A 144,179-nucleotide genomic window follows, 5' to 3' on the forward strand; every position below is an offset into this window, starting at 1 on the left:
CATCTGCATATGAGTTGCCTATAAACAAACGGATAAAAAGTAAAAAAAGTAACTGGGTATACAGGGTCTAAAGATCAGCAGAATAAGATTATATTATATAATGAAGATTATTATTATCATAATCTTTCTCCACTATGAAAATCCTGAGATTCACCCCTGTAACTGTTCACTGAATGACACAGTAGTGTCTGACATGGTCTGAATCTGTTCCTGTAGATGTTGTAAAGCTGATGGGTCACTAGCAGAGTTATCAGAAACAAAAATACAACCTTCAACCTTGATAATGGCACATGTGCCACCCTGGGCTGGTATGAGGATTCCAAAGTCATGTGATTTTGGGTAACTTGCTTTTTTCATTATTTGAACCACAGAATCAAGAAAGGAGATTCCCTCAGTTGTGTTATTTAGACTTTTTGGTTTCTATATGCCTTCTTTTTTTTTAATTTTTATTAACATTTTCCATGATTATAAAATATATCCCATGGTAATTCCCTCCCTCCCCACCCCCACACTTTCCCATTTGAAATTCCATTCTCCATCATATTACCTCCCCATGCCTTCTTTTTTTTAAGTATTTTATTTTTATTTATTTATCTAAGAGACAGAGAGAGAAAGAGAATGGGTGCCCCAGGGCCTCCAGCCTCTGCAAATAAGCTCCAGATGTGTGTGCCCCCTTGTGCATCTGGCTTATGCGGGTCCTGGGGAGTCACACCTGGATCCTTTGACTTTGTAGGAAAGTACTTTAATTGCTAAACCATCTCTCCAGCCCTCTATATGGCATCTTGTAAGCCAATAAATGAAATAAAAACAGAGATGAAGCGATCATACCAGTGAAAAACACTCCTAGTCCTCTGGTATTTTAATATAGGTAAATTTTCTGTGTGTTCTAGGATTTTTACTTGTCACCCTTGCATACAAGGAAATCCCAAAGTGCACCTTCCAATCCATCCTAGGGTATCCAGGACCAAATATTAGTGCCACAAAGCCAATGGGTGCTATTAAGGGTTGCCCAACATACTTTTGGCCTCAGAATTCTTTCAGTAGCAAACCATTCTGATGGTTGGAAGGAAAAATGATTTTAAGTAAGTCATTATTCCCAGCGTAAGGAAGCCTTTGACTTAAGTTACCTTTGGTTAGAGTCATTCACGTTTGTATCCCAGATTTGGAAATAACCATCCTGATTTCTGTGATCATTCTCCTTTTTTGTGGAGCTAGAACTACTACAAATAGGGCATTGTATCTTAGAATTTTGTTGGCTCCTCCTTTAGAAAGCTCTTTTTGTGTCCATTTCTGATATAGAGGCTATCCACATAATAATTTGAGGATTTCCTGTATTTTTGGTTATAGTTTTCTCTCTGAGCTTTTAAGAGCAAAGAGGTAGCTAAAATTTACTTAAATAAGTACTTTTGGAAATAAATAGTGGCTCTCCAAGAGAGGGGGGCCAAAACAAACACTTTGACTACAGAATTGGGTGTTATCTGATAAGACAAAGCAGGGCCATGCTGCTCAAGTAAGTGGCATTTTTGGAAAGCCTGGAAAACCATGTCATTTGATTTGACTCACATCTTGTAGATTGCCCATCAATTTGAATTTAGCCTCTGGGTCTACATGTTCCCTGATCAAGAAGACATGTAACTTACCAAAAAAAAAAAAAAAAAAAAAAAAAAACAGTATAGAACATATTAGGAGTCTCACAACTCATCTCTTATAGCCTTTTGACCTGGGAGCAAAGGCCAAAATAGCGACTTTTTTTTTAAGCACCAGTGATTCCATTTGGATTTGATTTAATAGCTATTAAAACACTAATAAACGAAGTTACACAAACCTTGAAGAGTGTAGATATATAGTTCATCTGATTAGTGAAACATATCTAAAGAATGGCCCAAAACCTTAAAAGTTATTCGGTCTAACATCTAAATTTTGTTGTCCTATGACAGTGTAGGCCATATCTGAAGAAAGCATATCTTTTCTTTATTTATTTTTCTATTAATTAGTTTTGTACTCAGCGAATACAACCAAGTTGGTATCATTGTTAGGCTCATCCATGACCTAGCCCCCCTCCTGGCCCCTCCTTGTTGAGGTATATGGGTCATGAATTCTGGAGTTAGCCCACAGTTAAGGGGAGGATAAATGTCTCTGCAGATCATGACCCAACATGTGGCTCTGACATTCTTTCCGCCCCCTCTTCTGCAAAATTTCCCTGAGCCATGTTGGGTTCATTTTTGGTCTGCATCAGTGATGAGGTGTTAGGGGCCACTGGGTCTCTGGCTCTCTGATTTGGTAGGAGTTGATTTTTCTCTGTGTTGATCTCCTTCACCCTTGTGCTGGTACCTAGTTCACCAAGAAAACAGCACCCTTGCTTGTTTCTCCAATTGTTCTTAGTTTCAGTCGGGGCCCTTTTGAGGTATGATGGGGCAGCTCTCTTCTTAGGATCCACATCTATTCTCCAACGGAGAGTAATTTAGCACAGGACAAATGAGATAACCCTTACTTTTTTTAATACAGAATTTAATAGGTGTAGGTCCTCTTGTAGCCCACGATTGATGGTAGCTTGTTAATGGAGAGCGGACTTCTGTTTGGATATGGTTCTGACTTGTTTCCCAGCTCCAGCTATGGGTTCCATACCACTGAGGGGATCAGTTAGCCCATTCAAGATCAGTTGATTCCCCACCATGGCTGTGTGTCACTATTGCACTTGTGTGAGCATCACAACAGGTTATTTGCTGTTAAGTAGGTTTGACCACGAGTTGCTTGGACAGATACTGTTCATTTTCCCCCAGTCACCCATATAGCATCTTCTGGCATGAGATGCACTGATTGTCTGGGGACTGACTCTTCCAGCTTCCAGCCATGCCATTCAATTTTATGTGTCAACCACATAAGGTGTTTTCAGCAGTAGGGTTTTACCACTAACCTTTGGTAGGTCATCAAGTACTCTGACAAAAACCTGCCTTTCTTTTAGGAAACCTTGTATGTCTCTCTGATCAAAAGCTCATTGTGGATACATGCTGGTACTGGAAGTTACAGGTTAGTGCCCACTAAGAAAAGGAAGAAAAAGATAACTAATATAAAAGAGTTAGAAGAGAGAGAAAGAGAGGGAGAGAGAGAAGCTGTAGAAGATTAAGGTCAGTCTTCATCATACCCTCTCCAGTGTCTTGTGGTATTCAGGTGTTCCCTGTAAGGGCCTGGTGAAGGTTCAGCCATTTGGTCTGCCTTTTAGGATGTAGAATTTTATGGTACAATTGCCATTTGGGTCTAGACTTGTGTGAAGTAAGTATATCTTATCCTTTAAATATCTAACAGATATAAGTATAAGCAGAATGTGTTACCAGTCCTGGAAATATTATTTCTGTCAACAAATAAAAAACAATTAATTTGACCTAGAAATTATCAGGAAAAGACAAGTAGGGTGGTTTGATTCAGTTGTCCCCATAAACTTAGGTATTCTGACTGCTAGGCTTCCAGCTGATGGAAACTTGGAAACTAAAGCCTCCTGGAGGTGGTGTATTGTTTGGGGCAGGCTTACAGGTGTTATAGTCACTCTCCCCTTGCCAGTGTTTGGCACACACTCCTATTACTGTTGTCCACCTGATGTTGGCAAGAGGGTGATATATACCCTCTGTTCATGTTGTTTTTCTTGCCATCATGGAGCTTCCCCTCGAGTCGGTAAGCCAAAATAAACCTTTTGCCCAGAAGCTGATCTTGGTTGGGTGATTTCTGCAAACAATGCAAACTTGACTGCAACCACAAATAAGGCAGCATAAAGTCTTGAAACCTGTGTTTGAAAACATCTTTGATTAGTCTTGATACCTGTGTGGGTACCATTACCCATGGAAGGTTAGAATCGGAACAGTAGAGCTTGAAATGGTTTTTCAGATGAAGACTAGTGTTTGAGCATAAGACTGTATCCTGGAGCAGGGAATATGCCATAAAAATTAATTAACTTATATGTAACAGACTTGAGATACCAGAAATGAGAGTTATTTAAGAAAATTCTTAGCTGGGCATGGTAGTACACACCTTTAGTACCAGCACTTGCAAGGTAGAGGTAGGAGGATTGCCATGAGTTTGAGGCCACCCTGAGATAACACAGTGAATTCCAGGTCAGGCTGGGCTAGAGCAAGACCTTACCTCAAAAAAAAAAAAAAAAAAATTAAAAAAAGAAAAGAATCTCTTGACTAAAACTATGATTACACATAAGAATGGAGCATATCCCAGTGTTGCAGTCCAGTTCACATTGCTGGTAGAAATCACCCAACCAAGAGCAGCTTCTGGGAAAAAGAGATTTATTTTGGCTTACAAACATGAGGGGAAGCTTTACGATAGCAGGGGAAACGACGGCATAAGCAGAGGGTGAACATCACCCCTGGCCAACATAGGGTGGACCATAGCAACAGGAGGATGTGCCAAACACTGGCATGAGAAAACTGGCTATAACACCCATAAGCCCGCCCCCAACAATACACTCCCTCCAGGAGGCATTAATTCCCAAATATCCATCAGCTGGGAACCTAGCATTCAGAACACCTAAGTTTATGGGCAACACCTGAATCAAACCACCACATTCTGCACTGGCCCCCATAAACTGATAAACATACATGATGTAAAATGCAATGCATTCATCTAACTTTAAAAGTCCCATAGTTTTTGTTGTCAATTCCAAAGATGTTCATATATCCCCATAGTCCAAGATCTTTTAACTGAACCATAATACCAAAATATAACCTCAAAAAATCCATAATGGCACAGAATAAATATTCACACTGCAAAAGATGGCATTGGTTATAGCAAAGAAAAATTCAACCAATACAAGATTTAAAACAACCAGGGCAAACATCAAACTCTGTAGCTTCAAGTCCAACAACTTTAGCCAGTGACAAATCTCCAAGTCCGATAATTCTAACCAGCAACAAGTCTCTGGCATTCAAATTCCACCCCTCCAGCTAGGCTGCTCACAGTACTGGAAAACTTCATTGGAACCAGCAGCTCTCTTTGGCAGCCATCTCATGGTCCTGGCAATCTCTACTGGGTCTCCACTACAAGCCATGGTTCATCCTCATGGCCCCATGGGGTCTCCATGAAGGCAACCAGAAAACCTGCTTCACACTGCCCATGGCCATTTTCAAAACACAAGACCCTGCCCAGCTCAGGAGCTTTTCTGCTTTATTTTCTGTTTTACTTTCCTAAATAAAATCGTTCCTAATTTACACTTCCCTAATTCTTTATGAATTGTAAGACAAGAGCTCGAGTCACTGGCTTAGGGAATTAGAATGATCATAGAATACTCATCAACAGTCTAGAAATGATCCATGTGACTCAAAATTGGTAACAATATCACGAAGATGATGTTGTCATATTCTGCTGCCAGCTCAAGGTGGAGTCTCTCCCCCTTGCACCACAGTTGCACCAGCTTCTGTGTGCTGACCCTGAAGAAACATTTCCCTAGGTAGCGCCATTTGCTGGCATTTTCACTTCAAACTCTCCTTACAAATAAAATTCATTTTCTTATGAGGGAGCCTTTGGTGGGTACAGTCTTGTCCTCAGAGAACTGTTCCTATTATCCTTGTATAAGCAACAGGTTTCTCTTTAATAGTGCTAATCTCTTTAACAATTACAGCTGCTTTCTCAGCGACTTTATCTGTATTTTTAAACTGGCATGTGTTACTTTCATCAACAAACTGTGATTTTTTTTTAACATCTGTATGCCCCAATTATTGCTCTTATTTTTTAAACAATAGAGCTAAACAAGTGCTTTAAGGAATAGTGGTGTCACACTCAATGATCTCCTGCTTTGAGAATAACTTGGTCAAAAAAAACTAATTCTATTACTTTTGGATTCATCCTCATTGAAGTTCTCAGGATTTTGGTAAAATGCTATCAGGATATATTGCCAGAATACAACACAAATTGCTTGTTATCTCAGTTCTCAACAAGAGTCCTTATTCCCCACTGAAACCTTATGTGGTGGTTTTAATTAGGTGCCCCCATGATCTCATGTGTTCTGAATTCTAGGTCCCCAGATGATGGAAATTTGGGAATTAGAGCCTCCTGAAGGATGTCTGTTGTTGTGGGCAGGCTAATGGGTATTTAGCAGCCTTCCCTTTGCCAATGTTTGGCACACTCTTCTGCTGTTATTATCTAACTTGTGTTATCCAGGAGGTGATGTCCAGCCTCTGTTCATGCCATCTATTTCTTGCCATGATGGCACTTCCCTTTCAGTCTGTATGATAAAATAAAACCTTTCCTCCCACAAGCTGCTTACAGTTTGGGGGCTTTCTGCCAGTAATGTGAAGCTGACAAAAACAGGGAAATTGGTATCAGGGAAGTGGGTTTGTTGCTGCTAAAAACCTGACTATGTGGCTTTTGACCTTTTGGCACTGATTTGCAAGAGCAATATGGAAGGACTTAAAACCTTGTCCTAAGAGTTATCTGCACTGCAAGTACAACTTGATGGGTTGTGGTGGGGGCTTGCATGAGCTAAATGCAAGAATAACTATGGACTGTGAGGTTTGGCTTATGAAAGTGAGAATAAACTTTATAGGGATTGCCCTATAAACAGTTTGTATAAGAAGCTTCCTGTGTTCTGCCTACCTTGTCCTGAGATCTTGTCCAGAGTTACATTGTACGGAAATTGCCTGATGTGAATAGATGTATAGCTGCCCATTCAGCTGCAATTGTTTGAGAGATGGCAACTATTGAGATTGGGTCAGTTCATCTGCATTGACTCAGCAGGAAGAATGTGGACTCTTTTGAAGTTAAGGAGCCTGATTGCTACAGGAATCACCTGCTCTTCAACATTGGCCTTATTTTTACCTGGATTGACAAGTTGGTAGCTCATCTGGTACTATGGAATATATCAAATGCAGGAAAAAGGAGGTCACTGAATTTGCAACATGTCTTTGTTTCCTGGAACTGGCCATAGGCAATGTAAAGCAGGCTGTTAGATTACCTACATACCTGACAGAAACATGAAGATGAACCTTGGGTTTCCATAGATACCTCATGAGTTTTTGAAATGTCAGGACTGGAAGACAGCGAACAAGGACAGCTGTAGGTTTGGTATGCATTGGTCTCAGGCTGTGAGGACCCCAGGAGGGGTGGAATTTCAACTCTAGTCAATTGTTAGAATTATCAGACTTGGACACTAGCCATTAGTTAATGTTATTAAATTTGGAGTTACAGAAGTTGAAGTTTGCCCTGTTTGTTTTAAAATTGGTATTGGTTTAATCTCTTTTTGCTATGCCTAATGCTGTCTTTTGAGTGTGAATGTTTATTCTGTGCCTTTATTTATTTATTTTTTGGTATGATGGCTAACAGTTAACAGATCTTGGGTTATAGGGATGTTTGAACAGCATTGGAATTGATTAAAAAAAAAACAAAACTATGAGGACATTTAAAGTTGGACTGAAGGCATTGCATTTTACATCATGGATGGTCATGGGTTTATTGGGACCAGGGTTGGAATATGGTAGTTTGAATTAGATGTCCCCCATAAACTCATGTGTTCTGAATGTTTATTTCCCAGCTGAAGGCAATTTGGAAATTAGAGCCTCCTGGAGAAGATGTGTTGTTAGGGGTGGGCATATAAGGGTATGGCCAGCTTTCCCTTGCCAGTGTTTGACAACTCTCCTGCTGTTATTGGCCAAGAAGTAATTTCCAGCCTCTACTCATATCTGGTTTTCCCTGCTATCATGGAGCTTCCCCTTGAGTCTGTAAGCCAAAATACCTTTTCCTTTCACAAGCTGCTTTTGGTCAGGAGATTCCTGCCAGTAACATGAAGCTGACTGCACCACAATAAGAGCTAGAGTTCTACTGTCTTCATTTTTCTCAGCATTTTGGTCTTACAGATTCCCATAATGGCTCACTATGCTCTGCTTCTAGCATTCTAAGGCTTTTCTAATTTCAAACTCTTCCATATTACATCCATAAACCAGCTCCAAATGCCAATAAACCACATGAGTATTTTCAAGAAATAGTTTAATGGGAGAAGTTAATGAATGCAATGTCCTTATCCAGCAAAGGTGCAATTACAGTGCTTTAATGAACATGAATGCGTAAGTATCTCTGTTGTGTGCTGACTTAGATGCCTTCAGGTATATACAGAGAATATACTTCATGCAGTAGAAGCCAAGTTATGGCATCTACAGTGGTGGTGATCAACACATTATTGGCTAAAGAAGCTTTAGTATATGTACACAGTAGAGGTTTATTCACCCATAAGAATGATTTAGATTTCAAGAGAGCTGTTTCTCTCTTTTCACCTGTAAATATCTATGATATGTGGCACCCCCAAAATGCCTAGGTCTGTGGCTTTGGAATCTCTATTGTTATGGAAAACTGACTAATCCCTACTGTCCCAAGGACTGATGGAAGAAATGTTACTTCTAATGAAAATATAAAAACATTCAAGAAAGATATTGGAAAAGACATGAGAAGATAGAAAGGCAACTGAACGCTCACACCATAGGGATGGAATTGTTTGAAGGGAGGGGAAGGAGAGGGTGGGGAAAAACACACACAAAACTAAACCCAAAATGAACTGGTACCATAGAAACCTGTATCCTTGCAGACAGACTAAAAAATATAAACCTCAATCGGTTGCTCCCAGAATAAGCTGTTAATTGGAGAGACAGAGGTCTCCAAAACAAGACAGATTTCTGCCAAAGCACTTGATTATTCACCTAAGGTAAAAGGTAAGACCCTGTTGCTGAAAACACGACACAGATAATGGAGAGACCAGGCTGGAATCCAGAAGAGAACCCAGACAGTTAGCCCATATAGTGCTGGAAAGTGCTACATGAGCTACTGGGGGAAGTGGCCAACAGTGGTCTGTGCAACCAGAGGTCTAAGCTACTCAGAAGCAAATACCCAGACAGGATGGACAAGCCAGTGCAATAGTGGAACACAGCCTCGGTAGGTAACCAATAGCCTTCTGATTGGCTAAGAGATCCATTCAGTGTAAAGGAACCCATATCTGCAATCCACGACCAGATCAGAATCTTATGGAGAGAAAGATTATGCTCTCTAGTGTCAAGCTCTCACTGATCTATGGCTAAAAGAGGGGTTAAATATTTCAAAGTATCCCTAAATTAATGATGCTTATTCTACTTAAATTATACTGACTTCACTCTCCATTGCAGAATCTGTTCTTTTTCAGAAGGTAGTGACACAGGAGGAGATAAACTATCCCTTGCACTTCAGCCAAACCATAGCTGAAACCACAGAAGAACTGGGGAGATAGGCAAAAGTGCTTCTTCCATGCTGAACATGATAATCAGCACCAGGGTGAAGGAGACATACCCTGAAGACACTCAACACTTATCAAAGCAGAGATCCAGAAGCGCCTATGAGTTCATGACTAAAGTAAACCAAAAACCCAACCATGGCTCAGGGAATTTTGCAGAAGAGGGGGGCTGAAAGATTGTAACAACCACAGGTTAAGACATCATGCCCAGAGCCATTACCCTTCCCCCCAAAGTAACTGACTGCTGCTCCAACCACACTTAACTTGCAACTCCTCACCAAAGGGGGTTCCCACTGGAAAGAAGGCAGGGACGAGGGAAAAGAGGATAGCAACACATGATGTATCTATATAAAATATGTTAATAATAATTACAATATTAATGTCAGCAAAAATTAATAATGTAAAGAAAGCAATATGCATATTCAATGCAATAGCAATAAAAACATCCCAGCACCATTCTTCACAGAGATAGAAAAAAATTATCCCAGAATTCATATGGAATGGCAGAAGGCTTCAGATATCTAAAAATATCCTCAGCAAAAGACATACCTCTAGAGATATCACCATACCTGATTTAAAGCTGTGCTACAAAGCTATAGTAACAAAAACAAAATGTTACTGGCATACAAACATACACATAGACCAATGGAATAGAACTGAAGACCCAGCCCTTTAGCTCAAGTAACTACAGCTACTTGATCTTTGACAAAGGAGCCAACAACATACATTGGAGAAAAGACAGTATCTTCAACAAATGGTGCTGGACAAATTAGATAATTACAAGTAAAAAAAAAAAAAATGAAAGTAGACATACTCCTTTAGCCATACACAAAAATCAACTCCAAATGGATTAAAGACCTAAATGTAAAACATGAAACTCTTAAATGACTGGAAGAAAAGATAGGGGGAAGTCTCTATGATATAGGTGTGGGGAAAGACTTCTTTGCAATATGCCAGAAATTAAACAATCACTTAACTAGTGGGATCTCATGAAGCTAAAAAGCTTTTGAACAGATGAACATTCCATAAGCAGAGCCAACAGAGTACCTATAGAATGGGAGGAAATCTTCTCCAGTGACACCACCGACAGAGTCCTAGCATCCAAAATCCACAAAGAACTCAAAATACTAAGCAATTAAAAAAAAAAAATGGGGCAGATTACTGAATAGTGAATTATCAAAGAGCTACAAATGGCTAATAATCACTTAATAATATGTTTAATCTCCTTAACCATCAGGGAAATTCAAATTAAAACAACTATGTGATTCTACCTTTCTCCAGTCAGGATGACAATCATTAAAAAAAAAAAAATCACATGGCACAGGGTCCTAAGGAACTGAATCTGGGTCCTTGGCTTTGCTGGCAACCACTTTGACCACAGAGCCATCCCTTCAGCCCAAGAATGGATTTCTAAAGTTAAATTAATAAATATTTGGCTAGTGCAGAAAACTTAAAAAGCAACTCAAAATGTCTGGAAATAAAATGTGCCTATAATTCAACAACTATGAAATATATTTTCCATTGCAATATTCACTTTGAGTGACCATATCTATGTATGCACATGTACTTATAAAGACAGATTTTTGGATAATAATAATAAAGTTATCTATAAATATTATTCTAGAGTTGACATGCAAACTGAAATGAAGTTTTTTTTTTTTCTCGTAAGAATAATAACAAGCATTCAGAAATACACAACCCATGAAATCAGAAAATTTAGGAAATGTGCTAGGGATGGAGAGAATGTTCAGGGGATGAGGGTGCTTGTTTACAAGACTTGGTGGCCTGAATTCAGTTCCTCAGTACCCATTTAAAGCATGATACAGAATAGCCTATGTATCTGGAGTTTTGTCATGGTGGTGAAAGGACCTGGTGTACCTATTTCTCTCTCTCTCCTCTTACTCCCTCCTTTCTTACCTTCCTCTCTCTCTGCCTGTTTAAAATAAATAATAAAAATAAAACCAATAACAATGTTTAAAAAAGAAAATTTCTGTGCTAGTATATACTACAGGTAAGCAGTTGTGCAGTTTCTGAATGGCAGCTCTTGCACACATTTTTATTCTATCTTTTTACATCAAACATCTTAAATATCTTACCCACTAAATATCTTGTTGTTTTATTAAGTAGAAAAAAATGTTGGTGAGGATGTGGGAAAGAGGCATCCTCATTCACTGCTGGTGAGAATGTAAACTTGTATACCCACCATGGAAATCAATATAGAAACTCCTGAAAAAGATGAATGTATAGCTACCAGCTGATGCAGCTATCCCTCCACTGGGTATCTACTATAAAGGCTCCACTCTTCACTGCAGAGATATTTATTCAAACTTGTTTATAGCTTCAATTCACAAAAGTTCAGAACTGGAATCAACACAGATGACCAGCATTTGATGAGTGGATAATCTAGATGTGGTACATCTACATAATGGAATTCTATTCAGCAATAAGGCAAAATGATAAAATGAAATTTGTAAGAAAATGGTGTTGGAATAGATCATACTAAGAGATCTCACATAAGCACAGAAAAACATATTCTGCATATTCTCCCTCATCTGTTGTTCTTAACCTGGAATAGCTTGAATTTTAGGCATACCTGACAGGCAACTCAAGGGACAGATAGGAATAGAAGGGTTTGGGGACAGGGGAATGGGAGAGTGAGGGGAGATACACACAAAACTACATCCAAAATGAATTGGTACCATAGAAATCTTTGTCTTGGATAGTAGACTAAAAGTTATACCCTCTAATAGGTATATGGGATGGTATATCTGTTAAGAAGGGTCCTGGAGAGAGTGGGATGAAGCCTAACCTGAAAATATTTGCCTTTGGCTTGTAATTCCCAGAACCAGAAATTGGTTACAACCTATGCTGAACTATTGATGGGAGAGATCTAATGGGAGAGACCTACCAGCTCTCCAAAATAAAACAGGCTTCTGTCAAAGCACTTAATTACCTACTAGAAGTAAAAGGAAAATCCCTATTCCTGAAGACACTCCATGCTGCTGAAACAGTACATCATGAGATTCAGCTGATTCTGGGACACTGCTATATGAAAGCAAACAACCTAAAAAGAAGTATACACCTCTGCAATGGTGTCACCCAGCCTAGGTGAGTAATCAATGGTTTTCTGACAGGGTAAGACATCCACTCAGTGGAAAGGACCCATAGCTGGAACTGGGAACCAAGTCAGAATCCTATGAAGACCAAGATTCTAGACTCCAGTGAGAAGTTCCCACTAGATTTTGGCCAAATAGAAGGCTACACACATCAAAATCTCTCTATACTGTGCTGGAGAGATGGCTTGGCCCTTAAGGTATTTGCCTGTGAAGCCTAAGGACTAAGGTTCATTCCCAGTACCCATGTAAGCTAGAGGCACAAGGTGGGACATGTATATGAGTTTGTTTGCAGTGGCAGGAGGTTCTGGTGCACCCATTCTCTCTATTTGCCTCTCCCCCCCCCCGTATAAATAAATAAAAAGAAAACTTTTAAAACAAGAAGAAACATCTCTCTGTATTAATGATGCTTATCACCTTAAACCTATGTTGATCTCACTTTCTTTTGCAAATCTGTTTTCTTTTTTACAAGGCAGCAAGAACATATGACTACCAAAATCTATCAACAAGACAAAAAAAGACAGCTGATTCCCTGGCATGAGATGAACCACCCCTTGCACATCAGCCAGGGTCCAAGTGAAACATCAGAGGAATTGGCGAGGAGAGCAAGAGTGCTGTTTCTAGAGGAAGCATGACAACCTGCATCACGGTGATAGGCACAGACACATACCAAAGCAGAAATCCGGAAGCTACTGAGATCTCAACACTTAAAAACTTAAAGCACACCCCCACCATGGCTCAGGGAAGTTTGCAGAAGAGGGGCAGAAAGATTGTAAGAGCTACAGGCTAGGAGGGCGTTGTCCCCGTGCTCCAACAATTACTGACTGCTGCTCTCACAACTCATAACCCACCACCCAATAGTGAATACCAGCAATCCCACTGAGGAGGGCCCTCAGCGGAATGGTTGCTGGGAGGAGAGTAATGATGGCTATCTAGATTTCCAGCATTTCAATCTCTTGATTCTGGCCTTGGTGCTTCCTTACTGTGTTAGGTGTGATCTTTCCTTAAGCCCCGAGTCCTTCTTTATTCTGTTTCTTAGACTTCCGCAACCCCTATGTAAATGAGAAGGTATGGAGCTCTTATGCTTTGATCGTGTGTTTCTTCTACATCTTTGGCCTGCACTCTCATGTTTTGCCTTCCACATATGTGCCCGCTTCATGCACGGGCTTCTCTTTTTTTTGGGGGGGGTGGGTCTCCTTAGCTGTCTGTTCTCCTGTCTCCTTTTTCCAGATGGTTAAGGAGGGGAATTCCCTTCGGGCCCAAGTCGTTCTGCTAGCCTCCTCCCTGGTTCCTTCTCCCCCATGGATAACTTCATAATTCTTTTTTTTTCTGTAAATAAACCCAATAATACATAATTTATTCTACTCAGGGTCTGTTTCCTCAATATTTTGTTAAAATAAACTTTTTTTTTTTTTTTTTTTTAAGGAACGAAAAGTACATATTGGTATCAGTATCAGCGTCAACTGATCTGGCACAAGAAGCAGTGGTAGGTAATGTAATCCAGAGCACAAAGCTCTGGATCTAGATTGTCTGAGAACAACATCGGTCTTTTCAGTTAGTACTTTAGTAAGTCGCTTGACCTTTCTGTGCCTCAACTTACCTAAGAGTACAGAGAGGACAGCAGGTATTCCACAGGGTTACCCGAAGAGGATTTTTGACACAGATACCAGCTATCATAAAGGGATTCCAGAAAATTTCCCTGAACTGTCAGGACTGTCACTGTTCACCATTATATGCTTTTCAGTATAAAGAAGCAAAGGAGTATCTGTCTAAAACTTCCTGTCCGGCCCACACAAGGCTTTCCCCGGGCGAGAGTAGTGCAAGAATCAAGTCTCCAGTAGGAACTTGGGCGGGTTTCACCGAGCTCGCTCATCACAAGCTGGAGGGGGCCTGAGACAGGGCCTCTGAAGGCCAAGGTTGTAGCTCCGCCTCCATCTTCAGAAGATGACGACGCGCGCCGCCGAGAAAACCGCCAGGCCCGGGAGGGGGCGGAGCCTGAGGGCCGGAGCCCGCCGCCTGAACGGGCCTGGGGATGGGCGGGGCCGGCGACGCGCGAGGCCCAGGGCAGCGGCGTGGGCTTCCCGGATACTGCCTGATGGAGATGTCAGCATATAATGCCTTCTGGTTTCAGTTTCCTTACAGACGACGTTGTGTTCTTGGAGCCGCAACTGTACAGACTGTATTTTCTACCTATCTAACACAAAATTATCTTTAGAGGTTGGAAAATATGAAACCCTAAAGTCAGGCAATTTCATAGACACACATAGAGGAAATAGGACAGTGAGATGGGGTCCTTTACTCGCGCCGAAATTCAAAGGCATAAATAGTTCCTGTGCGGGTGCTGAAATGGGTCTGGTGTGCTAGGTGGTGCGGTACAGTTCACCTCGTAGTCCCGCCGGCCGGGCTCGGTTGCCTCGCTCTCCGCCTTGTTGACTGGGAGAAGCTCTTCGGGCGGCGCGAGGCAGTGCTGCAGCAGGTGCGTCCTGCGGCTCGTTGGGCCCGGCCTAATAGCCTGGCTGAGATGGGGCAGGAGGAGGGCTAGGGTGAAAGACTGGTCCCTTTCCATTATTCTCCGTGACGAGCAAGAAAGAGGGGGAAGGAACGGCCTTGGGAAGCTGGAGAGCAGCAAAAGTTCGAGGTTGCGGCATGGATTCACTTCATGTCATTAGTATTGCTAAACTTCCCCAGGCCTTACAGTCCGGCATTTTTCCGGGATACAATGATGGACTGTTTACCCAAATCCTAGAGGAACTTAGCATTAATTGGTTCCACAAATAAACAATGTTTAGTGTCGGGTTTGAATGCCATAAAGGAAAAAGAAATGAAGGAAAGGATGGGTGGAGGTGCTTTTTAAAGTTTTTTATTTTTATGCACAGAGAACTTAGGAAGGTAACCCTGTAAGGTGACACTGTGCAGAGACGTGAGTGCAGTAAAGGAGATAGCCATTCCACTATCAGAGAAGAGCTTTTTGTACGCACAAGAATAGAATGTAAAATTGTCAGTCGTCTTTACTAGCTAGAAGATGATAAAAGTGGAATCCAAGTCTGGAAAAGTAGTTGTTAGTCGTGATAAAGTGTATGATTTCCAGGTGTATTATTTAACTTTCAAGTACTGACAAGCCATTGGGTGTATTTTTAAATAGAAGAAAGATACTTGTAAGTCAGAATGTAGTTTGGCAAGGGGCTGTTTACTTCCTGTTGCCCTGTTGTTCCTACCTGTTAGGTCATATTCGTTATTATTCTAAGCTTACGGTATGTTTTCATGATATTTTTTTTTTCTGTTTTGTATAGAGCTGGCTTGTGCTTTGTTACCTAGCAGAGGCTTACCAAGCCAAGATAGTATCAAAAATGCACATTAAGTCAGTGATTCTCGAGGGATTTAAGTCTTATGCCCAAAGGACTGAAGTCAATGGTTTTGACCCTCTCTTCAATGCTATCACTGGTTTAAATGGTAGTGGAAAATCCAACATATTGGACTCCATCTGCTTCCTCCTGGGCATCTCCAACCTGTCTCAGGTAAAGTGTGAACCTTTTGACCTATGTGGGAGAAAAAAAAAAAAAAAAGGTATGGCTAGATAATCTTCATTAAACCTTGGAGATTACTGCCAAAATTTTCTTCTTCACTTGCATATTTCCATTTCCTATCTCAGTGTAACCATTTAAATAAAGTACTATTTTCCCATCTGTTATATGCAAGCATAGAAACTTAGGTATTGGCTAAGGCTCATCATCTTAAGATATTTAAAAGCAAATACACTTCAGTATTGCAACTTGGAGACTGTCATTCCAGAGTATGCACCTCTACTTCCACCTTTGCAGTGCTTTCTTAGGGTGGATGAGTGATGAGGGTGACCAGTGCAACTCATACACTCTGTTTGCTTTAATTCTTGGAAATTTAATCTTATTAAATAAGTAAACAATTTCGGTGTTGAAGGTGTTCTATAAAAAACAGTATACTTCTTAGGCTTTATGCTCCTTGCCCTTGATATCCTTGCCATTGGGTGTGTACTACATATGTGGATTTTCCCATTTTTAAGGCTACTCTTATACAATATAAGATTTTGCAGATGAACTTCTTTCATTTTAGGTACGAGCTTCTAATTTACAAGATTTGGTTTACAAAAATGGACAGGCTGGCATTACTAAAGCCTCAGTTTCAATCACTTTTGATAATTCTGACAAAAAACAGAGTCCCTTAGGATTTGAAGTTCATGATGAAATCACAGTAACAAGACAGGTGAGTGGTTATTACCTGTATGGATACTTTAAAAAAATATTTATTTATTTGCAAGCAGAGAGAAAAGAGAAACAGAGAATGGGCATGCAAGAGCCTTCAACTGCTGTAAACGAACTTTAGATGTGTGTGCCACTTTGTGCATCTGGATTTATGTGGGTACTGGGGAATCAAACCCAGGTCATTAGGCTTTGTAGGCAAGTACCTTAACACTGAGCCATCTCTAGAGCTTCTGTATTGCAGTGCTTGGTAGTTTGGCTTTGCCTAAGGAGCCTGGGCCAGTGTTCATGAGCAAAATTGATGAATCAAATTCTGATTGGAATCCTTTAGAGTATTTTCCTTATACAACACACTGTATGGTGGTATTTCAGTCAGTGATAAACCATGTATATGACAATGGTTCCATAAGATTATATCATGCAATCTAGGACAATTGAAAGAGATCTGGAAAATTTTCTGTCCAATATAAGTACTCAGCTATGACTGGCTCTTAAGCCGTTTGAATCTTTCTTGGCTATGCTTGAGTACCTCCAGATACCTAAACTCATGCTATTTGCTGAGATAACATCTATCCTGGTTTTAAATGATCTTACTAAAAACTGGCTGATGTTGACTACCCTAAAGTTTCATGCATTAATCCTGATTCTCTTGAGTGCATCAAGATAAAATCTATCATTCTATATTTCCATATTTGTCATTTGCACAACTGTTTTCTAAATGATTTCTCATCTGGTCTTTTACTTGATAGATTTCCAATTCCTTCATTTGCCTGATCACCAATCCTTTATGTCTGTATGTCTGTCTATCTTGGTGTTTTTTGTTTTTTTTAATTGACATCTTCTGTAATTGTGGTAATTCCCTCCCTCCCCTGACGTTCCCCTTTGAAATGCCACTCTCTATCATGTATATCCCCTATCCCTCTCAATCAGTCTCTCTTCTTCCTATTATAATGGTCTTGTGTAGGTAGTGACTGGCACTGTGAAGTAATGGATATCCAGGCCATTTTGTTTTGGAGGAGCAAGTTGTAAGGAGTCCTACCCTTCCTTTGGCTCTTGCATTCTTTCCGCCACCTCTTCCACAATGGACCCTGAGCCATGGAAGCTGTGATTGAGATATTTCAGGACTGAGCACTCCTCTGCCGCCACTTCTCAGCACCATGGTGCCTTCTGAGTCATCCCAAGGTCACTGCCATCTGAAAAGAGAAGGTTCTCTAACCAAAAGTGAGAGTAGCATTAATTTGTAGTTGTGAACATTACTGCTTGGTCCCTCAGGTTGAATGTGACAGAATGGACTAGTAAGAACAGAAAAGAGCAGAGTTAACATATTTCAATTTAGATACTTCTGTTTTGTTTTTTTTTTCCTTCTGAAGTTGTCATTGCAGTGTTCATAACATAATTTACTTGAAACAAGTCTAACTTTTGTTAGTGTGTTATTAGCCATTGTTACTGATGTGACTATTTGTAAGTAACTTTTTGAAATTATTAAGAACCTTATACTGGTCAGCTTGGTTTATCAATACTTTATTAACTTCCATTCTCCATCCTAGCATTCTGTCACCTGTAGATCCCACCACTTACAAAACAATGTTTACTCAATCCAGATAAATCCTATTGTTTGTCATTAGCTAGCAATAAAATAATCACCACTCAGGAATTGTCCCCTAGTGTGTGTCTAATCTGTGTGATCATTCATGTTTTCATTGAGGTCATAAGACTGTATTTTTACCAAGAATTTGTAATAAAGTCCTTGTCAAATTACTTATGAGTATACTAGATACGTTTAGATATATTCTGTACTACCAATCTGATAATACTGTCAAGAAAAGAAATAAACTATATATATCTGCATGGAGGAAGGCAGGGGGTCCTCAGGTTCTCTTGCAGGTACAAAGAAACACTAGACATTTGCATTACATTTTGTGTCTGACTTTACATGAGTGGCGGAGTATTGAATCTGGACTGCCAGGCTTTGCAAACAAGCAGTTTTAACCACTAAGCCATTTTCTCAACTCCTTACTGGGTATTCTTGAAAGTGATGGGTTTTACATAAAATAAAGATGAGCAGGCTGGGAGATGGCTTTGTGGGTAAAGTGCTTACTGTCCAAGCATGAAGACCTGAGTTTGGATCCCAGGATTCCTTTAAAAGCTGGTTGTAGCAGCAGAAGCAGAGACAAGAGAATGATATTTTCTGGCTAGGTAGTCTCGTAGAGTTGGTGAGATCTAGGTTCAGAGAGAGACCCTGTGTCAAAGAATTAGGTACCAAGCAATAGAGGAAGACCCCTGGATGTTGGCCTCCACATGCACAAACATCACATATGTAGACAGTCACAAAAAGGAAGTATGAGTAATAATTACTGTAAGTTTCTCACAACCTGGTAGATGAGACTGTCATCCAATATAAGTGTTAATGGTAGCATATGAACAAATCATGCTTCTGGAATATTCCTTTGTCCTCCATGAGGCCAAAGTAAAGCTCCATGTTCTTTTCCTTTGAAGTTGTCCAAAGTTATGTTTACCTTTTGGAGTCTTGTCAAGAATTCATACCAAACTACTTATTTTACTTTTTTTTTTAAATTATTTATTTATTTATTTGAGAGCGATAGACACAGAGAGAAAGACAGATAGAGGGAGAGAGAGAGAATGGGCGCGCCAGGGCTTCCAGCCTCTGCAAACGAACTCCAGACGCGTGCGCCCCCTTGTGCATCTGGCTAACGTGGGACCTGGGGAACTGAGCCTCGAACCGGGGTCCTTAGGCTTCACAGGCAAGCGCTTAACCGCTAAGCCATCTCTCCAGCCCCTTATTTTACTTTTTAATACTGGTTTCTATTCCTTTAAAAAGTGGAGGAAGATGGGTTAAGTGTGAAGGAACTTGGGAGTATCCAGCAAGTAAAATAAACAGTTAGGAGTGACAGTCCAGTGCAGGTTAGTTAGGAGGCTTCTACATAATTGCATAATTACTTTGCAAAAGTCGCTGAGGTATCCTCACTCAAGTTAGTAGTTTTTGACTATAATACATCTTTCCCATTATTTGTTAGGGACTGGGCTTGTTGTTTGTTATGGAACAGAAATAAGTGCAAGGTAATAGACTAACTTATCATTTAACAAAAGGTGTTGATGTATCTTTAAAGTTCTTTAAATGCTTCCTTCTTTAGGTGGTTATTGGTGGCAGAAATAAATATTTAATCAATGGAGTAAATGCAAACAATACCAGAGTACAGGATCTTTTCTGTTCTGTTGGCCTGAATGTTAACAACCCTCACTTCTTGATTATGCAGGTATAATGTTGCATCTTTACATGTCTCATAATAATTTTACTTTTAACATCTTTTATTTTTAAAGTTGCTACATAAAATAATTGCTTGGATAGTACAATTTATTAGTTCCGTGTATTTACCCATCTTCTGAAGTTTTATTTACTGCTAAGCTGTGTTATTGCTTTAATCATATTGATGTGTTCTACCATATGTGTATTTAAATTTTTAAGAATATATGGACATGGGCTAGGAAGATGTTCAGTGGTTAAAAGTGTTTGTAAAAACCTGTTGACCATGGTTCAGTTCCCTAGCCACTCACATAAAACCAGAAGGGTGTTCATTTGCAATAGAAAGAAGCCCTGGCATGTGCCAAAACACACACACACACACACACACACACACACGCAAAATATGCAAATACATTTTTAAAAATCTAGAAGCAATTTTTCTTGATGTATTACTGTGAAGCCAATAAACTTTAAGTATATATATATATATATATATATATATATATATATATATATATGAAATGTTGTGTATGTTTATTTTGTCACTGACAATGTATCTGAGAAAAACAACATAAAGATTTATTTTGTCTTAGGATTTCTGAGATTTCCATTCACTCCATTGCCTTTGGTGAGACTGAAATATTACAGCAATAATGTTTCAGTTATTTGTGTCATTTAAAAACTTGATTTGTATTAACTTAATTTTGTATAAATAAACATTAAAAACCTTTAGGTCATATTTTCTATAATTTGTTATAATTACACTAATTTGCTATTTTATTTCCAGGGCAGAATTACAAAAGTATTAAATATGAAACCTCCAGAGGTAAGAGTAGTATTTATGGAAATAAAGCTAGTAAAAATTATAGCAATCAGATTGTAAAAGTTGTTTCTTGCATTAAAATTTTGGGAACCTTTGTCTAAAAATGATTAGTAAAGAGAGTAGCTTAAACATTTAACACTGTCCAATGTTAATGTATTTTGTGTATAGAAAGCAACCTAGTGTTTTATGTGAACTAATTTGTTTTAAAATAGTTGGTAGAATAAGAGGTGTGTGAAAAGAGATGACTTAAAGTATTGGGACTTAGAGCCATCTTGAAAGTCATTGATATTCTAAATATTTTGACCATGAACATATTGAGATTTAAGAAGACTGGATAATTTTTACTAGTACTATGTTTGAATAAAAGACATGTTTATTTTCCTAGATATTTGGGAGAAATTTCTAATTTGAAATCTGCTAAACATAAGATGTCATGGGGGTTCATTAAATAATCCTCTTGAAATGGGAGATACTAGAAATTTAATGTAGATGAAGGCTTGATTTTAAAATAGGAGTGAAAAATAAAGTATTTGTTGGATTTATGAGTTCTGGTTAATAGGTTTACTTTTATCTGAGTTACTTTTATTTTATGGTCTTTGATGTATATTACTCTGATAAGATTCTAGTGAGGTCAACCTATTAATATAGTTACTATGAGACATATTGTTTTGTGCTGTCATTCCAGATTTTGTCCATGATAGAAGAAGCAGCTGGAACCAGGATGTATGAGTACAAAAAAATAGCTGCCCAGAAAACTATTGAAAAAAAAGAAGCTAAGCTAAAAGAAATTAAGACGGTGATTAAATTTACATAAAACATACTTTGAGAAGAGTGCAGTTTTTTATTTGAAGTTTCTATTGTAAAGAGGAGAAAATTTCTTGCTTCAGTTTCCCATATTCTTCCGTACTATTTTATCTTTAAAAAATGCCTTAAGAGAACGTTTTACTTGGTACTTGATTTACTGAAAATACTTTCCTTTTATTTTCTAGATACTTGAGGAAGAGATTACTCCAACCATTCAAAAATTAAAAGAGGTATATACTATATATGTGATAACAGCCAGTTAGAATGGTCCTTGAAATTGATGATGGAGCCTGAGTCATGCAGCTAGTCCTGAAATATATACTGTTTCTGGGAGATGTTTTTCAGAAATAAATTAAGTTCAATTTGTTACTCTAATACAGCCTTCTTCTTGAAATACATAGCTACCTCCTTTCATTAAGTCATGAGTGTAGAGCGTAATCCTCATAACCTTAGGAAATAACGTAGCAGATTTTCATACTTCATTGAAGAGAAGCAAGTCTTATAGATCATATAATTGACTGAAAATAGCATTTCTTAAAGACATGACACTGAATATTGCTCATTGTTAGAGAAGATTATTTGTACAATTGTTAGCTATTGCTATAGTTATTGATATTGAGTCTTTGTGAAAGGTACTAAAATATAATTTGGTTTTCTTGTGTAATATTTGCAGCTCTAGGCATCATGAAACTTGGAATGCTTCATTAGAAATGGAATAATCCTATTTAAAAGATTGTGTCTTATAGTACAATTTACAAAAATTTAAAATGTCATTATTAAAGACAAAAATCTTAGATTATATGAAGAGAAATTAAATACATGGTTCCTTCGTAAGGTTCTTCCCAAATTTGTTTAAAAGTGTGAATATTGAGTTATTCTTTTCTGTGACTTTCAGGAAAGATCTTCCTATTTGGAGTACCAAAAAGTAATGCGAGAAATCGAGCATTTGAGTCGCTTGTACATTGCATATCAGTTTTTGCTGGCTGAAGATACAAAGGAGCGCTCTGCTGAGGAGTTAAAGGAAATGCAGGATAAAGTAGTACAGCTGCAGGAAGAAATATCAGAGAATGATAAAAAGATAAAGGCACTTAATCATGAAATAGAAGAATTGGAAAAAAGAAAAGATAAGGTCAGCACCTAGAATTTAAATAATATACTCTGTGAAAATAATACACCATATATTGGGATTCACTTGGACGTTTCCCAAATTGATTTTTAGTTTGTAAAATGTAAGCATTTCACATAGAAATCTTGCAAGAAAACTACAACATGACTAAATTTTTCAGTGATATGAGTTGAATGTATTTGACTACAGGAAATTGGAGGCATCCTGCGGTCATTGGAAGATGCACTTGCAGAAGCTCAGCGGGTGAACACAAAGTCTCAGAGTGCATTTGACCTCAAGAAGAAAAATCTGGCAAGTGAAGAAAGCAAGCGCCAAGAGCTGGAAAAGAGTATGGCAGAGGTAAAAAGTAACATGTTTAATTTTCACTGATAGATATTCATGCAATTTTAATATTTAGTGGGTACCTGTCGAGGGCTAAATGTGGTTGTTCTGGGGTCACAGCAATGCAAAATAAAGATAAATAGTCCCTGCCATGTAGGTCCAGATGGATAAGTGGTAGGATAAATAATATGTGACATGTTATGCAATAATAACTGATGGGAATAAAAATTAAATTTGGGAAGAATATTTGGAGTTTAGGAGAAGGATATAGTTTGGGATTTTGAATTGGGTAATTTTTCAAGTATTGAGCTACCATAAGCTAAGGTAGAGAATAAGAAGAACAAATTCAAGTAGTAGAATAAGAACATATGTGTAATAAGCTTGAGGTACTTTTAAAACATCTTGAATAGTGGCGCTAGTAAGGTAGCTGAATACATGAATTTGGAATCCAGGCTGGTAATGTCTATGTGATGTTACAAATCATGAGACTAGATGAAGTTATCAAAGGGGTGAGTACATAAGAAGAGATGATTATAGTAATTTGTCATGTAGAATTTAGGGACATGAGAAAGAATGTGCAAGAGGATGAAAGTGAGGACAGTCATGGCAATAACTTGTCCTATAGGGCAAGTGAAATATATCCCAAGGAAAAGAGGCCATGAAATCCTGTGTTCTCAGACATATACCCACACACAACAGCATAGAAACATGAGTATAGATTTTTTTTTTTTTTTTTTTTTGAGAAAGGACCTAAATTTGTAATGGTCCTAGAACTTCCTCTGTAGATCAGGCTGGCCTTGAACCTGTGTTGATCCTTTTGCTTCAGCCTCACAAGGGCTGGGATTGTAGAAGTGATCTACTATGCCTGGTTAGCAAGGGTAGATCATTCTTAAGCTTCTTGAAATGAATTGAGGAGCTCACTGAAGAGTGATGTAGAAGAGAAATTTTTGGCTTGATTTTGCTTGAACTAAATAAGTTATACTTTGATGGCAAAAGTCCATGGCTAGGTATGGTGGTCTATAATCCCAGCACATGAGAGGCTGAGGGTCATTGTGAATTTTGAGGCCAGCTGGACTACAAATGACACCCTCTCTCCAAAAAAAAATAAAATAAAATAAAATCCAGTGGGAAAGGCAATATTTACTATTTAAATAGTAAATGGGAGAATTGGGGACTTGGAATCTAGTTTGATTAAGAACTTACCTAGCGTTTACGAAGACCTGGATTTGATCTCCAGCATTGTAAAAACCGGACATGGTGACTCACACCTGTAATTCCAGCACTCTGAAAGTAGAAGCAGAAAGAGGATCAGGGGTTTAAGGTTAAGAATCATCTTTGGCTGCATAGCAAGTTCAAGGCCATTCTGGGTTATATGAACTTTGTCTCAGAAAATCCAAAGAGGGAACAAGAAGTGAGAGATTGAACCAAAGTCCCCCAAAAGCCAGAAAGGAGAAATTTGATTTGCTTAGGGTCACCTTAACTATCCAGACCACCCCCTTAGCAAAGCTGATCTACTTCACTTGCCTAAACACAGCTGTAATCTAGGAGGAGGATAGTTGTCTCCTGACTATAACATCTTGACTGACAATGCAACAGTGTTGAGACATAGCCAGATACATCTCACTAGCTCCAAGACAAGCACTGCCACATGAAGGCTGATGGGATAACTGACCAGATCCAGACCCTAGTGATCCTTACACAACTACAACAGAAACCAAAAGGATCCTTGGCCTCCCCTGTCTGTAGTTGGTGGGCCTCCCTCTGCTTCTATCTCAGAGGTGGTAGGAGTCATATACACTCTATCCAGCTGGGCTAACAGAAAGTGTAAAACACTAATGTTGTTTAAAATGCTATTTTTGAGGAAAAAAAATATTCTGGCTGTATGGAATCTCATTTCTATAATCTCACTAGACCTGTAACTGAAGGGATCCTGGAAGCATTCTGACCTGGGATTTATACCTTAGAGTGTGGGATTTATTTTACCTAGAGTGATGTGAGCACCTGTGTTAAAGGATATTCCTTTCTGTGGGAAGAGAAGGATTAGAATTGACTTTCAGTATGTTGCATTACCAGCATATTTTATGGGCTTGTGTTTTTTGTGTGTGTTTTTCTTTTTTTCTCTTTCCTCTTGTCTTGTGTTTAGTTTTGGTTTTTCAAGGTAGGATCTCATTCTCTAGCCCGGGCTGTCCTGGAATTTACTGTGTACTCTCAGGGTGGCCTCGAACTCACAGCCATCCACCTACCTCTGCTTCCCAAGTGCTAGGATTAAAGGTGTCGTTTTGTGGGTTTTATTTATTTATTTATTTTATTTATTTATTTATTTATTTTTGTTCATTTGTTTACTTTTGTGGCATGGCCTCACTCTAGCCCTGGCTGACCTTAAACTCACTTTGTATCCCAGGCTGTAGTTATTTTTGAGAACTGTAACTGAAAAATGGGGATGATTTGGTCAGTTCTAGGACACCTGGAGAATTGTTCTGTAAGTTCTTCATCTACCAAAACCTACCTGAATTCCTGAATTTTCCGTAAGCCAGTTAATAACACCAGCCCTCGCATACTTATATAGGCCAGAAACGTCCATTTTCTTTCCATATCCATTCCAAGAACAAATACTTTTAACTTTAAAAATATGTCAAGAATAGAGCTACTTTTTGTCACATCCATCAATGTCAAACTCATTTGAGTGTTCATTAGGCCTCTTGCTAAACTGACCTTCTTAGTTGCTCTGCTTTTGCTCTTGCCTTAGTATAGTGACTTCCTTAGCCCATTGCCTATAGTCACATATCCAATACATTGAGTTGCTGAATGGGACTTCAATATTTAATCTATGGTGGTTAAATTATTTTCCTTACCATACCTACGTCTAGTTGTTATGAAGTTGAGTAACATAAGGGCATATGTATGTAAAACAATTAAAGATTTTCCTAAAAAGTAGTATTTTCCACTTTGAAATTCTTCCTAAAGGACTCAAAAACTTTAGCAGCAAAGGAAAAAGAAGTTAAAAAGATCACGGATAGTCTGCACAGTCTTCAAGAAGCAGCTAATAAAGATGCGGAAGCCTTGACTGCCGCACAGCAGCATTTCAACGCCGTTTCTGCCGGCTTGTCCAGCAGTGAGGATGGGGCAGAAGCAACTCTGGCTGGACAGATGATGGCTTGTAAAAATGACATAAGTAAAGCTCAGACAGAGGCCAAACAGGTAAATGCTGGTATCAGGCAATGTGGAGTAACTTCTTTTAAGAAGCTGTTTTTTTTTTTGTTTGTTTTGTTTTTTTATTATTTATTTGAGAGCGACAGACACAGAGAGAAAGACAGATAGAGGGAGAGAGAGAGAATGGGCGCGCCAGGGCTTCCAGCCTCTGCAAACGAACTCCAGACGCGTGCGCCCCCTTGTGCATCTGGCTAACGTGGGACCTGGGGAACCGAGCCTCGAACCGGGGTCCTTACGCTTCACAGGCAAGCGCTTAACCGCTAAGCCATCTCTCCAACCCAAGAAGCTGTTTTTTATAGTGTGCTTTGTAGTTGTTAAAAAATGTTGAAAATAATTTGTTGAATGTCAAGGAATTTGCTAATTTCATTCTGTGACTCTATAGTACCCAAAACAGGAAAATGTTGATGGTTAATATTGATACTAGATTGTCAGGACGTTGGGAACATAAGCGCAGTAAATGCTGTGCTCACCTTGTAGCATTGTTTGAAATACCATCTTAGAACACACATACCATCTTTTTTTCTCTGTTAAACTTATCTTTAAACATATTCACCTGGTAACATTTGTATGTTTATTAATCTTACTCAGCTTTCTCTAAATTTGCAACTTTTTCATTGAGATGATGGATACAAAAGTTGGTAAGAATATAGTAGCACAAAAGTTTTAAGTTACTGTTGTTCTATTAGCTTGTTGTGTGAGAAAATTAGGGAAAAAAATCTTATCAGCATTCAGTTGTCGAGAGGATACCTTTGTCCAGGTTTAACATGCATATATGCTCTAAGAAGCAATGGTTGGTTATGGAAGTTTCAGACTTCTGAAGTTCAGAAGTTGTAGCACTTCAGTGTCAGATTTATGATATTTAAATTTTTGTCAGGTTACTTTCCTTTCTTGGTATTCTCTAATTTCTCAGTTTTCAATGCAGCTTCTTTTGCTGTTAGTAGACCACACTGAAAACTTACATAAATATGAACATGTAAATGGAATGGGCATTCTTTTACCTTTGTGATTTTTTATTCAGCTAGCTTACCAATCATTTTTCTTTGACAGAATTTCTCAACTTCTATTAATATCATTATAAATATTAAAAACTGGGATTTTTCTCTAAGCTATTAAGTCATATTAATCTTAAATTGGTCTATATTCTCTGAAATAAGGGTGAGAATATAGGGAAATGATTATCTTTTGAAGTACTAATCCAAGAGACTAGTTAAATTTTCATTTCTAAGATTTCATAATTAAAACAGTTTGAATCTGTGGCCACTTAGTTACTAGCACTATCTGCCTCATAGTGTTACATTTTTTATTACAGGCTCAAATGAAATTGAAACATGCCCAACAAGAGTTAAAGAATAAACAGGCAGAAGTTAAGAAGATGGATGGTGGCTACAGGAAGGATCAAGAAGCATTAGAAGCTGTCAAAAAAGTTAAAGAAAAACTTGAAACTGAAATGAAGAAGCTAAATTATGAAGGTTTGCCTTTAAAAACATAATAGTGACTATAGAAAAAGACTAACAGAAATAAGCAAGTAGGAAGCAATTTTGACCTACTAATTGGTGTTAGTATAGAAAGTATTCATAAATATATTCACAAAAATATTTTTTAAATATATATATATATATATATATATTTTTTTTTTTTGCTCATTTTTATTTATTTGAGTGCCAGAAAGGAAGAAAGAGAGAATGACAGTGGGCATACCAGGGCTTCCAACCATTGTAATCAAACTGCAGATGTATGTGCCCCCTTGTGCATCTGGCTTACATGGGTCCTGAGGAATCGAGCCTCAAGCTGGGGTCCTTAGATTTCACAGGCGAGTGTAACCACTAAGCCATCTCTCCAGCTCGCACAAAAATATTTTAAGTACAAAATCGCCCTTTTAACTTTTGAGAATTTCCTGTTTTAGTCACTTGATGGTGCAGAAATGGCAATTTCATACTCCCAAATTAATAGGCATTTGATTCATATGTTCCTTAGAAATAAAATTGTATAATTTATTTCTGTTTGACACTTGATACAAGTGGAGGGTAAGCATGTCTTTATTAATATATATCAGAAACTTACATTTTGTTTCTAAGAATGCTTCAGTAATAGATGTTATCTGTGATTTCTTTCTTTAAAGTTTTTAAAACTTAGTTACAATTTCCATATGATTTACTCCTCAGAAAATAAGGAGGAAGGGCTTTTGGAAAAGCATAGGCAGCTATCTCGGGATATCAGCAGGCTGAAAGAAACATATGAAGCTCTCTTGGCCAGATTTCCCAACCTTCGATTTGCATACAAGTAAGAGATTTGAACCTTGTATTATATTAGCAATACAAAGTAATAGCTAACTAAAGGTAGAAGGCAGTTTGAAAATTGTTTTGACCTCAGGATTTTTTTATGGAAATTCTTATAAGTTGCATTTCCTTATTTTTTTTCTTTCTTTTTTTTTTTTTTCTCTTAAACATTTAAAGTGTTTCAGATGTTATTAGGGGACATTTTTGTGAAACTTAGTGGCTATTAATGCCACTGATTTTAAATTAAAACCAAATTAGGTGAATTTAATCTTCAGATGGCCTTAAAAGTTATGCAATTACTGTTAAGTATCTAAATTCACCTCATCTGATTTGTTTTAGCACATAAGATTTTTATAGTTTTATTAACAGTAATTATTGTATTACTGATATTAGAATGTGCAGTGTTAATATGCCAATAAAAATTTACTAATATATTGTTAATTGTTTTAAAAAATAATTGATATTTTAAACAGTTCAGGTAAAACTTATTTTGTTTTATTTTATTTCAGTTTAATATTATGTTCAAAAGAATTCTTGACTAAGAATGTAGTTTTTCCTTATTAAAGAGTATTTTTTATTAACTTTTTTATTTTTGAGGGATCCAGAGAAGAACTGGAATAGAAATTGTGTGAAAGGACTTGTAGCTTCTCTTATTAGTGTGAAAGATAACTCTGCAGCCACAGCTTTAGAATTGGTGGCTGGGGAACGACTCTACAATGTTGTCGTGGATACAGAGGTAAACTGATGTTACTCAAAGTAAAGTTAAAATTAATGTTATGCTTGAAAAATCATATACTGCTGGAAGAATTAGCTATTGTTTAAGCTGTTAAAGATCACTTCATATTTCTATAATGAAATTACTCAAGGTTGTTTTTGAAATTTTATTCCAAAAGATCTCTTTCATTTTTTTCTATTCTGTACAAATTTATATTTGTTAACTTTTTAAAATTAATTTTATTTATTAAAAAATTCTAAATGTATTATTGTAATGATAATATTCCTATCAAGTTACACTGAATTTATTTTCATTTCTTCAATTCCTATTGTAGAATGTTTTTATTCATGCAAATTAATTACAGTCCTCATACATAAATTATATCTCATACATTCCAAAGTGCTCGTTTTGTCAGCACTCTTCTAGAGCACTGTTCACCCTGTACTGGACATTGCATTCTGTCTCTAGACTTACCCTGCCTAACAGCTAATATCCCTCTGACCTGCTTGTGTCATTGGCTCCTCCTCCCCCACACCTCTTACAACCTTCTGTTCTACTCTCTGTATATTTCACCCTTAAGATTCTGCATATAGATGAGATCGGATCATACTGTACTTTCCTGTGTCTGACATAATGTCACTCAGCAGAAATGCTTTCAGATTCATGAATATTGTCACAAATATTAACATCTTTTGTAAGGCTAAATAATTCATTTTGTATATTTTGTTTTGGGTAGAACACACTAGGATTTATCTGATGGTGGGTTCCTAAACTTGTACATTTTCCATTAAAATGCTTTGAGTCACCATTAAACAATTTTTCTCAAAAATTGAAATGCATGTTTCTAGGTTACTGGTAAAAAGCTACTAGAAAAAGGAGATTTGAAGCGCCGTTATACAATAATTCCTCTCAATAAAATTTCAGCCAGATGTATTGCTCCAGAAACTCTGAGAATTGCTCAGAATCTTGTAAGTCTTATTTTATGTTATTTATGGGTTTAATATCTTCCTTTTAATGTTAGAAGACTCTAGGGAAAATATCCCTACAGAATGACAGTTTTGTTACTCTTCTTTCACAAACTAAGACAAAAAAAGTTAGGGTAGAATCAAGTTAGTTTGTTTATTTTATGCCAGTCATGTTTAAATTGCCCATAATGACAGCCATTATGAAGAGCCACCCCACTGTTTCCAAAGTGCTCGTTCTGTCAGCAGCCTTCTAGAGCACTGTTCACCCTGTACTGGGCATTGCATTTAACCCGGATCCCAGTCAGTGGTTGTACGAATGTGTCTACTTGTAAGAAAACAAATCTGTATAAGGAATACATTTAAAAGGCTACCATGCTGTTTAATATTTGGCAAAGACATTAAGCTAAACATAACATGTAACAGCGAAATTTGTCATTGAGCCAGCATTCCAGGTATATAAACTGAAAAGTGTTCTGTGAACCCTGGTAAGTATCTGTCATTAAGATGCAGCATGGCTCTTAATGAAATTGAGAAGCTTTTCAAAATGTTCCTGTAATGATCAGAAGAGGATTAAAATCCACTGATCTTGTAACCAGACCTGTTACATGGTAGCTACTGTCTCATGGCAAAACTGAGCATCCTGCATGGAGCTGCTTTTGTTGTGATTTTTTTGTTCTACCACTAAGCTCCATAAGTGAAGCTGGGTTTTTCTGAAGAGATAGTCAGAATTGAACAATTACCAACAAAGGTTATGGAAGGGCAATAGCTCAAAAGACTAAGGAAGGACCTTTTCTCGTTTTTATTCTTTTTTTATCAGTGGTTGTTTTTTGGTGATTGGCAGGTGGCTACTGGAGTCTTTAATTTGAACTAAAAACTATGCAGTATGGAACAACCAAATTCATAATAATTTAAACAAAACATTCTTATAATTATGAAAGCTGTGTTTACATAGTCTGTTTTAGACCAAACAGCAATAGAAAACTCACAGTGCTTAGAACCTTATTTTGCAAAATATTTAAGAACTTGGAATTTTCTATAGAGTTTAGTCATGTAAATATGATTTGAATCTCTATTACATTATTAACTGTAAAATAACACTTCAGAGCAAAGGCTGTAGTATAGCCAATGGCAATCTGTTGTCTTCCCACAGGTTGGTCCTAACAATGTCCATGTAGCTCTTTCCTTGGTTGAATATAAGCCAGAACTGCAGAAAGCAATGGAATTTGTCTTTGGAACAACATTTGTATGTGACAATATGGACAATGCCAAAAAAGTAGCCTTTGATAAAAGGATAATGACTAGAACTGTCACTCTTGGTGGTGATGTATTTGATCCTCATGGGACCTTGAGTGGAGGTGAGTTGTGTGCCCACTTGTTCAAGGGTTCTAAGTGGTAAATAGTCACACCTCTCTCCCCCCAAACACATGCACCAATATTTTCTTTAAAATACAGAATAGTGGGGTTGGAATGACTTAACGCAGACTTCTATTTTTGGTCCTTGGTTTCATACTTAGTCCTTATTTCCAAAGCTTTAACTAGGATTGAATTTAACTCTTGAGTGCCTTTCTTGATAGGACTATATATGTATATCTCAGCTTTTAAAGTCCTATTTATAGCTCTTTTGATTCATCTCAAATTATTTCTACTTACTCATGTTTTTGTCAATGGACTATTGATTTTATATCCTTTCTTGGGTTTTTTGCTCAGTTACAGTCACAGAAAAATGAAGTTTTTTATTATGTGAAATTTTAACTCTACTGCCCACTTTTTCACTCACCTTGTTAACTCACACCTTATGACTTCTGCTGCTCCTGTCACAACTTGAAATGGTGTCATAATGCCATGGGAAAGAAATTCCTTCATAGGGCTGGTGTTCTTATACTACTGTTTGCTGTATTGATTTTCCAGATCTGTGTCAAGTGGTCATATAACAGTAAATGTTTACTCTGTGCTGGGTGATATTTAAGATTGTACTGTTCAGTATACTAGCCATTAGCCACATGTGACTCTTTGGATTAATTCATGTAGTTAAAAAAAATAATTTCCTTAGATACATTTGCTGCTTTTCAGAAGCTTAGTAATTAGAAAGTGAATGGGGAATTGGATAATGTAAGTATAATACATTTAGATCATAATATAAATCCCTATTCTTTGGACTTTAAATATGTAATTAATCCTTAATAACAATTATAAGATAAGACTGTTACTGTATTCTCCAAAATGAAGCTGTATAACTTGCTAGTGATTGGCCAAATTTGGAATTGTTATCTTGACAGTCTGATGTCAGAGTTTGTACTTTTAACCTACTAGGCCTTATAAAGTTTCTTTATACTTTATACAAAGTGACTTACCTTTCCCAACCAATTAGTCAAGTATCAAATTCCTCAGTACATCATAAAATGACTAGTATGTGCATTTAAGATAAACTAAACATTTTAAATACCTACATAGAAGAAACTTCTGATTTCATTGGTTTAAATGTTCTTGAAATTTCTGCATAAGATAGCTAATGTATATGCAATATTGTATCTTACTATCACAGTGCTTTTTAACAGTATTCCTTATTGCCATAGCACCCTTCCATCAAACTTAGTTTTCCTGTCTCTGATGATATGATTGTGGCTGTTATACAACCGTATGTGGAGTCATTTCCTTCTTTGTGCTCATCTGCATCATCAGAGTGTAGTAAAGGGTAGGATATGATAGCAGCCCCCAGATTTTAATACTTTACAAGTTTATTCTATAATTTTTCTACATTTACTTCAGGTCAGGTGCCTCTGCTCCATGTTGTTCTAGTTTTGTGACGCAGTTTAAAGAAGTATTCTTTCTAGTCTGCTTTTTCCATGGCAAATGATGAATTATGTGCTGACTTTTCAAAAAACATTTCACATTTTATTTGCCAGGCTAGTTATGTGGTCAAGTTCATTGTCAGTGGGATGGAAACTCAGCCCTAGAAAGATTGGCCCAGCCAGACATGGTGGTGCATATTTTAATTCTAGCACTTGGGAGGCAGAGGTAGGAGGATCACCATGAGTTCAAGGCCAGCCTGAAATTTCAGAGTGAATTCCAGATCAGCCTGGACTAGACCGAGACCCTACCTTGAAAACCTCCACCGCCCCCCCCCCCCCAGTAGATAGGACCCAGGTTATTTTAAATAAATAATCTACCTTACCAAAATAGAACTGTTCTTGTTAGTTACATATATTCTGATGTTTAGGTGATGGAATTAATTCTGAAGTTTCAGAAGTTTGCTAGGAGCTTTACTAATATATCCTTCCTAGTATAATCTACTTGGAAAGTAATTTTTTGTTAATATGCATGTGTTAACTTAGTGTCTTGGCCTCTTTTAATTTGCCTCTATCAGGTGCTCGATCCCAGGCAGCTTCTATTTTAACCAAGTTTCAAGAACTCAAAGATATTCAGGATAAGCTGAAAATCAAAGAGAATGAGCTACGGGCTCTAGAGGAGGAATTAGCAGATCTTAAAAACATTGCTGAAAAGTAAGACTTCTGTTGGATTAAGCTTTATATGCACACGTATATCTGTGTACACATACACCTGTATCAAGGATTTGCATGATAGAAAATAATTGGGAATTTACTTTTTTTTTCTAAAGTTTTCCCGTTATATCTCCAGTTTTATTTAAAATATTGAAATAAATTTTGAGTTGAAAATTCATCTTTTATTTATATTTTTCTGATAAGAGGAATATGTTTGTTATAAGGAATAGACAAATCCTGCTACCTCCCTGTGGAGATAGACATTGTTAGCACCCTTTGGGCTTCTGGAGTGTCACTCAAATGTTTTTTTGAGTTCTGGATTTGAACATAATACAGTGTAGCATTGGGCAGGTGTCCAACATGAGGTTTGGTGGCTCTGTGGCTGTTCTTCAGATACTGAGGATCATTGGGTAGCCCAAGGAGGAGATAAATAAGTTCATGTCAGAAAGCATGCACTGGAAGTCTAGAGTTCTCTTATAATGTTTCTTAGGTATATTTAAGTAGGCGTACTTTTGACTATCCTGTTTATTTTGGGATCATGATCAATCTCTTTTTGGTCAGCCAACATTGTTTATTCAAAAACATATTTTTGGAGTGCCTTTGATATACTAGGTGCTCTTAATATATCAGTGAATCAGCCGGGCGTGGTGGCGCACGCCTTTAATCCCAGCACTCGGGAGGCAGAGGTAGGAGGATTGCTGTGAGTTCAAGGCCACCCTGAGACTCCATAGTGAATTCCAGGTCAGCCTGGGCTAGAGTGAGACCCTACCTCGAAAAAAAAAAAAAAATCAGTGAATCAAGTATTTCTGCCTTCATCAATTTTCATATAGTGGAGGAAAAACAAGATAAATTGATAAAATTAATTAACAGTTCTGAAGATTATAAATAGGCTAATAAAGATCTGATAAAGATATATTGTTGAGAATTCACAATATGGAATAAATGTAAATACTTCTCGTGAAAAAAATCAGTTGGTAGCATTCAACTTCTGAAGTTTGGGCATTTGTTATATATATGGAAGAGATTTTCATACTCAGTAAGAGTGACTATTCTAATATATAAATCACTTCAGTGTGCCTATTTTTATACCTCCCCTACATATAAAGCCTTTATTTTGTCTTAATATAATTTAGAATAACTAAGCATTTTCTGTGAGAAAGATGTAACAAAAATTTTTAGGTCTCTAGCTGGGCGTGGTACCACACACCTTTAATTCCAGCACTTGGGAGGCAGAGGTAGGAGGATTGCCATGAGTTCAAAGCCAGCCTGAGACTATATAGTGAATTTCATGTTAGCCTGGGCTAGAGCGAGACCCTACCTTGAAAGAAAAAAATCTGGTCTCTAGAAAAGTGGTAAGGCTGTGTTCACTTTTGGTTTAGAATTTTTTTTTTTTTTTTTGTAGTATTGTGTTTTGTTTTTTTCCCTTGCAGAATTGACTTCTTGACTAATTGCACTGCTGAGGTAAAGGAAATGGATTTTGAAAAGTATAAGTCTATAAGGATTAGATAAAGCCGTTCTTTAACATCATGTCAGGAAATTAGAATGCTTTATTTTTTTTAAAGTTGTCCATATTTTTCAAGTGACTTGTAGTTAAAATTTGCAGTTTTATTTACTGCTATGCAAATTCAAGCATATTCAAGATAGTATTTATATTTCAGTTATGTATTTGTCCCGCTGGAATCTTAGAGCAAAATATGTTGTGAAGTAATATTACCTTGAAATTGTTACTACAACTGAAGTAGCTAAATACTTCCCAAAGAAATGACTAAGGAGCTAGAATATAGATAAAGTTACAGGGTTTGCAAAAATGCTGATTTTGAATGATTATAAGGTCAGTACTGTGGCTTCTTAAACTATGTCAGTCTCCTTACAGAATGCATAACATCGTCATCACTATTGAAACTTGAAAATGGAGATTAATAAGTAGATAGCTAGATTTTTGAGATTTTCTGTAGTTGTCATTGATCTCATTTGTGGTAAATAATGGTCTAGACTTAAGTAAGAATAAGCAGGGCAGCAGTTAGATATAAGGAAATTTAAAGATAATTTTTAATGTTTTCCAAAATTAGAAATTGATAAGGAGTTATTTGGGTTGTTGGGAATTTAGAATTGTTTACCTTCAGTGACTGAATCAAAAGGAATTTAGTTGATGCCTTAGGAACTTGATAATAATTGTGGTATTTCACAGTGCTTATGTTTATGCCAGTCTATTTCAGGTAAGAACCTCATGTTTGAACATGTGTTCAAAAAACTTGGAAAGAAAAGTATGACATTTATAAGCTTCTGTCTTTCTAAGGTATCGCCAGCTAAAACAACAGTGGGAGGTGAAAGTAGAGGAGGCAGACTTACTGCAAATCAAACTCCAGCAAAGCTCATACCATAAGCAACAAGAAGAATTAGATGCCCTTAAAAAAACTATTGGTAAGATGGAAACATTCTATGCTTTTTCTGTTTCTGTTAAATTTTTTGCCATTGCATTTGAAGAGTGTGTTTCAGGCACATGTGAGAGTGTTTCTGTGGGACAAATCCAAGTGAAGGACTTTAGGGTCTTAGTTTGTGTTCCTTTTACTTTCTAAAGTCCTTTCATTTCCAGCTTTGGGAATTCTGTAATCTGGGAGCTGGGGAGATGGGCTCCCTGGTTAAAGTTCTTATTGTAAAAGCCTTAGTACCTGAGTTCAGATTCCCCAGAACCTGTGTTAAAAGATGGATAGTAGATGCACAAGGGGGCACATGTGTCAGGTGTTTGTTGGCAGTGGCTAGAGGCCCGGGTGTATCCATTCTCTCTTTGCCTCTTCCTCCCTCTCCCTCTATCTCTCAAATAAATAAATAATAATATATGCATATGTGTGTATGTGTGTGTGTGTATGTGTGTATTTATTTATTTTTAAAAAAACTGGATGTTGTAGCAAGTGTCTGTAATTGGAGTTCACCTACAGTGAGGTGGGCAGTGGAGAAGGGAGAATCTTCCAGAAGTACACAAGCAGCCAGACTGGTGGATGCAGTGGTAAATGAGAGGCTGTGCCTCAAACAAGGTGGAAGGCATAGACCTACATGCAGAGTTGTCCTTTGACCTCTATATCTGTACTGTGATACAGGCACATACATGCACAGACAGACACAAGAATTATCTGATGTGTGTAAATAGCTGACATGTTAGCATTTAAATCAGTGTTTTGGGTACTGGGGAGATGACTCAGTGGTTAAAGGCACTTGTTTACAAAGCCTGACAGCCTAGGTTCAATTCCCCGGCCACCACAGAAAGCTGGATACAAAAACTGGTGCATGTGTTTGGTGTTGCAGTGGCAAGTGGCCCTGGTGTAACCTCACACAATCGTCCAAATAAATAAAAGTGTCTTTAAAAAAAATAGTCAGTGTTTAATCTGTGTTTCCCTGATCACTGGTGAAGTTTGGGATAATTCTTATATGTTGATTACATCCTTGGATTTCTCATTCTGTGAAGTTCCAATTTCTTTTGCTCGTTTTTTGTTTGTTTGTTTGTTTGTTTGTTTTTGTGGTTACTTATGTTTGAATTTGAATTCATTGTTTTCGTGGTTACTTATGTTTGAATTTGAATTCATTGTTTTCATACTTAAGCAAGAAATTTCTTATTGGTTATATGCATAGCAAATACTATATTTGGGTTATATACTTATCTTTTAATTGTGATCATAGTGTTTTTGTTACATAGTGTTATTTTTTTTTTTGAAATATCTTGTTTTTTTTATTTATTTGAGAGAGAGAATTAGGCAGATAGAAAAAGAGGGAATGGGTATGCCAGGGCCTCTAGCCAATGCAAATGAATTCCAGACACATGCACTACCTTGTGCCTCTAGCTTACATGGGTACTGGGGAGTTGAACCGGGGTCCTCAGGCTTTGCAGGCAAGTGCCTTAACCACTAAACCATCTATCTTTCCAGCCCTGTTACACAGTATTTAATGTTCAGCATAATACTGTTCATAACTACTTTCTTAATCTTACATAATTTTAAGATATTGTCTTTTCCCTTTAATTAAAGTTGTATATGGAACTTATGTCATTAATTAGGGAAAAAATCTATACACTTGTTTATTTCTCCGTTGATATTTTTGACCTTCACTGATGAGTAGTATGAGAAAATGTCCAGGGGTGGCTTCCAGGGTTCGCAGTGGTCTCCTAACTGTAATGGAGTAAGTATATTACATGTGGCAGGTGTATATCCGTTCTGACTTACTCTTTTACTGAATATGTTTCCTGCACTTCATTTTAGACATGTTATCACAGTATGTTTTTATTCTAATAAAGACGGTTATTGAATATGCTTACATAGGGACAAAAAAAAATCACTGAGTTTTCTGGTAACTAAAACTATGGAACAATAGCATTAGTATACTATTAGTTCTGGTTTTAGGAAGCATTAGATCTATAATGAAAATATGAGCTGTGAGGTAGGACTATAATTCAGTGGTAAACAGTATACTCTATGTATGCAAGACTGGGTTTCATTCCTAGCATTATAATAACAAGGAAACAAAGTATGTCTGTACACTCAGATAAATATGAACTGTGGTTTCTTTAATAAGTTACTTAGAGCCTTTTACCAGTTGGTAAGTTTAGGTAAAGCCATGTTACTCACTTTTATACTACTATAACTATTTTCACAGGTATTTAGATAATCCAAATATGACTCTTCATGGGATGTATGTTTCACGGTACTATTACTACAGTATTATTATAATGGTTTTTAAAAAGTTAAACTTTAGCTTCTAATTTTTCAAGCAACTTTTCATGTTCAAAGTTGAATTTATATAAATCTTTATTTTTAACTATAGATTTAGCTACATTTAACTACTTTATTTTTCAGAGGAAAGTGAGGAGACCCTAAAGAACACAAAGGAAATCCAAAAAAGAGCAGAAGAGAAATATGAGACATTGGAGAATAAAATGAAAAATGCAGAAGCTGAGCGAGAGAGAGAATTGAAAGATGCTCAGAAGAAACTAGATTGTGCCAAAACCAAAGCAGATGCATCCAGCAAGAAGATGAAAGAAAAACAACAGGTAATCCATAAGCTTTCTTAAAATGAAGCCAGGCTTCTTAACATCAGCAATGAACCAAAGGCGGTGAAGCATCACTGTCACCGTTAGTCATTACCATCAATCTTATACAACCACATGCTGAGCTTCAATGTCTTGCTAATCCTGAGAGAAAAAAACAGTTACCTTTTTATATTTTTATCTACTTAAAAGGAAAGAGAAAATGGGCCTAGCAGAGCCTCTAGTTGTTGCAAACGAACTCTAGATGCATGTGCCTCTTTGTGCATCTGTTTTTATATAGGTACTGGGAAATCAAACTCAGTCGTTAGGCTTTACAGGCGAGCGCACCTTAACCTATGAGCCATCTCTCCAGACCTAGCAATTACCTCCTTTTTTTTTTTTTTTTTCCAAGATAGAGTCTCATTCTAGCCCAGGCTGACCTGAAGGTCACTGTGTAGTCTCAAGCTGGCCTGAAAAACTCACAGCAATCTTCCTTTCTAGCTTGACTTCCCAAGTTGGCTTCCTTCAGGAGGAAGCTATGTCTTGTCAGAGAATTTGCGATTTTATATTTCTGTTAGCTACCACCTGTGTGAATATATACCACGAGGAAAGGAAGAAAAAGCATGTGAGATTTATATGGTGCCATTAACTTGTTGACTGGCACTTAATGTCTTTTGAGTAGTGCCTGAACTGGTATTTGAAACTGTTTTTATCTACAAAAGCTAAATTCTTATGTACATTTTCACTCAAATCTGCCTTTCTTGACAGTTTTCTTATTTTATCTAGTTTAAGATTTTGTCAGTAAAATACTGAATAAAATATTTTCTAATTTTCTAAAAAGCTATAAGAGGAAAGGAAATTAAGAAACTCATGTTTTTATATAGTACATAACTTTTGTAACAAAACTCAATAATTTGGGCTGGGGAAATGGGCTTAGTGGTTAAGACACTTGCCTGCGAAGCCTTAGGACCCCAGTTCGATGCTCTAGGACCCACATAAACCAGATGCACAAGGGGAAACATGCTTCTGGAGTTTGTTTGCAGTGGCTGGAGGCCCTGGCGTGCCCATTCTCTCTTTCCCTTTGCCTCTTCCTCACTCTCAATTAAATAAATTACCTCAATAAAAACATACATATATACTTATTTTAAAAACTCAGTTCATGTTATATAGAGTTTATGTAATTGTTCATATAGTAATGAAAGGATAATGTCTTATACAGTTTTTAAACCCACAAAATATTTATGTATCATTTTTTTATTTTAAAAAAAAAGGAAAATAAGCATCCATTTTCTTTTCTTAGGGGAAACTGCTTATATTTTTGGTTGCTGGGTGGTGTCTAAGCCCTTAGTCCTACTTGCATGAGCATAATATATTTATTTCTTTTCCAGTAGTTAATAGCCCATATGAATACTTAAGATACTGTGGGCCTGGTGTGGTGGTGTGCATGTTTATTTAATCCAGGCACTTAGGAGGCAGAGTTAGGAGGATCACTGTGAGTTTGAGGCTATCCTGAGATGACATAGTGAATTCCAGGTCAGCCTGGGCTAGAAAAAGCCTTGAAACAACAACAACAACAAAAAGATACCGTGTCTCTGTAGGAAGTGGAAGCTATCACTCTGGAGCTAGAAGAGCTTAAGAGAGAGCACACATCCAACAGACAGCAGCTGGAAGCTGTGACGGAAGCTATTAAGTCCTATGAAGGGCAGATTGAAGTAATGGCGGCTGAGGTTGCTAAAAATAAGGTAAGCTTTATTTCTCAAAATGAGAAATTAAAAGCAGCCATGTGTGATTGACATGCTGAATTGAGATCTTTATTTTACTCTTGTGATAAGAGAACAAAGTGAACATTTTGACTCCAGAAAAGACTAAAGTAATGCAATTATTGTTTTAGAGTAAGTCTACTCAGATAAATTCACATAGCAATGTGAACAAAAGAACAAAGGATTAAAAAAAAAAAACATTTACTGTAAGAGAAGTTTGGATGATGGGTTAAATATTAGGAGTAAAGATCTTTACAAAGAGTACAAGAACAACAGAAGGAAGGATTAGCTATTATCCCAGGGTCTAGGTCATACAGATGAAAGAGATATGGCAAAGAACCCTACTCTACCCACAGGACTGATAACCAGATCTGATTGCAAAAGGGGTAGCTGGTCTCCACTGTGAAGTTTCTGGAAAGTGCTGGAAAAAGAACGGTGCACAGGACATCTTTCTTACACATATGTAATACCTGGTGGAAAATAGATGCTCACAAAAAAGCTCATTGGATGGTACCCAGCATAGAACTATGCACAACCCTATGCTAGAGTGCCAGGTGAAATCATGTGTGCTAATGACCCCTCACATCATAAGCCTGTCTTTGAAGAAAGCACACAAAGCCCCTTCTTCTACAGTGTCCCATAGTAGTGGTGCAGTAATGTTGTTGCACTTGATGAGGGAGAAGTGTTCCCTTGTCAGAAGGAAGAATGTTAAGGGGTAAGATTTGAGGCTGAGAGGATTTTAGTTGCTATGAAGACATCATATTATTTATAAATTACTGTTAAGACAATGTCTTTCTTGGATACTGTCCTTGTGGATATTGGATTCTCTCATCTTTTTTTCATAATCTTAGAAATTCTCTCTCATGGTTTTTCTACTCCTACTTTCTTTTGTAATAAACCTTTGATTTTTCAGTTTTTTGTTGCTTACCTACACATGTTAGTTTTGTAAGTAGTATGTGTCATTGGGTTTCATGTGAACTAAATGCATGTAGTATGTAAGAGGAGGTTGATCCACTTAGATACATCTTAGTAACATTCATTTACCTTTTGTCATCTACTTCTGTTTTCTGTTATATTTTGTCTTGGTGATTGTTAGTCATTGTAGTCTGTGATTTAGAAACTATATGGTTTTCTCTTGATTTTGTTCGTAGCTGTGCTCAAGTTGTTTTTATTACTGTAAATTATTATATTTATTGAAGGAAGTACAGAGCCCAGGAAAAACACCCACGTGCCTAGAGATCCCATGTGGAGGGCCTGGAAAACTGGAAAAGAAAGTTCAAGGAGCTCCTGCTTATATGGGGAGCTGAAGGGGATAAAGAACCCATGTGGAGAGTAAGGGCTAGGGGCCCCTCCTGGCTAGGACTGGACTTGGGCCTGGGCCCAAGCCCAGCCAAAAGAAAAACTTACCCACAGATGGAAGTTTCCAAGTGGCCAGGTTTGTTTGTTTTTGGTTTTGTTTTGTTTTGTTTTTTGAGATAAGGATTTCACTCTAGTCCTTGACCTGGAATTTGTATTCTCAGGGTGCCTCTGAAGGGCTGGGATTAAAGGAGTGTACCACCATACCCAGCTTGTTTGTTTGTTTTTCTTTTTGTTTTTGACACTTGAATGAATCAAGTGGAATGCTTTTTCAACACTTTTCTGACTATAAAATCACAATTTGAATCCGCTTCCTGCTTCATGCTGCCGACTAAACATTCCATTTCTGTGCAGTTTTTTCTTTTGTTCCAAAGTAAACCTGAAACTTTTGCCTGTTAATCTCATTCTCTTCTTTATCTTCTGCTGTCCCCCATCAACATTGTGTTTTTAACTTTAAAAATTCACTAAGATATTTTCTAAGCAATATCTGAAAATGAAATAAATATACTCTTCTTGATCTCAATGAACATAAAATAAAAACATGTACATGTCAATAAAAGTGGTATCTATTTCTTTGAAGGAAACTCTAAAATGGACTAGTGTTTAAAGGTTATTCATTCAGGCTATACATTATAAATTATTTCTTTTTGCTGATGGGAGTGAATAAGCCCACTCCCTGAGAGCTAAGAGGGAAAAAAAAAATTACTTCCTACAGACTGATTGAGACAAGATTAAAATGCAGCATTAAAATACAGATTTCCTGTATTTTCTACCCTTAGCAAAAAAAAAAAAAAGGACTGAATATCACAGCTGCAGCATACTTTTAATCCCAATGTGAATCTACGTAGGTATGTTTTTATTATGTGTAATTATAGTTTAAAATGGTATGTATATTTTTCATTTTGGGGGTGTTACCATAATATTGTTTACTTTCATTTTTTGTCTTTCAACAATTTTAAAAGGTAAAATTGCTAACTTTTTTTTTTTTTTTTTTTTTGGTTTTTTGAGGTAGGGTCTCACACTGGCTCAGGCTGACCTGGAATTCACTATGTAGTCTCAGGGTGGCCTCGAACTCACGGTGATCCTCCTACCTCTGCCTCCCAAGTGCTGGGATTAAAGGCGTGCGCTACCACGCCCGGCTTGCTAACTTTTTTAAAAAGGTGAATGCTGTAGGTTATGGTTTTATCCTAAAAAATTCTTTTAATTATATAATTTAGATATAAGGAAATTAAATGTTGAGTATATTCAACAGCTTAAAGTGTAACATTGTTATTTGCTCAGAATTATTTTCCTTAATGATCATGTCTTTTAAAAACCCCTGTATTGGGCTGGAGAGATGGTTTAGCGGTTAAGCGCTTGCCTGTGAGGCCTGAGGACCCACATTCAAGGCTCGACTACTCAGAACCCACATTAGCCAGATGCTCAAGGGGGCGCACACGTCTGGAGTTCGTTTGCAGTGGCTGGAGGCCCTGGCGTGCCCATTCTTCCCCTCTCTGTCTGCTTCTTTCTCTCTCTGCCTGTCACTTTCAAATAAGTAAATAAAAATAAACAAAATATCTTTTTTAAAAAACCTGTATTATTTCTTTTGCTTGTAAATACTTAAAGTACATCTCGGATGAAGCAAAGGGGCTTGATGAGATGTTGATAGCAGATCTAACCCCAGTTATAAATCATACTTTTGAAGTGAAGTTTCTTCCACCTTGGGAAGCAGGTAGTGGTGAAAGTCAGGGCAGGAAGTGTTTTATGTGGTATGTGTCTTCCTTATTCCTTGAAAATAAATAAAATAGGTTGTTTTCTTCCATGTTTTTGACCCCTATATTACAACCAGATGGTGTGGCTTTGTATTGCCACTGGTAATATCCAGTCTCCTTACATCTCCAGAAGCAAAACTAATCTTGCTTATCTAGAGCCCTGATCTATGTCTTCCCTTACTGAGTACATGTCCTTTGGAGATCTCTCTAATAGCTTTTTAAGAGATAAGAGGCATGTTGGGTGAGCTTCAAGTAGTCCCTTCTCCTACCTAATTAATTCCATCTACAGATGCAACAAAGGCTTTGATTCCTAGCTGAGCATCGTTCCCAACCTGGTCTTTAAGGATTCATTCAATATTTCTCTTGCTTATGAATTCATTAATCATTTTGATGTGGGTATAAAGTGTGGAGAGTTAGATAACTATTGGCCTGTAGTCATTGAGGTCTAGAAGTCTGCCCAACAAACTAAGTAAATATATTTGTATGTTACCTTATTGCATATTTCCTAACTTCTGTTTCAGGAGTCAGTCAATAAAGCTCAAGAAGAGTTGACCAAACAAAAAGAAGTGATAGCAGCCCAGGACAATATAATTAAAAGCAAATGTGCAGAAGTGGCCAAGCATAAGGAGCAGAACAATGATGCTCAACTCAAGCTCAAGGAGTTAGACCACAAAATCAGCAAGCATAAACGGGAAACAGAAGACGCTGCTGCAAAGGTATGACTGTGTCTTCATATTTACCTTTTGTTTCTGGGCTTTTTAGAAGTTCTAGTGGGCTACTTGGTGGAAAACCTGGTGCAAATGGCTGAACAACTGCCCAGCATGTATGAGTAATAGCTGCATTGAGTGTTTCTCAACAGTGGATGTTTCCAGCCAGTTGCATAAATGTTTGTTTGTTCGTTTGTTTTTAATTTATTTTTATTACAAATGTACATATTTAGTATGTAAACTACACATGGTGGTACCATCCTTTCTCTCTTCCTTGTCCCTTTTCTTAAGAGGCCTTCTTCATTGGGGATGCAGGACAACCCCATGGGGATTGTGGGTCATGCATTATGGGGGCAGCAATCAGTATGAGGAACAGGCAATGTCTCTGTACAAAAAGGCCCAACTTGTGGCTTGAACAATTTTTCTGCCTACTCTTCCACAAAATTCCCTGAGCCATGTTGGGTGCATTTTAAGTCTATTCTAGTGTTGGGCTTTTATGAGCCTCTAGGTCTCTGGTTACATGTTGAACGTCCTCAATGTCTATCTCCTTCACCCTTGTGCAGATAATCAGATTCACTAAGAAAGCAGCAGTCTTGTACATTTCCCCAATTCCTCTGTGGTTTCAGCTGGGGCCAGGGTGGAGTGCGCTGGCTCGTTTATCTCAAGACCAGCTCCCATTTGAAAAAGAGAAGTAGATTCTCCAACAGAGTGATGACATCACTGGTTAAATGGGATACAAATTATTAATTAAGAGAGAATTTAAAGGTGTAGACCCTCTTATAGCCCATAGGAGTTCCAACTTTTACTCTAACTTTCAGAATACAGGATTCTTTGGTACTAGTTGAATTTGGTTTCATTTTTGTGTGCCCCCCCGCCCCCCAGCAGCTGTTCCCTTCCCCCAAGTCCTACCTCCTATTGTCCAAGCCTCAAGATGGCATTCAGGTATATCAGCAACTTGGACTGATCCACGTTAGGAAACACATATGAGTGAAACCGTGCAATGATTGTCTTTCGGTGATCGTGTGAGTTCACTTAGAATAATCTGTTCCATGTTTGACCATTTTTCTACAAATCATTGTGTCATTTTTTTTTTTTTTTCGTACTGCTGAGGAGAATTCCGTTGTGTAGATACACCACATCTTGGTTATCCATTTGTCTAATGATGAGTACCTGGGTTGATTCCAGTTCTTAGCTATTATGAATTTAGCAGCTATAAACATGGTTGAGCAAATACCTCTGAATGGAGATGTGGAGGTTTTAGGGTAAATGCCTGCTAAGGGAATAGCAGGGTCTGTTGGTAACTCTATATTCATCTTTTCAGGAGCCTCCATATTGATTTCCATAGTGATTGTACCAACTTACATTCCCACCAACAGTGAATGAATCTTCCTATTTCTCTGTATCCTCGCCAGCATTTGTTTTCATTTGAGTTTCATGTTTGCTACCCTTACTGGGGTAAGGTAGAATCTCATAGTTGTTTTAATTTGCATTTCTCTAATGGATAGGAATGTTGAACATTTTAAGTGTGTGTTAACCATTTGCAATTCTACCTTTGAGAACTCCCTATTCAGTTCTCTGCCCCAGGTTTGGAGTGGGTTGTTTGATTTTTGTTGTTGTTGTTGTTTGTTTGTTTGTTTAGTTTTTCAATTCTTTGTAGACTCTAGATATTAAGCTTCTGTCAGTGGTATATCTGGCAAAGATTTTCTCCTATTCAGTGGGTAATCTATTGGCTCTGCTTATGGTATGTTTGTGCAAAAGCTTTTAGCTTCATGAGATCCCATTGGTTGAGTGCTTGTTTACTTTCCTGGGTACTGGGGTTTTGTTCAGGAAGTCTTTTTCAGTCCTGGATTATGGAGAGTGCCTCCTATTTTTTCTTCCAGTAGTTGAAGAATTTTAGGTCTTATATTGAGGTCTTTAATCTATTTGCACTTGATTTTTGTGTATGGCAAAATGAGTGGGTCTAATTTCATTTTTCTACATACATACATTTTTCCAATTTGTCCAACACTATTTGTTGAAGATGCTGCCTTTTCTCCAGTCTACATTTTTGGCACCTTTGTCAAAGATCAAGCAGCTATAGTTGCTTGCCCTAAGGTCTAGGTCTTCAATTCTGTTCCATTGGTCTGTTTCTGTTTTTATTCCAGTGCCATGCTGTTTTTGTCATTGTGTCTTTGTTATGTAGCTTTAGATTAGGTATGGTGATTCCACCAGAGGTATTTCTTTTGCTGATGATATGTTTGGATATCTGAGGCCTTCTGCTATTCCATATGAATTTGGAGATCATTTTTCAATCTCTGTGAAGAATTATGCTGATATTTTTATTGGTATTGCATTATATCTATTGCTTTTGGTAGAATTGCAGTTTTCACAGTATTAATGCTACCTATCCAGGGACATGGAAGGTCTTTCCATTTTCTCATGTCCTCTCTTCCTTTCTTGAGTGTTTTTATGTTTTTGTTATATAGTTCTTTCACATTTTTTGTTAGTGTTATTCAGGACAGCTTCACTGATTTCTTTCTCTGTGTATTTGTCATTTGCACATAGAAAAGCTACTGATTTTTGTGCATTGATTTTGTGTCCTGCCACTTTGTTGAAGGAATTTATCACCTTTAGAAGTTTTGAGATGGAGACTTTTGGGTCAGTTATATATAGGACCATGTCATCTGCAAATAGAGCTAACTTGACCTTTTCCTTTCATTATTTCAATTTGAATTATTTTTTATTTCTTCCTCCTGTCTTATTGCTTAGGCTAATACTTGTAGTACTGTGTTGAAGAGCAGTGGTGAGAGTGGGCACTCCTCTCTTGTTCCTGATCTCAATGGGAACTCATTGAATTTTTCCCCCGTTAAGTATTATTTGGGCCTTAGGCATTTCTTTATAGCCTTTATTGTGTTGAGATATAAACCCTCCATGCTTATTCATTTCAGTGTTTTGATCATGAAGTGGTGTTGCATTTTGTTAAAGGCCTTCTCTGCATCAATTGAGATGATCATATGATTCTTATGGTTAAGTTTATTTATATAGTGTATTAAGTTGACTGATTTCCTTAATGTTAAGCCATCCCTGCATCCCTGGGATGAAGCCTACTTGATCAAGGTGGATAATGCCTTTGATGTGTTGCTGGATTCATTTTCCAAGGATTTTGTTCAGGATCTTTGCCATTGAATTTAACAATGTTTTTGGACCCCCAATCAATTTCTTCTGGCTTGTCTTTTAGGTCAGAGGTTCTGTCTTCCACATGAGTTACTCTGTTGGTGAGGGGTTCTAGAGGTAATTTTATATTTTCTTTCTGATTTTTGTTTTCTGTTGTGTTATTTTGTATCATGTCCATTTCTTTTTTTGAAGCATAATTTCAATTCGAGTTCTGATTTTCTTGATGCTTCTTGGAAATCATTCTTGCATTTTATCAAGTCTTCATTAAGCTTAATCCACTGGTTGTTGAGATCTTCCATTTCTTGACTCACCTTCAATTTATTCATATCTCTATGGAGGTTTCTAATGTTTTCTTCAATCAAGTTAAACCTACTGTCAAAAGCTGAATGCTCTAAGAGACAATTCTGTTCAATTTCATTGATACCATTGTTGGCTCTTAGATTGCTTGCTTCCAGTTCAGCGATTCTTTTTTTTTTTAATTTTTTTTTTAATTTATTTATTTGAAAGCGACAGACACAGAGAAAGACAGATAGAGGGGGGGAGAGAGAATGGGCGCGCCAGGGCTTCCAGCCTCTGCAAACGAACTCCAGACGCGTTTTTTTTTTTTTTTTTTTTTTTTTTTTTTTTTTTTTTTTAAATAAAGGAAGACCTTATTTTATTGAGTAGAAAGCACGTTTTTGTCCTTTGTCCCATGCACCCTCTTACTCGGGTGAACAGGAATGTTGATGCCCAGTGGCCAGTCAGGATACCAGTGCCAGAGGCCTGATTCCACAGCTCACACAGGAACCAGGCCTCCCCAAGCACACATTGTGCCTTAGTACAGTGGGATATACCAGGACAAGGAGACTGGGAAGAGCCAGAGAATAGGGATCTGGCCTACTCACACTGCAACGTGCCCATCTGCACACAGTCTGGACCAGGGAACTTGGAAGAGCCAGGAAACAGGTCTGGCCTACTCACTCCACACAACTGCACCTGCCTGCATACTGTCTGCTCAGGGAACACAGACCAGGGAACTGGGAGGAGCAAGGAAACAAGGATCTGGTCTACTCACTCCATACAGCCACCAGCACACAGACCCAGTGCAGGGAACCCAGACCAGGGAGCTCAGAGGAGCCAGGAAATGAGGGTCTGGCCTACTCACTCCACTGCTGTGCCCATACACTGTCTGCACTGGGAACACAGACCAGTCTGGTGCCTTGTTAATACCCAGGATCTTTCTTAGCATCCTAAGGGTACACAAATTTGAACAGAATCATCAAAACATACAAAACAAGTCTCCATACCCTCTAGAACGACAGTTCCCTGTTCAGGTTCATTATTTGATTTAAGAAACATTTTTTGTGGCTCTTTCATAATACCCCACATTATATTTTCTTATCTTATATATATGTTTTAACAGGTTACACTCTTTTGCCTCCTTTCTTCTACTCCTGTTTTCCTCGGGTCTTCCATGGGGTTATGGTATTCACTATGAGGTCATTAAGGCCTCAGTCACTCCCTGTTTGATAGCAATGGAGTGTCTCTGGGTATTCCTACCAACTCTGGTTCTTGGAGTCTGTCTTCCCCCTCTTGCATGATGTTCCCTGAGCCATGGCTAGGCTATTAGCAGTCTGGTTTAGTGTTGAGATCTCTGTAGCCTCTAGATTTCTGCTTTGATGAGTTTTGAGTACATTATTAATTAGTTCTATCAATATTTACAGTATCCTCAGCACCTGTCTCCTCTGTGGTGCTGATTGTCAAGATCACCATGGAAGCTGCATTCTTGCTCATCTTCCCAATTCCTCTAGTTTCAGCTGGGGCTTGGCTGAAGTGTGAAAGATAGTTTTATCTTTTGGGTTTCACTACCTCTGAAAAAGAAAACATGGAGAGTGAAGTCAGCATAGGTGAAAAGGGATGAGCTTATTAAGTTAGGGAGAATTTGATGGATGTAGCCCCTCTTTTAACCAAAGACTAGTGGGAGCTTGACATTAGAGATCAGGGGAGGTCTTTCCATCTTCTCAAGTCCTCCTTGATTTCTTTCTTGAGTTGTTTTTTTTTTTTTTTTTTTTAATGTTTTCATTATATAGGTCTTTCACATCCTTGGTTTAATCATTTTTGTGGCTATAGAGAATGGGACCGTCTCACTGGTTTATTTCTTTGTATATCTGTCCATTTCATATAGAAAGGCTACTGATTTTTGTGTGTTGATTTTTGTATTCTGCCCCTTTACTGATGGAATTAATCCCCTTTAGAAGTTTTGAGATGGAGACTTTCATGTCATTTATATATAAGATCATGTCATCTGCACATAGGATTAACTTGACTTATTCCTTTCCAATTTGTATCTCTTTTATTTCTTCTGTCTTACTGCTTGGGCTAGGACTTCTAATACTATGTTGAAGAGCAGTGGTGAGAGTGGGTACTCCTGTCTTATTCCTAATTTCAGTGGGAATTCTTTGAGTCTTTCTCCATTAACTATTATTTGGGCTTTTGGAGCTTTTAGCCTGTATTGTGTTTAGATATAAACCCTCCGTGTCTATTCTTTCCAGTGTTTTGATCATGAAGTGGTTTTGTATTTTGTCAAAGGCCTCTATGCATCAATTGAGATGATCATGTGGTTCTTATGATTAAGGCTATTTAAGTGGTGTATTACGTAGACCATTACATTTACATATGTTGAACCATCCCTAGGATGAAACCTACATGATCAAGGTGCATAATGCTTTTTTGTTGTTGAATTTCATTTGCAAGGCTTGTTCAGGATATTTGCACCTAAATTCATCAGGGATATAGACTTATAGTTTTCTTTTCTTGTTATATCTCTGTATGGTTTTGATACTAGGATGATGCTAGCTTCATAAAAGGAGCTGGGGAGCATTCTGGTCTCCAATTATGTAAAACAGCTTGAGAAAAATTGGTTTCAGTTCTTTTAATGAAGGTTTGATAGAATTTCACAGGAAGCCATTCAGTCCTGAACTTTTCTTTTGTGGGAGGTTTTTGATTAACTTTTCAATCTTGATGGATGTTATATGTTAGTTTTGGAGATTAATCTGCTCTGACTTTAATTTTGGTAGGTGGCATATGTCTAGTAGTATACTCATTTCTTCCCGTTTTGTGGAGTAGAGGTTTTGCAAGTAAGTTCTGATAACTCTTCCAATTTTGTTGATGTCTATTGTGACCTCTCATTTTTCATTTCTGATTTTGTTAATTTGAGAATTCTCTTTTTTTCACTTGATCAAATTGGCCAGGATTTATCAATCTTGTTTATTTTTTCAAAGAATCAGTTCTTTGTTTCATCTATTTTCTTAGTTTCTAATTCATTAATTTGTGTTCTGTTATTATTTCTTTCCATCTGGAACTCCTGGATTGTATTCTTCTTGTTTTTCCAGTGCATTTAGGTTGATGGTTAGGTTCTTGATTTGGGATCTCTCTGTCTTTGTTATGAAGGTATTAGTGCTATGAATTTTCTCCTTAGGACTGCCTTCATTGTGTCCCATCAGTTTTCGTAAGTTTTGTTCTCATTGTTATTCAGTTCTAGAAAGTTTCCAATTCCCTTTTTGTTTCTTCCACTACCCATTCATTGTTTAAATGTTTGTTCATTCTCCAGGTGCTGGTGGAATTCCTTAAGCATCTCTTGTTAATTTCTATCTTTATAGCATTGTGATTTGATATGATGCAGGATATTATGTCAGTTTTTCTGAATTTATGGAGACATGCTTTATGGCCTAGAGTATGATGTGTTTTGGAGAAGCTTCCATGGGCTGCTGAGAAGAATGTGTATTCTGTAGAATTGGGTAGAAAGTTCTGTAGATGACCATTAGGTCTAGTTGGGTCTGTGGTGTTGCTGAGCTTTCTTACTTCCCTGTTGATTTTTTATTTGTATGGTTTGTGTGTGGGTGGTAGTGGAGTATTGAAGAAGTGTCTGTCTTTAGTGGTGAGGTGGGTTTCTTTAAGAAAGCATGTCAAAGGGTCCATTTTTCTGATCCACCCTGCTTACTTGTGTCTCTTATTAATATTTAAAGTAACAACTGAGCTTTGAGTTAATCCCTGTCATGTTGGGGTGCCTTATGGAGTTTGGTGTTTTCTTGGACTTTGTACATTTTTGAGGCTGCTCTAATTTTGGTTATTGTGATCTTCTTATGAGGCTGTTAAGATTAGTTGGTTGACTCTTCTGTGTGGAGAATTCCCTGAAGTATTCTCTGTAGGTTTGGCTTTATGTTCATATGATCATAGAAATGGCATTTATCATGGAAAGTTTTTCTTTCACTATCTACTATGAGGGATACTTAAGCTGGTTATAGTAGTTTGGATTGGGAGCCATAGTTTTTCAGACTTTGAAATGTTCCATTCCCAGCCCTTCCAGCTTTCAGGGTTTCTTTCCACTGAGAAATCTGAGGTGATTCTGATGGAATTGCCTTTGTATGTAGTGTATTGTTTCTCTCTTGCTGCTTTTCACACTCTTTCTGTTTTTGTTGTTTAGAGTTTTAACGATAATGTGCCTTGGATAATTTCTTTTTTGGTTCAGTCTGTTTGTAGTTCTGTAAGCTTCTTATATCTTGATGGGACTCTGTCTTGAGAGGGTCAAAAGTTTTCTTTGATAATTTTGTTAAGAAGATGGCATCTTGACTGGAAGTCCCCTGTGACTAAGTATTCTTCAACAATTTTAGTTTCTCACAAGATGCTTTCTGAAGCCATATATTGATTAGGTAAAATCTAGATCCCTTTCTCTGATGTTCATTTTAATGACTATGTCTTGAATATTTATTATAAACATTCTTAATCTGAAAATCCTAATTCCTTCCCAAGTGCTTCACAATTTAAAATATTTTGAGTAACAACATGATACCATAAGAGTAAAATTCCATCTGACTTCATGCAGTAGGTGAGAGTAATAATGAAGGACAATAAAAATATATTATACCTTCAGGGAGAAGTTTTGGTAGAATTAAGTTCTTTCCTTATGATATCTCAACATTATATGTATAGATATTTCAATATTCAAAATAAAAAATTCAAAGTTCTAGACCCAGGTGTTTTGAAATAAGGATATTCATCTTGAACTTTGCAAAAGTTTCTCCTTGAATTGGCTCTCTCTCTAATGCTTAATGGGAAGTTCTTTTTTTTTTTTTTTTTTTTAAAGTAATCTGTTGTTTCTTGAGCCTATGATTCAGGGAAAAATAGTCATCCTTATTCCACCAATTTTTTTCAGTCATCATATTACTTGTTTTCTCCCATTTTTTTTAAATTTAAAATTAGTAAACATTTAAGAAACTGGTTCACAGATATGTTGGTTTTTATATAGTTACAGGGTTTTTTGTTGTTGTTTCTTTTTTTCATGTGTGGCTAGGTTTCCAAAATGCTGAAAGATTATGATTGGATTAATGCGGAGAAACACCTCTTTGGCCAACCCAATAGTGCCTATGATTTCAAAACTAACAACCCAAAAGAAGCTGGTCAGAGACTCCAGAAATTGCAAGAAGTGAAAGAGAAACTAGGAAGAAATGTTAATATGAGGGCTATGAATGTACTAACAGAAGCTGAAGAACGGGTAAGTAAATTTCCTGTGAATGTCCGTATTCAAACAAGGTAGCATGGGAGCATTAAGTGACTCCCTACACAAAAATTAAAGTCTACCCTTTGCCTAGGTTTTTGTTTTCTATTTTTCTTACAATTTCTATTCTTCATTTGTTTTCTTATTTCTTTGTGTGTTATATGTTGATTTTATGTTCTTATGTACTATTGGCATTTTGCTCTTTGCTATAAACATGTTCTACTTTTATGCCAGGCATGGTGGCGCATGCCTTTAATTCCAGCACTTGGGAGGCAGAGGTATGAGGATCGCTGTGAGTTTGAGGCCACCCTGAGACTACATAGTGAATTCCAAGGTCAGCCTGAGCTAGAGTGAATCCCCACCTCAGGGGGGAAAAAAAAATGTTCCACTCTTATTCTTGATATGAATAGAAACACTTTTGAACCATAATTCCTCATTTGTTATGTCTTTTACTTACCTTGAAAAGACTTGAGAATTGGATATGCTACGGATCTGCCTCCTCATCAGTCACTCTGTAACTTCTGTGTTCCTTTGACTAGTGTGTACTGAAACCACTGGAAGTAATGTGACAAAAACTGTTCCGTACATACTTGGCTACCTTTCACCACTGTGTATCTAGCAACATTTTGCTCTTAGTACTTTCAGCTACTCAACAATGTATCCATCTTTCCTACCCAAATAAACTTACATTCTAGGAAGAGAGTTTCATTATCACATAATGCTGAATCTGTGGACACGACAATTCGTGCTCTTGTGGACTCTGTAGGGAAAAATGGTCTTAGTAATTTTCCCTTAATGCCTCATAATCGGTTTTCAGTTTTGCACAATTCATTTTGAATTTTCATGCTATAGTTAATGAGTGATCTGCAAAGCTGAAACATGACTTCAGTTATTTTTAAGAAATTTTGCTAAATGTTTTTCAAAAATGTTATTAGTACAAATAATCTATTTTAGATAACAAACAGGCTAGTAGCGCAGGTGTTGTAATCTCTAAACACTCCTAGTTTTCACTCCTATATTAAAGCTGGATAATGTATAACATTTGTGGGAGGAAATTTGTAGAAGGAAAACTTTGTATTTAAGCTGCACAGCGTAGTCACAGCATAGTAGAACTTGTCTCCTTTCTTGCTTTTGTTAGATAATTATATCAGTTCTAATACCTATTTTTTTTAAATTTATTTATTTGAGAGTGACAGACACAGAGAGAAAGACAGATAGAGGGAGAGAGAGAGAATGGGCGCGCCAGGGCTTCCAGCCTCTGCAAACGAACTCCAGATGCGTGCGCCCCCTTGTGCATCTGGCTAATGTGGGACCTGGGGAACTGAGCCTCGAACCGGGGTCCTTAGGCTTCACAGGCAAGCACTTAACCGCTAAGCCATCTCTCCAGCCCTCTAATACCTATTTAAAAAGAAATTTAAGGAATTAAAAGGGAAGAAGACTGTGTTGAACCTTTTTTCTCCTCAAGATTTTTGTCTGTTCATATAAGAAGTTATCTGGACTAGGAAGATGGCAGAACTGGCTAGAATTACTAAGGGAGAATATGAACCTTCTAAGGAGAAATGAATTAGGAAGTATCTAAGAAGGTTCTTTTGTTATTCATGATGTAGCTATCCTACTACAGCCTTCCTCAATAGAAGGCCACTCTGAAGAGGCACCATTTACTTATGTTGGTATGGCATAAAACAATAATATGTTGAAGGGACTGAAAATGACCATCTGGGGGGAACCCAATGAAGAGCCTAATGCTGCAGCCTGAGAGATATAGTCTACTTACTATATTATGTAGGGATGTAATGGGTTTTATTGTCAAATTGACAGAACCTAAAAATGGCCTGTGAAGGATTGTGTACCTAAGGTCTTTGCATGTTAAGGGACTATCTTGATAGGTTCATTAAGATGGGAAGACCAACCTGTCTTAACAGGGTCCTGGACTAAAAGGACCAAGCTGGCTGAGCATCAGCATTCATTGTTCTCTGTTTCCTCATTGTGATCTGAATGTGATCTGCTGCCTGAGCTCCTTCTTCATGCGTTCTTTGTGATGATGGACTAGTAACTCAGAACTGTAAGCTGAAATGATCCTGTCCTTCCTTAAACTGAATTTTGTTAGGTATTTTATCCCAGTAATAAGTTGACTAATCCAAAGACATAGACTTGGGAAAGAATTAAAATTGTTTTCATGTCACTGCTAAGACTGATCTTATAGCTTAATTTTACATATGACATATTTTCCTTTATTGCCTTGGTTGGTAGGAAGGTAAGGGCATATTTTAAGGACTTTTTCTATAAATCTTAGTTCTCATAATTGAATTTTACCATATATGGATGTTGTGCTTATTTTTCTTATAATGCAGTTTACATTATAACTAATGTTTTGTATCTTGCTGGTAAATAAGATTGGGTTAAACTTAAAATAATAAAACCTCTTTGGTCCTGACTGAAACCCAGAATATGGAATACATACTATATAAAGGAGTTTTTCTTTTTAATTTAACTTTCACAGTATAATGACCTTATGAAGAAGAAGAGAATTGTGGAAAATGACAAATCTAAAATCCTTGCAACTATAGAAGACCTTGACCAGAAGAAAAACCAGGCCCTTAATATTGCTTGGCAAAAGGTATTTGAGTTCCAAAATATTATTCTTTATTGGTTGGAGGTAGAGGTTCTATAATATTTTTGTTAGGTTTTGTTGCTGTTGTTGTTTGGTTGGTTTTTTGTTTTCGGGTTTCTTGGGGGGGGGGGGTTTCAAGGTAGGGTCTCACTCTAGCTCAGACTGACCTAGAAATCACTCTGTAGTCTCAGGGTGGCCTCAAACTCATGTCAATCCTCTACCTCTGCCTCCCAAGTGCTGGGATTAAAGGCGTGTGCCACCACGCCCGACTTGTTAATTTTTTTAAATATTTATTTATTTATTTGAGAGAGACTGAAAGAATATAGGCACACTAGAGCCTCTTGCCTCTGCAGACAAGCTTCAGATACATGTGCCTCTTTGTACATGGGCCATTTTGTGCATCTGGATTTATGTGGCTACTGGGGAATTGAACATGGATCGGTAGGCTTTGTAAGCAAGCAACTTTAACCACTTGAGCCATCACCCCAGCCCCTTTTGTTGTTAGCTTAATTGGAAATTCTTGTATATATGATTTGATGGTTTTCTCTTGGTGTTTTTAGAATTCTCTTTGTTTTGTACTTCTGACATTTGTTTTTGATTATGTATCAGAGAGGACCTCTTAGGTGGAATATACCACACAGAAGTCCTTTCAACATCCTATATTCAGTTGTTTGTATCTTTCCCAATATTTATACTTTGTAACACCCATTATGTGATAGTGTTCCATAAGTCTTTTTTTTTTTTTAATTTATGTTCCTTTTTATTTGTTTGTTTGGTTTGGGGTTTTATTTATTTATTTGTTTATTTTGGTTTGACTTGGTTATTTCAACAGCCCTATTTTTTTTTTAATTTTTTATTTATTTATTTGAGAGCGACAGACACAGAGAGAAAGACAGATAGAGGGAGAGAGAGAGAATGGCCGTGCCAGGGCTTTCCAGCCTCTGCAAACGAACTCCAGATGCGTGCGTCCCCTTGTGCATCTGGCTAATGTGGGTCCTGGGGAACCGAGCCTCGAACCGGGGTCCTTAGGCTTCACAGGCAAGCGCTTAACCGCTAAGCCATCTCTCCAGCCCCAACAGCCCTATTTTTAAGCTCAGAACTTTTTCTTACTGTTGATCTAGTCTTTAAACTGATGCTCCCAGCTGTGTATCCTGTTTTCTTTATTGAGTTCTATCTACTTCAAGATTCTTGTTTAACACATTTTTTAAATCATTTCTATTATCTCTGCTGAATTGCTCATATAATAGAGTATTTTCCTAATTTGACTGCATTCTCTGTATTCTTTTTTTCTCATTGGGTTTTGTTAAAAGTCTTTTGAATTCCTTATCTGGCACTTCCTCAATGTCTCCTTTATTTCTAAGACTATTGATGGAGAATTGGCATGTTCCTTTGAAAGCATTGTGTTGCCTTCTTTTTTTATGCTTTTGTCTCTACTGCATTTGTACCTCTAGTGGATCATAGACTTTACAAATTTTATTGGGAGGATTTCATAGTGAAAGACATTCTCCTGGTGATGCTTCTGAGGTCTCAGTAGAGTAGGTCATATCATACTGGCTTTGGTCCCACTTCAGTTATTTAGTCTACAAACTGTTTATGCAGCTTCATAGGTTGAATTCAGTGTCAGCAGTTCTTTCAGGTTTCTCAGTAGCCTTTACTGTAGGCACTGTGGGATTACTTTGGCAACTAGGATGCATTGCAGCTCATTTATGGGGGTGGGGGGAATATATTAGCACAGTGTGTCTTGTAGCAGGTGTAAGCCATCCAGTCCATCAATTTCCACAAGTTGTAGACGGTTGATGGTGTTCTGGTGAACTTTTGTAGGCAAGACACAGCAGATATAGCTGCGGAGATGTAACACCATCAGTTTGTGTGGGTTGCATGAGGTGGGGCAACTTTGGACCTAGGATGGTGTGGCATAGGGAATGTAATAGTGATACAACAATGGGTCCACATGTGACACCTGGCACACTGTATGAAGAATTTTATAGGGTCCATCCTATGCAAGCTAGGCTGTCCAGATACTTCTTGGTGTTTGGGCAAAGACTAGCACTTGTCTTCTTGCTCTATAGGGTCCTAGGTGGCAAGTCCCAGGTAATAAGGGTACATTTTCTAACCTTTCTGTGGGGCACAGTAGTTCTCTGGTAGCCTGTTAGCATTCCAGGAGCAAGAGCTTCAGGTGTCAATGGTAGGAGTGAGGACCACTAGGGTCTTCTGCTTACTCTTTTTCTTCTAGCTGTGTTCCCCCCTGGTTCAGAACTGATCTGTAAAGCAGTAGGTACTTTGTGAGGCCATGGCATATCTCAGGGCTCTAAAGCTTCTCTACCACATCCCCGTCATACTTGTTCTGCCTCAAACACTTCAGTGTGTATAGCTGGTGATTTTTAGTTGCATGGGAAGCACACAAGGCTGTTTTATCAGCTACCTCTATAGCAAGATTAATGTGTTTTTTATTACTTACAAATTGTTAATTGCATTTCATAATTTATACTCTATTCTGAAGGTCTTAGCAACACATTCTACACATTGTTAATATTGATGAATAATTGAATTATTCTGGTAATTACTTTATGTATTAAAACAGCTCTGTGATTGATGGATAGGAACCTTGTATTGTAGGTGAGGAAACTAAAGCATAGAGAGAGAAGGTAGTTTGCTTCACAGCGTATAGTCAGTCTAAAGGTAGAACTGGGTTTCTCTTCTTGCTAGAAACAAAAGTTGAACTTGACCTTTGCTGCTGATTCACCACTTTATCTCTTAAAATGGACTATAAATGAACTCAGCGTTATTTTAGCACTTTTATTCAACAATACTGCCAATTACCATATTTTCTTTGTTTTATGGCAACTTTGACAGGATTTCAAGCTTTACAGTTGGTACAACTTCCCTGACTTCATCAATCTGTCTGGTTGTTTGGTACTTGAGCAAGCCTGTGCCTTCACTGATTCAGCTAGGCATTTTGTCTTCTTACTTATGTTGGTGGGAACTTTATTTTTTGAAATAGCAGTGTAATTATTCCCTACTCTGAGACTTGATTTCATTGTTACTTCTTCCTATAGAATTTGTTTGCTGTTTTTACAATGCATGCAGAAACTTGATGCAGTTATTCTTGTTTGATGTGCAAACCTATTAACACAGCGATCCCCTCACATGGTTTGCACACTTACTACAAATGAAAATGTAGTTTGTTAACTGATTCTGCTCTTTCCCAATAGCCAACATTCAAGATTCCAAAGCAAATAATGCTTATCATATGCTTCTGTCTGGTTTTCAAGCCAGAGTATTTTAGGTATTATTTTGGTCTTATTTTTTTTTTCCTTTTTACCATTTACTAGTTTATAGAATTATGTATTTCATCTTTATAGTAATTTATTAACATATGTAAAAAGAGTGCTATATATATAGAGGTGTAGTCTTTTTATCACCAACTGATGTGCTCTTTTCCTCCGTGGGAGGACTTACTGATGGAGTCTATGATTGTGTTCAGGGTTTAGTGGCATTGTTCTACCAATTCCCCAGATGATGGTAGTGCTTTGACTATTTTTTTAAGATTTTTTTTTTGTTCATTTTTATTTATTTGAGAGTGACAGAGAGAGAAAGAGGCAGATAGAGAGAGAGAGAGAGAGACAGTAGGCGCACCAGGGCTTCCAGCCACTGCAAACGAACTCCAGATACGTGTGCCCCCTTGTGCCTCTGGCTAACGTGGGTCCTGGGGAATGGAGCCTCAAACCGGGGTCCTTAGGCTTCACAGGCAAGGGCTTAACCGCAAAGCCATCTCTCTAGCCCTGCTTTGACTACTTTGTGGTGACTTCTGAAAATCTGTTTCAGATAAAACTGATGGTATAGGGTACTTTCTACTTCATGTGTACTTGCTTTTAAAAAGTTAAGTCTGTATTCCTTAGCCCTCTTGTATCTGAGAGATCTCCTAAGTGTGTTTACACCTGCATTTGTATACCTGAACTTAAAATTTGGTGATTGTCCTAGAGAGCATGACTGTTAAGTCCTGGAGGATATGTAGACTTAAAGGAAATGGAGAGTGTGGGTTTTTCTGTATATGTACAAATATGCTGAACTCTCTACGATTATTAATAATGTCTGTAAATACTAATGGCCAGATACACAAATCATCGATCAAATGTATAGGCACAAGTACCCTTTATTTTATTTATTTTTTTATTTATTTATTTATTTATTTGAGAGCAACAGACACAGAGAGAAAGACAGAGGGAGAGAGAGAGAATGGGCGCGCCAGGGCTTCCAGCCACTGCAAACGAACTCCAGACGCGTGCGCCCCCTTGTGCATCTGGCTAACGTGGGACCTGGGGAACCGAGCCTCGAACCACTGCAAACGAACTCCAGACGCGTGCGCCCCCTTGTGCATCTGGCTAACGTGGGACCTGGGGAACCGAGCCTCGAACCGGGGTCCATAGGCTTCATAGGCGAGCGCTTAACCGCTAAGCCATCTCTCCAGCCCAACAAGTACCCTTTATTAAAAGCTACATTTTAGGGCTGGAGAGAGAGATGGCTTAGCAGTTATGGCGTTTGCCTACAAAGCCACAGGATCTCAGATTGACTCTCCAGGACCCACGTAAACCAGATGCACAAGGAGGTACATGCAGCTGGAGTTAGTTTGCTGTGGCTGGAGGCCCTGGTGTGCCCATATTCTCTGTCTCTCTCCCTGTCTTTCTCAAGTAAATAAATATGTATACATATTTTTAAAGCTACATTTTGGGCCTGTGTTTCCTACTGTGGCAATTTGAAGAGGCCAAATGAGTGTCCTAGATTCTTCTGGGGGATCCAGTGCAATTTAAGGTCTTAAATATAAACTCTTTGGCTAAGATAATATACAGAAAAGAGTCCTTTAACATCTTGAGTAGTTGGTCTTTGATTTTATGCCTCTTGGCTTTTGTTTTAGTTACTAGCTTTTTAGTGGGTGACTGCCCCATCTAACCCTGTTAGTCAACAGGAAAAAAAAAAAAATTCTAGGAAAACATTTTATGACAAAGTAGATTTATTTTTGTGTTTGCATCTCTATTTTTTTTTATTCTTCTGTGTGGCATAAATATGTGATCTTGAGGATTTCTGCAATAGTTTCTACAAAAATATCAAAGTTTGGAGTAGAAGGAGAAACATGGCCTCTAGTTCTTCTTGGGAGTTAGAGCAAGGCTCAGTAAACTGTTTCTATACAGGGCCAAAGTAAATAGAACTGGCTCTGTGAGCCATCTCTTGTGCCATGCATTAGTCATCATAAACAGCAAATGGGAATTGTTGTATTTACCACATGAGCCATAGTTCTCAGGTTCTCAAATCATAACAGACAACGTGATGGTCTTAGAGTTGTATCTCTATGTATACCAACAATTGATTATACTTGGAGAGTTTCTGAAGCTTTAACACCATGCATGGATGCATGCATGCATACATACATACATACATAACATACATTTACATATTTTCATCTAGGTGAACAAGGACTTTGGGTCTATATTTTCTACACTTTTGCCTGGTGCCAATGCTATGCTTGCACCACCAGAAGGGCAAACAGTTTTGGATGGTTTGGAATTCAAGGTTGCCTTGGGAAATACATGGAAAGAAAACCTAACTGAGCTTAGTGGAGGTCAAAGGTGAGTAATTCCCTTTATAACATTATAGTTTCTTTATTTTTCTTGCCTTACTGCAATCCATCATTTTATCACTCTGCAATTCTATTTTAGGTTTGATTTGCACAGCTACCTTTGTATATAGAATTCGAGAAGTCTAATACATAGAACTATAATAGCTATTTTTCTTGTTGCTGTGATAAAGCACTGACAAAAGCAACTTAAAGATGGGGTTATGCTGCCCATTGGAGTAGGTAGGCCATGGCAGCAATAGCATGAGACAGCTGCTCGAATGGCATCCATATTGAGAGACAGAGATAGGATTGATGTTTCCCCTCCCGCATTCAGTCCTAGATCCCAGCCTGTGCAATGTATCACCACACTTAGGGTCCTCATTCTCTCTTCAGTTAAACCTTCTGGCAAACATCCTGACGCACATCCATAGCTGTTGTTTCCATGGTGATTGTAAATCCAGTCAACTTGGCAATGAAGATTAATAATCAGTAATTGTAAGAACTTTGGTTACAACATTTGATTAAAATAATAGGCGGTGAAGGAGGAGGAAGAATAAACAGAGAGTTAAGGATGTTGTGCAGAGTTAGAGTATCTGCCTGTCAAGCACAAGAAAGAATAAAAAATCTACAAAACTAAATGAAATATATAAAAACAACATTAAAACATGATTAGGTCATTTAGAATCATGTATAATTGAAAGAAATACCAGCCCTTATTTATATAACTTTCTCCCTAGTGGCATTTTATGGTTTTCGTTTATATGTTTGTTTTCTGGTTATTTTGTTTATTTGTGTGTTTATGGGTATGCCAAAGTCTCTTGCTGCTGCAAATGAATGCCCATCCAGCTTTATGTGGATAGTTGGGGAATTGAACCTGGGCCAGCAGGCTTTGCAAAGCCAGTGCCTTTAATTGCTAAACCATCTCCCCATCCCCACTAGTAGCAATTTTTGGACATTACAAGCAGTAAGGGGAACCTAATTTGTCTCACTAAGAAAGGAAACATAGGTTAGAATTTATTTGCATGTCAGATTGTTTATCAGAACTAAGCCACCTGCTTCTTACTCCTCCTTAAAGACCAGAGACCCTATATAATATAATATCCAGTGTCTAATAAAAGTTACTACATAAAACTCAAGAAAATGATGCTAACCTAGGAAAAAAAACAGGCCTAGAAATGATAGAAATGATGCAACTAATGGATCACGAATTTAGAGTTAGGAATAACTGATGTCAAGAATTAACCAAAAAAAAATAATAATAAGTCAGTAAAAACCAAAAAAAAAAAAAAAAGCAAAATATTTAGCTAGGGTGGTGATTCAGCATTAAAGAGTTCTTAGGCATGAATTCTGTCAGGCTGGAAACTACCAAACTCAACTCCCAGAACCCATGTAAAAAGTTGGGGCTTGCCATATATGTCTGTGACTCTGGTGTGGTAGAGCTGAGGCCACAGCCACTTGGGTTCACTGATAAGTAGCAGCTCCTGGTAGAGGTAGAGACCTTGTCTTGTGAAAATATATGGATGGATGGATGATAAAGGAGGATACCTGTTGTACACATACATACATGTATACCTGGGGGGGGGGGGAGATAGAAGCTTTTAAAAACAATTTGGTGAGACATCTCAGAGACACAAAGCTACTCAATGTGCAAAGTTTACTAGATTATAGAAGAAGAATAGACTCTAAAGAGGTGAATGAGCCTGAAGACTTAGCAGTAGAATCTACTTGAGCTAAGTACAAAAAAAAGAAAGAAAGAAAGAAAGAAAGAAAGAAAGAAAGAAAGAAAGAAAGAAAGAAAGAAAGAAAGAACCTAGTTTCAATGCCATGTGGAAAGCTGACATACTTGTATTTAGAACTCCAAAAAGAGAGGAAGGTGTAGACAGAAAAACACCTGGAAGAAATAGTGGTGAATTCTGTAGAACCACATATTTCAGACCTCTTAAGTTCATAGCAAGATAAGTACATGCATGAATACATCAAGCATACAGTAAGGCACATGTGAAATTGCTGAAGTCCACGATTAGGAACAATTTTAAAGCAAGAATCGGCATATTTGCCAAGGAACAAGCATAGGAATGACTTTCCATTTCTTATCTGAAACAATGCAGCCAGAAGTTTGGAACATGCATAAAGTACTGAAAACAAAATGTGCAAAGCAGATCCTATATCTAAAAGATAAATTCCTTATATTGAAGGCAATACATTTTTTTTCAGACAAAAGTGAAAATAATTTTATACAGCAGACCAAAGGAAATTCTTAATGGAAGTTCTCAGGCAAAATGAAAGTGATGTCAGATAGAACCTGACATCTCCACAAAGGAAGATCAAGTTCATATATGAAGTTCAGGGAAGTTTTTCTGAGTCCTGCACAGAAGTTACGAAAATCACCATGCTAATAAAAACCTAATATATATGTCATGTACCCTAATTCCTTACCTTTAGGCAGCCCAATACTTAAAACCTCCAGTGAAGCCTGCTAAGTTGTCTTATGAACTCCTTTGTCATTTAAAAAAATATTTATTTTTACTTATTTATGAGAGGGAAAGAGAGGGAGAATAGGTATGCCATGGTCTCTAGCCACTGCATACGAACTCCAGACGCATGCACCACCTTGTGCATCTGGCTTACATGGGTGCTGTGGAATTGAAACTGGGTCCTTTGACTTGTCAGTCAAATTCCTTAACCACTAAGCCATGTTTCCAGCCCTCCTTTGTCATTTTTATGAGTAAAATATATAGTGCATGCTAGATTGAGAAAACTAAATACTTTAATCTATAAGAAGTCCTAACTATCAAAATTTAATTCCACAGTTTAAATTATAGTGTCTTTAACTATTTTACCAAAACTTCTAGAAAATGTTTGGCAGAATAAAAAAAAAAATGTATGCATCTTACTTAAGATCTGCAAATTATTTCCATGATTAAGATAGTACAACTTTATTTTTAGTTATTCTACTATCCAACATAGCAACTAAAGTCTTAGTGTGAGCTATATGTTTAAAAAATTAAATTTAATGCTCAGTACCTTGGCTTCTCTTTATACATATGTATGTCAATATCACTATGATTTTTTTATTGCACTATTTCATTTGTTTACTAGAAATCCTAGATGCCTGTGTACTTGACTGACACTTTCAACCCCACCTAAATGTTTCTTAGTATCCTTTTAAAAACTGGGAGTAGTGACACATACTTGTAATCCTAGTATTTACACTTGGTATGAGCAAAAGAATAAGGATTTCAAGATTATTGTTTGGGGCCGGCTTGAGCTACATGAGACCCTGTTTCAAAATAAAATAGTAATATAAAAAACCAAAACCTATTGGAATGCATTATACATTTGACTTCTGCTGCATGTCAGAAGATACTTAAAATTGTATAAGTATGTTATAAATGTTATAAATCTCTTTCTAGTGCTATGCATATGTTATAGTCAAATATCTTTATGAAATTCTTACGAATAATTACAGTTCTTCATATTAGATTAGAACTTAATTTCAGATAAGCAGTTAAAGAGGATAGTGAACAAAAAAACTGAAAACATGGAAATTATGGATAAGTATAATTTCAAATTTTAAATGTAGATTGTGTGAACTTCTGATTATACATGTGTATGAATGTGTGTGTTCATGTGGGTGCATACATATGAATAAAAGTTTAAATGGTCACCTAAGCTATTACACTGTTACCATAATTATAGCTATTTCCTTAATAAATAATAGCCCTTCCTCTCCTACTTCCTTGACTCTATAAATAAAGACTTGGAAAAGGGGATCAAATAACATAACATAATTTTCTTTTTCTGTAATACAAGTGCTAAACATCATATGACAGCATAAAAATTGTTTTATAAAATGGTAGACTTGTGACAAGAAGTGGAAGCTTAGATTCATTTTTATATGTCTGTCTTTGAGATGAATGTACTATTGGTCATACTGATTGGATTATAGATCTGTTTCAGGAGTGGCAGAAATGGTAACATGTTTGTAATTTTCCTTTACACTCCTTCTTAGGTCTTTAGTGGCTTTGTCATTGATACTGTCCATGCTCCTCTTCAAACCTGCTCCAATTTATATCTTGGATGAGGTGGATGCAGCTTTGGATCTTTCTCATACTCAGAATATAGGACAGATGCTGCGTACACACTTCACTCATTCTCAGGTAAGAAGCAACAGAATCAAGTCTCAAGGAGTAGTGTGAGTGGAGGAGTGTTCTTTTTCTAAACCTTTTTATTCATAATTAGTGTGAATTAAGATATTTAGAATTGGGTAAAAAATTAGCCCAATAGGAATGAGTCCAGTGATAAAAAGCTTAGTGCTAGAACACTTGCTACACATGTCCATGCCAGAGAAAGGATTTAGTATCCCTTAAAAATAAAAAATAAGGCATTAAAACTGTTGGTTGAAGCATGATGAAGAACATAACTTAGAATTGGTTTAGAGCAGTGTAATTGTTTTCTCTAATTAGCTGCTACAAGGATGGCAAGCAAACAAAGCTGATTCAGAGATAGATTTATTAAAGTATCAAAATCATGTGGCACTTAACAGGGAAAACTTTTCATTTCTCTTGACTGAAAAGCCCAAAAGAAGTTCTTATTTATTTATTGACATTTAAGAAAAATATTTATTTACTTGTAAGCAGAGAGAAGGAGAGAGAAAATGGGCACACTAGGGCCTCTTGAGACTGCTAATGAACTCCAGATGCATGTGCCATTTTGTGTACCTGGCTATATATGGGTACTGGGGAATCAAACCCAGACCACCAGGCATTGCAAGCTAGCACCTTTAACCGCTGAGCCAGCTCTCTGGTCCCTATTATTTATTGATGTATTTATTTTGAGACTGGGTCTCATGTGTCCCAGGCTGACCTTAAACTTGCTTTGTAGTAGAGGGTGACATTGAACTTTTCGTCTTCCTGCTTCTATTTCCCACACAAGTATGGAATTATAAGGCATGGGCCTCCACATCCAGTTAATGAAGTACTGGGGCTGGATCCCAGAGCTTTGTCGATGTAAAACGAGCACTCAGCAAACTAAGTTACATCCCCAAGAGTTTGTTTTCTTGCACTATTGTGAGATCTTTAGCTGCCATATGTGGTTTCATATGTTATACACTAAAATTTTAGGGAGTGCGCTTACCTTAGTTACTACTGGTTGTATATTTATTGGGGCAATATTCTGGGCAGATAAAACTGAAATGGTGTCTTTTCATAATGATATAAAGGTGCTACTTGGGCTAGGGTAACAGGAACTTGAGATTTTCTGTGATATTCCTAAAATATCAAAGACAGAAGTATTTCACTGAGGCAACTCGGTCCAACAACAAAATGGAATGGCAGCTATAGAAAATGGCCTAAGCAGTCAGGCACCAGGAAACAATAAACTGCAGGAAGCCAAGAAATGGCAGTGTCTCATTCTATAGTCACAATGGACCTGGAACTCACTATGTAGCCCAGGCTTGCCTGAAGCTTGCAGCAGTACTGAGATGTATATACATGAGCCACCAACTGTCAGCTACCTGTCCCTTTTTAGTCCTAAGATCTGTAAGACAATAAAAAACACTGTGTAGCCTTGGGGTGGGCGGAGAGAAAGATAGAAAGTTATTAGTTTGGGTGCCTAACTATAACTGTTTTCAGTGTTTGAAAATGTGTATTTTTTTAAGTCAAGAATTTAAAGAAATAATGAAAATAACCTGAACATTCTTGACCCCACTATAAAAAAAGTGAACATCTTCAAGAATATTATAAACTTTTCTCTTAATTTCTCTTTCCTTTAAGTTCATTGTGGTGTCCCTCAAAGAAGGTATGTTCAACAATGCAAATGTCCTTTTCAAAACCAAGTTTGTGGATGGTGTTTCTACAGTAGCCAGATTCACTCAAAGTCAAAATGGAAGAATTCCAAAGGAGGCAAAATCCAAGTCAAAAGGGCCCAAATGAGCACGTGCCAGAAGCACACACTTCCTCCATCGCCCTGACCTGCTTTTTAGTCACAAACGTTGGAGAACTTGAAATCTAATTTGTTTATAAAATATTTATGTTATTTTGTTACTGAACTACTATTTTCTTTTCCTTTGCATTATCACTTGTATGTGAGCATAGACTTCTTGTCTAATGTGAATATGGTCCAATTATGTGATGATTATATCTGTTTTTTCTCATGCAAGCTTTTTTTTTTTAATGGATACCTTGTTGGTGGCACATTTTGTATGCTAAAGTAAAAATGCAAAGAAATGGATGAAATTATAGGATAAAGCCTGCTGACAACTTTTAATTAATTTCTAAAGCAGTATTAATACATTTTCTCTTGCTTGGGTAAGGGAGATTAAGCAAGTAACTAGTCCAGCAGAGGAAATAGAAAGCAATTATGCATGCACTGAGCTATTTGAGGCTACTTCCTTGGGGAATGCAGTGCCAAATACTCAGATGGGAGACAGATCTTAAAAAATTTTCTCTTTAATGATGTTAGGTTATCAATTGTGTATATTTTAATACTTGGTCTCTGCAAGCTTAAGGGTTTTTTTTTTTTTTTTTCTCTAAGCTCTTGAGTATTTTAATAGGAGCTTGGGAAGAAGTGTGGGTTTATGTGTGATAATATTTGGAAAATATTTTTGTCAGCCTTTTCATAGTCCAATCAGTAATCTTTTGGTGAATGTGGATATCGGACCCAGCAGACTAAATTACATTTCCTTATTTATAAGTGTAATAAACAGATAAATAGATCCCTGTTCTACCAAAGTAATTTTGCTTCCCTGTCCATAGGGATGAAATTCCCTTTGAATGCCAGAAATGAAGCTATCACATACCACATAAATGAAATATGCAATTCTTATTACCTGTAGGGATATTGCTACTTCAACACCTCAAACTCTGAATGCTAACAGCTGTTATGTTATCTAATCTGATCTTGCATATGTTATTTTGACTTCATATCCCTTCCTGTTACTTAAGTCTTAATTTGTAGGTGTTATCCTTCCACTGATACATGCTGGCACTTCCAGGCCCTGGCTTTAACATTCCTCATTTTTCATATCTGAGGAGATATACACATACATATATGTCACTTGAGTAATTGGTACTCTGAGATAGATTGGAAAGGATTTCTTCAGAAATCTGTATACTGTGGGAGGGAAGAGAGCCTGAGCTATAAATGCAGAGTTATAGACAGCATAATTTACAGTGAACAGACTTAACAGTGTTTGTTTCCTTTCAAAGGTATTGCAAACCGTTGGGTAAAACCACATGTAACCACATAGTCACCAATACAGTATCCTAATTTGTTAGAGGTTAATCAATAACAACTGTTAATTTTAATATTTCTGGTGAAGCTGCTATAAAATGCTACTTAATTGCTGCTTTAGCCAGCTTTTAAAAAAATATTATGTTGCACATTTGCCTTCTGTACTGATTTCCTCTCTTCTGCTGTAGATTTTCTGTTTGGTGTACATTTCCTGATTTTGTCTGATGTATTTCACTACTTAATGAAAATTTTCAAGTATACATTACATTTTTCTTAGTAATGTTATCACTATTCTTTCATTAGAAGAAAGCTGTTAAGGAAATAGAAATGTTTCACATATGGGCAAGAAAATGAATTAACTAGCGTCAAGCTTTTCATATGTATCAATGTTCTCACTTGTATGAGTTTTCATATTGAATCCTCATGATAACCTAGGAAGGCAAGTAGTTTCATCAGCATTATAGTCATCCAGGAAATGGCATAGCACAGTGAAGAAACTTGTATACAGTAGAAACCCTTGATGATTGGCAGACCTTAGAGATGGATCATGGCAGTAGCTTTCTAGAACCAGTGGATGCTTGCTATCAGAAGAGTTAGATTTGGGGATTTGCCAAATTTTAATATATTTCACATAGGTTTTGTGTATTAGCATCTCTGATCTGCAAATCCTAATGCTTCAGAATCTGAGCCTTTTTGAACATTATGTCAGCACTCACGAACGTTCAGATTTGGATGTTCAGAGTCCTTTGCTGGCCACTTCAGCATTTGCATTTATTGTACAAAGTAAATTTAATAAATACTCCTGTTTTTTTTTAATTATGTCATTGGGCAGAATACATGAGCACACATGTGGAGGTCAGAGGACAACCTCAGGGCTAAGTCCTTGATTGAGGCAGGGTCTCTTGTCCACCATTGCATATACCAGGTCTGTTGGCCAGCAAACTTCCAAGGACTTTCCGTGTCTGACTCCCATCTTGCCCTAGAAATACTAAGATTATACTGCATCCAGTTCTATGTGGTCAGCATCCTTTCTCAGCAAGCATTTCTACCCACTGAGCCACCTCCCTAGTCTGAACATTATTTACAAAAAGCTCAAACAAATATTTGAAGATTCCTTGTGGGTATTTGGTATTTCAGGTAAAGTAATAGAAAATGCAAAAGTAACACATGGAAAATTCCTCTTTCAATATTACTGTAATAGAACACATGCTGTCTTTTTGCCTGAAGAACTAAAGGTTGCAGGCAGGAAAAAAGCACAGCTTTCAAACAATGCAGAAGTCCGAGAGAAGGGAACAAAGGGAAACCCCAGGTTCCAGGTTTGGTATACCAAGAAGCCTAATGAATACTGAGCTATGCAATTCTAGAACATGATAAAGCCAAACACTACTTAAAATAATAAGGACAGATTTTAGTAACACACTACTGTGCTGTTATAAGACTTCAGCATGAAGAGAATTCAACTTCAGTTGTATAAAGATGACTTGGTATCTTAGGCAAGGATAACATGTCTCGAATGAGGGAAGGAATGAGGGACTCCGAGTCAGAAATTAAAGGAAAGGAGGGGGGAGTGAGCCATATAAAACACACTTGGATTTGTTAACCACATCTTTTTTTTTTTTATTTTTATGTATTTATTTGATAGCAACAGGCAGAGAGAGAGAGAGAGAGAATGGGCACGCCAGGGCCTCCAGCCACTGCAAACAAACTCCAGACGCATGTGCCCCCTTGTGCATCTGGCTAACGTGGGTCCTGGGGAACTGAGCCTCGAACCGGGGTCCTTAGGCTTCACAGGCAAGTGCGTAACCACCAAGCCATCTCTCCAGCCCTGTTAACCACATCTTTATCTAAAAGCTAGGCTTTTGTCCTACCACCAAGATTAGGACATTAGGTTTCTACGTGTGGTCTGGAAGAAATAGTTACTTTGAGTTATCTCAAACATGCATTATAAGGTGAGTTTTACAAGACCTCTGACTGCAACTATTTAAATGTAAAAAAAAGTTGATGGGGAAGGGGAGTGCAGTAAGCATGATTTTCTGACTTACTCCATAAGAGAAAAAGGAGAGCAAAATAGATCATCCAGATGTCTTAGCCTGCAGCTAGTGGCAAGCAGTGGTATTTCTTTAGAATGATTGTTTTCAAATATTTTTATAAGGTTCCAGATATAAATTGTTATGGTGCTGAGAGGAACCAGTTGGCTGAACATTCTCCTTGAGACTATCAGAGATGTTATTATTGACTTAAGTATATTTGAGTGCACTTAAAAAGTTACAACACTAAGCAAACGTAGTGTTCAGCCCTACTGAGTATGTCTCTACTATCTAAGACTGCCAATAAAGAAACAGGAAATGATAAATAAGATATTTCCATTGTTAACCTTACTCTCAGAAGTTAGGGAAGAAATGTGGGGTTTCTGGCTTCTCAGTTTAGAATAATTGCAGGGCATCCTAAAAAATGGTATTAGCTTAAAAGAACATGAAAAGTCACTTTAAAACTCAGCATTTTATTTAGTTTTTGTTACACTTTTGTATTTTTATAGGCAGCTGGGTTTCATAATACTGCTGTCTTCTAATCAGAAAGGATAGGATACTGACTTGGCCGTCCCAGGTGCTGTTCCTGATTTTTAAAATTATTGCCTTCCACCTTAAGGGGAAATTGAAAGGAAAATTGGTCCCACTATACTTATACTTCAGCTTCAAATCTCTTATTTGCATGCTGTCAGCACAAGGTTATTTAACTTACTATATTTTAATTACAAAATATGGAACTACTCAATCCCCACTGAACACTCCCCTCTCATCAACATCTCTTGAGTCTGCAAGAACAACCCTCAAATATCCCATGCAGTCCTCAGCCAGATCACCCACACTACTCCACAGTCTGTGTGCTTTTGCTTTCTTATCACTTTCTCTTCCAATAAAATCTCTCCTTTGCTGGCTGCCTGTGTCTATAAATTCCTTATTTTATTTTTTTATTCGTTATGCACACAGTATGTATACAGTCATGTTGGTACCATTGGTAGCCTCCTCCCTGTCATCCCCCATCTGCAGGGATCCTCCTTATTGGGGTATATGGGTCGTGCATTGTGGGGATAGCCGTCAGTTACCGGTAAGAGGCAATGTCTCTGTGCATAATGACCCAACTTGTGGCTCTTAACAATCTTTCCGCCCCCTCTTTCACAAATTTCCCTGAGCCATGATGGGTTCATTTTAGGTGTACTTAAGTGATGAGGTCTTGAGAGCCTCTGTGTCTCTGGATATCTTGTTTGGTAGAAGTTGAGTGTTCTCTATCTCCTTCACCTTTGTGCTGATACTAGGTTCACCAAGAGGGCAGTACTCTTGATCATTTCCCTAGTTACTCTTGGTTTCAGCTGGGGCCCTGGTGATGTGCAGTAGGCTGATTCTCTTCACAGGATCTGCATCCATCTGAAAAAGAAGCAAATTCTCCAATGAAGAATGAAGTCAGCACCAGAAATGGAATAATCATTATTATTTTAGAGAGAATTTAATAGGTGTAGGCCCACTTGTAGCCCGTGATTGGAGCTTGATAGTGGAGATTGGGCTCATTTTTGGATACGGCTCTGACTTGTTTCCCGTCTCCAGCTTTGGTTCTGTTCCACTGAGCAGATTAGTTAGCCAAATCAAGAGCAGTTGGTTACCCACCATGGCTGTGTGCCAGTATTGCACTTGTGTGAGCATCACCTCAGGTTGCTTGCTGCTGAGTAGCTTAGACCACGAGTTGCTTGGACAGATATTGGTCACTTTCCCCTAGTCGCTCATGTAGCACCTTCTGGCACTAGAAAAGCTAACTATCTGGGGACTGTCTTCCAGATTCCAGCCAGGTCACTCCATGTTCCATACGTACCAAAAGTCTACAGTGTCTTCAGCAGTAGGGTCTTATCAATTACCTTTGGTGGGTCATCAGGTACTCTGACTAAAATCTGTCTTTTGGGAAAACTTGTATGTCTCTGTGGTCAACAGCTCATTCATGCATATGTGTGTAATATGCTTGTATGTACAAGTGTGTGTGCATATACACATAGGAGCCAAAAGTCAACACCAGCTGTCTTCCTCTAGTTTCTCCACCTTAATTATTGAATCAAGTCTATCACTGAATCCTTAATTCAGCAATTTGTTTAGTTGGCCAGTTTGCTCTGGGACACCTTCCTGTCTCTACTTCCCAAGCACTAGGATTACAGGCATACACTGTAACACCTAATATTTACATGTTTGCTGGAGATCAGACTCAACTTCATGCTTGTAAAGCAAGAACTTTGCCAACTCAGCCATATCTCTGGTCCCAGAAAGTATTTTTAAATTTCATTTTCAAGGCTAAGATGCTTTTGTGAAAATTTGAGATGGTGGGAATTTAAAAGAGATGCTAATAATTACAAGTAGAGATCTTCCCTTTATAAAAATCTTAGTATATCATCAAGGGATGGTATTGTCAGTTTTATTGCATATTATGGTGCATTCTAAACTTTCTGGGTTTTATAAAGCACTAAATATTAAATATTAAAAGTTTTGCCAGGAAATAGTTTTTTCCTCAAGACTAAACAACAGTCATTTAACCTAAGAAGAAAAATCAAGAGATCTTAGAAGTGTCAAACAATTGCATTTCCTCATAAATGGGCCAAATGAACCGTTTGTCCAAAAACATACTTAAAATTTCTGCTATGTTGATGGTGGTGTAATGGTTGAAGCTTAGTGTTTTTGAATGCTAGGTCCCCAGCTGGTGGCAATTTTGGAATTGGAGCTTCCTGAAGACAGTATATTGTGGGTGGGTTGACTTATGAATGTTATATCCAGCTACCCCTTATGAGTGTTTGGTACACTCTCCTGCTATAGTCCACCTGATTTTGAAAAGGAAGTGATATCCACTCTGCTCATGCCATCGTTTTCCCCTGCCATCATGGAGCTTCCCTCAAATCTGAAAGCCAAAATAAACCGTTTCCTCTCACAAGCTGTTCTTGGTCAGGTGTTTTCTGCCAGCAACACAAAGCTGACTGCAACAGGAAATGAAGTCATTTAATGCATGGGAAGCAAAAGTATAGGAAAATTCAAAACTAGCCTATTAAAAATACAAAAATTAATGATGTTCCTTGTTCTTGTTAGTTTTCTTAAATGCCATGACCCTTTCCAGACTAGTATGATTTTTTAATTCTTTTTTTTGAGATTTACAAAAATTCATTCCTAAATTTATCAAACCTGTGTTTTTTGTTTTGAAGTTAAAACTCCAGTACTGTTGGTAACTGTAATGGTTAAGGTGTTGTCAACTTGATCCGTTTAGTAATCCACAGAAATCCCTTTCGGGTGGGTCTCTGGAGGTGGCTTCCAGGAAGGATCAACTAAAGGAGGAATCCTTTCCCCAGAGTGAGCCCTGGGTGAAGAGTCCCTTCCTTCCTTCCTTCCTTCCTTCCTTCCTTCCTTCCTTCCTTCCTTCCTTCCTTCCTTCCTTCCTTCCTTCCTTCCTTCCTCCCTCCCTCCCTCCCTCCCTCCCTCCCTCCCTCCCTCCCTCCCTCCCTCCCTCCCTCCCTTCTAACCTCCCTCCCTCCCTCCCTCCCTCCCTCCCTTCCTTCCACTTGGCTGCTGGAGCTGCTCGCTGCTTTCCAGCATGGACTGAAGACCAGCATCAACTGAAGACCTGCGTGGATCGAAACCCAGCGGCTCCTCAGGAAGCCTCCAGGCTTTCTGGCACCATCTGCAATGCCCAATAGGGACTGCTGAGGCATCTGGCCATGTGGACTGAGCAGCTACCAGGTCCCTTGATTCTGGGCCTGCAGCTGCTATTGGATTACCATAAACTAATCCAATAAACTTCTTTTTAAAATAATTCATTCTAGCAGTTCTGTTCCTCTAGAGAACCTTGACTAATATACTAAGTATGCCTATTTGATCCTTATAACTAATGTCCCTGGGGAAAAATGAAGATAGCTGAGAAGAAAAATTTGATGATTAATCAATATAGCCTTGAGAGTTTTTTTTTTTTCTTTTCTCCAGTGTGTCCCATCTTAGTTTTAGGGTATCTCAAATCAGTAAATGTGGACCCTCCCCCCAAAAAGAAAATGTACAAGGAATTCTGGCCAGAAGAGGAAACAGACCTTGAAATATTAAAAGAAGCATGCCCATCCTCTGTAGAGCCCCATTAGGAAGCCGCAGCTGCTTACACTGAAGATGGCAGCCACACAGACACATAAAACTGACAGAAGTCTTCCTGACCAAAAGAACTAGTGTGCTCTTGATGCGCAGCTAGTCATCAAGAGACATTGTGATTAAGGGACTAAAACTGCAGTGGACTAGGTAGGTACAGCATGATGAAAAGGAATCTGAGAATCTGTGCAGAAAGCATGGCAGAGCTGGTGTCTCTGGAAAGACTTCCCTATATTTGCACATAAGGTTCTCCCCATAAGCCAAATGTGCATAGCTGTGGCTAGAGGTGTGCCACTATGCTTCAGTTTATTGATTTTTTTTTTTTTAATAAAAAGGTTGTACTCTTCTATCCGCTGCCCCCATTCTACTGGCCTCCTTGGTTGGGTAATTCATTTTGGTATCCTAAAAGCCTCAATCTCAGTTATTCTGGGGTGGGGTGGGGTGAGGTGGGGTAAACAGTGCCTGAGGCTATTCCTACCCACCCTGAGGCTCTTCAGATCTTTTTGCCCCATTTCTGTAGTGTTCCTTGAGCCTTGGCAGATGTGTTAAGAGCTCTGATTTCCTTGTTGAGTAGCCCTTCTATCCCTCCCTCCCTATTTCCCTTTTTTCCTAGCTTCATTCTAGTTCCATGTCAAAGCTCCTGATGCTTACTACTGCTTACTGTCAACTGAAGCTGACCCTAAGATCATGAGAGAGACAATGTGGTGTCTGTCTTTCTGAACCCATGTGACCTTGCTTAGTATGGTTTTCTTCCAAGTCCACCCATTTTCTTGCAAATTTCATTATTCTTTCCTTACTGCTGAGTAAAATTCCATTTTGTGTGTGTGCCACTTCTTTATTAACCATTCAATTTTTGATGGGCATCTGGGCTAATTCCAGTTCCTAGCTATTATGAAAAGAGCAGTGATAAATATAGCCAAGCAAGTATCTCTATAGTAAATAGTAGAATCTTTAGGGTATATGCCCAAAAGCGGTATAGCTGCATCAAGTTATAGTTTTATTTTCAGTGTTTTGAGGCATTTCCATACTCATTTCCGTAGTGGAAGTATAAGATTGCACTCCCACCAGCAGTGGATGATAAGGGTTCCTTTTTCTCCTGCCCCTGCCAGCATTTACTGTCATTTAATTTTTTTTTTTGATGATTGCCATCCTGACTGGAGTGAGGTAGAATCTCATAGTCATTTTAATTTGCATTTCCCTGAAGAGTAGAGATGTTGAACATCATTTTAGGTGTTTATTGGTCATTTGTATTTCTACCTTAGAGAACTCTCTTCAATTCTGTGCCCCATATTTTTAGTGTTTTTTTAAATTGTTTACATTTTTGAGTTCATTGTAGATTCTAGATATTAAACCTCTGTTGGAGGTTTGGCTGGTAAAGACTTTCTCCCATTCAGTAGGTTGTCTTATGATTGTGTTGATGGTTTGCTTATCCATATGACAGCTTTGTACTTTCATGGGGTCCCATTTGTTGAGTGTTTGCTGAATTCTCTGGGCTACTGGGGTTTTAGTCAGAAAATCTTTCCCTACGTCTGTATCTTGGAGTCTTTTCCCTATTTTTTCTTTTAGTCATTATAGAATTTCAGGTCTTCATTGAGGTCCTTGATCTATTTGGAATTGATTTTTGTGCATGGTGTAAGGAGAAGATCCAAATTCATTCTTCTACTTGTGGTTATCCAATTTTTCCAACACCACTTGTTGAAAATGCTTGTCTTGTCTTAGGTGAGCATTTCTTGGCCCCTTTGCTAAAGATCAGGTAGTTACTTAAACTCATACCTGGACCTTCATGCTATTCTATTGATATTTGTGCTTGTTTTTGTGCCAGTGCCATGCTGTTTTTAGTACTGTGGCTTTATAGTATATATTGAAATCAGGTATGGTGCTGTTACCAGAGTTACTCCTTTTGCAGAATGTGTTTTTGGCTATTGAAGCCTTTTATGCTTCCATATGAATTTTGAGACTGTTTTGTCTAACTCTGGGAAGAATGTTGCTTGGATGTTGATTGAGATTGTATTGAATTTATTTATTGCTTTTGGTAGCATGGCTATTTTAACAATATAAATTCTAATTCATGAGCATGGGAGGTTATGCCATCTTCTCATGTCTTCCTCTAGTTCTTTCTTCAGTGTTTTTAGGTTCTCATTGTATAGGTTTTACACTTCCTTGGTTAGGGACATTCCAGTATTTTCTCTCTCTCTCTCTCTCTCTCTCTCTCTCTCTCTCTCTCTCTCTCTCTCTCTCTGTGTGTGTGTGTGTGTGTGTGTGTGTGTGAAACAGGACAGCTTCCCTGATTTTTCTCTATGTGTGTTTTATTGGAGTATATGAAGGCTACTGATTTTTGTGTGTTGATTTTATATCCTGCAATTTTGGTGAAAGCACTTATCATATCTACAAGTTTTTCAGTGTAATTTTTTGGTTCTTGTGTATCCCAGGCTATCTCATGTCATCTGTGTATAGGTGTAGTTTGACTTCTTCCTTGCCAATTTGTATCCCTTTTATTTCTTTCCCTTATCTTATTGCTTTAGTTAAGCCTTGAAAAGCAATGGTGAGAGTGGGCACCCCTGTCTAGTTCTAGACCTTAATGGGGATGTTTCAAGATTTTCCCTATTTAGTAAGTTATGGAATTTAAATCTGGGCAGTGGTGACATAGTGACTACATAGAGAACTGTAAGGCAGACAGAGGACAATCATTCTTCAGGTAAAGGTATGCGTATACCAGTATATGTGAGTGGACATACACCAAGTAATACTGTGTGAAAATCTCTGAATGCTACAACCAAAGAACATCCACCAGGGAAGAGATACTAATAACCAGGTAATCAGAGTGAGCTGGATAATTGATGTCAGCAAGATTCTATGGCCAGCCTCCCAACATAGTCACATAATGCAAATGAATCTCTGTTTTGACCAATGCTGTGCATGTCCCTTACTATCTCTAAGGTGATGTTGCTGCCTAGGGACATCAAAAACAGAGATAGTGGTTTTTCTGGTGGAAAGAGGCAAAAAATTTCAGGTTGGCTTGGAGATAAGGTCAATGCAGTTTACCACACTAACATTCTCTTCTATAAAGTTTGTTCAGTAAGACCATTGCAAGAATCTTGTAGAAGTCATTCCCAAATTGTCCATAGATTTTACTAGGCTGGGTTAGACTTGATTAAAAGGACTTTTGCCCCAGTTGTTGGGAATGCTGTTGGTCGAGAGACCATTCACCATCTCTTCTAGGGTCTGTGTTAGCCACAGTTACTTTGTCCAAGGTTCCATCTCGTTGTGAGGAGGCCCACAGCCAATAGATAAGTGAAAGTGTATAAACCTGGCCACTTATCACAGCTCAGGGCAGCTCTGAAGGAGTTTTCTGGTCACGAGTAACCTTGAGTCAGAGGTTGCCATTGGACCTACATCACACCTTGACTTCTCCCTCTCTTCAACCCAATCCTAACCTTTACATCTTTTCTTATACTGAGCTGAAATCTGCCTCCTGTGTCTTTTACCCATTTAGCTCTGTTCTATCGGCTCATTCCCATATGACAGTCTCAAATAAATGAAAGCACCTGGCATGCCCTCTGCCGAATCTTCATGAAGTTAATAAATCAACCTTTCTTCTTATATCTCAAGGTTTATCACTGTCACAGTTCCAACTTCCCTACAAACTTTCTAAGTTACTTTATCATAGAAACACCTTTTTAAGTTTTACCTCTTCTGATACTGCCTTTATGAAAAGAATAGATTTTAAAACTAAACCAAACAAAACCATACAGAGATTGACTGAACAAACTAATGCTTTAAGTTGCATAATCCTTTTCAAATACTAGTTTATTTGTATTCAAGTCTTTTGATTTAATCCTCCCTATTTACTTCCAATGTAATGATTTACTGATAAGTATTATAATACGGATTCTAGTTTCTTTGTAGAACTACATAATTTATTAAGGATATTGTTACTGTGTAAGATGGTTTGACAAATCAGGGTGCCTCAACTTGTCATCCTAAAGTGAGCCACTCGTATTCTGATTGGCATCACTAATGACTGTGGGATTTAGCATTCTGTGCTTGGCTTCAAGGACAGCAAAGGGTGAATATGCTGTCAGCTTTACTGGCATTTTATGCAAATGACATGAATCAATATATCTTTTGTATCTGGCTCATTGAAAATTATAATTGATGTTTAAAAATGTATATAAGTCATATTTTACATTGGAAGCATGTGTTTTGTGAGTCAAATGATGGCAAGAAGCAAACATCCTTATACTGCTAAAGAAATGAGATGTCTGACTGTTAAAACCCCCTTTTGGAGAATGAAAAGTGTCCACTTTATTGAGAATTTTTAATTATTAAATTCTCTTTAACTGCTGCCCATAGAGGACTGCAACCCACATTCTTTGATAACTAAATGGTAATTTTGTTCAAAAACTAGAATGATATGAGGCTTATGTCATTAGGAAAAACTCATTAAATTTGTTCTTAGTTTCTGATTTACTCTGGGAAATTATTAATGTTCAAAAGAGGTGTTGGGAAGAGGATTGATGAGCTCAGTGTTCTCCTGGAACACAGAGGTGGTAAAAAGAAGGCAGCAGACTTGCCATTTTATATTATTTGTACTTCCTTAATGAACAAGCTGACATTTGATTCACTCAGTTTTCATTATTTTATAGTTTACTAAAAGAATAAGCTATCAATAAGCCCACTGAGGAGGACACCCATGTTAACAGGAGTTGGGGTAAGGGGATAATAGTATATAACCTTGCTTTAAAATAAAGAATAAGCTATCTTAGAGTTTACATCTTTGGTAAGGAGGTTAAATGCTATAAGGAGTTTGAACAAAGGTGTTTGACTTGGAAGTCTAAACCCTAACTCTGTTGCCTATTACCAAGACTTATTTTACTACTATTAGCCAAGTTATGCTCATCTATAAAATGAGAATGGGGGTAATAATCACTTTGTAAAATGAAAGCATTAAATGAGATAGTGTATCCACATACAATAAATGCTCTCATATGGTAGCAATTAATGTTCTTTGTGTATCAGAGGAAAATAATTTTAACACAGATGTTCATGAATTCACAGATAACAGAAAGAAAAAAATAGCCAACTATTTGAATCCAATTTCCATTTTTCATACGTCTTAGCACAGAACACACAACATAATATCTTGTAAAGAGGAGATTTTTAATAACTCTAGAAGAGAAGAGGGAGATGCTGTATGATTTTTCTTTGGGGTTTTGGAAAGGAAATGTAAGTAGACTATACAAGTATTGTGTTCTTCCTATGGACCAGACTCTGTGATAAGGACTTCTTCAAAAATTAGTCTCATAGCCAGGTTTGGTGGCGCATGCCTTTAATTCCAGCACTCGGGAGGCAGAGGTAGGAGGATCACTGTGAGTTCAGAGGCCACCCTGAGACTACATAGTGAATTTCAGGTCAGCCTGGGATAGAATGAGACTCTCTACCTCTAGGGAAAAAAAAAGTAATGTCATAAACATCATTTCCATAGTTATTTTCATGTAATGAGAGCTTCCATTGATGAAACATCTGTTTCACCCCATGTACTCTTTTTTTTTCACTACTGCTGTTTAATCTTTGCAGTGACCTCTTAAAGTATAAATTATTTTTCCTAATATACTGATGAGGAAATCAAGGCCAAGAATGTTGAAGGAACTTTCCCCAAAAGATTGCTGGTGAATGTTGGTCTTAGAATTGAAGCCTACTTCTAACTAAGATGCATAGAAGGAATTCTGTTCCAGGTTGCTTTATTTTAGTGTACATCAGCAGAAACTTCAAAGCTGTGGGCTTTGTATAGCATCACAGAGGCCACAATGAGAGATTAAGCAAACTGTTTTGTTCCAAAGGATATCAAGACCACCTCCATGATATTACAGACTCCTTAAGCTTTGCTGTGTCTACATCATCCACAAGCACAGAGATATTGTCATGAAATGCTTCATTCAGCACTGCTGTTGCTGTTGACTGTGTGTGCATTGTGGTATGTGTGTGGACTTGTGTTGTATGCCCATCTGGTGACCTACTCCACTGTTATTCCACCTGTTCCTATTTGAGCCTGAAACTTACTGATCTCAGGGCTAGTAGTTTGTTTTTTTACTTGAAACCCTATAATTTCAAGGTATCTGCTCTCCTCCAGAACCAGGGTTATAGTTGCATGTGGCCAAGCCTAATTGTTTATGTGGGTCCTGGGGATAAAAGTCCAGTGGTCTATTGGACCTCTACAGGTCCTCATGCTTACACAGGAAGTGCTCTAACCACTGAGAAATCTCTGCAGCTATAGATTTGATAACACCAAGTTTGTTCTAGTTGCCACTGATTTTGCTAAGCACTCTGTAAGAGAAGGGCTTTGCTTCCCAACAGTAGCTGGTAGGAGTCATACAAAGAGCACAAGCTACACTGTAGAATGTTCTCAGGTGCCTGTTCTTCAATGGTAGTTCTCCAGCTACCTGGGAATTTATCCTTCCAATACACTCACCATGCGAACTTTTCCAGCAATAAGAGCTTCCAGCTGTTGTATAGTTCACCTGGGTGTTCCCTCATGGGGACTATCTTCCTAGAACACAGATGCAAGACTCATAATTCAAAGTAATGGGCTATTTCCTTCTTACCATGTTGCCTCATAAGTAAATTATAGGATTTTTGCTAGGAAATAAATAAGGTAAAATATTGGCCTCATAACCAGAATGAAACATTTAATCAATTTAGAGGTGCCAGCTAAATATATATATACATAGTCTCCAAAGCAAGTTAAGCTTCTATCAGGATTATCAGTATGAATCTATTGTATGAAGTTTAGAATGTTTCTATTCAAGATCAAGAATGATCAGAGGCACCAAGAGATACACAGAGGTCTCACAGGGGGAATTCTGTTGAGAGAGAATATTACATTATGGGAATAATATCTTCTTGAGGTATTAAAAAATGGCCTAAGGCACCTCAGATGGTTTCTTATCTGAGGCTCTGAGATCTCAGTTGTGAACATTGTTCATTTTGGAATGTAAAAAGACAACATCCCAGAAGCTCCAGTGAGTTCAAAACAAAGGTCATGCACTGAGACAATCAAGGTGAATGATGTTCATAGGATGCCCAAGGCTCAGATTAAGGACCAGAGGGAGCCAAGGTTTACCAATCTCAAGGAAAATGTAATAACGTGGCCAGTGAACTGGAAGGTCAGCTGAGACACGTAGTAAATCAGACACAGTTAGTTCAGTACCCAGTGCATGATTTTGAAAGTGAGGGAGAGAAAGATCTGCTTGCCAGTGGCTTTCTGGGTAGCAATTTCAGCTGAAATTTACATCACAGGTTCCTAAACTCTCTTGGAACCTTTGTTACATCCTTGCTGATAACCTGTGCCTGGAAAATTTAAAGACTGCAAAGGCTACTCAGGGAGGTATTCTGTTTGCAGTTTATGCTGGATTCACCAGGAAGTTTGTATGGAAAAAGTTGAAAAAATAAGATCATAAAATTTTGTAACTTCAAGGCACCTTACATTAAATAATTCTCCTGTGCACTTAAGGTGACTATAAACCAAAAAGGGTTATCCCATATCATAGCTTGGCTTGAACCCAATGTCTTTTCATCTCTATTGCAATATTATTTTCCCAGTGCATGGCCTGGCCAACCAAAGAAATGTCACAGGAATCAGAAAAAAAAAAAAAAAAAATGTAAAAGAAGAGAGCCAAAGGATTCACTGGACTTACTGGCAAAAATTTTTGTGTGGTTAGCATATTTTGGCTACCATATTCTTCTTTTAACATTTGTGTTCCAGAATGTTCTGACTGAAATTTCAAAATATTCTTGTGAGGTAGGAATTATACCATATTTGGATGAAACTGAAATCTCATGGCATTAAATAATTCTGCCCAAAAGACCAAGATAATGACTGAAGCAGATCCAGTCCCATGTCTTCTAGTAACAAAGTGCAGTGTGCTTTTCCTGGATATTTACACATGTGTTTTGCAGTAAGTGTAGCCTGGCTTCAATAGTAGCTGCATTAGATTCTTAGGGGGATCTATATTGGAAATACATATTTGGAGACTTCTACTAACTGAAGCAAGGTGCTTTAGGCATCTGTACCGTGGCATTGACCAGTCACTTCATTGAGTGTCACCTTGCCATGACTTATTCCCAGGCACATTCATACCAAGAAAGAATGCTTCTATATTTGCACTGTTATTGCGCGTTTTCAGTAACTAAAAGTAAACCAGGAGGCTGATGACTTACAAGCATGTGGATGAGCAAGTATGGATTACTGAACTGAAATGGTAAATGAGAACTGCAGCAGAAATTGATTCAAATTGTTCAGATAGTAAGAAATATTTACACATGAAGTAGGAAAAGGATAATCACTTAAATAAATGATGTTGAGGAAACCAGATAACTATTTGCAAAGTAATGTAATTAACCCTGATTTATACTACATGCAAAAGTCATCTTAAAATGAATCAGAGATTAAAAACATGAAACATGAGAACAAAGGTCCTTGATATTGACCTTGGCAATGCATTTTAGGTATCACTCCATAAGCACAAGCATTAAGAGCCAAAAGAAGAAGAAGAAAAGTGGGAACTACACAAGACCACTACGCCTCTGCAGAACAAAGAAGGCAATGGAATGGAAGATAACCCATAGATGTAAAAGTCTTTGCAAGTCATATATCTGGATGTCCTGTGAATACCCAGAATATTTAAGGAAACTCCATGACCCAATAGCAAAGCAAACAACAACAATAAAAAAAAAATCAATTACAGTCTGAGCAGAGAGCAATAGCCCAAATCCATTGATTGCCTGTAATTAAGGCCTACTTTCAAATCAGAAGCTGCAATTCTTATGTCTAAACACAGAAAGTTATAGAAAACTTTAAATATGCAGAAAATCTACCATGAAGAAAATAAGAGGGATGGTCACAGTCCCTTGGAATAAAGCTTTATAACAATTTAGAATATAAATAGTTACTATTTCCCCAGGGTAAATTATTGGAAGCGAAATTTTTGGGTCAAAGTTTACTGTGTAAATTGGATATATACTACAAAACTTCCCCACAGAATATTAGACCAAAATTTACTACCAGCTTTATTTATCAAAGTTTTACCTATGTGGCCTTCTATTTCTTATACAATTCCTGTTCCCACAAAAAATAAAAACCTGACAAACAGATTAATCATTTCATAATAAAGGTGAATTTGCTCCCCACAGGAATGGAAATAAAGACAACTTTGAGCTTAAATTATAGCTCAGTTGGTAGACTGCTTACCTACCAATCATGATACATTAGGTCCAGTCCTCAGAAAACAAAGCAGAAACAAAAAAGAACCTTAACATAATGACATGCATCTGCCATCCCAGCACTCTGGAGGTGGAAGCAGGACAAGAAATTCAAGGCTATCCTCAGCTACATAGAGAGTTAGAGGCCAGCCTGGGCTACCCAAGACCCTATCAAAAGAAGAAAAGAGACAAAAGGAAAGGAAAGAACAAATAAATGAAAGAGTAAACAAACAACAAACCAAGCTTTGACATTATTTTGGATCACAGACAACTATTTGTAAAAGAAAACCTTAATTTTTAAAAATTTTATTTATTTGTTTATTTGAGAGAGCAATAGAGGGAAAGAGGTAGACACACAGAGTTAGAGAGAGAGAGAATGGGCGTGCCAGGGACTCCAGACACATGTGCCATCTTGTGCATTTGGCTTACATGGGTCCTGGGGAATCGAGCCTCAAACCAGGATCCTTAGGCATCACAGGCAAGTGCTTAACCACTAAGCCATCTCTCCAGGCCCTGTAAAAATTTAAGTAGTGCCTAAGACTGGAAATTTTAGAAGCATATGCTATTGTTTAGTGCATTATTAGTGCATTAAGGGTATGCATTGTGCATGCAAGCCTGTGTGTTCAAAACATGACCATATGTGTTTGGCTTATTTCATCAGGAAGCATTCCCTTCTTTTTCTACATTTCCATTCCAATTTCAAATCAGAAACTCTATAAAACGGAGCTCATATTCTTTCTTTTTCCCAACTTGTTTCATTGGGCTGAGTTGTTGCTTAGCCTGTTGAAATACTGCGTGCTTTGAACTGTTTAACAGAATTAGAGGTGCTTCTCTAAAAAATGAGGTTATTATTTCAGTGTCACCTAACGTGGAACATTGCCATGCTTTAAGGTTCTTGTTACATTCAAAGGGGGGAAAGGGTCGGGATCTTGTAGTGAGGTATGCCCTTCAAGGTTTCAGAGTCTAAACTTGTTTTCTACTTGAGAATTTTTTAACATTTAGTTAACTTGAAAGTGGTCATTGAGACTTCGGCTTGAATAGACCCCTGGTTATATAATTTATTTATATTCTCATTTTTAATGGATGGGAAACTTTAAATGGAACATGTTTTGCTATGTTTGCTTTTCTTTTCCTACTAGATAGATGGAAACTTAAAAAAGGAAGAGGGAAGAAAAGGCTGGTTAACAACCACAGATAGAATCTTTTCAATATTAAGCTAAAATATCTATAAAGATGCACAACTTACAATAGTGGGGGAAAGTTAGTTGAAACTATAATGAACAATAACTATTTCAACCTTCTAATTTCTTGGTGCCTCCAGAAGATAGTTTTTATCAGCCTGCAACTAAATCTCTGTGCTGACCTCTTATAGAGTGAGAATGAAAGAATATTTCATGCTTTACCCAGTCATGTTTCATGTTTCAATCATAATGAGTCTTCATATTTGTAGTCTTTTGAGATGCAGAGGCAGAAGAGCCAATTGTTGTGTATAATAAATTGAAGAGGATTATGTAGAATGGGAAAATGCTATGATGCTCAGACTTTTCATTACCATTTGCACAAAACTGCATTATGATTAAAAACTTGGGGCTTTACAAACAAATTTCATTAACATTGTAAAAATGTGAAAGTCTCTCAATATCTGGCAATAATGTAAGTTTTTATTCACTTTATAACCTAGATGCTACTAAGGTAACTTAATACAAAGTTAAAATGAAAATTTCTCAAAACCAAATTAGTGTGTGATAAGATCCCTAAGAATTTTCAAATATCTTGAGATTTAAAGAGGCATGCGGAATAACGAGGATCTGGAATCAGCCTAGATGCTCAGTGGTAAGGAAAAATGTAATAAGGAAAATGCACAGACTTGGAAAAATTATACTAAGTGAACTCACACAAGCACAGAAAGACAAACACCACATGTCCATATGCAGCACCTAACCTGTAATAGCTTGCATTGCAGGCATACCTGAAAGGAAACTTGAGAGACAGAGAATAAGGAGGGAAGGGCTTAGGTGGAGGGAAAAAGGAGGGTGGTGAGAGATATATACAGAACTAAAGCCAACATGAATTAGTACCCTAGAAACCTTTCTCTTGGATAGTAGACTCAAACAGAGTGTGGAGGGATTGTCTATGAAGAAGGCCTTGAAGATGATGGGAGGAAACCTAATTCTAAAACCCTTGGTTGTGGCTTGCAGCTCCCAGTGCCAGAAATTGGTCACACCCCAACGTTAACTGTTGGCAGGAAAGACAGATGAAGTCCCCCAAATAAAGACCCTATGGCAGAAGATGCTATAAGCTGTTGACACAGAACATAGATCATGTTGGAATTTGGAAGGAAGCCAGCTCCCTGATGGCTAAAACTCGTAGTGCTGGAGAGTGCTACAGGAGCTTCTGGGGGAAAATGGCCACCAGTGTTGTAAACAAGCAGGGGATCCTACTAAAAGTGAAATTAACCAGCCAGATAAGACATAAATACCTATTTGATAATGTCTCTCAGCCTATGTTGGTAACTAATGACTGATTAGCTAAGAGCCCTGCTCAATGGGAAGGAACTCATCGATAGTACTGAGAACCAAGTCAGAAACCTAGGAGACTAGGGTCAGGGACTCCAGTGAGAAACTCCCACAAGTCCTTGGCTGAAGAGAGGCTATACACATCAAAATACCTAATTAACTATGCTTATTCCTTTCAACCTATGATGCTCTCACTCTACCTTGGAGAACCTGTTTGTTTTGTTTTGTTTCTTTTAAGAAGGCAGTGAAAACCAAGGAACACCAAAATCCATTGACAAGAAAAGATAGCTGACTCACTATCATGAGATCAGCCACCTCCTGCATAGCAGCCACAGTCCAGATGACCAGAAGAAATGACAAGTGAAGAACAAGTACTGCTCTCACTGCTGGCCTGACAACTTGCACCACAGTAATGGTGATAGATACTGAGGACACTCAACACATCAAACCAGAAAGCTGAGAGCTTAACACTAAAGTATATGTATAACACACCTGCCAAAGCTCAGGAAGCATTGTGGAAAAGGGGGTGGAAAGGTTGGAAGAGTCACAGGGTAGGAAGGAGTATCCAGAGGCACTACCCCCCAACCATAATGACTGAGTAATGCTCTCATAATTCATAACCTATAACTGTATGGCAAACACCAATAACCCCACTGAGGAGGACCCTCAGTAGAATCAAGGAGGAGGCTAACAAGATCAACACTTGATTTGTCCATACAACAAAGTTTTTAATAGAGAGAAACTGGAAACTTCCTATATTGAGAGTGGCATGATGGTGAAATGATGCAAGTGCTATGAAAGCAGTTTTTTAGTCCCTCAAAATAGGAAATATTAAGTTCCATTCAGCTCTGATGAAATTATATTAGGGACATATCTTAGAGAAATGAATGACCACACTAAACCTGCATGTGAACATTTGGAATGGCATTGTTTGTTCATTGTGACCCCAAATTAAAGTGGCTCGATGTCCAAAATCTGACAAAAGGATAAACAGAAACACTACATAAGAGAAGACAAACATAAAAGGTTGCATATTCTGCAATTCCATGTACATAAACATCTGCTTAGGTTGGATGAATGCTTATTCTGGTCTGGCAAATCCTTAAGAGCTAATGGCTAAAGAAACACAGGCTATTTAGTTTTAGGGTGATGGATAGATTGACTGCACAGAAAGTACTAGGAATTCCAGAGTTGTACTCTTTAGAATAATGAATTTATTATACATAAATTATACATCAACAAACAGCCTCCCAAACTAATTAATTCTGTATATAGAACACAGATACATTTACAGCACATAAACAGGCATACATTATACACATTTTTACATTAAAACAAAGAATTCCTAAAAGACTTCCTTACAGGGTTTTAACTAGTTTTTATGTTCATAGACCTATATGACATCCTATGCTACTATGGAATAAGAAGGCCCTGGGTGGGAAGAACAATGTCCGATTCTCCAAGTCACATAAAGCTCTGAAACTCTGCTTCCCTTGAATTGATAGTTTTATATATCTGTAGCAGATAGATTCAGGTTTGCTGAGATAAACTTCCAGACCAGGCACAGTTATGGAGGAAGGGATATTTATTGAAGGTTATAGATCCAGGGCAAGTCCCATAAATGGCAGAAGAAGCTGGCCTGCCTTCACAGGTCCAAGCAGAGAGAGAGAAGCACAGCCAAAAAGCCACACAGCACACTTCAGGAGCTCTAGCCAGGCACACTTTGCATATCTTTACATTGAAATCTGAAACCCACCACCATACCTTAAGATCCACCCAGTGATACTGCCTCCAGCCAGGTGGCTGCAGATGCAAACTACAAACAAACAACTGAATATATTGGGGGCCATCTATTCTACTCAAACCACCACAATATCATTATATATGTGCATACATATAATTGAATTGATCATTTTATATATCATATTATATATGTGTATATATATCACCTAAATATGGATTGTACTTCTTTCCCCTTAAATTGATATGAAACCAAATCTGTCATTGTTCTCATTGAATTTGCTCTTCTGTCTAGGAGGCCTAGAGATATGACATTGCATGAAAATAAATGTTATCTTCATGAAGCCCTTCCTACTTTGAATCACAAGCCAGTTCTCTCATCTGTTTTCCTGCTAGCATTTATTTTTGTACCACAAACAAATAAAATTAATGTATATTTTTATTAGTTTTCCTCTAGTCTAAACATCCTCATGTCAGAAACCTTATCTTAATTATCTTTGTTCCTTCTATCATTTGTAAGCAATGATCTCCATAAAAATCTGGGAGTACAGTGTAGAAGGCAAAGATTTGGGAGTAAAATATCTGGGGTTTGTTGTTGTTGTTGTTGTTTGTTTGTTTTTCTTCTGAGGTAGGGTCACACTCCAGCCCAGGCTGACCTGGAATTCACTATGTAGTCTCAGGTGGCCTCAAACTCATGGCGATCCTCCTACCTCTGCCTCCCAAGTGTTGGGATTAAAGGTGTGTGCCACCATGCCTGTTGCGCCCCTCCCGCCAGCAGGAAGAACAACAACAACAGGATTCTTCTCAAGCACACTTTATTGGGAGCTCCAGACTGAAAGAGAGAAGGACCCTGACCCTACAGAGCCCCAAGCTTATATACTAGTGGTCAGATGATTGTGCAGTGTCGTCTGATTGGCTTAAGTCTCATCAGCTGACTATGCATCACCCAATCGGGATAGGTGAGCAGCCATGTTAGGATAACATCATGTGCTCATGCACAGACAATTAGGATACAAAAGCAGTAAACAAGCTGACACAGCAAAGCCTGATAAAGCCAGCATGGCTTCCCACAGTTCCCCCTTTAAAAATTGTTTTGAACCTCAGGATACCCGATCCAGGACCAGCCCTCATGATGGCCAGTCCGATCAAGGGTAGAGCCCAAGACCAAAAGCCTGCTTCAGCACCTTCCCGAGTGCAATGGAAAAATCCCTTCAGGGTGCAAAGGCTGCTCATGCAGGAATGTAAGCCTTCCAAGGTGCAATGACAACAAGGTCACTTGGTGTGCAAAGGCCTTACAGTAAGCAGGGTGGAACTAACCATTTTGTAGGCTTGCCAGCCACACTTGTGGAGATGCTCCTTGATCTAAAGCTATAAGTGCCTGAACAATCTTTATGTTATCCTGGTGACGTTGTTGTCTGATTCGACAGATAAGCCAGAGACAGAACACCATACCACACAAAAGGGCTGCTCCAAACATAGTCACCCCCACCCATTCCTTAAAGAAAGAAAATGTAGAAGATAACCAAGAAGTAAAATCTCCCAAAGAGATTGGCTCCAAATGAGTTCCATTCAGCTGTACAATCTGGAACAGTAACTTCCGAGATAGCTGCTCTCCTTGACGCGTCCAGTTTCCTGCCAAAAATTCAGCTAGCTTGCGACTCTGATTAAAAGAAGCAGTAAAATTAAATTGCAAAGGAGTAATACACAAATGTTGATACTGAGACACACATCCAAGTTGTATTATTTTATATAATTCCTCTACTTGATTCTGTACCAAATCTACTCTTTGATTGACTAGATGAATACCAGCAAGAAGGTGTGTATTAATTGTTTTTTGTGTTTCTAATGCTGCAGAAGTCTTTTCTATTATATTATTAACAACTTCCACAGTTTGGGCCTGAGATGTCATGGCAATAGCAGCAGTAGTTGCTGCTGTAGCTGAAATGACGATGGCGGAAATGATTGCTGCAGTAATACCAAAATCTCTTTTATGACGAATAAGTCCTACTAAAGGAAAGGTATTTGGATCCGCCTCTACTGGAATGGGGACAAAAGTAGGTAATTTTACTATTAAAGCTAGATTAACTCTAGCATTCCAGCACTCTGCAAGCCAACATGTGATATTTCTACAATCTATCAAAGAGATGTTAGTGCTAACATTTGCTGTCAGAAAAAAGAATGGAGCTTGTACACAAATTGAGGCTGGATTAAAGCTACTATTAATCCATTGGTGATTTTTATTTATGTCTTTAATATAAATTTTATCATTTATATTAACTCTAACTGCTGAAACATTCCATAATGCATGTTTAGTTCCCAATAATCCTGCTAAAGCTGACACATCTGCCATTGCACCGGCCTCATTGGACAGAAGCCATTTATACCAGGGCCAACCAGCACTATTACTAAGAGTATCATCTCCTTTACTTTTAAATTGGTAACGCCTTAATGGAGGGGTCATTTGAAATCCCTGTAAGATCTGTTTTTGGATTTTATCTGAACTCTGACATGGAGTAAAAATCGGAGGAAATGCATAATTAGGTTCACACCAGGGAGCACCTTTTACATTACTAGCATTTATCTTAAGATTGGGCTGTCTAGAAGGGACAGTCACTTCACTCTGTATCAATAATGTGGTAATATTAACATTTGTAACATTACCTCCCTCTCCTGACCCATTTTGTTTTTCCTTAGTAATCTGAGTTAAAGTTGCAAGTATTATACTCATATCAACTTTAGACTTTTCTAATGGGTCCTGCCAAGCACTAAGATTTTGTTTTTGTAATACAATACATGGGGGAGCTAGGTTCTTACTACCCTGGAAAAAACACAAAGTGCCATTCAGATGAAAAGAAGTTTGATTATAAATTGTTGGTGTTTGCATAGGATCCCTGATGTAAGGCATTTCCCCTTGGCAAGATGTGGAAAATAGAGTAGGTAAGACACTAGAATATGAATGAACTGGCATAGGGACAGGCCATGTTCTGGCCACAGCCCAAAACTGCATCTTAATTCCCTTTATCATCATCGGCAGGAACAGGCTCAGGATCATCAGTAGTAATACGGAGGTTGTCATTCCTTGTTGTCTCATGACGCACGATTCGAGTCAACCGCTCTGGCACCCAGATAGGATCAGCTTGGCCCTGTGGAAAAACACAAACAGCTCCCCTGGATCTGGCTATAACTGGATCCGGGCCTTTCCAGACATTTTCAAGTACATCCTTCCATTTTGCATCTTCGTAACAAGGAGGGGATTGGGTCACATGACGATCAGCTGCCGTCAGACCCGCAGCATCAATTGTCAAAAATTCAAAGTAAAAAGTACTAGAGATAATTTATTCTTTGGGGTGTGGCCTTGGCTTATTCCCCTTTTTTGTTTTTGTAAGTATTCCTTAAGAGAACGATGGGTTCATTCAACAATGCCCTGCCCTTGTGGATTATAAGGAAGGCCAGTAGTATGAACTACTCCCATAGCATCACAAAAGTGGCGAAAACTTTTAGCAGTATAAGCAGGGCCATTATCCGTCTTCAATGCCCGGGGCTTACCCCAAGCTGCCCAGGCCTCCAGACAGTGAGTGATAACATGGTGAGTACGTTCACCAGCAAGGGGAGAAGCATGAACAATACCTGAACAAGTATCAATAGATACATGTACATATTGCAATTTACCAAAAGATGAGATATGAGTAACATCCATTTGCCAAATTTTTCCTGAACGTAGTCTTCGGGGATTAATACCAACATGAGGAGAATGCAAGAAAGGGACGCAAGCAGGACAGTTAACTACAATGTCACGTGTCATGGCCCGAGAGATATGAAATTTTTTGTGTAATACTGTAGAAGATACATGATACAAATTATGAAAATCACGAGCCTTAGACAATGTATCGGAAGAGAATAAAAAAAAGGCTTTGGTGGCTTTGTCAGCAAGATCATTGCCAACAGCCATGGGACCAGAAAGCATAGAATGAGCTCTAATATGTTGAATAAAAAATTGGTTAGTTCGAGACCAAATTAAACGTTGCAGCTGTGATAAATGTACAGCAACAGGACTAGTATCCTTAATAAGACCTGTTACTTCTAAATTTTTAACAGCATTAACTACATATTGAGAATCAGAAATTAGATTAAAGGATTCACTGAAAAGTGTAAATACATGACACACAATTTGACATTCTACTAGTTGAGCAGTATTCGGTTTAAATTGTACAGTAACTGGTTGTTGTCCCTGAATAACATAAGCTCCAAGACCCGTCTTAGAGCCATCAGTATAGATATCTAAAGCACCAACAATAGGTGATTGTGAGGTAATCTTTGGAAATATAATAGGATGTAGCGAAACAAAATGCAATAACGGATCTCTGGGCAAATGATTATCTAATTTGCCAGAGAAAGCACATATAAGTATAGTCCAATTATCAGTAGTAGCAGCTAAAATACGTACCTGTTCAGAGTTATAAGGGGTTATCAAAGTATCAGGTGCTACACCGAAATGTATCAAAGATAACTTTATACCTTGAAGAGCAAGGGTGGCTACCATAGTAGGATAATGCTCTATGCATTTTTTAGGAGAAGAATGGGAATGTATCCAAAGCAAAGGACCGTGTTGCCATAAGACTCCTGTAGGAGTTTCTGGCGTAGCAAGAATACACAATAAAATAGGTTGTCCAGGGACTATTTTGCATAACTGTGTAGACTGTAACGCTTGTTCTACTTTAAAAATAGCTACTCGTGTAGCTGGAGTTAAAGCTCTAAATGAAGAAATATGTGAATCACCTTCCAATATTTGAAATAGGGGTCTCAGTTCATGAGTAGGAATCTTTAGATATGGTCTAATCCAATTTATATCTCCTAATAACTTTTGAAAATCATTTAATGTCTGTAATGTATCCGTTCTAATTTGTAATTTTTGAGGTCTAATAATATGAGTTGTAATAGTTGCTCCAAGGAACTTACCTACCTCTCCTTCCTGTACCTTTTCACTAGCTATATGTAATCCATAGGCTTTAAGATCCTTTTTGAGAGATAGAAATGCTTTTGACAGAATGTCCTGCACGGGAGCCACCAAGAGGATATCGTCCATATAGTGGCAAATCCTCAATTTCGGGAATCGTTTTCTAGTAGGTGCTATTGCTAGGCTAACATAATATTGACAGATAGTAGGACTGTTGGCCATCCCTTGTGGGAGAACTCTCCATTGAAACCGTTGATCAGGTTCCTCATGATTGATAGCTGGTAGAGTAAAGGCGAATCTTTTACAATCTTCCAAAGCCAAAGGAATAGAGAAGAAACAGTCTTTTATGTCAATAATAATAAGAGGCCAGCCATCTGGTAAACTAGATAACAAAGGGAGACCTCGCTGAATCGGTCCCATAAGGTGCATTTGCGCATTCACAGCTCGGAGATCATGAAGTAGGCGCCATTTTCCAGATTTCTTTTTAATAACAAAAATAGGAGTATTCCAAGGAGATTGAGAGGTTTCTAAATGACCCAATGACAATTGTTCTTGTATTAAGTCTTTTGCTGTTAGGAGTTTTTCTAAGGAAAGGGGCCACTGAGGTACCCAGACTGGTTCAGCTGTTTTCCAAGGAATGGGAATCGCATCCTCAGTGGCCCCTAGGAAAAACCCAATCCTCGTGTGCCTGGAATACTAGAAGCCACAAGAGGATCCACCTGACCCTGTAATTTTTTTCCTAGTCCTCTACCTGGTATATGACCCATCATTTTTATAATAGACTGACTCTGAGGAGAATACTCATTAGTTAATTTTAGATTCATTTGTGCCAAAACATCTCTGCCCCATAAAGTAATAGGAATATCTACTATATAAGGACTAACTTTACCTTTCTGTCCCTCAGAGGTAGACCATGTAAGTTCCCGAGAACTAATAGCTGGAGTATGAGCATACCCCAAACCTTGTAAAGTTTGTGAAGATGATTGTTTAGGCCAGTTCTTGGGCCAGTACTTACTTGTAATAATACTTCGGTCAGCTCCTGTATCCAGTAATCCTTGAAAATTTATTCCCTCAATAGTAAGCTGTAGAATTGGTCTTTCATCTAATTCCATGGATAAATATGTCAAATCAACTCCTGTAGAGCCAAGTCCTTTGTTCCCTCTAATTTTCTCACCAGAAGGGAATTGCTTATGGAGGCTAGGAATAACCAATAACTGAGCTATCCTATCCCCAGGTGAAATAGCAACAATTCCTTTCTGAGATGAACAAAGCACTTTTACAGTGCCTGTATGATCAGAATCGATGACTCCTGGAGTAATAGTCAATCCTCTCAATGCTGAGGAAGATCTACCAAGCAATAAACCTACAGTATTAGGGGGTAATGGACCTTGAAAATCTGACTCCACAGGTTGCACTCCCATTTGGGGTGTTAATATGAGTCTGGTGGTGGCACAGACGTCCAATCCTGCGGAACCTGGAGTTGGTCGTCTGATTTTGCTGGAGGGCGGAGAGATGGATTCTGAAGTGCCCCATATATTTGTGGGCCCTGAGGTCGGGGGCCCTTGACCCCGTTTTTTGTATTAGCTGTTGACTGGTTAATTGATTGTCCATGGTTAATTGGTCGTCCATTGATATCTTTAATAGAGCGACACTCATTTGCCCAATGTTTTCCCTTTTTACATTTAGGGCATAAGCCAGGCAAACGCACCTGACCCTGCATTCTAGAATTATTTTGAGGACATTGTTTTCTAAAATGGCCAGTCTTCCCACATTTAAAGCATGAAGAAGTTCCTCTGTGTCCTCTAGTGGCAGCCAAGACTGCTGCAGCAAGCCCTGCATTAGATAATGGACCGTCAACTTCTCTACAGGCTTTCATCCAAGCCTGAAGTCCTTTTCCTTTCCAGGGCGTAATTGCCTGTCTACAATCTTTAGTGCATTGCTCATAAATTAGTTGTTCCACAAGTGGCATGGCTTGATCAGCATCACCAAAAATACGACCAGCGGCTTCCATCATGTGAGCTACAAAGTCTGAAAATGGTTCAGTAGCTCCCTGAATAATTTTAGTAAGGTTGCCTGATACTTCCCCTCTATTTGGCAATGCCCTCCAGGCTCTGAGAGCAATGGCATTTATTTGCTGATAAACTTGAAGAGGATAGGCAATCTGATTATTAGCCCATTGTCCTTGTCCCATAAGCATATCATAATTCCATACTGGCTGATTATTTGCTGCATTTATTCTAGCTTGACTTTGAGCAGCATCAGTATATAGAGATTTCCAGTCTAAATATTGTCCTAGGCTTAAACAAGCCTTTGATACTCCAAACCAATCTGCCGGAGTCATACAATTGTTAGCAAGACGTTCTAACAAAGCCATCGTAAAAGAAGCATTTATCCCATAAGTTCTAGCAGCTTCTGCAAGATCCTTGAGTTCCTTATATCCTATAGCTTCATGATATCTATTATTGGTATTAGGATCCTCAAAGACTGGATAAGCACTAGCCAGCTTTTTCCAAGTATCTGGTTTTATCAGACTACATCCGGACGAAGGACGTGCCCCAAACGGAAGTCGGCCATCTTGTTGTTTACATTTTTTACTCATAGAAGCATAAGCTGGAGGAGAAGCAAAGACGCCATCTTGTCTGGGTCTAGAACACTCCCGACCACATTCAGTCTCTACTTCCTCAAAATCCTGTTCTTCCTCTGGAGTTAATTCTTCTCCCTCAGATTCACTAGAACTTTCTATATATAAATTTGCAAGTTCCATTAAATCTGGATATAACTTAGGACCTGAATTTGGCCCTTCCTTTTGTGATTCATTTTTATTCTGCGCACTTTTATTCTGTTCTATTTGAAACCTAGGTTCTCTTTTTATTTTAACCTTTTTTTGTTTTCCCCTTTTACTTTCTTCAGACTCTGACATACTATCTTGATGATGTGCTAATATGCGTTGACCTTCCCTGATCACTTCTTCACAATGTTTGTCCTCCAAACAGGATCGCACCAAACGCCATAAGGGCTGTGTACCTGCGCGCAACTTTCGCGTTTCTGACTCACGGTCAATGTCTCTGCCTAATTTATCCCAGCAGGTCAAATTTAAACCTCCAGTCAGCTCAAACCAAGGCGCTATCATAGCCACTTCTTCCAAAAACCCTTTAAGAGTTTTATCTGAAATCTTAAGTCTACGTTGTGTTAGTACTTCCTGAAGTGGCTCCAAAAAGGTGGAGTGGTGTTGTCCCATTTTGCAACCTTATGTATGTTACTTAGAGATCAGTTACAGGCCAAAACTTATCATATAGCACCAGGGGAACTTACCGGTACCGCCGCTCCGTATGTTGAGTTCTGAATCCTCCCTCGGAAGTATCCTCAGGGGTCCTCTCAATTGGCCGTTTGTTGACAAGTTCCCGGGGTTCGGCACCACTTGTTGCGCCCCTCCCGCCAGCAGGAAGAACAACAACAACAGGATTCTTCTCAAGCACACTTTATTGGGAGCTCCAGACTGAAAGAGAGAAGGACCCTGACCCTACAGAGCCCCAAGCTTATATACTAGTGTTCAGATGATTGTGCAGTGTCGTCTGATTGGCTTAAGTCTCATCAGCTGACTATGCATCACCCAATCGGGATAGGTGAGCAGCCATGTTAGGATAACATCATGTGCTCATGCACAGACAATTAGGATACAAAAGCAGTAAACAAGCTGACACAGCAAAGCCTGATAAAGCCAGCATGGCTTCCCACACATGCCCGGCTTAAGATATCTTTAATATGAATTTTAAGACTTAAAATTTAGACAAATAATGACTCATGAGAAAATTCAAAATGCAGTCATTCTTTTAGGCAAAAGGTAAAGTATTCATGATATAATTGATGCAAGCACTTTTGCTGTGCATTATAATAGGAGCAATAAAACCAAAAGTAAGATGTGGAAAAACACACATGCCTAATTACTCAAACAGAAGCACAGCTGCACAGAAAACTTTGGATGACACACACTAAGCAGGGCTTCGCAGGCACCACTGGCAATTTCAAGAGTCCATCTCCATGAGATGCAAGACACACATTTTATTGATCAGTCTTTGTTGTAGTTACCATCATGTTGCTGGAACAAAACGTCCCATCAAAAGCAGCTGAGGGAAGGAAAAGGTTTATTTCAAATTATAGTTTAGAGGGGAAATTTCAGCATGACAGGAAAAGAATGGTAGAGCAGAGGCTGGAAATCACTTCTTACCACAGCAGCTGGCAAAAACCATCAATAGAGTCAGCTAAGCTCTGGCAAGGAGAATATGGCTATAATACCCTAAGCCTACCCTCAACAACACCTCCTCCAGCAAGGGTCCACCTCCCAAATTGCCCACAGCTGAGGACCAAGTATTCAGGACACCTGAACCTATGGGGGACCTCTGCTTTAAACCACCACAGTCCTTCATCCTAAATCTCTTTGATCTAGTCCAATGTTCATCTCCACTGCTTACTCAAATTTTGCAATGTTCAAAACCCAGTCCTCCTTCCCCTCAGTTTAATTTATTGAATGCCTTTACCAAGGGATATCTTCCACACTGTCTGGAAATCATGGAGAATACAAGGAAATATGACACTTTCCCTGATTTCAGGAGAATGTCATAGAAAATGTGGCTTTGAAGAGTAAAGGATGATTGCATCCTTTTCAAGGAAAGGCAATTCAGGGCCATGGAACAGCATGTGCAAGAGCAGGCATTCCCAGGCAGGTTATATGTAAGAACACAAGAACCACAGGGAAGGAGTGGGCAGAGGAATACTGTGGGATCTTAGCTGGGCAGCATGCTGTTGGCTTCCTGAGGAAATTTTGCTATTTTACTCTTCTAGGGAATGTTTCTTCTGTTCTCTGACCATAGTCCTGAACTTGTCTCCTAATCCCAATTAGCCTTCGTTATCTTGGGGAAGAAAGATCATTTCTTCTGCACCAATAAATAGGATCAAATAGTTGATTAGCTATTAAAACAATGCAAACTTAATTACTCACATATGGACCACATTCAATTAGTTGATTATCCAAACAAATAGTGGAAGAATATATTTCTGCATATAAAATAGTGTAGCATTAAGCCTATAGACTTAAGATTGACAAAGCTGTTTACCAGCTATAAATCTTACTTCTTGATACTTTTAAAATGAGAATACTGGGGCTGAGGAGATGGTTCCACAGGTAAGAGAACATGCTGGCACAAGAATGAGGCCCTGAAAAGGCCAGTTTTACCCTGTTTGGAGCCCACAGCACCAAGGTAAATAACTGGGCACACCCATACATGCTTGTAGCCCAGTCCTAAGGGGAGCAGAATCAGAGTTACTAGGGCTTCCTTGTCAGCAGTGATTGAAGAAGGCAACTCCGTGTGCATTGAGAGGCTCCATCTCAATAAAAGAAGGATGAGTGATAGAGGAAGATACTTAATGTTCTCCTCTGGCTTCTGCACATGTGTACACAGAAGCATGCATACTTCTACACACCACATCCACACAGACATACCACATCATACACAGCTACATGTAGACAAAGAGACAGTTTTGAATATTGAAATAATTCTTGTCATGCACATGTGTTGGTTGGCTTTCATTGGTTGGCCCCTCCTACTCCATCTCACCATTTTCTGTTCCTCTAAAAGCTCTTTGTCTTAAGGACAGATTTTTCACCCATTACATTGCCATACTCCCCAAGAGGCTGATGTCTAGTTGTTTTTAATGAATTCCAAGCATAGCTATTGATAAAAGAAGATAATGAGGGGTCTTTCTTTTCCTCTCTTCTCTCAGTTCCAGTACTCTGGTTCTAGCATATTCCTTCTCATCTTTGATATTTGCTAAGAAATAAGCTGTTATTTGAATTGTTTTCTATTATCTACTAGGTATTTTATTTTCATTGTCTTTAGTTTCTAAAGGTTTGATTAGAATGCAATTTGACATGGATTGTGTATGCATGTAACATGGTGGTTTGATTCAGTTGTCCCCCATAAACTTACTGTATTCAGAATGATAGGTACCCAGCTGGTGGCACTTTGGGAATTGGAGCCTCCTAGAGGCAATGTATTATTGGAGAATGCTTATGGGTTATGGTGGTTTAATGCAAGTGTTCTCCATAAACTTAGGTATGCTGAATGCTAGTCTCCTCAACTGATAGCAGTTGGAAATTAAAGCCTCCTGGAAGTAGTATATTGTTGGGTGTGAGCTTATGGGTATTATAGCCAGTGTCCCCTTGCTAGTGTTTGGCACATTCTCCTGTTGCTGTTGTTCACCTTATGTTGGCCAGGGGATGATGTCAACCCTTTGCTCATGCCATCATTTCCCCCTGCCATCATGGAGCTTCTATTCTAGTCTATAAATCAAAGTAAACCCCTTTTTCCCCAAAAACTGCTCTTGGTAGGGTGATTTCTGTCAGCCATCCGAACCTAACTGCAACAGTACAGTGGATACCAAGGTGTGGTGTCATTTGCTGCTAGACACTTGACTTTGTGGCTTTGGCCTTTTGGAGCTGATTTTCAAGAGGAATGTGGAAGGATTTGAAACCTTGGCCTAAAAGAACACCTTTCAGTGCTGTTAAGTATAGCATGATGAACTATTCTTATCATACTTGAAAGACCTGAATGCAATAAGGACTATGGACTGTGAGGTTTGGCTTATGAGGCGACAAAGAGCTTTTCCCGAACTAGGTTAGAGGCAGTTTGTGTGACAGGCTTGTTGCCCATATCCTGAGAACTTGTGCAAGGTTGCTTTGCGTAGAAACACACTGATGTAATCTTTGAGCTGAAACTTCTCCCCATTTAGCTGCAATTATGTGAAAGATTGCACCCTTTTAGATTGGGGAGCTGACCTGCATTTGGGACAATAGGACTCCTTTGAAATGTAGACTCCTTTGAAAGGGCCTGAGCGCTCAGTGTCCTAGTCTGCTTTAGTCCCCCGTTGGATTAACAAATTGGCACCCTACCTGGTATTATGGAGTATAAGAAATGCAAGAAAGAAGAAAGAGAGGGTCCTTGAATTTGCAACATGCCATCTTTGGCAGTATGAGTGGTTTTTGGTTTTTTTTTCTGTGCCGTTATAGGTTTGGGGGTGGGATTTTCTTTTTTTTTTTTTTTTTTTTTTGTATTATGGTTCAGTTAAAAGACCTTGAATTAAAGTTGGACTGAATGCATTGTGTTTTATATCATGTATAGATATCAGCTTATGGGGGCCAAGGGCGGAATGTGGTGGTTTGATTCAGGTGTCCCCCATAAACTTAGGTGTTCTGAATGCTAATCTCCTCAGCTGATGGCAATTGGAAATTAAAGCCTCCTGGAGGCAGTGTATTGTTGGGGATAATGTGACTCTGACTGCAACATAGGTGTTACAGCCAGCTTCCTGTTGCCAGTGTTTGGCACATACTCTTGCTGCTGTTCTCCACCTGATGTTGGCCAGGAGGTGATGTCCACCCTCTGCCCATGCCATCGGTTTCCCCTGCCATCATGGAGCATCCCTCAAGTGTGTAAACCAAAATAAACCCTTTCCTCCTCCAAGATGCCCATGGTTGGGTATTTGCAGCAATGTAAAGCTGAATAAAACATGTATAATATATATGGTGTGTGGTTTGTGTGTGTGTATGTATGTGCTTGTGGGTTTGGTGTATGATGTTTATGTAGTGTGTGTGTGTGTGTGTGTGTGTGTGTGTGTGTGTGTGTGTGAGAGAGAGAGAGAGAGAGAGAGAGAGAGAGAGAGTACAGCTGTGCATATACCATGAAATGTGTGTGTGGGTCAGAAGATATATTATAGGTCAGTTCTTGCCATCTTGTTTGAGCAAGGTTTCTATTTTCTCACTTCTCTTCTTCACTGCACTAAACCACAAGCTCTCCAGGGAGATAGATTCTCCTGTCTCTGACTCTATCTGGCTGTTAGCAGCAGTATAGGCATACTAGAATTACTGAAGCCCATCACTGCTAATTACATGTCTGGGGTCTCATGTCTGAGCAGTGAGGACTTAATCCACTGAGCCATGTCCCCAGCCCCAACATGGATTTTTGTTGAATTCATCTCATGTGGTCTATGTTCACATTCTCAGACCTATAGGTTAGACCTACAGGTTATACTTTTGTCAAATTTGAATAACTTTTCAAATTTACCCTCCTTTTTTCTCTTTCAGGAACTTCAATGACAAAAATTTAAGTTTGTAGTTATAGTACTACAAATTCCTAAGGGATCTATCTATTGTGTGTGTGTGTGTGTGTGTGTGTGCGCACGCTGGATTGGTTAATTTCTATTATCCTTTGACTTTCTTCTCTGATGTCCCCCCATAATGTCCATTTTGGAACCTCTCTGCTGAGGTTTCATATCAATTGTCATGTTTTTTGGGCTAAAACTTCTAGCTTATTCTTCCTCATTTCCTCAGTTTCTATGCAGAAACAAACGTGATGGCAGGTTCTCTTGGATGTGTCCTTGTGAAGTAACTGTTCACCTGTGTCCTGTCAGTATTATCACTGCCTATTGGATTTCTTTTTTCTTTCTTTTTTTTTTTTTTTTTTTTTTTTTTTGGTTCAAGATGATATTTTCCCGGTCTGTGACATAATGGGTGAATTTTATTGACCTGGACATGTTATACATGCAGTAACAAATCTCACTGACATCTGCTCTAACAAGGCCTTTCCTTACTGTGCTGAAGGAAGAAAGACAGCACCATACCGTCTTACCGGATGGAGATAAAAGTTCAGGTAACATACTGGGCCTCCTATAATACCCCAGGACAGTATCAGGGCCTACTGATTAGTAAATAATAGTGGGAATTGAAGTTCTCTGTTAGGTGTTAGGTGGCTGGGAAGAAAAAGACATTGTATTTCCTCCAGTGGCTTCCAGAATAGGAGTTACCCCTGGAGGGTAGTGAGTTGACCTCCCCTGACACCAACAGAGGGAAAGAGCTAGTTTTTTGCCACCAGGAATGTGTTGAAGTCCAGAATCCACACATAGCTTCCAGTGGTACCACACGGGAAATGGAGCTCATTACCACTGCACGGTGATAATTTCTAGTCCCCATTGATGTCTTTGATATCACTTGGGCTGCACCAGAGGACTAGTAGCTTCACTGTAGCTTCCTAAAAGTAGTGTACACCCACCTGGCCTCTCAGAAATGAAATGTGTGTCCCTAACATTTTTTTTTTTCATTAGTGTCTGTGTAGACTAGGGTGGTAGTATCTGAGGATCATGTCTTGTTAGATGCTGTGTTTAGACAGAGATGGTTTGTCCTTGGCCTTTACATATCTGCTTTCATTAGTGTTTCTAGGTTTCCAAGTTTATCACACTAAGTCTGTATTAATGAAGAAAACCAATGTCCTTCCCTTTGTAACCTTCCTGCTTTGTTAAGACTTTTTATGGGGTAGAATGAGTGAGGGGAAGAGGGTAGACTATCTTCACCAAATATGTCTGAGAAAGTAGCAGGTTTGATTTTTAAATAAGCTATGAGGCCCACAGGAAAAGAAAGAGAATTATGCTTCCTACAATCAGGAATTTAGGGCAAAATACTTGGCCTGCATACTCTCTCAACAAAAAAGTGCTCTTTGGAATCTATGCTCATGCCACTGTACCAGAGAAGTAGAAGCCATCCACATTCTGCTGGAAATTGTTCATTTGGCCCTGACAGAGATTTAAATTTGTGTACTATGGTTTCACACCACACCACACCCTGCCTATGTGCCCAAGATGATCTTCCTACGACCTTGCAGGATTGTTCCTGAGCTACCAGTTGCCCCGAGACACAAGGGTTACAGTCTTCAAAATATTAAGGTGAGATTATAGAAAGACTGCTCTACTCTGCAATGAGGCTGGAAGAACCTCCACAAATAGTCAGTAGTGGCAACAATTAAAAATGACCATGCTGAGCCAAAAAAGACTCTCACTTGAATAAGATGAAGGTTGGAAAAAGTGGTGATCTGAAGTTCAATGCTGCAAAAGTCCCCAAGTCTGCAGGTGCTTTTCCCTGAGCCCCTGAGGTCATCTTGCCCTGTCTAGGGAAGAAAGGGCACACTTCAAACACAAAACAGAAATAAGTTGGAATTTTAAAGGTTCTCTTTAACTTGTGTTTTATGATGCCTTTCTAACACTATTTCAGGAAACTGACTTACTGAAATCCTGCAATCATCTTTTCTGTTCAAATTTGTAGTTCCATAAAGAATCTATGCAATATTACCAAATTAATCTAACACTTTTTAAAAATAGGAAAAAAAGATATTTTCTAGGGTTTGTTTTCTATGTTTGCTTGGGAACCTAAGTAAATGTAACAGAGCAGGTCAGTTGTATAAATGTCAGTGTTTAACTGTGCTCAGTGCAAAGCCTCCCAGTGTCTCTGTGTTTACAATCAGCTGTAGTACTGCTGCATGACATGCAATGTCTGCAAACATATTTATTCCTTATTGGAATAAGACAATCAGTATTTCAGACCTGAAAATTCATGATTATTTCAAACAACTTTTCTTCTGAAGGAGCAAAATTGTGTCATTCCCCTTCCATTTAGTGTTTCTGACATTAAACATTTATTCTATTTAACTTAGTTTTGTGTTTCTAAAAATGTTTTTAGTGATTTATTTACACAAGAAAGAGAGAACAAGGGCACATGAAGGTCTCTTGCTGCCGCAAATGAACTCTATATTTATGTGCTACTTTGTGCATCTAGCTTTATGTAGGTATAGGGTTATCAAACTCCGGGCTGGCAGGATTCACAAGCAAGTGCCTTTACCTGATGAGTCATATCCCCAGCCTTTATCTTTGTGTTTAGAGGCAGGGTTTCACTCTAGTTAAGATTAACCTGGAACTTACTTTAACCCAGGATAGCCTTAAACTCATAGTTTTCTTCTTATCTCAGGTTCCCAATTTCTTGTATTATGAGAGTAATCTACCCTGCCTGCCTGAATATTTATTCTTATCTATTAGGTTAGAGGCTTAAAATTATATAATCACTACATATAACATCCTTGTTTGTACCATATTTGACTCTGGTAATGTTTTATTCCTATTTGATTATTTGACTTTTCCAATTATTTAACAAAATTGTCTTTAACTTTTTTTTCTGTTCCTCTTCTTGGAGGTCTGGGAATATTTTTGAGAAAAAAAAGTTAAAGACAATTTTGTTAAATGTCATGAGGTAAACAAAGAATAAAAAGAAATACTGGGTGAGCCCAAGTTACATAGGGTGTTCAGGTAAGACTCTGTCTATGCATGTATCTATCATCTATATATCTATATGTAATATATGTATATATGAACACACACTCATATTTCTCTGTGAAGAAGTAGGTCTGTGAGATTTAATGAATATGGAAAATGCCATTTAAAAAGTGGAAGAGAGAGCTATTCTGGTAGGGGATAACATATACTAATATGCTGTAGCAGGAGCTTGCAGTGTTTGACAAGTTGAAAGATGGTCAAAGTATGTAAGTAAGTAGAAGAATAGATTAATGGGGGTGAAAAGGCCCAAGTGAGGTCAAGAAAAAAGATTGAGTAAAGGAAAGGTGGAGGGAGGGATAACCAAAATCTAAGAGGATATAAATAAATCATATGGAAACCTACTTTTTTGGACAATAGAACACTCAGAAGCCATAGATTGTTACTAGAAAATTTTCAATGCCAGGGATGGGATATCTTCCAGAGTCGTTGGCCAGGGAGGCCCCTGGTACCCCCAAAATGTTACAGGCCAATGCCAAGGCCCTTGGTTTCTCACCAGATGGTAAGACCTTGTTGCTGAAGACTCTACATACTTGGGCTTCAAGGCCACTGAGAAATCCTGCTGAAACTGAGCTGAAAACCTCTTCCATATAGACCAGCTGATAGAAAGCTAGAAGAAGCCATTCTGCATGCAGTTCAATGGGAGACAGAGAAATCACCAGTGAAGATACTCAATAGTGGACACTGAAAGCCTTATATTTGGTCAGCCAGGCCAAATGAGCCAACAGGTGCAATAGTAGCATGTTTGTCATGGTAGAAACCAACTGCCATCTAATTGGACTGGAGGCCTGCTCCATGGTAGGGAATACATCCTTGATACTGAAAACTTAGAACAGGGGAAGTCATGAACCCTCGGGGTGTAAAGTCTGCTGCTGTCTGGCTAAATGTATACACTATGCTTATCAAACTGCCCAGTAAGCACTTCTCTTAATGTTCATACCCTTATATTAATGCTATTGAAAACCTAAGACAGGGGTAGACATGAGCCCTAGGGGTGTAACATTTGCTGTCTGGATAAATGTGTATACTATGCTCATCAAACTGCCCAGAAGCACTTTTCTTAATGTTCATACCTGTATACTAATGCTACTCTCACTTTTGTAGAGAACCTTCTCTTTTCAGATGGCAGTGACCTTGGGATGACTCAGAAGGCATCATGGTACTGGGAAGAAGTGACAGGAGTGCTCAGCACTGCAATATCTCTATCACACCTTCCAAGGCTCAGGGTCCATTGTGGAAGAGGTGGTGGAACGAATGTAAGGGTCAAAGGAAGTGTAGGACTCCTTAACAACATGCTCCCTCCAGACACAAAATGGCCTGGAAATCCATGATCACGCAGTGCCAGACACTACCTACAGAAGACCATCATAACAGGAGGAAAAGACCATAACATCAAAATAAAAGACTGATTGAGGGGGGGAGGGGATATGATGGAGAGTGGAGTTTCAAAGGGGAAAGTGGGAGGACGAAGGACATTACCATGGGATATTGTTTATAGTCATGGAAGTTGTTAATTAAAAAAGAAAAAAGAAAAGAGTGATGTTCCAAGGTGCTGAGAGGTGCAGAGGAGCAAAAGCTATTGAAAGGAGCCCAGGCCCAATGGGGCCTAGACTGTGCAGCACCTTGTTTGGCACAGTGAGACATTCTGATCTTATCTGATGTGAAATGGCCAGTAAGCATTGGCTGGTATGGCACCATACATTTCAAAAGACATCTTTGGCTGCTATGTTGAGAATTACCTAAAAAGAAGTTTAGAGGGAAAAGCAAGAAGTGTGACTATATTTAAGTGGGAAATGATGATAAATGGATTAAAGTGATAGAAGGAGAGATAAAGAAAAGTAGATAAATTTGAGATAAATATTTCAGCTAAGCATTGTGGTAGCAGTGATAGAGCGTGGTGGCTGACCTTTGAAACTCCAAGGCTCCAAGTGAGGTGCCTCAGCCTCAGGCAGACAACCTCTGCTCTCTGCTGTGCTCATTCCACCTGCTTGCATGGACAGGGCTCCCCACAGCTCAGAGTGACATTGGCAGAACAAATAAAACAAATTCTGAAGCTTCATTTTTATTTTATAATAGATCACACATGTTTCCAAGTTTTTGCATAAATATAAGATATTTAAAAACTACATATTAAAATTATCGTGGTACTAAAATACAACGTAAAAATTACAGCTTTGAGGCCAGTCTGTAAAGCACTTGCTGCACAAGCATGAGGATCCAAGCTGTGGCCACCTGTCACCCCAGTGCTCAGGAGGTAGAGGCAGAGGGTGCCTAGGGTGAAGTGGCTGCATGTCCCAGGTGTGGGTTCAAGTAAGAAGCCTGGTCTCGGTAAGCTAAAGAGTGGAGCAATCAGGAAGACACCCAATGTCAAACTCTGGCCTCTACACATATACACACAGGCATCATAATACAAACATACACACAAAAATTTTCATTCTAACTTTTTAAAAAATATCTTATGGATTTATTTGAGAAAAAGAGAGTGAATGAGAAAAACGATGGGTATGCTAGGGCTTCCTGCCACTGTAAATGAATTCCAGGTTCATGTGCCACTTTGTGCATCTGGTGTTACATGGGTACTGAAGAATAAGACCTTTGCAAGCTAGCACCTTCAACTGCTGAGCCATCCCTCCAACCCCATTTTAACTATTTTTGAATACACAGTTCAATGACATTCCTTTGAGTACAACCACCACCTCTATTTATTTACTAAACTGTTTATCTTCCAAACAAAAATTTGAGATCCATTTCCTCCTAATCTACCTACTGGCAACTGAAATTACTTTCTTTTGCTAATAGTTTTGGCCCTTTAAGTGCCTCATACAAAAGCAGAATTTATACATATCCTTTTGTTACTGGTTTATTTTATTGGACAGCTGTATCAGAATCTCCTTTTTAACACTGAATGCTATTCTGTTTTGTGTAAATAGCACATCTCATCAACACCATGTCCCTCTATTGGGCTGCCTTTACCTTTGATGATCTTAAATAATATGAATTCTGTAAACAGGAGGGAAAATATGTCTCATAAATCTTATTTTTAATTCTTTTGCAATAAAAGCTTTATATGTTTTTAGCATTTCATTCTTACATTTTTCCTCATCTTTTTTATTAGATATGGATATATTTTGTATGTAAACATCACGTGTTGGTGTCATTGTTCCCTCCTCCCTGACCCTTTTCTGAAAAAGCCTTCCTTGTTAGGGATGCAAGTCAACCCCATGGGAATTGTGGGTCACGTGTTATTAGGGGGAGGCAATGTCTCTGTGCAAAATGTTCCAACTTGTGGCTCTAACAATAATTCTGCCCCCTCTTCTGCAAAATTTCCTGAGCCATGCTGGGAGCGTTTTAAGCACACTTCAGTGATGGACACTTATGAGCCTCTGGATCTCTGGTTTGATAGATATTCATTGTCTTCAATATCTTTCTCCATCATCCTTGTGCTAATGTCAGATTCACTAAGAAAGCAGAACTCGATTCCCCAATTCCTCTGTGGTTTTCAGTTCAGGCTGGAGTGGAGTTCACTGGGTCATTTATCTCATCAGGTCAGTCTCCCATCCGCAAAACAGAAGCAGATTCTCCAACAGAGCATGAAGTTAGCACCAGTTAAATGGTGTAGCCATTATTTATTTAGAGGGAATTATAAGGGTTTAGAACCTTTTATAGTCTAAGGTTACTGGGAACTTGACAATGGAAAGCAAAATCGTATGTGGATATGATTCTGACTTGCTTTTTCAGCCCCAGATATGGCTTTATGTCCACCAAGGGGATATGTTAACCAATCCAAGAGCACTTCGTTACTCACCATGACTGTGTGCCACAATTGCGCTTGTGTGAGCATCACATCAGGTTGTTTGCTTCTGAGTCACTTAGACTTTGAGTTGCTTGGACAGATATTGGCCACTTACCCAGTAGCTCATGTAGTACCTTCCAGCAGAAGATGGGCTAATTGTCTGGGGACTGGCTCTCCTCCAGATTCCAACCAGGTCTCTCCAAGGTCTGTGCCAATTGTGTTTGGTGTCTTCAGCAGTAGGGTCTTATGGGTAATCAAGTGCTCTGACAAGTCTGTCTTGTTTGTTTTGAGAGATCTAGTAGGTGTCTCTGATCTACAGCTCATTGTGGATGTAGACCACATCCTGGTACAGGGAATTACATGTCAGTGCCAAGGGAAAATAAGAAAGAAAAAGCCAGAGAAGAAACAGAAACAGGAGAAATTTGAGGTTAGATTTCATCTCACTGTCTCCGGGGCCCTTTGATTCACGTGCTCCCTCTAAGGTACCCTAAGGGTTCCACCTTTCAGTCTAACTTCCAGGATAGAGGATTCTATGCTATCAGTTCAATTTGGGTTCAGTTTTGTGTTCCCTGCCCTCCATGCCACTTCCCCCAAGTTCTACCCTACCTATTGTACAATCCTCAAGATGCCATTCAGGTATGTCAGCAACTAGTGCTTATCCAGGTAATGAACACAGATGAGTGAGACCATGGGATGATTGTCTGTGATTGTGTGAGTTCACTTACAATGATCTGTTCCAGGTTTAACCATTGCTCTACAAATTTCATCTTTTCAGTTTTTCTTACTGCTGAGTAGAATTCTACCATATAGATATACCACAATCTTGGTTACCCATTCATCCAATGATGGGCACCTGGGCTGATTCCAGTTCTTAGCTATTATGAATTGAGCATCTGTCAGCATGGTTGAGCAAATATCTCTGAACTGAGATGTGGAGGTTTTAGGGTAAATACCCAGTAAGGGAATAACAGGGTCTGTTTGTAACTCTCTATTCATCTTTTTCAGGAGCCTTCATATTTATTTCCATACTGGTTGTACCCATGTATGTTCCCACCAACAGTGAATTAGTGTTCCTATTTCTCCACAGCCTTGCCAACATTGTTTTCATTTGTTTTTTAATGTTTGCTACCCTTACTGGGGTAAGGTGGAATCTAATAGTTGTTTTAATTTGCATTTCCCTAATATTTAGGGATGTTGAACATTTTCTTAAGTGTGTATTAGCCATTTGTAATTTCCTCTGAGAACTCCCTACTCAGTTCTCTGCCCCACTTTTGGTGTGAGTTGTATTATGTATTATTAATTTTTTAGAGTTCTTTGTAGATTCTAGATATTAGGTTTCTGTCAGAGGCATAGCTGGCAAAGATATTGTTCCATTCAGTGGGTAATCTATTGGCTCTGCTTATGATACACTTGTCTGTCAAAAGCTTCTTAACTTCATGAGATCCCATTGGTTGAGTGCTTGAGTTTTTTTCAGGAAATGCTTCTCAACAATGGATGTTTCCAACCAGTTGAACAAAAGTTTATTTTGTTTTATTTTTAATTTATTTGTAATTGGAAATGGACATATTTAGTATGTAAACAACACATGTTGGTACCATCCTTTCCCTGCTCCATGCACCTTTTCTTTTTTTTTCTCTCTCTCAATTTTTTTTTTTTTTTTTTTTTTTTTTTGTTTTCGAGATAGGGTCTCACTTTGGTCCAGGCTGACCTGGAATTAACTCTGTCATCTCAGGGTGACCTTGAACTCATGGCAATCCTCCTACCTCTGCCTCCCGAGTGCTGGGATTAAAGGCGTGCGCCACCATGCCCGGCTCTCAATTTTTTATTAACATTTTCCATGATTATAAAAAGCATCCCATAGTAATACCCTCTCCCCCCACTTTCCACTTTGAAATTTCATTCTCCATCATATCCCCTCACCATCTCAATCAGTCTGTCTTTTATTTTGATGTCATGATCTTTTCCTCCTCTTATGATGGTCTTGTGTAGGTAGTATCAGGCACTATGAGGTCATGGATATCCAGGCCATTTTATGTCTGGAGTGAGCATATTCTAAGGAGTCCTACCCTTCCTTTGGCTCTTACATTCTTTCCACCACCTCTTCCGCATTAGACCCTGAGCCTTAGAAGGTGTGATCAAGATGTTACTCAGTACTCCAGTCACTTCTTTCCAGCACTATGATACCTTCTGAGTCATCCCAAGGTCACTGCCATCTGAAAAGAGACGATTCTCTACCCAAAGTGAGAGTAGCATTAATATAAGTGTATAAATATTAAGAGAAGTGCATATTGGGCATTTTATTAAGCATAGTATATACATTTAACCAGACATCAGCAGACTTTACACCCCTAGGGCTCATGACTACCCCTGTTTTAAGTTTTCAGTATCAGGGGTGTGTTTCCCCCCATGGAGTGGGCCTCTAGTCAAATGCAGTTGGTTTCCACCATAACAGATGTGCCACTATTGCACCTGTTGGCTCATTTGGGCAGGCTGACTAATTATAAGGCTTTCAGTGTCCACTGTTGAGTATCTTCACTGGTGGTATCTCTTTCTCCCATTGAACTACATGTAGAATGGCTTCTTCCAGCTTTCTGTGAGCTGGTCTACATGGAGGAGGTTATAATCTCAGTTCCACCAGGATTTCTCAGTGGCCTTGCAGCCCAAGTATGTGGAGTCTTCAGAAATAGGGTCTTACCATCTATTCCGGGTGGGAAACCAAGGGCCTCTGCAATGGCCTACAATGTTTTGGGGGCATCAGGGACCTCCCTGGCCTACAATTCACTGGAGACATTCCATCCCTGGCACTAAAAATTTTCTAACAATGATCTATGGCTCCTGAGTGTTCCATTGTCTGAAACCAGAGGATTCCTTATGATTTATTTGCATCCTCTTAGATTTTTATTAGCCCTGTACCTTTTCTTAAGAGGCATTTTTTGTTGGGGATGTAGGTCAACTCTATGGGGATTGTGGGTCATGAATTATGGGGGCAGCAGTCAGTTACAAGGAAGAGGCAATGTCTCTGTGAAAAATGTCTCAACTTGTGGCTTGAACAATCTTTCTACCCCCACTTCCTCAAAATTCCCTGAGTGCTTTTTTTTTTTTTTTTTTTTTTTTTTTTTTTTGGTTTTTTGAGCTAGGGTCTCACTCTTGTCCAGGCTGACCTGGAATTCACTATAGAGTCTCAGGGTGGCCTCAGACTCATGGTGATCCTCTTACCTCTGCCTCCCAAGTGCTGGGATTAAAGGCATGCACCACTACACTCAGCTTTGAGTGCATTTTAAGTCGACTTCAGTGATGGGATTTTAGGAGCCTCTGGATCTCTGGTATGGTAGGTGTTGAGTGACCTCAGTGTCTATCTCCTTCACCCTTGTGCAGATATCATATTTACTAAGAAAGAAGCACTCTTGCTCATTTCCCCAATTCCTCTGTGGTTTCAGCTTAGGCCAGGGCGGAGTACACTGGCTTGTTTATCTCCTCAAGTCCAGCTCCCATCTGAAAAAGAGAAGCAGATTCTTCAATGGAGAATGAAATCAGCTCCAGTTAAATGGGATAACCATGATTAATTTAGAGGGAATTTAAAGGGAATAGACCCTCTTATAGCTCATGAGAGTTCCACTTTTTAGTTTAACTTCCAGGGTATAGTATGCTATGGAACTAGTTCAATTTTGGTTCAGTTTTGTGTGCCCTGTCCGCCCTTTCCCTTCCCCCAAGCCCTGCCATCCCTATTGTCCAAGCCTAGAGATGCTATTCAGGTATATCAGCAACTCAGACTGATCCAGGTTAGGAATTGCAGATAAGTGAGACCATGCAATGATTGTCTTTCTGTGATTGTGTGAGTTCACTTAGAATAATCTGTTCCAAGTTTGACCATTTTTCTACAAATTTCATTGTGTCATTTTTGTTTTTTTGTACTGCTGAGTAGAAGAATTCTGTTGTGTAGATATACAACATCTTGGTTATCTATTTGTCCAGTGATGGGCCCTGTGTTGATTCCAGTTCTTAGCTTGTATGAATTAAGCAGCTATAAACCTGGTTGAGCAAATATCTCTGAACTGAAGTTTGGAGCTTTTAGGGTAAATGCCTGCTAAGGGAATAGCAGGCTCGGTTGGTAACTCTACAGTCATCCTTATCAGGAGTCTCCGTATTGATTTCCATAGTGGTTCTACCAGTTTATAATCCCACCAACAGTGAATGAGTGCTCCTATTTCTCCACATCCTGGCCAACATTTGTTTTCATTTGATTTTTTTTTTTTTTTTTTTTTTTTTGTGGTTGTTTTTTCAAGGCAGGGTTTCACTCTAGCCCAGGCTGTCCTGAAATTCACTATGGAGTGTCAGGGTGGCCTCAAACTCATAGGAAACCTCCTACTTCTGTCTCCCAAGTGCTGGGATTAAAGGTATGTGCCACCACAACTGGCTTCATTTGATTTTTTAATGTTTGCTATCCTTACTGGGGGAATGTGGAATCCCATAGTTTTTGTTTTTTTTTTTCATTTCCCTAATGGTTAGGGATGTTGCACATTTTCTTAAGTGTGTATTAGCCATTTGTAAATTCTTCCTCTGAGAATTCCCTATTCAGTTCTCTGCCCCACTTTTGGAGTGGGTTGTTTGATTTCTTTTTTATGGTTTTGTTTTTTGAGTCCTTTGTAGATTCTAGAGATTAGGCTTCTGTCAGTGGTATAAATGGAAAAGAATTTTCCCATTCAGTGGGTAATCTATTGGTTCTGTTTATGGTATGTCTGTTTGTGCAAAAGCTGTTTAGCTTCATGAGATCCCATTGGTTGAATGCTTGTTTAATTTCCAGGGTATTGGGATTTTGTTCAGGAAGTCTTTTTTCAATCCTATATCATAGAGTGTGCCTCCTATATTTTCTTCCAGTAGTTGAAGAGTTTCAGGTCTTATATTGAGATCTTTAATCCATTTTGACTTGATTTTTGTGTATGGCAAAATGAGTGGGTCTAATTTCACTTTTCTACATGTGGTCAACCAATTTCTCCAACATCATTTGTTGATGCTGTCTTTTCTCCAGTCTACATTATTGGCACCCTTTGTCAAAGATCAAGCAGCTGTAGCTGCTTGCTCTAAGTTTTGGGTCTTCAGTTCTGTTACATTGATCTATGTTTTTGTTTTTATTCTGGTATCATGCTGTTTTTTTTGTTTTGTTTTGTTTTGTTTCACCATGGCTTTGTAATATAGCTTTAGATCTGGTATGGTGATGCCACCAGAGTTGTTTCTTTTGCTGAGAATATGCTTGGATATCTGAGGCCTTCTGCTATTCTATATGACTTTTGAGACCATTTTTTCAATCTCTGTGAAGAATGATGCTGATATTTTTATTGATATTGCATTATATCTGTATACTGCTTTTGGTAGAATTGCCACTTTCAAAATACTAATTCTACCTATCCAGGAGCATGGGAGGTCTTTCCATCTTCTCAAGTCCTCCTTTATTTCTTTCTTGAGCATTTTTATGTTTTCATTATATAGTTCTTTCACATCTTTTGTTAGTGTTACTCTAAGGTATTTAATTTTTTTGTTGCTATTGAAAATGGGAAGGCCTCATTGATTTCTTTCCCTGTATGTTTATCCTTTGCATATAGAAAAAGCTGCTGATTTTGTGCTTTGGTTTTGTATCCTGCCACTTTGCTGAAGGAATTTATGACCTTTAGAAGTTTCAGGGTGGAGACTTTCAGGTCACTTATATATAGGATCATGTTATCTGCAAATAGAATTAACTTGATTTCTTACTTTCCAATTTGCATCCTTTCTCTTTCTTTCTCCTGTCTTATTGCTTGGCCTAATACTTCTAGTGGTATGTTGAAGAGCAGTGATGACAGTAGGAACTCCTCTCTTGTTTCTGATTTCAGTGGGAACTCCTTTACTTTTTCCCCATTAAGTATTACTTGGGCCTTAGGAGCTTTATATATAGCCTTTATTGTGTTGAGATATAAACCCTCCATGCCTATTCATTTCATTGTTTTGATCATGAAGTTGTATTGTATTTTGTCAAAGGACTTCTCTGCATCAGTTGTGATGATCATGTAGTTCTTATGATTCAATTTATTTTATTTATGTGGTGTATCACGTTTACTGATTTCCATATGTTAAACCATCCTGATTTCCCTCCTTCCTTCTTTCATGCCTTTGTTCCTTCCTTCTTCTTTCTTTTTCATTTTTTTAAATGTAGTTCAAAGTTGCCTGTAAATTGATATGTAGCCCAGGCTGTCCTTGCATATTCATTCTTCCTGCCTCAGCTTACTGAGGGTGGGGATTATAGGAATGTACCACTACATCACTGATTACTCTAAATTCTTCTTTTTAATGTATTTTTTTTTAACTTATTTAGAGAGAGAGAAAGAGAGATTGGGGAAAGGGACATACCAGACACCAGGTCCTATAGCCACTGAAAATGAACTCCAGAACATGCATATAGCTTATGTAGATTCTGGGGAATCTAACCTGGGTCCTCAGACTTGTAGGCAAGCACCTTATCCACTTAGCCATCTCTCCAGCCCTCCAAATTCTTATATTACCTACTATCAAATCAGAAAACATGAAAATGAGGGACCTAGTCTATTTGGTGGTGGTGTGATGTTATAGATAGTATATATAACATATGATCCTAACTTAATAATTAAACACAATTCTTGACAGTTATCCCTGGGCCCCTATCCAGGAAAGTTCAGTTTCCTGAGTCTCGGTTTTGTTATCTGTCAGATGGGATGAAGACATCTGTTCAACATATCACAAAGCTGTTGTTGAGATAACAATGGGAAGTTGTAATGAAAGTACTTTAAATAACAAAAGGGACAAAGAATCCAAATGTAATATTACATATCCAGCAATTTTTCTAGTTCACCAGTGATCATTATTAGCATTTTTAAATGTTCTTAATCTCTTTATCAATATATCATTGGTATGCAATAAACCTCATGCTTCAGTTATGCAGCTGGTTTGGCTGGGGCCCCTGTGTACTCATAAGGGACTGCCATTACAACCAAGAAACAAACATTCATGACCTCCAAGTTTCCTCACCTCCTTAATCCCTCCTGTGCTCCTCCTCTGCCCAGCACCACAACAAAGTTTCTGTCTCTATAGAGTTATTTGCACATTCTAGAAATTTATGTACAAGAAATTACTTAGTGCATACTCATTTTTCTAACAGCATGAGATCACAATGCCACAGTTCTCCTTTTATCTTATAATGCTTCATGACCTCATCTGATCCAAGGGCCTTCTTAGAAAATAAAATGAAGGAGAGGCATAAAGACCCAGAATACCCTAAGGGACAGTATTAATATAAATATTTATAGCCACTATCATCTAAACTGCAAAAGAATCTGTATTGATTCTAAAAGAATATTGCTTTGATACTAAGCCAAAAGGGAGATAAACTGACCATATTGGCTTACAGGAATGCTCACTGCAACTTTAACACCAAAAATTCGCAGAAAGGACCTGAGTGGTCAGAAGTAATGGACGAAATGACAAGTTTTAATCACAGAGGATAATATGCTGTGCTCACTTCCATTAGAATATGTCATAACTAAAGATATGAAAGGCCAGGTGGAGAGAGGGCTCAGTGGGTAAGAATAAGTGCTGCAAGGGCCAGGCACCTAAGAGGCCTGAGACCACCGAGTTTTGATTCCTAACATAAACAGCTGGGGTGACCGCACACATCTGTAACACCAGTCTTGTCACCTTGCAAACCCTAGTGCTGTGTGGGAGCAGAGACCAGAGAGTAGTTGTGCTCATGACAACTGCAACTCCACATACAAAGGTGCCATCTTAAGCAAATATGTGGATGAATGATAGAGGAAGGACATTCCAAGTTCTTCTCTGACCTCCATGTGCTTATGAGCACATGTACACATACATCTGCACACACCTTCCCTCTGACACACACACACAAATGGAAAGTGCATCCTTGAAAGATAACTTCCCCAAAGTTAATAGTGACAAAATTTGTTATAAGAGGCTTCTCTTTATAACTTGCATTTCTTACAAAATTTAAGATTTTTCCTAAGGAAAAAAAAATTCTCTGAAAAGCATCAGAACTATTTTATTAGCCAGTTCTACTATACTTGGAGAACAAATTTAGAGACATGGCATAGGAAAATATTTGCAGGGGATTATATATAAACATAAAAAGAAGGAATTTTCTCTGCTTGATTATGTTATAGATTGCATTTGCTTTTTAAATTTCAATATTTTTAATAGTAACCCAGTATCTATGAGCAATAAACAAACCACCTTCCACTCTAAAAGTATATTAGAATGAAGTCTTTACAACATGCACCTCAGACAAGAAGGCAAAGGGATATTTCTGTGTCTTTGGCTGGTATGACAAAATATACAAGTACTTCTGGCATAATAATGGATGTGTCTGCTGAAATCTTCTATTTCAATACAGTATTAAAATTTTCTCAAAATATAATAGTTATTTTTATCACAGAATTTACAGCCATTGTCAAAACACAGAAAGTCAATATCAAGCTCTCTAGTTACTGCACTAAGAAATGCATCCATTACAATGAATTTCATAGTATTATTGATAAACTCATGAATTTAAGCACAGTATTTGTTCATAGTCAGTTATTGACTCAAAATTGCCAACTCTTTTAGGACAAGTTATAGAGCAAATGAAGATAACTTCTTAAAGAATTTACTAGTATGAATAGCCATTTTCTATTTAATTTCGGTCCATAAGAGGGATTTTACATATATTCAACATGGAAAGCCATTATAAAATGAATGAAAACACTCTGTCTAAATGAATTGAAAAGGTGAGAGAGTAAATCAAACATTAACTTCCATCTTTACTGAGTGAAGTATGAATGAGGTGTAGCATTTTAGATCATCTTTTGGTGGAGAACAAATTGAACAATGACATTAGAACTAATTCGAGAACTGAGTGATACATTAATGGCAGTTCTGAGATAGCTAAAAAAATATTTCAAGGAAAGAGACCATCTCTTAGTCATCTTGAAATTTCACATTTTAAATGGTAGAAGAGTATTAAATGACTGAATTTCGGGAATTGTTGGCTATCTAATCTGCTCAGTTGGCAGTACCACAGTGTTGTGTTACTGCCCTTATTATTAAGGCATTCGCTCCTCAGTTTTTATGTTCTACTGAAATTGCCATTCTTGCTGTCACCTGGAGTTTTCACTGCCAGATCTGATGGTCTTTCTTTTACTCTACTATTTAATTTAATTTTCATAGATGGTTTTCCCCTCAAAGCTCCTGTCTCTACTTCTTTGATGCAACATTGCCTCTACCTTCCTCACTGCCTTTTCCCAGTCTCTGTTGCTGGCTGTTCTTCCAATTAATCTAAGTGCTAATGGACTGCAGCAACAACATTTACCTCTTCCTGCTTCTTCTTTTCCCTTTTACTTTCACCTCACATCCTGATGATCTCAGCTAAATGCTGATGACTTACATAGCATCCTTACAGTCCTCCTCTCTTCTGCTACCCAAGTGTCACCTCCAGCTAACAATGTGCCCCAAACCAGAGCTTTGACGATCTGTAATGAGCCAAACGTCTGTTTCTGCCCAGTTAAAGATCTTTGCTCTCACCTACTTCTTGAATCGGAAAACAGCAGTCATCAAATTCCTTTCTTTCCTCCACTTTCTTACAACTAAGCATTGATTCAGGTTAGTACTGAACATATGTTCTAAATATTCTATTACCCCAGGACCCCAACTGTCTGTAGTTTATGTTATCATATATGTCCTAACTAAACCAAAATTCTCTTAGTTGGTGCCCTTGTTCCCAATTTTCCCCTTCACTTTCATTTCAATTTATATTTTTCAAAAGAGGAATGATTTTAAAGAAGTGAAGTACATTGTTGTTCTGCTCCCAGCTTCATTTTGGAGCATTATTTCCTCTTTTACTTATCTTTAGACTCACTGGATATCCATGTCATATTTTCCAAAGGTGCTTATACCATTTCTAATATCTCTACATAAAACCTGCTTCCTTCCTTTCCCCCCAGGCCACGAGTCAAGACAGTTGACAGACCATATCTTCAAAATGGCTTTTTCCAGTTCTCTAACTAAAGATCCCTTCTATCTTGCTCCAGTCATTATTTCTACATTGCATAACTTTGGTTTTTAGGCATACAACTTACATATATAAAATGGAATGATATACAATATAATATAGAAATGTAATATAATTCATAAATTATATTGTAGTCATACTCATTATGGAAAATTATCAGTGTCTCATTAATTTTTTAGCCCCATGAATAGAATGAAAATTTGTAAGACTCATAATTCTAACAAGGTCATATTCTACTGCAATTAAGCTGAAGGATGTTATCATAGTTATTTATAAGAAAGTGGACTGGACACTTTAATTGAGAGGATGTGGAAAGTTTATAATGAATTATCATTTCAATTTAGATCTTAAAATCCATAGGAGTTGAAGAAGCAAGTAGACTAGATAGATTGGGATTACAATAAAATGTTTTTTGAGACCTTAAAAATATGACAAATTTTTACATGGTAGGTCATCTGAAAATATATTAATGACTCATGCAAATTAGAGCTGATGGCAAAGTATGCATCCTATTTTTTAGATTTTTTTTTGTTTTTTGTTTTTTTGAGGTAGGGTCTCACTCTAGCCCAGGCTGACCTGTAATTCACTATGGAGTTTCAGGGTGGCCTCGAACTCATGGCAATCCTCCTACCTCTGCCTCCCGAATGCTGGGATTAAAGGCGTGTGCCACCACGCCAGGCCTAATTTTTAGATTTTTTAACTTTAACCTTAGTGAATTTATTTGCTGAAGTGAATTCATCATCATTGTTCCACTGGAATTTGCCATATACTATACATAGCATCTTTTCCCTTGGTTCACACTGCCAGTAGAATCCACCAGTTTTATTGCTCCTGGGCAACTGTGCTTGGATCTGTAACCTCTGAGTGTTATTGTTTTACAATTACAGTACTTGGTTCTGTATGGTACTGGTAGGTATCAAATGTGCCACAGGGCTGGAGAGATGGCTTAGCGATTAAGATGCTTGCCTGCAAAGTCAAAGGACCTCAGTTCAATTCCCCAGGACCCACACCAGTCAGATGCACAAGGTGGCAATGCATCTGGAGTTCGTTTGCAATGGCTGACGCCTCTGGCACACCCATTCTCTCTCTCTCTGTCTCTCTCTGTTTCTTTCTCTCTCTCAAATAAATAAATAAAAATAAGATATTAAAAAATGTGCCACAACTTTTACCCAAAGTGACTTGCCAGGCACTATGTTTCCTCCCTTGTAAAAACTCTGCTTTGCTCTTGCAGATGTCCCACCATGCCCCTGACAATTAGATACCTGAAGCTTGTGCATATGGAGTAAGCCATTTGCATGACTCATCTTGTACCATTTGGAGAGTTAAAAAATAATAACAGTATAAAAAAGGCATTATGAAGAGGAAATTCAGCAATTTAGAAACTATTTAGTTATAAAGAAAGATCACTATCTCAACACAGTCATTGAATTATCAGAGTATAACAACTCTAAAATACGAGTATGAAAAAAACACTGTATTGGAAATCATGGCAAATACATAGCTAGCAAAGTGTGAGTATGCTTATTTTTACCTAACATTTCTGAGTTTCTATAAGGTAAAAAAATGTTCTTGCATTCTTTGACAAAAAAGACCCTGAGTTCCTCTCACCCACTGAGTTACATGACTTGCTTTTTTGTTGTTGTTGTTGTTTAGAGGTAGGGTCTCACTCTAGCTCAAGCTGACCTGAAACTCACTATGTAGTCTCAGGGTGGCCTCGAACTCACAGTGATCCTACTACCTCTGCCTCCTCATTGCTGGGACTAAAGGTGTGCGCCACCACACCCAGCCTATGATTTGCTTACTTGCTAAGCTGGTCCAATAATCTGCATTCCTCTCTGTTCTAAGCTTAGAATACTTGTAACTATAACTTTCTCTATTCATGCATGACAACATTATAGCATATTGTTTTAAAACTTTCATAATTGGATTTTAGGTTGTTTTGTGAATATTGTTGCATATCCTTTTGGGGAGTTAAGAGCTACAGAGGCTGGGAAGATGAGCATAAGTCCATTTTCTCTCTTTCAGATTGCTCCCGTCCTAACTCTGCATTCAAGCATCAAAGATACTTCATCTCCTTTGATTTACCAGTTTTCTTTCTGTATTTGACCCAGATACTATAATGAGTCATCTAAATTTTCTGTCTCGAGTTGCAAGTGATTCTAATGGTGTGAAGTGGCCCCGTAGCATTTGCCCTGGGAGGATCCTGCCTGAGATTGTGGGACCATATGGCCATCCTTGGGCTCTAGTTGAAGGAATACATTCTCTAAGATGACACTTAAGTGACCCCAACAGTGTTCATCCATGAAATGAGTCCTACTGTTACAATGTTATCTCCCTGGCTCCTCAAATGGGGCTATGTGATGATGATGTTATAAGAATTGTTGGACTGCGCTGTAACTGCTGAATAGTGACCTAGAACCTTCTGACTGAAACACATATGGAACTTAAAGATTCAAAACTCAACTTGACACAATAGATTTCATACACAATGAAACAATTTCAATTTCCAGAATTATCCTGGAAATTAGGGACATTTCTTGTCCAAAGGCAGAAGCAGCTGTAAACCTTGGGGACAGGGACAGGGTGAAGTCTGACATTTGCTGCTCTGAGATGATTAGTGACTCCACTCCAACCTAGGGAAATTTGCTGTCTAGATCCCATTTTACCATCCTATAAATGGTTTATTTTTAAACTTGAAGGCAGGGCAGGGAGGCTCATGCCTTTAATCTCAGTACTCCAGCAGCTGAGGTAAGAGAATTGCCCTGAGATTGAGGCCAGCCTGGCCTACAGAGTAAGTTTCAAGTCAGCTTGGGATACAATGAGACCTTGCCTCAAACTAACAACAAAAAGCTGAACATTTGTTATGTTACAAGAGCTACCTCAGACATGTTTTTTTGTTTTTTGGTTTTTTTTTTTTTCTTTTTCTTTTTTTTGGTTTTTCAAAGGAGGGTTTCGCTCTAGACCAGGCTGACCTGGAATTTACTCTGTTTTCTCATGGTGGCCTTGAACCTAGGGTGATCCTCCTACCTCTGCCTCCCAAGTGCTAGGATTAAAGGCATGCGCCACCATGCCCAACTCAGACATATGTTTTAATGTTATTTTATTTTAACTACTTTAATCTATGTTTGCCATCATATCTTCAATGCTAGTTGTTAAAATGCAAGATTTACACAAATTAAATAGCTTGCTCACTAAGCCTAGGTCTGCATTTGAACTCAGATATCTCTGGCTTTATTTCTATTTACTTGGTTTTCTTTTTGAGGTTGGGTATCGTGTTGCCCAGGCTGGCTTTTAGTCCTGATCCTCCTGCCTCTACCTCTTGAGTGCTGAGATTACAAGTGTATTCACCCTTCCTGTGCCTCTGACTTTAGAACTGCTCATTTGACTTGTATCCTCTTCTGTAGCAAGTATTATGTTACCCTAGTCCCCATTCTCTATGTAGTCTGGTACATAGTGTCTGCCATGCTCCCGCTCCCTAATTCCTATTACAAGCTATATATCTTTCCTTGTAGCTAGTTATGGATGTCCTGCCCTAATCTCATATCTATTAGTACTTTGGATGATGGCCTGTACTTTGGGTCATTACCAATTGTTAGTTTCACTTACGTATAGAGAGACACTTGAGATCTGTGCTGTAGAAGATGTGATATTTTTGTTGTTGTTGTCCTAAAGTGTCTAGGCTCTACTTTCTTGTTATTTAATGAAAATCTTACAGACTCAAGGAATAGTTCCAGGACCCTGGCAGATGTGCTAGAGATAACTCACCTCATGCTAGGCAGTCAGCTTTCTTTTCTTGTTGTACTAATGGGTCTCCCCAGTATTCACTGTCATCTGTAAAAAGTAGATTCATTGTTTTAACCCCGTAATGCTTAACTGGGTAAATACTTACCTGGCAAAATGTATTAGTTAATTTAATTATATATGCACAGCTTTTAAAAAGGTCTTGGCTTTTTCCTTAATGCGATACAAATGCATTTTACATATATGTAAGTAATTATTGTCAATATTAGGTTTTTATTTTAAACAAATGTTGAATTTACCAAAAACAAATACAGGTGATATTATTAAGGTATTTTGTAGATGTGGTTTATATTCATGGTAAGTTAAATTTTTAAGGAAAGACTATATTTTATAACTTTTTTGTTTATTATTTTTATTTATTTATTTGAGAGTGACAGACAGAGAAAGAGGCAGATAGAGAGAGAGAATAGGCACGCCAGGGCCTCCAGCCACTGCAGACGAACTCCAGATGTGTGTGCCCCCTTATGCATCTGGCTAACGTGGGTCCTGGGAAGTTGAGCCTCGAACCAGGGTCCTTAGGCTTCACAGGCAAGCGCTTATCCGCTAAGCCATCTCTCCAGCCCATATTTTATACCATTTTATTGACAACTTTATATATGTACATAATCTAATTTGATCATAATATTGTCTCCTTTCTCTCTCTTGTCCATACTCCCCTATACTCCTTCCACTAAACCCCTTTCCCTCCAACAAGTCCCTCCTCTATTTTGAGGTCTTTCTGCCTGCCTGTCTTCCTTCCTTCCTTCCTTCCTTCCTTCCTTCCTTCCTTCCTTCCTTCCTTCCTTCCTTCCTTCCTTCATTTCTTCTCTCTTTCTGCCTTCCTTCATTGTCAACAATGACTTGTCGATGGGCCCAGTATTGTGCACAACTGTGAAGGTCATGATTGCAAAAGCCACCACATGTGCAAAATACAGCATTCCAAAACACTTCTCCCTTTCCTCAGGCTTTCACATTTTTTCTGCTATCTTTTCTGCGTTGTTACCTTAACTTTGGTGAGGGTGAAAGGGGCATTTCATTTAATGCTGAGCATTTAATTCTTGCTTCTTTTCAGTACTATGATGAGTCCCCAGAAGTCAGTGCCATCTGGGAAAAGAAGCAGCTCTGATCAGAAGTGAGAACAGCACTACTATGTAAGCGTAAACATAAGAGAACACTTTGATGGGCACAATTTATTTATTTAGACAAACAACAGTAGCAGCTTCTCCACCACCCAGGGCTTATGTCCTTCCAAGCCATAGGCTTTTGACTAGATTTTTAGTACCAGAAAAGAATTTCTACCTGTAGAACAGGCCTCAAATCCAAATCATTTTTGATGATGGAGTGGTCCTCGTCAAATAAGATAAAAGCCTTAGGAATAAAAATAAAAATTGATATTTTGGATGGAAATGCTGCACTAATTTTTATCTTTTAGCCTCTCCACTTGCTGTATAGATTCCAGACTCAGGTAAATACTTTTAGAAGAGGACTCTAATAGCACAAGAAATAATTCCATGAATAGACAAATGGGAGTGAATGAAATTTAAAGGCTTCTCCATAGAAGAAGAAACTATCATCAGAGTGAACAAATAGTGTACAGAATGGGAAAAGATCCTTGTGTGCTATTCCTCAACAGAGAGCTGGTCTCTAGAATATATGAAGAACTGGAAAAATTAAGCACCAACAAAACAAAATGCCAGTCAATAAATGGGCCAATGAAATTAATAGGCAGTTCTCAAAAAGAAACACGAATAGATGAATAGACATTTAAAAAATATTCAGTATTCTTAGTCATCAGAAGTATATAAATTAAAACCTTTGATATGTCTTCTCACCCAAGTCAGAATAGCTATTATCAAGAAAACTAAGGCAAATATTGGTGAGGTTGTGGAGAGATAGGAACCCTTATTCACCATAAGTAGGAATGTCAACACTGGTGCAACCACTATAGAATTCAGTGTGGGGGTTTCTCAAAAAGCTATAAATTGAACTACTATATGAGTCACCTATATCACTCCTAAGCATATAGCCAGGGGACTTGATATCTTACCATAGCTATTCACAATAGCAAAGAAATGGAGCCAATCTAGATGCCCACCAACTGATGATTGGATAATGAAAATATACATTTATATAATGGAATCATATTCAGCTATGAACAAAACAAAATGATGAAATCTGCCAGAAAATGGATGGATGGAACTGTAACAGATCATGCAAAGTGATGTAACTCAGGCCCAGAAAGACAAAAATCACATATTCTCTCATATGCAGATCCTAAATTTAATGTTTTTATATAAGTAAATAAAGTGAAGTGAGCATGAGTATGTACAATGAATTGAGATAGGGGACCATGAGGAAGGAACAAGAGGTGGTAGGAAAGGTGGGAAGATAAAAGAAAACACGTTGTATAAAAGCAGAAAGGAGGTTGTGGTGGGAGTAAGGAAAAAGGGGGAGGGGTCAAAGAGGGAGGAAAGGAAACAAGAAAAGTAAAACACAATGTAATTAAACTTAATTCTTTTTATGTTAATAAAAACTAATTTTTTAAAAACTTAAAAATAAAGATTATATCAACTCCTGCCTGAGTTTCCATCTGACTTACAATTTTGAACTCTGTGCTCTCACGTTGTTCACTACTGTTGTCAACAGGCTAGCCAGCCCTCAAGCTTGTTTCTGGCTGAGTCTCTTTGCTCTGCCTCCTATCTCATCTAAAGTTGTAGCTTGAATTACAGATGGCTGCCACAATGTCCAGCTTTGTACACGGCTGCTGGGGTCAAACTCAAGGACGTATTCTTTTTTTTTTTTATTCTTTTTTTAAAATTAGCTTTCTATTCTGCAAGTACAGGCAGTTTGGTACCGTTATCATCCATGACCTACCCCCTCCCAATTGGCCCCTTCTTGTTGAGGTGTATGGGTCATGCATTGTGGGGTTAGCCCACAGTTATTGGTATGATAAATGTCTCTGTATATCATGACCCAACATGTGGCTCTGACATTCTTTCTGCCCCCTCTTCCGCAACATTTCCCTGAGCCATGTTGGGTTCATTTTTAGTCTGCTTCAGTGATGAGGTATTGGGGGCCTCTGGGGCTCTGGATCTCTGATTTGGTAGGCGTTGATTTTTCTCTGTGTTGGTCTCCTTCCCCCTTGTGCTGGTAACTGGTTCATCAGGAAAACAGCACTCTTGCTTGTTCCGCCAATTTTCCTTAGTTTCAGTCAGGGTCCTTTTGAGGTATGATGGGGTGGCTCTCTCCTTAGGATCTGCATCTGTCTGAAAAAGAGAAGCAGATTCTCCAAAGGACAGTAAGTTAGCACCAGGTCAAATGAGATAACCCTTACATTTTTAATAGAGAGTTTAATAGGTGTAGGTCCTCGTGTACCCCATGATTGATGGTAACTTGATAGTGGAGAGTGGGCTTATGTTTGGATATGGTTCTGACTTGTTTCCCAGTTCCAGCTATGGGTCTTGTACCACTGAGGGGATCAGTTAGCCAAATCAAGAGCAGCTGGTTCCCCACCATGGCTGTGTGCCACTATTGCACTTGTGTGGGCATCACAACAGGTTATTTGCTGCTATGTAGGTTGGACCATGAGTTGCATGGACAGATATTGGTCGTTTCCCCCAGTCGCCCATGTAGCACCTTCTGGCACTAGACACGCTGACTGTCTGGGGACTGACTCTCAAGGACGCATTCTTGAACAGCAAATGCTTTACCAGCTGAGCCATCACTCCAGACATGCATGTAAACACTTTAAATACACAATTTTAAGCTATAATTTGTAAAATACAAATACATAAAATATTAATACTTAGTTATGTTGGTTTATATAATGATGGGTATATTCTCAAAACTTTTGTTATCATAGTGTCCTTTCCTAGTGTCTGACTCATTCAGATTCTGTCCTGATTCATTCAAGGCAGGTTTAAAAAAATGTTTTTATTAATTAGTTTTATATTCAGCAAATACAGTCAGTTTGGTACCATTATTAGGCTCATTCATGACCTACCCCTTCCCCATTGGCCCCTCCTTGTTGAGGTATATGGGTTGTGCACTGTGGAGTTTGCCCACAGTTATGGGTAAGATAAATGTCTCTGCCTATCATGACCCAACATGTGGCTCTGACATTCTTTCTGCCCCCTCTTCTGCAAAATTTCCCTGAGCCATGTTGGGTTCACTTTTGGTCTGCTTCAGTGCTGAGGTGTTGGGGGCCTCTGAGGCTCTGGATCTCTGATTTGGTAGGAGTTGATTTTTCTTTGTGTTGGTCTCCTTCCCCCTTGTGCTGGTATCCTCAGGGCAGCGTTTTTGGATCTCTTTCCTTCTTTGTTCTAAGTAAAATTATGTGGAAAAACTGATGTAACCCACACAGAACTAATTTTGTGTTGTCCCAAGTTAGCCTATTCCTTTCTCTATACCAGAAAATTTATGGGATTTCATGGCTGTCAAAAATAGGCAATCTCCTGTCTAGCTTGAGAACTCCCATCAGGGAGATGGTGGAAGACACTGAGGAGACTAAAACTTATCAAAGCAAAAACTTAGATGCTGCCAAGAGCTGACCACTAAGAAAGAATTATAGCATACCCTCCAAGTCTCAGGGAACATTGTGGAAGAGGGGGCAAGAAGATTGTTAGCCACAGAGTGGGAAGGTGTACTGTAAGGACTGACTTGTGCCTTCATGTCCCCACAGTTATCACGGATTTCCCACTGAGGAGGTCCTCAGTGGAATGGGGTAGTGGAAAAGGGCCATAAGAGTATAATCCAATGGGAATATGACCACTATGAAATATGTTCATATATTAAGGTTCTTGATAAAAAATGTTTAAAACTAAAACATCCTTAGACTATGTTATGGAGGTAGAAGGGATAAAAAATAGTGCACTTGTTAACTAGTAGAATTATGTAGATAAACCGATGTTTAATGCATTTTGGAAAAGTGGGGTCATAAATGTATGAAATGCATGGACCACATTCATGTGGCAGCAATTTATTTACACAGAAGACACCTAACTAGTTCAAGAAGTTTATTGAAACTTTAGTCGTCCTCCTTGTTATTTATCATATTTTATGAAAAATCAAAAACAATTTATAATATATCATTTAATTAAAAGGTTAATTAATCTAGATTAACAACAAAATAGTGACATGATGTTGAGTTGTTTATTGAAAATTGCTCATTTTTAGCTTCCATAATAGCCAGCCTTTGCTACATTGTAGAAAAAATACTCTTTCTGTATAGATTAATATAGCATTATATTTTGTGTGATTCAATTTGTGAATTTTCTCATGGGAAATTCTGTTGTAACCATTGCACTAAGGCTTAGGACTTAAACAATGAAAGCATAGTACTGGTCCTTTCCATACTTCGTGGACTGAGCTAAATGAGGTTTAATCCAGGAATGAGTGATGGCAGAGCTTTGAAGGAATATATAGAGGACTTTAGTAGTAAGTGTTTGGGCAGCTAACCTTTGTGTTGGGAAGATAAGGATCAAGACCAGGACTGGTGACTAAGAGCCTTAGAAGAAAGACATGCTTGTTCTGGGAAGAGAGCCATTGACTATGTGAAGGCCAAGGATGAGAGAGCTTCTGGTGGAACAAAGCAAGGAGAAGGAGGATGGGGTGGTAGGAGTAGACAGCAAAACATGAAGCTGAAGATGTCATTAGAAATAAGGCTTCATAAGCCCTATAAAAGAGCATAGGCTTGAGCCTAAGTGACTGATGCAGTCAGGTTCGCATTGCTGGTAGGAATCACCCAACCAAGGCCAGCTTGTGGAAAAAAGAGGTTTATTTTGGCTTACAGGTTCAGGGGGAAGCTCCATGATGGCCGAGGAAAACGATGGCATGAGCAGGGGGTGGACATCACCCCCTGGCCAACATAAGGTGGACAATAGCAACAGAAGAATGTGCCAAACACTGGCGAGGGGAAACTGGCTATAGCACCCATAAGCCTGCCCACAACAATACACTGTCTCCAGGAGGCTTTACTTTCTAATTGCTATCAGCTGGGGAACCTAGCTTTCAGAACACCTAAGTTTATGGGGGACACCTGAATTAAACCACCACAGTGACTTTACCTATAGAACCTTCCATCTCAAAGTGGACTATCAACAACAGGATGGAGGCCTGAGCTGCCTCAGACACCAACCCTGGCCTTCATCATTTGAACTGGCATTGTAATAAGATTCTTGGATAATTTACATGACACTAAACTTAAAGGCCCTGGATAGCTTTAATTCGGACAGTAACGAAGGGTACTTAGCTCAGTTCTGACTGTAGGTACTGATCTGACCTGGAAGAGTGATTGATTCCTCAGGTACTTCCCAGGGGGTTCTCTAAGAGACCTCTCAGAGCCTCCCTGCTTTCTATTTCCCTGGCTCTTACTCTGTCATGTCATAAGACATCTCACAGAGCTATTCCTGGTTGTGGAAAACATCTCAGCTCCAGAGATTTCATTTCTGCTTTGGATTCTACCTTGAAATCCCTGCTCCAGATAATTGTATAATTTATCCCTTACTTCATCCCAATCTATGCTCATTCATCACCTCCTTAGGAGAAGCCCCTGAGGTTTCTGAATCTAAAATAGACATGCTGTCATAAGAACACATTGACAGTGATTTTATCATAACATATATCAACAGATGATGCTATTTTATGTAGTTTTTTTTTATAAATAGCTGCTTACTTGTTTATAATTAAACTCTCCCACTATAATACAAGTCCCATGAGAGCAAGGACTCTTCTGTAATTGATTTCTGTATTATGATAACTTAGATATTCGATACATTTTTACAGGATGAATGACAGACTGAATGCATAAAAGCTTAAAGCTACCTGTCACTGACAACCCTGACCTCCAAAGTACTCCTGTTACAGGACAAACAAACTAGAAGCCTCTTACATCTACACAGCAAAACAGAACCTGACCCCAGACCACTATAGTTTCCTGACAGGAATTTTCTTTCTTCCTTTTCTTCATTTTTTTTTTTTTTTGGTGTTCCTCAAGGATTGTAGAACTCCTGGGAAAGACAAAATATTTCACATTTATTGGGGTGTCCCAGCAATTATACATCAAGAACAGCTGCAAGTCTTAGAAAATAACAATAAAACATTTTTTTGTGTGCTGCTATATGGAGCTTTAAGGAGTTGGATGGGCTATGAAAAGCATTTTATTGTTTAACAAGAGATAGTTTAAACTTAAGATTTTTTTCCCCAAATACTAATAACTCTACCATTCAAGATATTTGCTGTTTCTGTTTCAAATGCTCAACAACACTTGTGGATAGTGGTTACTATATTATATTTCTCAGCACCATTCTAGAATCTTTGACATTCAGCATTGTAGATATGTTGGGGTGATATGTTTAAGAAAATTAATGAAACTGACATGAACATTTGTAACAGTGAAGCAACAATGTGTCTGCTGATGTTGCAAGAAGGTTCAACGAACTTTTCAGTACTGTTCTGGAAGTATCTAGTATGGTTCTAGTGCTGGATGGTAAAGACGTACTTGGTTTGCATTACATAAAGAGATGCCTCCTACGTTTCTGTGTTAAATTGTAACACTACTTGATGTGTTCATGTGCTAGGTGAGATTCTGAGTGTGGAGAGGGCATGCCATGAGATGAGGCTGGTATAGGTTGTTGAACAGAGATAGGTAGTGATCAAGCCTGCATAGTTGTGTATGTTTATTTTTTGCGTATATGTGTGGTGGGTGCACATGTGTGTATCCATGTTTACATGTGTGTGGGAACATGTGGGGATATTGAAGTTTGTGGTGAGTTTCCTTTTCACAAAAAATGATTTGAATTGATAACTCAAGGCTCTTTTCTGTCATGATGTCCCCATGCTGGTTGACTTGTGAGAACTACCCTGCCTGTCTATCTGTTTCAGTGCACTTCTCACTTGACATGATGCAAAGCCAACACATGGAGGCCCTCAGCACATGAAACTGCGGGGCCATTTCATGTTCGTGCCACAGCAGGGGCAGAAGGCTTCCTAACACAGTAAGACTGGCAAATGCTTTGTTTTACCTCCTATACTTCACCACATTTCTAAAAGCTGATTTGCAATTGTTCCCCTTATCCAGTGAACCATGCTTCATTATTGAGGAAAAATAAGAATTTAAGTCCCACTAAATGGCAACAAATATAATTTGAAGAGACAGAGCAAGCCTCAGTACCAGAAATGGTAAGGGTGCCAGAATGATTAGACAAGGAATTTATATAATGATTTCTGTGTTAAGGGTTCCAATGGACATAGTAGGAAGCATCCAAGAATAGATAATGGGAGCAAAAAGACAGAATTCTTAAGGGATTAAGTAGAATTCTTGAGATGAAATACACCCTAGCCTCAATGAAAATTGCCCTGGTGAACTTTGTGGAGTAGACAAAACCATGACAAATCCATGAGTAAATATAATGGAAACCTCCAAACCTGAAAGGCTATGGGAACAGGGACTAAATAGAATGAAACAGAATGTCCAAACATTGTGTGTCAGCTACAAAAGGCATAACACACATAGTGAAAATACAAGTATATAAAAAGAAAAGATTGTATATTTGAGAAAATAATGACTGAAAATCTCCCCAAATGAGTACCATACACTAAACAATATATCCAGAAAGCTAGAAGACCAAAATAAATATCTAAAAACTATACAGAGGCATACCGTCATCTTCAAACTATAGAGAATCAGAAATCAAATAAATTATGAAAGAAACCACAATAAAATCCACTTTGTTCCTAGAAGAACAGATGAGAATTACATTTCTTTTCCCCTCAGAAATGATATAAGAAAAAAGAGAGTAGAATGAAATATTTAGTGTGCTGAGAGTGAAAAAATATCCCACCAACTTAGAATTGTGTACCCTGTAGAATTACCTTTCAAAAGTGAAGGATAACTACTTTCTCAGACAAATTGAAAGAATTTGTTGTCAGTGGATCTGCATTAGAAGACATGTTAAAAGAAGTTTTTTAAAAATAAGGAAAATAAAAAAGGTCCAAAACTGAGACCTTCACAAAGAAATTAGGGGTAAATCAATAAATGTAAATTAGGGGTAAAACAATAGATGTTCTTTTTTGTAGCTGTACTAAATATGATTGCAAATAAAATTTACTTATATATTTACTTAACATATAAGGTATACAAAGTGGTGTTTTGTCATACTTTTACATTGTGAAATGGCTACCACAAAGTTTTTAAAATATCTTTCATTCTGCATAGTTACTCTTTCTATGTGTGTAAGTGAGCACAAAGGATATATGTTCTCTTAGTAAATTTGAAGTGCACATCATCTTAACGAAAATCTCCTTGGTATATGTATACAAGGTCTCCAGAATTTATCATCTAATAATAAAAAAAATGGTGCCCTTTGACCAACATTTCCCTACCCTCAAACATTATTCTATTTTCTTTGCCAAAGAATTTCATTTCTTTAGGTTGCACATATAGAACAAATGCATGAAATCATGCTGTATCTACCTAACACAAATTACTTGTGTGGGATGGTTAGTAAAGTCTCTCTCTTACTGTCTGAGTCAGTTGTTTTCTTGTTTCTGGGACAAAATACCTGACTAGAAACAGCTTAAGGAAAGAGAGGGTTTATTTTTGCTTACAGTTTCAAGGAGAAGTCTATAATAGTGGGAAAAGCATACTAATACCAGACTATTTAAGATCATATTAGCATAAAGAAAAGATATATATATATATATATGGTTCAAGCAGGCTAGACTATAAAACCTCAAGACTGCCCCCAGCGACACACTTCACACTTCTCCCAGCAAAACTCCAGCTCCTAAAGGTTCCACAACTTTCCCTAACACACAGCAACCAAATGTAGATTAAATATCCAAATGGATAAGATGACAGAGGACTTTTTATATTCAAACTACCACACTGTCCATTTCATTTCATATCTAATTATTTCATTCAGAACAATCAACTTGAGCTGAAAGACCTGGGAAAAATGGTCTGGGAAAGACCCTACTATGGGAAAAATTGTAAAATTTTCACATAGCATATTCAGTATCTCTAACATTTCTTATTTTATGTTCTATATCCTATGCATTTATGGCTCAAGGCTGCCTACTGCCATTTGTGTGTTGAGCTCCACATTTAATCTTGAATGTAATAGCTAAGATGTTCTCTAACTTTCTTTTGTCCTTAAACTTGATAATGTGTACCCTTTAGGCTCAATTGACTGTGTTTCTCTAGATAATAACTTTTCCAGATTTAGCCTTGGATTGTGACAGCAATTGATTGCACCAAAGGAGACTACAACTACCAGGGGCCCTGTGAGGAAGGACTGCTGTGATAGACATTCTTACCTAAGTTTGGGTGTAGAAGAATGAAGATAATCTTTTAGCTAGGTTTTACCTTACATTCCAACCCTAAGCAAATTAACTGCTTTCCATGATTGGATTTGAGTGTTTCCTAAGCTTCCCTTTTTGATAAGTTTACTCATGGGCTTGTTCATCGCTTTTCCTAACCAGTCTTACCCAGTTTGGTGCTGATTCTTAGTAGACTCTTCACAGAGGATAATTTAATGTCTAACTCTGAAAGTAACCTTATTCTATAATCAATAAAAATTTAGGGGCTTCTCCTTTGTCAGTGATACTACTTAACAACAACAACAACAAAATCCTCTATGACTAAGAGAAAAGGTATATATGCAAATAAATTACTATAATAAGCTTTGAAGAGTTCTTCATGACATACTGGCCTGTCAATGCTAAAATGGAATGATCATGTCACACATCAAAGATTTTTAGTAATGTAACTTGCAGCTTCCTAATATGGCATGCAATATAAAACATGACTCAGGGCTGGAGAGATGGCTTAGCAGTTAAGCGCTTGCCTGAGAAGCCTAAGGACCCTGGTAGGAGGCTCCATTCCCCAGGACACACGTTAGCCAGATGCACAAAGGGGGGCCCACAAGTCTGGAGTTTTTTTGCAGTGGCTGGAGGCCCTGGTGCACCCATTCCCTCTATATCTGCCTCTTTCTCTGTCTGTCTGTCGCTCTCAAATAAATAAATAAAAATGAACAAAAAAAATTTAAAACATGACTCATAGGGGTTCTTAGAAAACATGCAAACCTTTAAGAAACTTTAAGATCTCTGCCATCCAATGTTCTATAAAGGTGAGATATCTATAACAAACACACCTAAAGTTATGTGGGTTTTGTTTGAGTTTCCAAACCTACAAGACAGGTTTGAGTATTGTACATTTAAGGAATTGACATGCCCTTCAAGTTGCTAATTTGAATTTACTCAGAAATAGAGCTCTTTATACTGGTGGAATAATTTGATATAGCTGACAGATGCTGCCACTCTTCCTAAAGTCTCCTATGAATGTATAAACAACACAAGGATGTTCCATGTGTATTATAATTCTTCTTAAATACAGTAAATTATTTTAAGTAGGTAAGTAAACAACCCCAAGAAATTTCTACATGCTCCACTATAGCCTCTGGCTGTTCCTTATGGTAGACATGCATTTTTTGTCATCTAAAACTGGAAATGTTTTTATTTGCACTGAGATTTAGTCATTCTATGTGAGATATCCCACCCCAGGAAAAGGATTATCTCTCTTATGCAATTTGCAAATGAGTATATACATATAAATTTTATAGCATAGTTTTATAGTATTGCCTGCTTCTCACTTAAACTGCACATGCAGGTCATAGGAACTTTTTGTTCTTGTTGATCTCTATAGCTTTGGTAGAATTTATAATTATAAGGAAATGTGGTTAAAATGATTGTCATTATATGAATCTAAAAGCTTTAAAGTAATTTAATGCATGTGTGATTATGTGTGTGTTCATGTATATACAAGTACACATATGTGTATAGGAAATTATTCAAATATGAATATCAGCATGTGTATGTTGAAGGACAGTCTCAGTCATCATCCTCAGAATTACATCAACCTTTCAGATTCAGGCTCTCTCATTGGTGTAGAGATCACCAATTCCGTTAGACTGGCTAGCCAAAGAGTCCCAGAAATCCATCTATTTCTGCTTCCCTATCACTGGGATTATAAATACACATCACCTCACCACATCTGGCATTTGATGTAGGTATGGGAGATCAAACTCAGGCCCTTATGTTTGTGAAGCACCCACTTTACCAAGTGAGCTATCTCTAGACCCAAGCACTCTTATTTTTATTAAACTAAAGTCTGAAGATGGGATCACTCAGTTTCACAAACAACTTTGCTTATTGAACATTATGAAAAAAATCATGGGTCTTTGGTGACAGCTATATGTGGATTAATGTCCCAGGTTTATTGCTTACCATCTATGAAACCTCAGCCTTCATGTCTTTATCTATAAAAAGTAAATGGTTATCTCAAAAGGTATTGTTAAAATTAAAGACATAATAAACGACATTTAAATACTGTGTGACAGTACAGGGTATTTCCTTTCCCATTTAGAGAGCATAGGCATAATAAAAAAAGACAGCTGCTAATATGAATCATGAAAAGAAAGCCATTGTGGGTTAGATAAAATGATTTAAAATGCTAATATAATTATGTCTCATTACCCATATCTACTATTATTCATGAAGAAGGCCCTGCCACTTTAGATACACTTATAAATGGAGGGCATTGTGTTGACATTACATATGGCTTCTAGGTATATTAATATGTTTATTAATTTGTGATAAAAGGAGCATTCATAATGGTGGATTAGAATATTGTGGGAAAACATGTCCTTGCTCCAGACACTGGCCTTCTTGAAGTTATTTTTCAAATTTATTGTTGTTTAAATATAGTGGTTCTTCTTTTCAGAAATTCTGACATGAAATAGGCTACCAAATAAGATATGATGTCTTAACTATTATCTTTTTTCACAGGTGCATAAGTAATAAGATATGTGGAGGAAATGATGCCTTGTTCTTTAGGAGCCTTCATGAGTCAATGCTTGCCTGGTAGTTTCAGGTTTATGAATTAACTTTTTTTCTGTCTCATATTGTACCAACACATTAGCTCAAATCCAAGGGAGGAAAGTCATTCAGAATTCTAGCCTTGGGTGCCCATAATAAGTTGCACAGGGAAAATCAAATTTTCCAAATTCTTTCCACAGAGTATATTTTTTAGTGAAAGTGATGGCATCAAATATTCATCCTAATCTTTGACTTTGGTCAGGACTGACACAGGCTGGGGTCAAGGCTGGTCTTGCCTTTTCTCTACATCTTGATACATGTGAATATCTTTGACTTTGATTACTCTAAAGTTTCAAATTTTGGAAGGAGAATTGAATTGACCAAAAACGTCTTAAAAATAAAAGATAAAGGCATTTTTCATGAAGAAATTATATTTTCTGTTAGTTTCTTTTTCCTATGGATGCATGCAACTACAAAATAACTAAATTTCTGGCCACAAAAGAAAAACAAGAAAAGGAAAATATTTTTATTATGGTTTTCATTAGTTGAAACCCTGAGGCTACCTAATAAAACTCTTTACTTCACCAGCATTGCAAGATCTACCATGAACTTCTCACTTTATATGCCATCTATGGTAAATTCATTGCTAGGCAGCCATTCCCTCTAGAGGACATTCTATACTATATGCTGGACATATCACTTCTTTTCTATTTAACCACTTGTATAGCATCTTATTTTCTAGAGTCATATCATGTAAATATTAAATAGTAAAATATCTATTATGTATGCCATAACTGTGTGAGACTTATAATACATGGCATGTGAAAGGACAGTGATCTTAAAATCAAGTGACTAGGAATATCAAGGAAACTTTAACATTAAATACTTTTTTAACTTCAATATTTATGTTCAATATTTTGCTGATAACTAAAACTGATGCATAATAGTCAACTCAGTGGCCTTTAAACCTCCATGTAACTCTTTCTTTCTCCCTTACTATGGCTTCAACATGGACTATCAGCTGTGGAAAACTTTCACATTAATATATCTTGACATAGTAATTTATGTAAGACAGTGACCTTATGATACCAAAAAGAAAGCTAGTATTCAGTGACTCTGGACAACAAAAGAATGTATTTTCCATTCCTCTGTACTGTGGGGCTCTGTGATTGAATTTTGGCCAAGGAAACATAGATGAAAAATGCTAAAAATGTTTTCCAGGCTTGATTTCAGAACTCATATGAATATATGTTGTACTCCTCACATTTCTTGTTCCTTAGCCAAATGTCAAATATCCAGTAAAGAGCATCAAAGCTTCAGAAGAGGAAGAACTCAGAGTGATTTGTTAGCCTGGGTTCTGAAGTGTTCGTAGAGAGCCACATTCTCCTCTAATCTGAATTACACTACTATGTGTGGGAGAAAACAACTTGATTCTGAAATACTGAGAGTTTTTGTTATGGCAGTTAGCTGTAACAACTGTTAGAGCACATCTAAATATAGTGTAGAGCTCAGTGGTAGAATGCTATGCAAGGCACTAGGTTCCTTTTTCAACCTCCATCTCAAGAAAGTGCCCAAAGGAAAAGCTCTATTGTTTCCTCATGCTGAATATATAATTTATGTAACACTTACTCATTTTCAAAAAGATCCTCAATTATAATTAAGATATTGTCACAATCCCTCATGGAGAAAGATGTGCTTTCCTTCTTATTTTAGGCTACAGAATTTTGGGCAATGAAAAAATATATTGCCACATACCCAAAAGCAAAGATTATTCCACCAGAGTACAGAATTTTGTTTTTTTAGAAATTATACACTAGACCTACCAATATTTTGTGTAATGCCCAAGCTCATTAGATGTCCACACATGATAGTTGTCTCTGCTTAACATTTTTCTTTAATTTATCGTGGTGCTCACTTTTGATTAATGACTTTTCATTTTAACCATGATTCCATATTTCTTGAAAAAGCATTTGAATATGGAAATAACACAGGTATTTTTAACATCAATCTGCATCTTATTCTTTAAAGTTCTTAGACATCTTCATTTCCAAACTAAAGTTGGAATGGTAACTTTGCATCTATTAGGTTTAATCTCTTCTATTACTTATCCTGTTTTAATACATACAAAGATGAAAACTAAGCATTTAAATATTGGTTGATTGCAACTACATGCAAAGAGTATCTGATGATAATGAAGAGAAAGTATTATGCTTCCTGCCAGAGTTGATTCTGGTAGCTATAGGGTTCTTAGTTTGCAGAGTGGGTGATATCTCTGGGTATATAGATTTGTCTTTTGGACTACCAACTAGCATGACATTTCCTGAATAAAAACAGGCAAACAAGTAGTGCTTGAGAATAGATCTGGATATAAGGAAAAGAAGAATTGAGCACGTTAAATATAGTGAGTGAGAGTGACAGTGGAAGATATTCTGGTTATTAGCAAAGCTGAAGATCTTATAAAGAAGTGCAGGGTTTGTGTGCCATTGGGTATATGATGAGAATTGCTTCATTTTCTTTTCTTTTCCTTCCTATGGAAGCTTAAATAATGTCTGTGTTGCTGGCTCTTGTCTCCTGTAATAAATAAATGGACCTTAATAGTGTCTAAATCTAAAAAAATAATAGGTCTGAGGCAACAGCTAGGTAAGCTTAGTGTGATAATTTGAATGTATGGCACCATAGAATCAGACTAAAAACTTGAGTCATCAGTGTGTGGAGTCCTACTGGAGAATGGAGGTGTCACTGGGGGAAGACTATGGTGTGTTTTGGAGATTTTGAGTCTGGCCCTACTAGGTGTGTGGAAAGCGGTTTTGGAGTTATAGTGCTTTGTGCTGTTGGTGTTTTCCTGCCTGTTTGGTGGTGTCTCTCTGCATTGATCTAGGGAAGTAAGAAAGCTTCCTCTACCATACATGATGTTAGCCTTTGCAAGGCTAAAATAAACCCCTTTCCTCCTATAAGCTGCTTTTGGTCAGGTATTTGTCCAGCAATGAGGGGCTGACTGCAACGGTAATTTGGTATCAAGAAATAGAGTTGTTATTGAAATAAATTTGACCATGTGGATGTTAGTCTTTTGGAACTTCTGGGCTGGAGGAAAGGCCCTGGGGTGCCCATTCTTTCTCTCTCTCTCTCTCTCTCTCTTTCTCTAAAATATAATAAAATAAAGGACTGGTGTGCTTAACACAAGGTATAGAACAGAATGATATGAAAGATGTATGACTTCTTATAGCAAAAATTTAAGCAACTTTAAAGTTGTAGACACAGAAACTGTTTTGGGCAATTGTTAAGCATATTACTACCATTAAGGGTGGTCCAACTGTTTTTCTATTGAAACAATGGAAAAGATGCCTAAGGGTGAAATCCACCAAGGAAAGGCTGAACAAGTAGGAATACAAACTCTTTTACAAGGCAGTGACTTAAAGGAAGAATTATAAAGTCATATCGTGCTCCTCAAGGTCAAATTTATTACCCTTTGGATTAAGAAATGTGCTGCTGAACAGCTGGTGATGGTTTCAGAAACAGGGAAGCAGGTCATGAAGTTCACACAGTACCAGGATGCTGCTGAGATACAGCATGTGAGTTATCAGAATCCTTGTGTCATGACCAATGAGGCCAGTGTCTGAAGTTGATTCAGTAGATGCTGCTGAGATGCAGCATTTGAAGATCATAAAAACCATTGCATGGAGCCCCATCTGTAGCATTTTGGGTTAGATTCTTCTTGCTTTTCAAGTGCCTTTCGGTGGATGGTTAGGTTATTGATTTGGATCACGTTGTCTTTGTTATGAGGGCATTTAGTGCTATGAATTTTACCCTGAGGACCACCTTCAATGTGTCTGATAAGCTTTGGTATGATGTGTTCTCATTGTCATCCATTTCTAGAAATTTTACAATTTCCTTTTTCATTTTGTCCACTATACATTTATTATTTAAAAGTATATTGTTCAGTTTCTAGGAACTTATGGGATTCCTGGCACATCTTTTGTTGTTAATATCTAGCAATACAGCATTGTGATCTGATATCATGCAGGAAATTATGTCGATCTTCCTAAATATATGGAGGCAGGCTTTATGACCCAGTATCTGATCTATTTTATAGAAGATGCCGTGGGCTGCTGAGAAGAATGCTAGTCTGTGGATTTTGGGTAGAATATTCTGTAGATGTCCATTAGGTCTAACTGATCTATGGTTTGTTGAGCTCTCTCACTTCCCTGTTAATTTTCTGTTTGGATGATCTATCTATCTACTACTAATAGTGGAGTACTGACGTCAGTCCCTAACTATGATACTGTTGCTGGTTATTTCTGTTTTGTTGTCAAGTAGGTTTTGTTTTATGAATTGTGGTACACCTGTGTTTGGTGCATAAAGATTGGTGATTTTGATGCCCTTTTGTTGGATCATTCCCTTGATAAGAAGGAAGTGGCCTTCTTTTTCTTTTTTGATTACTTTTGATTTGAAGTCTATTTTATCTGATATAAGTATAGCTACACCTGCTTGTATCTTATTTCTGCTTGCTTGAAATATCATTCCCACCCTTTCACCCTGAGGAGGTATCTGTCTTTAGTGGTGAGGTAGGTTTCTTGAAGACAGCAGATGAGGAGTCTAATTTTATGATCCACCCTGTTAGCTTATGTCTCTTGATGGGTGAATTAAGGCCACTAACATTTAGGGCAATAACTGTGAGGTTTGATTTAATCCCTGCTATATTGTGCTGTTTATTTGGTTTGGTTCCCTAGTTTGTTCCTCAGTGCTCCCCCACTGGAGGTATGTTAGAGTTTTCTCACCCCTAGAAGATCCAATGAACCCTAAACATCTTGCCTTTCCTTCCCCAGGAGGTGCAGCACACTTAAATGGATGCCATCTTGACCAGAAGTCCAGACTGTCTTTTTTTTTTTTTTAATTTTTCATTTATTTATTTGAGTAACAGACACAGAGAGAAAGACAGATAGAGGGAGAGAGAGAATGGGCGCGCCAGGGCCTCCAGCCTCTGCAAACGAACTCCAGATGCATGCGCCCCCTCGTGCATCTGGCTAACGTGGGACCTGGGGAACCGAGCCTCGAACCGGGGTCCTTAGGCTTCACAGGCAAGCGCTTAACCGCTAAGCCATCTCTCCAGCCCTGTCTTTTTTTTTTTTAATGTGTGTGTACAGCCACTGCAATCAAACTCCAGTCATGTGTGCTACCTTGTGTGCATATGCAACCTTGTATGCTTGGGTCACTGTGTGTGTCTGGCTTAAGTGGGACCTGGAGAGTTGAACATGGGTCCTTAGGCTTCGCAGACAAGCGCCTTACCTGCTAAGCCATCTCCTTGGCTCTGGCCAGCAGATTTTGATGTTTTCCTGATGGTTACTGATTTTGCATTTGCCCAATCTCTCCTTGTTATATCTTTTTGCAGTAGAAATGTTTAATCTGTTCCATTATGTGTTGGAAGTCTGTAATTTGTTTTGATTTTACAGGACTTACAGTTAGACAATCTTGAATCTCAGATGAGACTTTGGACTTTGGAATAAACTTAAAGTTGATAAAGATTATGGATGTGAAGTTTGCAATTCAGAAAACCATAAAGACAATTTCTTTGGGGCCCTCAGTGTTTATTTAATGACAATCAAGGTCTGGTGGACTCGTAACAAAGAGGGAAAATGGGAGGGACTTTGTATCACTGAGGAAGAGAAGATGAAGACTTTTAAGGTGTTCTTGGTAAAGGGGTGGGAAAGGTTGTGGGGTGTAAGTTCCACATCACATGGGTTGTCTGGACCTGTTGATTTCATGTGGAGATTGGAAGGTATACTGAAATCATACTGTCCCAAGTCCTCCTAAGATATTGTTGTGATCTCTCAGGTATTATCTCCAAGGGAGGAGCTGTTTCCTCCCACTCAGGTGATGAAGGGTTTAAGAATTATTATCATAATAGAAGGTGTGTAGATTCTAGGATCATAGACTAGGACTTGTGTTTACTGTCTGGGAGGAGCTAGAAGCAACTCTTTGAAACCTCAATTTCCATATCCAGGTTTGGGATAAGGGAGAGATTAGGGAGTGAAAATGGGGACCTTTGAAGATGAACTGAGCTCAAATTTCATTGTGAGATGTTTGAGTCTATGGAATCCAGAGGCATAATGTGGTTGTTTGAATATATGGCCCCATAGACAAAGGCTTTAAAAGTCTCCAGTGGGTAGAACCCTGCTGGAGAAGTGGGTATCGTTGGGGCATACCTTGGAGTCCAGTCCTCAAGTGTGTTTGTGGGTAGATCTTGAGTCCAGCCATAACAGGTGTGCGAAGAGCAGTTTTGGAGTTGGTTGTTTGATGTTGTTTCTCTGCATGGATCTATGGAAGTGAGCCAGCTTCTTGCACTATTGGTGGTGTTCCCCTGGATTTGTAAGCCTGAAATAAACTCCTTCCTCCTATAAGCTGCTTTTGGCTGGGTGTTTGTTGAGCAATGAGGAGCTGACTACAACATCTCTCTATACTTATGCAGGATTTTCTAGCTCTTGCCCTGCCCTGGAACTGCATTGAATGTAACAAAGGCTAGCTCAGGAAGTAACTAGAATTTTTCCTGATGACTCCATCTTCACCCCATTATCTTATGAACATTAGACCCATCTGTAGAGATAAGTTCTGTTCAGTCTTTCTATATAACCACAGAATCTTATTGCTTAACTTTTCCTTATTCATAATTTTATAACATAAATAAAATTGTAAAAGAAAACATAAAAACAATCTCATTATCTGAATATACTAGCTGTTTCATTTTTCCCTGTCCTGTTTACTCTTTATCCTCATAAATCAACATTTTATATAGTTGAAACTACAGTATATACATGGTTTTATATTCTGCTTTTAAAATGTATCATATAAAACTTTCATGTACATGTTGTTATGAAGTCTTTCAAACCAAAGTATTAAATATTGTGGATACAATAATTGATAAATGCAAACCTCAGATTATTTTCTTCTTCTTCTTTTTTAAAATTATGTCAAAGACTGTACTCTTTCTCTTAGAAATGGGCCTGTAAAGTTTTTCTTAATTTGTTGAACAAAGTGCATTCCTTGGCTTCCCTCTTCTTTCTGATTTGGAACGAGATTCTTCTCTAACTATGAGTCTTATAAATGAAGTCTGTTTTTGTTTTGTTTTGTTTTTTTAATTTTTGGATAGGTCACGTCAGATCCTTTCCCTCAGCAGCCCCAATTTATTCCCTTGGGTTTAATGCGAAACGTCATAGCTTGACTTCAGCTTCTGTACACATACAAAAATAATAATAATGAGTAAAACTGGTAAAATGTATTTTTATCTAAACACCCTGACATAGTTAGCTAGTGGTTGATAGTTAACAGGTGAGTTCTATAAATTTTGATGTAACTTAAATTTAAATAATGTTTTAGCTAAGGGCAGATTATATTGGCACATCAAAATGAAAGCAATAGAAATAACATTTGGCCCCTAAAGAGCCATCAGAAATATATCTAATTAATTATTTTTAAATTTTTTTTGTTTTATTTATTTATTTGAGAGCAACAGACAGAGAAAGAAAGAGGGAAAGAGAGAGAAAGAATGGGTGCTCCAGGGCCTCAAGCCACTACAAACGAACTCCAGACATGTGCACCCCCTTGTGCATGCTGGATTACCCAGGACCCACATTAGCCATATACATTGCTCTTAGAAGACTTGCCCTGTGTTCACACTCCTTTCTGTTACCTCCCAAATTCTTACAACAAACAAGGCCAAGGTGAAGTCAAATCTACATGCCACCATGCCCATCTCTTTTTACAAGTGGTCTAGAAATAGAACTGGGATTCTCAAGCTTTCACGATTAGCACTTTCCTGACTGAGTCATTTCTGCAGCCCAAGAACAGCATTTAAAACTTAAACAGTAAAAGAGACAACCTACTCACTTAACTACTTAAAAATGAATAATGTTTGCAAATAAATCCTACATCATATTGAAATTTTTAATGTGAAATCAAAGTGCAGAAAAAAATTACAACAAATATTAACAAAATATGGTGTATATGTTCTCATATGGAGAGAGATACAACACCAGAACAAGACACTGACAGTAGTTGAGGATGTCAAGGCCATGAAAACAGCAGCCATGCACTGAAGGAGCACTAGTAGCTAACAGGTATCTGGGGACATGCTTCTGCTTGTCATTTGCCAGGCTGCAAGCTTGACATCTGTTACTTTTGGCTATTTCATTTGGGGAGTCAAGCCTCCTTCTCTACAGAGTTTTGCCAGAACTAGACCCCTTCTGACACCAAAGTCTCAGTGCTCTGCAAAGGAAAGTTCTGGCCAAGCTATTTAGACAGTAGCATGGGAAAAGGCTTTTCTTGTTCCTGCTTCCTATGTCTCCAGAAGAATCCAGTTTCAACTGACACCACATTGCTTACTTGCATTTAAACACTACACACTATCAAATATTCTAAAAATTTCTCTAATACTTGAGTTAATCAAGGCCTGTTCAATTAAACCTAGTATAGAAAAAGAAAAAGGGCAAGAAGACCACACCCTTCCTTGGGATGTTAAAAATAAATAATATCTAGGAGCTATTATGAGCAAGAGGGTAAGTAAGTATGTCTTACCAACCTTGGGCAGTAGCTTAGTGGATAGATTGTAAAGCATGCTCAAAGGCTTGGGTTCAATCCCTAGCACTGCATAAACTAGACATGGTGGCTCATGTCTATAATCGCAGAGGTGGAGGCAGTAGGGTGAGGAGCCAAGGTTATCCTTGTCTATGTAGCAAGCTAGAGGTCAGCCTGAGACATATGAGATTCTGTCTTAGAGCAAAATAATCAAAACAGAAAATGTTTAATCATATACTTCTGGAAATTTATTAACATTTTTCTGGAAGTTATGTTTTCATAATTTCTTCTGTAATAGTATTTATTGAGTTATAAAATATATGACCATTTTATATATAAATACAAAATTCAAAATTATAAATAAAAAATTCAATCAAAGAATTAGTAAAACAGTTATGCAGCTCTAAGATTAGATGTTTTGTAACTTTACTTCTTATTAGTATTTTATTTTTCTTTTTTAAGGATTTTTATTTATTTACTTATTTATGTATTTGAGACAGAGAAAAGGAGTGTGTGTGCGAATGGGCATTCCAGGGACTGTAGCCACTGCAAATGATCTCCACTCATTTGTATTTGGCTTATGTGGGACCAGGAGAATCGAACCTGGGTCCTTAGGCTTCACAGGCAAGCACCTTAACTTATAAGCCATCTCTCCAGCCCTCAAAAATATTTTAGATTACTATCTTCTGGCATGAACACTTCTAAGAGATGCAGCTACAGAAACAAAAAAAAATAATAATAATTGAATTATAAACTTAACTTGGAATGAAAAATATCTATTTGCTTCTAGAAACTACTGGAAAGAAATATGGCTATATATTAGTTATTTTCCTATTTTTTTCATGAAAGGTATAAGCTATCCTTTAAAATAAAAAAAAATGGTGTAATGGGTACAAATTATCCATTTTTCAATTAATAGCCATTGATCTTGTAGCCAGATAGATGAAAGTTTCAATTCATGACCTACCACTC

General features: G+C 38.1%; 1 protein-coding gene across 2 annotated transcripts; it reads left to right on the plus strand.

Moving 5' to 3' along the window:
- Window positions 1–14,688: 14,688 nt before the first annotated feature.
- On the plus strand, window positions 14,689–69,133 carry Smc2 (structural maintenance of chromosomes 2). Of its 2 annotated transcripts, XM_004656975.2 has the most exons (25): window positions 14,689–14,833; window positions 15,648–15,872; window positions 16,444–16,593; window positions 19,742–19,864; window positions 20,639–20,677; window positions 21,360–21,470; window positions 21,664–21,708; window positions 22,374–22,607; window positions 22,794–22,943; window positions 25,890–26,123; window positions 27,445–27,604; window positions 28,298–28,415; window positions 29,009–29,147; window positions 29,975–30,094; window positions 31,242–31,446; window positions 33,456–33,591; window positions 35,888–36,012; window positions 38,433–38,626; window positions 40,201–40,344; window positions 43,991–44,185; window positions 52,659–52,859; window positions 55,363–55,479; window positions 60,934–61,094; window positions 65,097–65,244; window positions 66,859–69,133. In XM_004656975.2, the coding sequence occupies exons 2-25, from the start codon at window positions 15,705–15,707 to the stop codon at window positions 67,015–67,017; spliced, it is 3,576 nt and encodes a 1,191-aa protein (XP_004657032.1). In that variant the 5' UTR covers window positions 14,689–14,833; window positions 15,648–15,704; the 3' UTR covers window positions 67,018–69,133. The 2 variants fall into 2 exon arrangements, with proteins under 2 accessions (XP_004657032.1, XP_045008650.1); XM_045152715.1 differs by lacking the exon at window positions 19,742–19,864.
- The last annotated feature ends 75,046 nt before the right edge of the window (window positions 69,134–144,179 follow it).

Source organism: Jaculus jaculus, chromosome 1 (assembly GCF_020740685.1).
Source record: "Jaculus jaculus isolate mJacJac1 chromosome 1, mJacJac1.mat.Y.cur, whole genome shotgun sequence".
Classification (NCBI taxonomy): domain Eukaryota; kingdom Metazoa; phylum Chordata; class Mammalia; order Rodentia; family Dipodidae; genus Jaculus; species Jaculus jaculus.

Excerpts from the sequence above, each read along its gene's own strand:
- Smc2 (XM_004656975.2), top strand. The coding sequence starts at position 15,705 with ATGCACATTAAGTCAGTGATTCTCGAGGGATTTAAGTCTTATGCCCAA. Across the intron at positions 19,865-20,638 it reads CTCACTTCTTGATTATGCAG|GGCAGAATTACAAAAGTATT; the intron begins GTATAATGTTGC and ends TTTTATTTCCAG. Across the intron at positions 55,480-60,933 it reads TTAATATTGCTTGGCAAAAG|GTGAACAAGGACTTTGGGTC; the intron begins GTATTTGAGTTC and ends ATTTTCATCTAG.